The 144,179-nt window shown below is 38.5% G+C and overlaps 1 pseudogene across 1 annotated transcript; it reads right to left on the bottom strand.

Annotated features, from left to right (window-relative positions):
* Positions 1-25,279: 25,279 nt before the first annotated feature.
* Positions 25,280-134,043, bottom strand: LOC308414830 (heat shock protein HSP 90-beta-like; annotated as a pseudogene). Its single transcript has 5 exons — positions 133,740-134,043; positions 131,925-131,959; positions 129,584-129,614; positions 26,669-26,763; positions 25,280-26,635 (listed from the first exon to the last, which is right to left on the bottom strand). The product of its transcript is annotated as a heat shock protein HSP 90-beta-like (transcript).
* Between the last annotated feature and the right edge of the window lie 10,136 nt (positions 134,044-144,179).

Here is a 144,179-nt window from a genome sequence, read left to right as displayed (position 1 = left end):
CTATGCTCCCAAGCACAACAGAGAGCTATCTAACTGGTATTTTTTTCTAAGACTCGTGATTTTTGCCACCTGTTAAAACAGGCCCAGAGACCACCCCTGTGTACATCTTGCTGTCTTTCAAGCTTTTCTCAGACGGATAGTGCTGCCCGCTCTGAAATTTCGTGTGCTGTTAGCATTCTGTTTGAGGAACCTTATGCTCTCATTTTAAGAGATTGATTTGAGGCAAACAGGAAATTGAGCAATAGATGACAATTTCGAATCGTGTTCTAAAAATAACAGATTCTGGAGGCTGTACTTGAAGCCTGGCCTTTGAAATGTACACTCTGTCCCCAGCTGATGACTGTGGCGATGCAAGAGGACATACAGGGCAGAAAAGCTGCACAGGTGTCATTTGGAGCTGAAGTGAACTTCTAATTGCATCCTGCAGTGTGGTTCCAGGGACTTACTTTTGAGCCCATCTTACCATTTTGAACTGACCTCTCAAATTGCCTCCTTCCATCATTGTCCTTTGCCCAGGTTCAACTTGCCTCCTTTGTGGGCTGACAGCAGCTCTTTGGGAGTGGGTATGGATTGGAACAAGGAGCCAGCCCCCTTTCCCAAAGGCTTCTGTCTTCATGAGATTTTGAAAGCACAGAAACATGCCTTTCATTTCCCTTTTGTTTATTAAGTAAGGAGAGCAGACTTATAAGCAGTTAAGAAGGAATCCTTTATAAGTAAGAGCTCCTTGGGAGAACACATGGATGAATGACAAATTACTGGTCAGGAAGATGGTTTTCCACTCAGGGATTGATTTGCAAACACTGAACATAGAGGGGGTAATTAGATTCAAATGATGAAGTATTTGATTATTATGACAGATACAGTGAAACTCTCCTTTCCAAGAATGCTCAATTTTGATGTGAACTACAATGATTTGTGTGACTATTGACCATGTAAGTGTATGGAACAGTAAAGACCCTGACCCAGATAACCTGTGATCACAGGAGACAAGCTACTCCTGGCTCTTTGAACATCATTTCTGGCTGGGACCATAGTCTTGACTGGGAAGTAGGCAAATGATGTTACCAGCTCTGCTGGCACTTACTAGGTCATATATTTAAAGGTTTAGTTCCCAGTTAGTGGAACTGTTTGAGAAGGATTAGGCACTGTGGCACTTCAGGTGGGGCTTGAGATTTCAAAATCTCATGCCATTCCAGTTGATTTTCTCTTTCTGCCTTGTGCTTGTGGACCAACATGAGCTCCCAGCTACTGCTCCAGTGCCATGCCTGCTTGCCTGCAGCCATACTTCTTGCCATGATGGTCCTGAATTGTAACTGCCTGGAACTATGAGCTCTGAATAAATTCTTCTCTGTCTCTGTTTCTGACTCTGTCTCTGTTTGTCTGTCTGTCTCTGTCTCTCTTTCCCTCTGTCTCTCTCTCTCTGTCTCTGTCTCTCTGATTTTGTTTTGGTATTTTGTTATGGAGAAAGAAAAGTATCTAAGACATATAAGCCTTGTGTAGAGTCACTTCCTTGGGACCCAAGATGCTTCAAGAATGTTCAGGAAGATGTAAAATTTCCTGAAAAACATCTTCATACTGGTGCATACTTCACAAGATATGGGGAAGAAAGGATAAGAAAACCCTGTCTGCAGGCTGGAGGGATGGATAAAGTGCTTGCTGTCTACACTGGAGGACCTGAATTTGGATCACCAGCACCCACATACGCCAGGCATAGTGTTGCACAAATTTAATTCCAGCACTGGGGTAGAGGGTTGGCAGAGACAAGCAGGAGCCCTGAGGCTTGCTGGATATCCTGTCTACTGAATTTGTGAGCTCCAGGTTAATTCAGAGACTTTATGTAAACAAACAAGGTGGAGAGGGATTGAGAAAGACAGCAGGTATCGATTTCTGATCTCCACATACATATCTACACATATGTATAGGTACCACATATGCAAGATGAATCAATAACAAATAATTAATTCAATACCTGGTAATTTCTATGGTATTGTAATAAAGGTGCTAGTGGGACAAATGATCATTTCATTAAATTTTAGCATGCTATAAAATGAGAGTATCAGAATGAAGAGTTCACATAAATTGACACTTTTGGCACTGAAGTGAGGGCCCGAGTATAGCTCTCCTGCATACTTACTGACTGTGTGACACTACTGTTTCCACATATGTTCATTCAATGTTATTTTCTCCCGGGGTGGGTGTGGCTGTCAGGCAGAGAAATCCAGTGGGAACAAAACGAACTGCTTATTTACTGATTATCATGCTCCACTGAATACTCTATCTTCTAGAAAAAAAACCCACATTGATCAGCTTGGGAAGATCTGTTCTGTGCAGCAGAGCTCTGTTTCCTTTTGCATAGTCCAAACGTACATACTTTGTCCACTTGCTTCAATTTGTACAACACAGAAATATAAGCCTTTGGAGGCAAAAATATCATTTAGTTGGAAATACATAAAGCCAATGTTTAAACTGGAAAAAATTTTTTTTCTTTAAAATCTTTGTGAAACAGCATTAAATACTCCTAGATTCATCAATAACAATTAAACCTGACACTCATTTTTGTTTTATTTTACAGACAGCATTTATGTGGATAGGGCCAGCCTTGAACTTTTAATACTCCTACTTCCACCTTCAAAGAGTCCAGATTACCGATATACCCTGACATTCCTTAACAAAATCCAGTTATTCTGAAATGCTTAGCTGTCTGGGGTAGATTCATGACAGAGAAGTCAACCCCCACCTAGTTACAGGTGGCCAGAAAAATTGGCATGATAAACAGCCCCATATCGACAAGAAGAATTCATATAGCCCAATTATCAGTGATATTTTCTAGATAAATTAGTCTGCTGCTTGTTCTTGTCACTTGAAGGAAATAATTATCTGAGATCTTTTGAGCTGGAAGATGGCTCTGAGCAATTAAATTATCTTTGACAGAACTGCTTGTGGCAACTTTATGTGGTTGACAAGGAGCCCTCTGAATAATCGAATTGCTCATTTCCCCCATGTAAACTGGTTTGCCATGGGGATACTGTATAAATAATGGCTACTAAAAATGAAGCAGGAAAAAGAGACAGTTTCTCAGGAGGAATATTCCAGAGAGTGGATGCTGGAATTTGGGGTCTCTCCAAGTCAAGTGTCTCTGTGTTGTATGGCATACACAGAGGAGTTTGGTCAGGGCTATCATGGTCCCCACAAAACGGAGACAATGGCAAGAAGTGCAGAGATGGCTGACTGAAGAGGAGGCTGTCTATCATGCAGTGTGTCTGAACGGTCCACCAGCTTTGCTCACCTCACAGGAATAGAGCTGTATGGGGTCCCCCTTAGCCTGTGGGCTGGAAGTGTGTGTGTACGTGTGTGTGTGTGTGTGCGCATTTGTGAGGGTCTTTTTGGCTCTTGCCTGAGAGAATCCGCCCCGATTTCATCAGGAACATGGTGTTGTTTGTAGTTCCTGTGTTTGGAGGCAGCTTTCCTAACAAGGTGGGTCCTTCTCTGCCTGTGGAGAGGTGCTGTCAAGTTGACTCTCCATCACACTAACTAAGGCAGGCCTTACTTAGTACTCAAAAGCAGGTGGATGACTTTGATTTCCTCAGTTCTCTGGGTTGGTTCTACTTCAGAGAGTCCTCCCTTTCTCCAAGCCACCAACTATTTTGTATGAGTAGGTTTATCTCATTTCATGGAGTTTGTTTTCCTAACTGGTTGAGGTAGGGCAAAGCTTGGGCATTGGTACTGACATTTTATGCAGACTCATTCTTTGTTTTGAGAAACTTTATGTGCCCTGTGGGATGTTAAGTAGTTTCCCTGGCTTCAACTTACTAGATGCCAGTAACAGCTAATGTTCTTTAGTATATGTTATCTCACATTGTTTGGGACATAGATACACTAATATTTATTTGGCATTCATTTGAAATTCAAAGTAAACTGGGTATCTATATTTTATCTGGTAATACTTCTTTATGTCTGTGTGTTTATGTACAAATATAGGTATACACACGTGTGCCTCATGTACAGGTCTACAGGTGTGTGCATACATGTGGAAACCAAAGGTCAAACTCAGGTGTTTGTCCCTTAAGACCAAATCTGAACTGGCCAGGTGCCCGCTGAGCTCCAGAAATCTATTAGTCTGTCTCTATGCCACTAATTCTAGAATTATAAGCACATACTTCTAAAGATTATTTTTAAAAAATACACAGATTCTGGGAATTGAATTCAGGTCCTTGTGATTGTGATGCACACACCTTACTGACTGAGCCATCTCCCCATCATTGGCAGACCCTCTTAGGGCAAAAAAAAAAAATGTGTGGCTTGAGGATACTAGATTTATATCAGTCCACTTTGAGAAATCAAAGGAATCACTCTCTAATTTGTAAGCGGGCCACTTGAGCAAGATGGAAGGTCAATAGAGCTCAGGATCAATGGTTACCAGGGAAGTGTAAATTAAAAGACAGTGAGCGCCAGTCAGTTGCACCAGGGAGACACAGCTCAGCACAGCTGCCAGTAAGTTCACCAGTCTCCCCACACTTGCACCTTCTGCTCTCTATCCCGACAAGACCAGGATCTGTCTTGGTACAGCAGTACATCTCATGACTGGTCACAGTGAGGTAAGTTAGTGACTTTAGTAAGTATGTAGGGGGTGATACACAAAGAAAGAACAAAACGCATCTTCAAGCATAGATGCAGGTTTCTCAAGAGAGCAGTGGACTTGGGTGTATTTATGTGGCGAAATATATTACTTTTTACCCTTCCAAGTTACATTCCTCAAAGGGCATAATTTATAAAATGTTAAACGATTAAGCTAGAGGACCCTAGAAAAGCTACATGGGGATCTACTACTCTAGAAGCCACCTAGAATGTATAAAAGGAATTTAAGTGGAGTTACCACATAATTGGTGAGAGAATGCCTCAATTTAACATCATCTGTTACCAAGTAAAACCCCCAGTACCAGGAATGGGTTATATCTGGTTGAGTCATTAACCAAAAGGTCCCCATAGTCCCACCCCTCAAGTATAGGCCAGCTATGAACCCTGTACGCTACAGTGGTGTCCTACCTATAACCCAACCAAGAAGCTATTTGCAACTGATTCCTGCTGGGAGAGAGAAAAATCCGTTTTCTTCAATGGAGTGACATTGAGTATACCCACCACACTTCAGGGGTAGGCCTCATGCTCAGGAATATTTGGCTACGATTTTATGTGTGCTTCTTTTGGTTGTGGGTTGGTATCTTTTGTCTTTTGTTTTTTATTTTCGTTTTTTGTTTGTTTTTTATTTATTTCTTTTGAGAGAGATAAAGAAAATGAAGTTGGGTGGGTAGGATGATGGGAGGGGCCTGGTAGGATCTCGGGGAGGGGAAAGAATTTGGTCAAAATATACTGTATGGAAAAAAATTCAATAAAAAAGAAAAAAGGTTTAATTATTAAAATTTAATCAAAAATATCTATTTGACTTATTTCTCTTGATGAAATTCCTTTAGTAGATTAAATTTTAAGGTTGTTTATGAGGTACACACTCAAAGTGGTGCAAGCATGTGAACAATGGATTGAGAAACAGCAAGGAATGTCAAAATGTAGCAGGATGTCCATCCCTTTGTTTCCTGTCTGTCTGTGTTAGTTTTTTTTTTTTTTTTTTCAGTTGTATGTTGTCTGTCTGTGTTCGTTTTTATTTTTTCAGTTGTATATGGAGAAAGTTGCTTGAAATGGGGTGTGGCTATGCAGCATGGTCTGTCCTGGAACTTGAGTTCTGAGTTTACATAAAAGTCCTTCTACATAGCAAAGGAAACAATCAAGCGAAGGAGCCTACAGAACAAGGGGGAGCCTTTGGTAGCTGTACATCTTACCGAGAACGAATATCTAGAGCACACAAAGAAGTTAAAAACTACAACAAAACCCCCAAATAACCCAATCAAATAATAGGGTAATGAAATGCGCAGACAATCCTCAAAAGATGAAAAATGAATGGTCATTAAATCCATAGAAAAAGCTTTGTCCCAAAGAGCCACCAGAGAAATGCAAACTAAATCCCACAGATTCATCTCATCCCTGTCCGAATGGCAATCATTAATAAAAACAAAGAACAGTAGATGCTGGCTAGGCTGAAGATGAAAGGGAACCCATATGCACTGCTGGTTTGAATGTAAACTAGTCGTGAGTAATGGAATCAGTATGGAGGTTTCTCAGAAAACCTAAAGTAGATCTACCATTTAACCTACCCATACTACTGTGAATTTTCCAGAAAGACTTCACATTAATGTGTTACAGAGATACTTGCCCATAGGTGTTTATTGCAGCACTGTTCAAAGCTACTGAGTTAACGTCCTGTGTATCTGTCAATAGACAGATAGACTTTTAAATGTTATTTAAATACAAGGATGAAACAATATAAAGGTTTTGTACATTTAGAAATATCAGACCCATGTCAATTATCTTTTCCCTTTATTCATTTTTGAATCATAAATATGTGTTCTTTTAAAAATTATTTATTTTTATTATATGTACATTGGTGATGTGACTGCATGCATGTCTGTGTGAGGATGTCAGATCCCATGGGACAGTAGTTACAGACAGTTGTGAGCTGCCATGTGGGTGCTAAGGATTGAACCTGGGTCCTCAGGAAAAGCAGCCAGTGCCCTTGACCACTGAGCCATCTCTGCAACCCTGAATTTATGTTCTTAAAGTGTTTCCCATGTGTATTATCAGAACTATGGTAAACAGTTGCCATGTTAAGATCAATCATGTTGTCTTGAATGACATTAGCTGAAATAGGAATGCTAATTATCAATATTTTTACTTTATAACCAATGTATTAAAAGAAACTCACCTATAAGGTTAGAGTGAACTTAGGTCATTTAAGAAACTCCAATTTACTTTCCAATTGTAAAATAATATCAACAAGGATTACTAAAAGAAATAATAATAAACTTTAAAACATAGGACTCAAGATTTCTTCTTCAGTTGATGTGATGGCACAGAAATGTGTTCCCCAACATACTGAAGGCTGAGGCAGGATGAGCTGGAATTCAGTGCTAGCTTAGGAGAACTCAGTCTCAAAAAGGAAAGAGATTGTTTTTTTTTTTTATTTGCATTTCTAACACAATGCAATAAACAACCTGATATATTCTTACTAAACACTTTCTTTCTCTTTCTTGGATATTCTCTGTATTTACATTTCAAATGTTATCCTCTTTCATCGGACTTCCCTCCCCCTCCCTTTGCTTCCATGAAGGTGCTCCCTCTCCCAACTACCCTCTCTGACCTCAGCACCTTGGCATTCCCCTACACTGGGAAAATGAGCCTTCCCTGGACCAAAGGCCTCTCTTCCCACTGATGCCAGACAATTATCCTCTGCAACTGGAGCCATAGGACTCTCCATGCGAACTCATTGGTTGGTGTTTCAGTATCTGGGAGTTCTGGAGGGTTTCGTTGGTTGATAATGTAGTTCTTCCCATGGAGTTGCAAACACTTTCATGTCCTTCAGTTATTTCTCTAGCTCCTTCATTGGGGTCCCTGTTGACTGAACACTTTCATACCCATCTCAGTATAGACTATGGTGAGACCAAGGTCTAGAGACTCATTTCAAAGCACAAAGCTGTTCAAGTGATTCTGGCTTAAATGGTTTCTGCAGCCCTAGACAAGAGGAAACATAAAGGAGACAGGGGGAAGGTTTAGTAGTGACAAGCATGGACCCATGTGATTCTAAAATTACTTATTCATTCAGTATGAAATAATTACTTCGTTAAGGCAACCCTTCAAACACATGCTATTAAGTCACAATATTCAGGCTCTGGTTACTCTAGGCAAAGTAGAAGAAGCTTGGAGATTGAATTCATTTTTCTCCTAATTGGCTTGTATTGGCATCATATAGCTGGAGGAGAGAGAGAACAGAAGGTAAAGAGGGAGGCTGCTAAGCTTCCATCTTACATGAATTCTAATGACTTGCAAAACTAGCTCTTTACAAATTAATGTCACTAGGCTTATTCTGGCTCCCTTGGGCTCCCTGATTCTTCTGATCTCTGTCAAAAGAATTTCAGCTTGATACAGAGACTATGGCATAAAAGATAGGCAGAGTTCATTACAGAGGGAAGTAGGGCATTTTCAAGGGGGAAAGAGAAAAAGGCAGATCTCTCTCTCTCTCTCTCTCTCTCTCTCTCTCTCTCTCTCTCTCTCTCTCTCTCTCTCTCTCTCTCTCTCACACACACACACACACACACACACACACACACACACACACACACACAAACACACACACGAGGGGTGGGGAGAGAGAGAGAGAGAGAGAATGGAGTGATGATTGTTTTGATAATTTACATTTTAGACAGGCTTTGTACCAGTTTTAAAGGCTCCAGAAGAAACAGGTTTCTTACAGGGAGTGTTCCTGCCCAGTGGATTGGATTAAGTTTTACAGAGGCAGAGGGTTATGTGTCTTTGTTCTTTATCTAAAGCCTCCTACTGAAAGTCATCATGCATCATGTAAGGCTTAGGGCTCCTGAAAGCAGGTTCAGATAGCTATCTATTAATGACCTTCTTCTGGGCAGTTCACGGTATTGCATATCCTTTCCAGGAGCAGAGACAGGATTCAGCTTGTATTCCTCCTCTCAGTAATTATTGCCCGGAAATTTTTAGTTATTGGCTTTATGACTTGCTCATTATGAGGCAGGGGTCCAGCCCTAATGTATTTTAAGCTTGCTAATATCAACTAGCTTCCTAACATTAGGGCATGAAAGACTTTGTAAAAGACTGTACCTTTCCACTTGGGTATACTAGAGCTGGAAATGACACCAGCACATCAGTGTTTGCAGTGGTCTCTTTTCAGCCTTATTCAGGTAGTAACTGATTATGTATCCCAACACCAGATCATCTCCTGCCTTCAGGCAGGTGAAAATTGGAGTCATCTAGAACAGATGGCCTCTCTCTCCTGAAAGGTCTCAGGGGGTAAAAGGGGCCGCTTGAAAATAGACGAGAGAAAGCTTTCAAACAGAAATTGAGCTACACTTTGTCCTGTGCTTCACTTTCTGCTGACTCTCCAAATGGTCTTGATTTATCATTGTATCCACTAAACCAAGAAAGATGAAGCAGGATCATGGAGAATGATTAAGAATGAAATTATGTTATATTTATGACAGTTGTGCATCAGACCCTTCATTGCCAGTGCTGTAATTATGTGGCTTAGGTAATATCATAATGGCATTGATCTTGTGCAATAATGTCACATATATGGTGTATGACACTAAATACATTTCATCATATTTTGAATAGTAACAATTTTAAGTGCTTTCCCAAAATCAGAGAACTTTTCATATTTTATGCATTAAATGCCCTGCCAACCTCAGCAGCATAGGTAAAGAAAAATTCTCAGGAAAGTTAAATGACCTTACAAATATCACATAGCTAGAGAATATCAGTACCACAATCCAACTGCCTTTGGGCACAGCCCATTATTTCCTTAAGTATCTCCTTCAAGTGAAGGGTGATTTTAATATCATTAAGTGGTTTCAAACTTACTAAGGAATATTCTATCCGTGAAATTTACACAAAATTTAATTACAGCATCCTAAAATGTTTTACTGGGACCCACACACCCATTCACTTACATATTTTCCATATAAGTGCTTTACAGCCACAGTGTTCAGTATCTGTGACAGAGAACATATGTTCCTAAAACATTAGCTGCATGGGCTTTTGCAGAAAAAGTTTAATGACTCTGGCTACTGTCTAATTCCAGATTGTATCTTTGGATGTCTAAATAGGAATATAGAAAAAATGGTAAGAAAAATAGTTTATTGGGACTTGGCATTGAGTTGGTTATGGTGTCAAATAAGCTATCATATCCATGAGATGAGTTTTATCAGTTTGGTACTGATTATTTGTAAGAGAACATAAGTCAAATGACTGTTTCTGTGACCCTATGTTTCCAATTACTACAGACATGCTTTAATTATTTAGAATCTTTTTTGAGACATGACCTCACCATATAGTCCCAGCTGACTATGTAGAGCAGGTTAGCCTCAGAGTCATACATATAAACATATTTCTGTTTTTTGAATGCTTGAATTAAAGGTGTATACAACTGTATCTGGTATGTTTTAAATCTTAAAAACATGCAGATATATCAGTACAAATTATCAATATTTCTGGAAGCATTATAACATCTTGATGTTCAAATATCTGTTGCAACCATGCATCTTCTTTGAAATTTTTATCAGGAAAGTTAAATATTCATATTTTAGTAATTAAATGACCAAAAATTTCCCAACCTTTCTCTCCTGAAGCATTAAACTCTCTGCTGCTGAACTGCCCACAGGGCTTTCATTTAGCTCTTGGAAATACATTTACTATATGCCATAGGAACACATTTAGCATGTTCAGAAAATGTGATGTGAAAATAATTCTTTTAAGCTGGAAGCAAGGCTCAGAGAACATTGCTGAAGAGAGGGCAGAGAGAATGTAAGAACCAAAGTATAGGGAGAGGGTTGTGAAATGCTGTCTTCTGGACATGGCATGACTGTGACCCCAAGGAAGTCACACCAGCTATGCTAACCTGCATGAGACTTGCGCATGATTGAGACCATCAACATTCCATCGTGGATGGGCATGAGGCTTCAGAAGTCTCCATCCATATTTGAGGAGCTATAGGTTTTTTGTACTAGGCAAAAGGGGTCATTTCCTTCAGTGTTATAGCCAGGAATAAGCTGCTCATGTGCTAGTAGTAACCAACCCCACACCTATGCTCGTGCATGCAGCCCTAATTAAACTTAGTGGGTTACAAAAATATTTAAAAACAAGCATAGCAACATGAAAGACATGGAAATAGGTGGGGAACTTATTGGAAAGAAAAGATTCCACAGGAGTTAAGAATGGGATTTGAGAGCATAATGCAGGATGACAATGACCAGAGTACATTTTGTATAAATGACCAGAATACATATATGTATAAAAACTGTCAAGAAATAAAATAAATGAGTCTATTAAAAACTTAAAAAACTGGGAGTAATGTGTTATGTTCTGTTGTTGTGAAGAGATATCGTGACCATGGCAACTCTTGTGAAATAAAGGGTTTAATTGATCTTGCTTACATTTTCAGAGGTCAGTTCATTATGATCATGGCAGGGAACATGGTGGCAACCAGGCAGGCATGGTGCTAGCAAAGGAGCTGAGAATTCTACATCCAGATTGGCTGGCAAGATAAGAAGAAAGTGACACTGGGTCTAGCTTCAGCTTGTGAAGCCTCAAAGCCCACCACCAGTGTCATACTTCCAACAAGGTCACATCTACTTCAACAAGGTCATTCCTCCTAATCTTTCTCAAGTAGGACCACTCCACGATGATTAAGCATTCAGATATATGAGTCGGTGGGGGCAATTCTGATTCAAACTATCACATAGTGCTTAGTTCTCTCGGAACATGAGACAACCCCACTCTTCCATCTTCTATGCCCACTGCCCAGCTTAATAAATCCACTTTTCCATCAATAGCTCAAAAACAAAATTTCTAGGCCATCAGCACCAATCAGCATTGTCATATTCTTTTCTTTAGTGTATATAATTTGTGCATGCATATATGTACACGTAGGTGCACATATATGTAGAGACCAGAGGTTGATGGTAAGTGTCTTCGTCAATGTGCTGTACTCCTTATTTTGATACTGATTTGGCTACTCTGGCTTGCCACTGATATCCAGTATGTCTCTGCCTCCCAGAACGGGGATTACCAGTATGAATTTTTGCATTTTGCACTTGGCTTTTTACATTGGTACCGAGAAACTGAACTCTAACCCTGAGTTTTACCAAGTGAGATTAAACTGGAAACCTCAATAGGAGTGGGAATACATGGGTATAGGGAGGCAGTGAAAGATGAATCTTTGGAATTTGATTGTCAGAAAACCCAGCCCAACATTCTTATTTTTTAATGGAGGTATATCTTCTCTTGCCTGCTATATAGTATCTGAAATGTTGAAAGGTTCATTTTACTAAGCTGTAAATTCAAAGGGAAATATGAAGACTTTACTGTTTTAAAATATCAACAATAAATGTACATACTTATTGAAAGTACATTTTTATATAATATAGTCTGATCATAGTTCCCCTCCTCCAGCTCCTCCCAGATCCTTGCTACCTCTCCACCCTCTCAACTCCATATCCTTTTTCTCTCTCTCCTCTCTTTCTTTAAAAGTCCTTCTGATTTTAAGATTTACTTATTTATTTTATGTGTATAAGTACACTGTCGCTGTCTTCAGACACACCAGAAGAAGGCATCAGATCCCATTACAGGTGGTTGTGAGCCACCATGTGGGTGCTGGGATTTGAACTCAGGACCTCTGGAAGAGCAGTCAGTGCTCTTAACATCTTCAGTCTAGCCAGCCTGTTTTCTTTCTCTTTCTCTTTAGAAAATAAACAGGAAAACAAACAAAACTTCGAACAAAACAAAAGAAAAACAAAACAAAGAAAAACTTCAAGATATATAGATTTTTAATGTATTTTTTTAAAAAAATTCCTTCAGTGTTAGAGATTAAATCCAGAGCCTTGAGCATGCCAGGCCAGCACTCTTCTACTGACCCTCTAGCCAGTTTTCACTTGTTTCAAACTATTCACTAGAAATCCTTTGGCAAACTCTCCCACAGTGTTCCCACAGTGTTTGTTTGTTTGTTTGTTTGTTTGTTTTACACACTGTCTTGTTGGAAATGAGCAGTTTGTAGTTTTTAGTTATTATCAATAAAGCTGCTACAAGTAACCCGTCTACATTTGAAAAGGGACATGGTATGTTCTCTTCTTGGTAAGTGAAAAGGGACAATCATCACAGATGGCAAGAGTCATAAGAGAGAACAAGGAACAGCTGAGTCCTTTTGTTACTACCCAGTCTGATGCCCCTTGTGGTATAATCAATAAACACATTTGAGAGAGAGAGAGAGAGAGAGAGAGAGAGAGAGAGAGAGAGAGAGAGAGAGAGAGAGAGAGAGAGAGAGAGAGAGAAAGATTCATCATCTTCAGGAAGTGAGGAAAGCATATGACTTGCCTATAAGCAACTTTCTCCTTAAAGAATTGAAAACATGGAGATTTTATTTAGAAGGTATATGAGTATTGATCTATGAAAGTATTTTAAGGGCAGGCACAATTTTTCCACTTGCTCAGTGTAAGGTCATTGTTTCTTGGCAGTCTTAGTTCAAGATCATAGAGCACATGTTGAAAAGTTGAAGGTAGCACACAGAAAGTGTTTCTGAGAATGTTCATAAACAGTTGAGGATCATAAACTGACAAACACCAATGTTCTCAACATGTTTATTTCAATATTGTAATGAACCAAGTTTACTCTAAGTATACCTCATACTGGGTTTGTGATCCTTCGTTGGCTCTCTCTCTCTCTCTCTCTCTCTCTCTCTCTCTCTCTCTCTCTCTCTCTCTCTCTCTCTCTCTCTCTCTCTCTCTCTCTCTCTCTCTCTCTCTTTCTCTCTCTCTCTCTCTCTCTCTCTCAAAACCTTTAGCTGAAGCTAAAGGACAGGATATTTTGAAAATGAAATAATGTGTGAGTTTGTCTTACAAGTGCCTGTGTGGTTTAGCAGATGACTATCTTGCATACCTGTGGGTGGGATTACTAAGACATAGGTCAATGCGTGTTTAACCTTTAAAAAAAACAAAGACTCCTACTAAGTGCTTGTAGTGTTTCCAACTTCTAACCACATGCATGTTTCAATTGTTCAGCATTCTTGTATATACGTCCTGTTGTCTGACTCTTTCCTTCTTGCCTACTTAGTGGTATAGAGACTTATCCTCTCACTGTGCTAGCAACGTTCATTTTCTCTCATGACTGAGACAGCCCAGTACATTAAAATGTGCTTATGAGCTATGTTTTATTCTATGAATACGTATTCAGGTTCTCAAATGTATTTTATTAAGCTATTTAACTTCTTGCTATTGAATTATATGACTGTATTCTGCTTCCTGAATACAAGTCCTGCCTTGGTTTTGTGTGCTGTAGATATTTCAACCAGCATATGGCTTTTCTTTTTATTCTCTTAATAGTGTTCTTTGAATACCTGACATTTAAAATTTGAGGAAGTCCAATTTATTAATGTTTTCTGTTATGGTTAATGTTCTTCATGTCCTGTGAAAAATATCTTTACCCATCTTAAAATGGCAATGAGATTTTCCTGCATTTGATTTAGAGGTGCTGTAATTTGTAGCATTTACATTTGGGTTTGTGATTCCTCCAAAATTAAGTACTTGCATGTGCTATGAGGTAAGAGCCAAAGTTATCTTTTTTCAACACATGAACACGCACATGCACACGCATGCACACAGGTTTTATTTGTAGCTCAGTCGATGGAGTTCTTGCCTATCACACACAAAGTGCTGAGTTCAATTCCTAGCACCACATATGCTGTGCATGATGGCATCCCAGGAGACCGGAAGATCAGAAGTTCATCATCCTTGGCTATATTTCTAGTTTATGGCCAGCCTGGGCTAACATGAAACCCGGTTCTCCTTAGCATTTGTTGACAAAATGAAATGCTAATATTTTTCATTTCTCTTACTTACATAAAAAAAAACCCAGCCATTTATTTTTGGAGTAGTCACTTAGCTGCCCATGTGACTCCCAAACCCATACTCTTACTGTCATCCTAGCACTTTCCGGGCCAGTCATCAGCAGGACAGGGCAGCCCTTCATGTTGCCTCCTCTTCCAAAGCAAGGAGAACAGTGTGCTCCTCGACCATTCCGGACCTCGCTCACAAGTGGCATCCCAAGCTCACCCCATCAATTCTTTAGACTTGACCATGATGACTATTCCAAAGTCTTGGTGTACTGAGTAGAGTACACTGAAAGGAAACACAAAAGAAAGGACTTGCCACTCAAGAAAATGCATATTTTCAAGTGAGCACTGAGGTTGATATGCATTAATAAGACATTAAAAGTTTTCTATAGAAAATTTGTAGAGTCAAATAGCTACTTAGGATAAAACAGTCAAGGGCTGGGAGCATAAATGAGGGAGGGTGGAATTTTGAGAACCAGTACGTCGCTAGATTGTGCTTTTAGATTATTCAGCTAATCCTGTTTTTGGCAAACTCTGCATTAAAGCCAAACATCTCATAGGCAGAGCCTTCCACACCAATATAATCATAGGAGAAATTTTGAGGTGTACCCTGAGAATGTATAGCACTGGCTATATGATAACCCATAGGTGCTATGTGATTATATTTTGAAGATGAGCTTAGAAATAAACAAAATTTTATGATTACCTTGGAAAACTTTCAGACACCTTAGTGAATGAATTGGGACTTCATGTGAAATAGGTCAGCAGGAGGAAGAGAAGGAGGGGGAGGAGGAAGAGGAAAAGAAAACGAAGAAGTAGTGAAAAGTAGAGAAGGCTTAGGATAATCCACGTTCTGGTGGTTGGTTTATTTCTTTAAATTTATGGTGGCAGTGACGTGAGCAGTATGTCCTGTGGCTGTGTTATGGCAGTGACACTTAAGGGAACAAAGAACTTGAAGAAGGCAGAGGCCAGTTTCATCATCCATCTGCATGTGGCTATCCTGCAACATGGTCTTTCCTGCTTCAGAAAGCAGAAATTTACCCTTTGATTTCAAAATAGTTTCTTTTGTGTCTGGGAGAAACCTGAATGTATTAACCTCCCAGATCAGAGAGAATTCCTGTCCTGCACAGTACACTGGCTTCTTTATGACTCCCTTAAGTTTTTATTTGTGTGTATCTATGTATATGTATGCTTATGTATGTTCAAGTATATGTGTTTATATATGTATGTGGAGGCTTGAAATCAACTGTGGGTGCTTTTCTACAGACACCATCCACCCTGTGTGTTTCAGCCAGGATTTAGCACTGGCTAGGAGCTTGCCTAGTAGGCTAGGCTGGCTAGCCAGTGGGTCCCAGGAACCTTCCTCTCTCTACCTTCTTATAAGCATACTACCTTCTTCCAAGCAAACCACTGTGCCAAGTTTTAAAACTCATGTTTTTATCAATTATTTAAGGACTTCATATAATGAATCTTAATATTAATATTCACTTCTGCCCCTCCAACTCCTCCTACATCTTTCTCCACGTCCCTGTCCCTTCAACTTCATGTCCTCTTAAAACCTAATTGATTGACAAGATGCACAGTTGTCCAGTTGTCCAGCCCAATCCCAACAGATATAAGTTCAAAATGCTCCCACACCTAAGGCTCAGAAAACATTGTGGAAGGGCAGGTAGAAGGATCATAAGTTAGGGAGTATAAAGAAGTTTGCTGGAAGATTTTGTCTCCTTTTATCACCAGAAGCTATACTTATAAAATATCAGCAACATGAGTGCATAAAGGAGCATGGATGAAGCCAATGAACATGTCAAACTGGATGTGCAGTAGCTCAAGAGTCCTTAGTCCTACACAAAGAACTACAGGTTAACAAGTAAAGGTCGGTTGGGGAGGTAGTCCTCCCCACAGAGGATCACACCAATTGGTTGTCTAGTGCCAAAAGATCAGCTTCGAAAGCATACACCCGTACAAGTAGCATTATATAGACCCTGTAGTTATAATCAGGAGTATGTGTATATAAAAATACACATATGTATGTAATAATTAATGAAAAAGGAGATCATGAATTTGAAGAAGGAGAGTGGGGCAGGAACAAATGTGAGGGTCTGAAGGGAATGAAGGGAGAAATTGTGTAATTGAATTACAGTCTCAAAAACAAAACAAAACAGACACAAAACATCTACCCCCCCCCCCCCAAACCCTGCTTGAGTCCAATTCATAGTGTCCATAAATTCCTGGGTATGAGCTTCCCACCGGAGTGTTATTCACCTACCAAGGACCATACTCTTGAAGAAAACTGGTTCTCCATCCCCCAAAAGCCATCAACTCTCATTATCTCCTCAGTTAGGGATGGGCGCTCTTGAACTCCTACTCAATTCCTGAGCTCCATCTTATGCACACAAACACAGCTGCTGTGAGTGCAGTAGTTCTGTGGTGTCCAGAAAGCACTGTTTTGCTTTGGTCCTCCTCAATCCCTGAATCTTCCCATCTTTCCACCCTCTCTTCCGTGATGCTCTCTACACTGTTATGAATGCTTCATTTGTAACTGAGAGCTCCGCAGTCATGTATTCTCTTTACTTTGAGCCCTTATGAGTTTCTGTGCTAGACACCACCCACTACACAAAGAAACTGCTCTAATAATGCCCAGGAGTTGAACTAACCTATGGGTAGAAAGATACATATTTAAATGGCAGTTTGATACTATGTCCATTTAGCAGAAAACTAATAATAGTTTCAGCTCTGGGTCCTATGAGATCTCCAACAATAGGTTCTTGACCAGAATTACAGTACTAGGTAGTTGATTTCTCCTATGGAGAAGATCCTAAATTCAAGTAGAGAAGTGATAATTTACTCCCAAAACATTTGTGCCACTACTGTACCAATGGGCATCTTTTGCCATACCACTCATTATTTTAGCTCAAATAGTTCACCGCTGGGTAACACTATTGGTGACATTTTCCCTCAGCTACTTACATAGCACTTTTTAGTACTATGAAATCTAGTAAACAGGAAAAATGTTTCCTGGTCAGTACCAACTTGATTTTTCTATATCCTGTGACAAGTGTGCCTGGTGTTTCAGGAAAATGGTCTTACCGTCAAGTTCTGGGAGACAACCAGCAGCAAATATGCCTAGCTTTTCATTTGGGCTCTGGAATTCAAACTATGTCCTTTATATTTGCACTGCAAGTACATTACAAACAAGCTGTTTTTCCAGTCCATGGTTTTCATTTTAAGTATTTGTAGGACCTTCATCATTATCTCATTCTTATCCCTTAGAAACGTGGTCCACAAAATAAATGAAATGTTGGAAATTTTCTTTGGTTTACATAAAATATGTTCAAAGAAAAAGGTAAAATAAATTTCAATAGTACATCCAACATCTACCATTTCAACATGTGACAATAATCATGATTTTTCTTCTTACAGTCTTCTTATAGGAAGTGTTCAAAAAGTGTGAACGTTAATGGTACAACCGAATTTGCAGTGCCTTTACTTCAAATGATCACTAGCCATGTGGGACCAGTGCTATTATAGCTTGCCTCCTCATGTGAATGAGTGGCTGCATCATTCATCCTTTCTTATAATCTTTCCTCTCCAAGCTGAAAAAATAGAAGGCAAAAGTTCGGTTATAGTGGTCCAGGATCAGCAATCCAAGCACCTGGGAAGCATAGGTAGGAAGACCAGGAATTCAAAGTCAATCTTGCTTACTTACATAGTAAGTTTGAGGCTTATTTGGGGTACAGGAAACCCTGTCTCAAATAACAACAAAGGCAAAAAAGAACAAGAAGATAACCGATCGTTTCTAGGTATCAGCTGTTCCTTGTTAGGAAATTCATTAGAGATATTCTCAGGTGGTAATGTGGAAAACCTGATATCGTCCCATTTAGCACAGAAGGACAATAATCTTAGGTCCATATGTTTGATAATATAGTGGTAAATTTCAATAAACACTGTCTCCTACAGACTAATGTTTTTGGAGACCAAGGGTGGTAATGGTAAAGGGAGTGGTCTGCTAATATGTACATTAATGGTTTATAATATGTATATAAGATTGTAATGAAATACCCACTGCCAGTTCAATATAATTATTGTGACCAGGATTCCTTGGCCATGAATTGAAACCCACAGTGACTCTTGAATCCTTCCACATATCTGTTTATATATGATTAAAATGCAACAGACTGTCTTATGTACAATACTAATTCTATTTGGTGGTCATTGCTAAACTCTTAACTATAAAGAATAGTCATGATTATTGTGCTCAAGTGATTCATTTACCTTTGCATGGCAGTGTGTCTTCAACAGCCTTTCTCTGTAATTGTGTTCCATAACATACTTCTCATTTTTGACGTAGTGATAACCACCATAGTCAAGAATCCTAGCGCTCTGAAGAAAATGTTCTGGGGATGGAGACATAGAATGTTCTGGGGATGGAGACATAGAATGTTCTAGGGATGGAGACATAGTTATATTCAGGTCTCATCTCAGGAAAACAAAATCCATTTCATTGTTTAGAGCTTTCCATTTTCCCCCTGGTTTCCCTGGTTACAATGAATATTTTCGCTTAATGGATGCTTCTGCTAGTGTGCTGATCTTTTCAATCAATACATTTAGCTCCAGGCATTTGTGAAGCTTCTTCTCTATGCCTGCTCTTCTGATTCCTCTGTAGCTAAATTGTCTGGCTATTTTAGGCTAGGATCCTTTTCCCTCATCAGTACATCAGATTTAGATGCCAAGATATCACTATATGAAACAATCATTTTAACCCTGGCAGTTTGAAATTTTGTCTGCCATCCTGAAATATGAAATTTCAAGAATCATCCTATTCTTATAAAACTATCTTAGAAAAACATGGTCTGAGCTATATGCCTATTCTTAGTCAAGCAAAATTTTTCACTATATCATTGATTGACCTGGCTATATATCAAATAGACTAGTGGAGGATAAAGGCTTATTAAATAATGACAAGGATGTATTATTTCTCTTTATCACAATCATTTACTTTAGTGTTTAAAACCATAAGTGCTAATACAATAGTGTAATTTATCATGGTGGAAACATATTTTCAACTTCTAAATTTTAAACCTAGCATCTTCTCAATGAATCTTAACACATAGCAAATTAGTTCATATAGACTTGAATGGGAGGTAGGCATTTTTGTTTTGATGAAGAAATCATGGGCTTGGAAACAAGCAGCATATTAGATCTTAGCTTAAAACCGTGGTTCTCAGCCAGCGAGTTGCAACTCCTTCAGGGGTCAAATTACCCTTTCATAAGGGTCACCTAAGAACATTGGAAAACAGATATTAACAGTAGCAAAACTACAGGTATAAAGTAGCAATAAAAATAATTTTATGGTTGGGGGTCACCATAACATGAGGAACTGTATTAAAGGGTCACAGCAGTAAGAAGGTTGAGAAGCACTGCCTTAAAGCCTTGAAGAAGGTCTTAGATGAACAGAACTCACTTCACATGTTAAATTAAAATTTGCATCTATAAAATGTTATTTCATTCTATATATGATGTGCAATACCTGGAGAAAGAATCTTATAAAACACCCAAAGGACTAAAATGAGAAATGCCTCTTAGAATATGCAGATTGATATTTATTAGAACACTAGACAGAGTGAAGAGTAAAGAAAATACTCCAGTGTCATTGTTAGCATTCCTTCTAGGCTACGCCCCCACACTGTGCTGCTTAGATTCATATTTATGTTTCTCCCTGTCACACATCTGCCATTCTATTCTAAGATACTTAGCCATTTTTTGCCATTACATTCTAAGATATAACAAATGCATGATTTCCCTCCAGGCAGAGCTGCCGCTTCAGTGCCATCATAACTAGGGGCAGGCCTGTGAATGTCCGACATCTTTGTTGTGGGTAGATGAGTTTTTTTTTTTCCCCCATGCTATTGCTTCCGCACCATCTTAGCTAAGGGCAGTCACATGGATGGCTGTAGCTTTAGCACCCTCTTAACTAAGAGTAGCCCCAGGACCATCTGCCATCTTAGTTAAGAGCAGTGCCTACCTCACTGTCATCTCACCTCAAGGCAGCTTGACTTAAGGCTCCAAAGACACTTTCCAATTAGGAAAAGGTTTTGTTTTATTCTGCCTTGATGAATAATGTATTTTAACATTAATTTAAAAATGTATAACAGTAAAAAAGTTAAAGATCACTGCTTTAAAAATCTGTTTAGCCTTGTTTTTGCTACTGTCATTAAGTCACAGTGTCTTCTCTCTTTTTTTTTTTTTTTTTTTTTTTCGATAGATACATCCAGGACAAGTAATTAAACAAACACAGATTGTCTAACTCAGATATGTTTGATAGATACTGGCTCTCAATCTTGTCAGAAATCTTCTAAATGTAACATTAAGTGTTTAAGTTTATTATGATAGACAGAGACTCACAAATCCTCACAGTGTACCACACCAAGGTCTCCAAGAAGATATGGGCACAGTGACAAGATTCTGCCAGAATGATATGATAACCACTGAGAAAAACAGCTCCTTTGCCTTGCTCAATGCCAGGGCCTGGCCTGAACTGTGGACAAACAGAAGATACCCAGGGAGTTAAATGTCTCATGTTGCCTAAGACAAGGTGAGTCATTTTTTTCCCCATGTTCCTACTCCACAAGAAAAGGCTTCTTGTCTTCTGGGCCTGACAACCAGATTGACTGCTTAAGTTGCGAACAGAGACCACAGGACCTAGGAACTGTTTAGATAGTGGACTATTGATCATCCCCTTTCATTTTAATTTAGGTGATGACACCTAGATTATAATTTATTCTTCCCAGATTTATTCTTCCCAATTCCTACATTTACAGTTAGGCTAACTACAACTTAACAGATAGAAAATAGACATCTAGCTCCTTACCCCAAGGTAATCCTCTACCTTATTAATTCATTGGTCAATTTATTAACTAGTTAAGACTAACAGATTTCTTATCAGAGACAGACAGGTTTGCCTTGTGTAGTGGTTTTGAATATGTTTGACATAGGTAATGACACTAATTGGAGGTGTGGCCTTGGACTTTAAGACCTACTTTTTAGCTGCCAGGAAGCTAGTCTTTTCCTGTTTGCCTTTGGATGAAGATGTAGAGTTCTCAGCTCCTGTTGCCCCATGCCTGCCTGGACACTGTTATGCTCCTGCCTTCATGGTAGTGGACTGAACTTCTCAAAAAGTAAGCCAGTTCCAATTAAATGTTTTTATAACTGTTAAGATTCTATAAACCCCACCCCTTAGTTACCTGTTTCCAGGTATACCCCACCCCTCAGTTACCTGGCAGTAGCCAGGTATGCTCTGCCCCAGTGACCTGACACTATAAAGGGGGCTGCTTGCCCCTCCTCTCTCTCTCTCTCTCTCTCTCTCTCTCTCTCTCTCTCTCTCTCTCTCTCTCTCTCTCTCTCTCTTGCTTTCTCTTGCCCTCTTATACTCTTGCTCTTTTGCTCTCTCGCCATTGCCCCTCCTCATTCACTTCCCTTCCCCCCCTCTCTCTCCATTTGCTCATGTACTCATGGACTGCCTCTACTCCTCTACCTCTCTATTCCTTTCTTCTCTCTCTCTGCCTCCACTATCCCATGACCTGAATAAACTCTATTCTGTACTATATCACATTGTGTGACTGGTCCTTCATGGAGTAGGGATTCCCAACATGCACCCCCAAAGGCATCTTCCTTTCCCCCAGGCCTCACAGCACATCCATGGGCCACATCTCCCCCACTCTTTTCATCTTTTTTTCCCTAACATTGGTGCCAAAACCCGGGACATCATATTTTAACAACACTCGTGCCCCGTGTGAGATTAGATTTTCTCAAGACCAGATATCTTTTTTTTTTTTTCAATAAGAGTTGCCTTGGTCATGGTGTCTGTTCACAGCTGTAAAACCTAAACTAAGACAGAAGTTCGCACCAGCATTCAGGTATTATTGTAATAGGCCTGGCCATGCTTTTGTTTGGAAGAATGTGTATTTGGGGACTTTGGATTTGGAAAGCCATGAAATGTTCTAAGTGGTGCTTAATGAGCCATCCTATTAGGAGTATGGAAGCTTTTGTTTCTGTGAGTGATTTAAACTGTTCAGACTTGACCCAAGAAGTTTCAGTGGAGAAAAAACTTTAGTATGTGTCTTAGAGCCTATTGGTGGTATTTTCATGAAGAATGTGGCAGCCTTTTGACCTTGTTTGAAAAGTCTCTCTGAGACTAAGGTAAAGAGACTCAGATTAAATGCCTTGACAAAGGAAGTCTCAGAAACACAAATCATAGACTTTGTTCTCTGGTTAAATCTCATAAGGAGCGTTTTGAATAAGCATAGCAAGCTTAGAAAGGAAAAAATATAAAAATACATGGTTCAAGTATTAAAGGGAAAAAAGGAATAGAAATGGAGCTAAATCCTTTGTTCAAGGCTATGAATTAAGGGAATAGTGACCTTGGGGCAGGATCCCACTCACCTGAATTTAGGTCCAAGCATGCTAGTACAAGCCTTTAATCCCAGGAACCAAAGACAAGCAGATCTCTGAGGTCAAGGCCACCCTAGAACAGAGCAAATTCTAGGTGAAGAAAATCTTAAATTCAGGCTCGGTAGACCATATTTTTAATCTCAGTACTAAGGAGACAGGCATGCAGATCTATGAGTTCAAATTCAGTCTACCAAGTAAGTTCCAGGGCAGCCAGACTTAGACACTGAAGGAGTTGGAAAACATAAATCTGGTGATAATGTAATAGAACAAGGGGGTCATGTTCCAGCCTCAGCAAGCAGCAGAACTTGGCAGCTTTAGCTATGTGGCTCGGGCTTTAGAGTCCAGAACAGAAGGGACCACTGGGACAATTGATGGTGGTTAGCTGGAATTAAGAAATTAGTGATTATTAAGAAGAGACCAGCATCACTGAGGTAAAATCCTCTGGGAAGTGTTTTCTGAGCGCACAGAGAAGCTGTGTGCCAGAGAGAGCCAAGGTTATATCTGGTGCTGCAGCTGTACTTGGTAATGTGTAAGAGTCAGCCATATGATACTGGTTTGAAGGCATGAAGGGTTCGTGAAGAGCAGTTGAGGCTTGGCACTATGAGAGGCCATGGAAGGCCATTGGTGAAGGTGTAGCCTCTGTTGCAATTAATGTCCCAGGCCTGAAAGGATCATGCAAAGGAGTTGAGACTTGGCATCATGAAGAGGAGGAAACCAGATGAGCATAGCATTCCTACTTTCGGCTTCCTGCTTGCAGAAAGAATGTGATCAGCCTCCCTGGGTTTTATCTTGCCATGTCTTCCCTGCCATGATGGGTTATATGCCTTTACATTGTAAACCAGAATAAACCCTTTCTCTCTTAGGCTGCTTCTTCTCAGGTATTTGATCACAAAAATGCTAAAAGCAACTAATAAATGAGGTTATACTGAATGCACATTAGAACTCCCATCATTCTAAGAATAGGACCTGGGGACTACTGACAGCTAATCTGTATATAGAATTTTCCACTGCACTACCAATGTGAACTGGACACTGGCTACTCTTTCACAGACAGGTCTGTAACAGGTCCTCAGACCTTAATACAACTGGCAACGTGTTAGAGGTACCATTCTTACCTAAGAACTCAGTGCATAGACACTTACACCAGCCAAAATGAAACAGACTTAATTGATCACAGTCCACAGTTTTAGGAAAGTCCCTAAATGTACCAAACTTGCTTCTTGGCTTCTATACATCTGCATATTGCTAACTGTTCTTGATGATTAAAGTACATCAAACCAGGATGTGTTTTTTCATATATATGAAAAGCCAAGAATGGCAAGGCTTGGGGCTGAGTGATTTGGGAGAGTGATGGATGAGGAGGCAGCTGCAGGCCAGTGACAATAAGGACTTTATATTTGATTTTATGTACATCTATGTGTTTTCTAATGGAGTTACTTTACAACAGGTCCATGGGCTCAGACAAATGAATATCTTCAGGTGACACTGGTTGGGATTGCATAAGGCCAACTTGATATTCATTTTGTTTTTATTTTTAGTCAGTTATGAAAATTTTCAAGATGGCAACTCAACTAGAAAAATATATTTATTAGCTATAGGTGGGGATGTACCTGAATTCTGACTGATTAGTAAGCTGTTAGCTGGCACTTCCTACAGAGCTTGAAAAGAAACAGCATACTTATCTTTGCTTTTCTTCTTTTACAATATTGTACAATGGCAGAGGCATGTATAGATGTTACATTGAGGATGAAAGCGTCTATGTCTGAGAATTATGAAATAGAGAAAAGGAATCTGCTATTTGACTTTGTTGAACCATCAAGACAGCCTGTACTCAGTTCTTCTATTTCTTAAATACAGTGTCACAACCAACACAGTTACCTAGCTGGGACTTGCAAAGCCAGGACTTTTAGCTATTTAACATACTTGTCCTTCCCACTCTGGACAGGTAATCAGGCAGACTCCTTTTTAAAAACTGCATCTACTTTATTTTGCATACTTTTAATTTCAGAACAAAATAAACAGGAAAAAACCACAATAAACAACACCCAAGCCTGCTATTCTGTGGGAGGGGATCTCCCTGCCTTAAGGCACAAGGACAGGATAGAAGAGATTCTTATAAACGTGAGCAGACCAGGTGGGTCAGGGCCAGTCAAGGCTGTTGAAGGAGCCACAGGGATACTATACAGAGGACATGGGCTTCCCAGGAGCCTTTAATCCACTTCTTTCATGTGAGAAGCATGGAAGACTCCTCTAGTGGGGGGAATCTCATAAGGAACAGCAGCACAGTGACCTCATCTTCATCAATGTCCAGGCCTTGTTTAATCATGCAGTAGATGAAGTTGGAGTGAGTTTGGGGATTATCAAGTGAGAAACCAGAGGAGAGGAGAGCAGTTTCAAACAGCACCACCACCAAGTTCTTAAGAGCTTTGTTGCTTTTATTTGCCTCAGCTTTCTGCCACAGGGTCTCATGAACTTGCAGAGATTCTCAAACTTTGCCTTGCTTTCTTTCATTTTCTTCTCTTCCTCATTCTCTGGTAGCTCCAGGCCCTCCTTAGTCACTGAAAGCAGGCTCTTAACATCAAATTCCTTGAGCGGCTGCATGCAGTACTCATCAATAGGCTCAGTCATTTACACCAACTCAAAGCCTCATTTCCACACACGCTCCACAAAGGCAGAGTTGGCCACTTGCTCTTTGCTCTCACCAGTGATATAGTAGATGGACTTCTGGGCCTCCTTCATGTGAGATGCATACAGGGAAGTCATCTCATCTCCACACTGAGAGGTGTGATAGCGAAGGAGCTCAGAGAGGCGGCAGCGGTTAGTGGAATCCTTGTGGATTATTCCCAGCTGTAAATTCTTGGAGAATACCTCATAACATTTCCCGTAGTTCTCTCTGTCTTCAGCCAACTCAGAGAAGAGCTCAAGGCACTTCTTCACAATGTTTTTGCAGATGACTTTCAGGGTCTTGCTCTGTTGGAGCATCTCTCCAGAGATTTTCAGAGGCAGGTCCTCAGAATCAACCACACCATGGATAAAGTTGAGGTACTCAGGTATCAGCTCATCTTTGCTGTCCATGATGAACACACGACTGACATACAATTTGATGTTTTTGTTGTTCTCAAAAAGGTCAAAGGGAGCTCGCCAGGAAATGAAGAGTGATTCCCTGAATTCCAAATGACTTTCTACAGAGAAGTGCTTGACTGCTAAGTGGTTTTCCCAATCAACGGTGAGGCTCTTATGGAATTTACCATATTCCTCTTGAGTGACTTCATCTGGATTTCTGGTCCAGATAGGCTTCATGTTATCCAGCTCTTCCTGGTCAATGTACTTCTCCGTGATCTTCTTTGTTTTCTTATCTTTACCGCTGTCATCCTCCTCATCAGATCCCACATCCTCAATCTTAGGCTTCTCCATCATCTTCCTTATCTTCCTCCTCGTTCTCACCCTTCTCTTCCTCAGCCTCATCATCACTGATCTTCTTTTATTCCTTCTCCAAGTAGAGGGTGATGGGATAGCCTATGAACTGCAAGTGTTTCTTCACCACTTCCTTGACTCCTCTCTCCTCTAAGTACTCTGTCTGGTCTTCTTTCAGGTGAAGGATCACTTTGGTACCCTGGCCAATGGGCTCACCATGGTCTGCACAGACAGTGAAGAATCCAGCAGAAGACTCTGGGCACACTGCTCAGGATCTAGCAGAAGACTCTCATGCACACTGCTCATCATCGTTGTGCTCTGTGATCACAACCACTTTTTATACCACTAGATAGAGTAGAATCTGACACCAAACTGCCCAATCATGGAGATGTCTCAGGCAGACTCTTTAAAGAGAACAATTAAGGGTTAGGGGAAAGGATCAGATTTCAGAGCCTACATTAAAAAATGTTGGATATCCAACATCTACACCAAGCCAGGTCTTACACATCCTTTTCCAAGATCTAGTCTTGTAGGTCTGCCTGACCCTCCCTTCCAAATATCTTTCATTCTAACCTAGTCTGGTGACCCTTGTTTGTACCTCAAACAACATCTAGGCTTCTGCTGGGACCTGTGCTGTCTAAGTCTCAACCCACAGGCCACTCCCATATCACATCCAACATTTCCAATCCATCACACACCCCTTCACACTCTAAACATAGACAAGAACATAGATTCTGACACCAGTCCCGTTACATCAGTATGCCTAATTTATCCCACCCTAAGCAATTTCCAACCTGCAGGCTAAACTCACTCACACATCCTTTTCTCTGTTCCAACATGCTATTTGAATATCAGACACAGAACTAACAAAAGAAATCCATATTCCCAGATGTCATTTTAAGTATACAATTTGAATGATCAAGCCAATACCTTCTTACCGAAACAGAACAAAACAAAACAAAAAACCCACCTTTGCCATGAACAATGTTCCAGGTCTTTGATATATTAAGTCTATTTTTCTATTTTGGTAGGTGGGTATTGGGGCTGCATGATGATTTATAAGGTCAGAATGGTCCCTCCAATATGGGGTCACTTGTGTTAAGGTCTTAAGAACTGTTGCACTACAAGCATCATCATCCTAAATGGAGAAAACATGAACCATTCATACTTAATTCAGGAATGAGGCATGGAAGTCCACTATCCCAACCTCTATCATTGTGCTTAAAACACTAGCCAAAACAATAAGGCAAGAAAAGGAAATTAAAGGGATAAACAGGAAAAGAAGAAATCAAACTATATTTACAGATGACATGATACTACACTTTAGAGATTCTAAAAGTTCCATCAGAAAACTTCTAGAAATGATAAACAGATTTAGCAGTGTGTCAGGATACAGAATCAACACGCACAAATCAGTATTATACACACACACACACACACACACACACACACACACACACACACACACCAACAGCAACCATACAGAGAAGAAAATCATGGACATATACTGTAGTGGCTATTCCTGGTAGTCAACTTGGCTATATCTGGAATGAACTACAGTCCAGAAATGGAGGGCTCACCTGTGATCCAGATATTGAGGCTAGAAAACACAGCATCTTCCGACCTGGATCTTGGCAAGGAGGCCTTGAAGCATAGTGGCCATGAAAAGCTTAGACTCAGGTAAGGTAGGACACACCTTTAATTTTTGGAGACTGAGGCAAGGAGATCTCTGAGTTCAAGGTCAACCTGGGACAAAGCAACTCCTAGATCCAGGGGTGGAGGAACACATTTTTAATTTTGGCCACTCTTTCTGATGGAGAACTACAAAAGAACATTGGAAGAAGGAAGATACTCTTTTCTTCACCTGCTTGCATTTGCTTCCCAGTACATATGTTGGAACTTACTACTACAGAAGACAAGTTGAAACACCCAGCCTTGTGGGACTGAGCAACTATTAGATCCTTGGACTTCCCATCCATAGTTGCCCATTGTTGGGTTAGTTGGACCACAGACTGTAAGTCATCACAATAAATTCCCTTAATATATAGAGACATTTCATAAGTTCTGTGACTCTAGAGAAACATGACTAAAACACATACCCATTTGCAATAGGCTCAAATAAAATAAAACTTCTAGGAATAAACCTAAGCAAAACTGTGAGGGACCTTTAAAATAAAAATTTTAAACCTCTAAAGCGAAAGCTAGAGAAAGACAGTAGAAAATGAAAATGAAAGGACATTCTAAAAGCTGTTTGCAGATCCAATGAAATCTTAATCAAAATTCCCATCTCATTTTTCACAGAAATAAAAAAAAACACCAAAATTTATATGAAATGATCAAAGACTCCTAAAACAATTCTGAGCAAAAAGGACAGTGCTAGAGAGATCAGTATTAAAGATCTCAAGGTATATTACGGAGCCATAATAATAAACAGTATGTTTTAGGTACCAAAATAGGCATGTAGAGCAATCAAACAAAATTGTTGAAGACCCAAGCATGAGAACACATAATCTCAGCCACTTAATATTTGACAAAGATACCTAAAACATATGCTGTAGCAAAGAAAGCACCTTCAACAAATGATGCTGGAAAACCCAAATGCAGAAGAATAAGGTTAGAACTGTATCTATAACCTTGAGAAAAAACTGACTCCATAAGCATAAAAGACCTAACTATGACACCAGAAATAGGGAAACTGCTACAAAGAAATCCTAGTGGGAACCCTAAATGATAGAGGTGTAGGAGATGTCTTTCTGACTAGGACTTTATTTGCCTGAGACTTAAGGCCAACAATTAACAAGTGGGACTTCATAAAACAAAACAAAGAAAAGTTTTCATTGCAGCTAAATAAACAGGTGAAAAGAAAGACCACAGCATGGGAGTGAATATTTGCTGGCTGAATATCTGACAGAATTAATATTCAGGATTTATAAAGAACTCAAATAAATAATAAAGAACTAAGAAACAAAACCAAACAACCCATTCCAAAATGGGTCTGGGACTGGAACAGACACTTCTCAAACACAATTGCAAATATCTCAAAAACTGTTCACTGTTCATAGTACTTAGGAAAATAGAAGTTAAACTTTGGAGATTTCACCTTACCCCAGTCCAAATGGCAAATATCAATAAAATAACTTACAGCAAATGCAGGCGGAAATATAGGGAAAAGTGAATCCTCATTCACTGCTGGTGGGGTTGCAAATTGATTTAGCTACTCTGCCTTTAAGATATATCCACAGGTACAACCATGGCACTAATATTATGAAAGTAATCAAAATGGTACTAATATGAAAGTAATCAAAAACCTTTTGTTTAGATGCCATGTCTACTCCATGAGATGGAACCCATACATGATACTCTTCATGAGGCTAAGAACCTGAGAGTAGGTGGGTCATGGGTCCTAATACATTTTTTTTGCTAAATTAACATAACAATAAAAGGAAAGTTTGCCATACTTATAGATCAGTGCCTCAGCCAGACTTTTTCAGAGAACCTTCTTGTTGTAGTGGATAGGAATAAACAGAGACCCACTACTGCACAATGTGTAGACAGTGAGAGATTTTAGAGAACTCATTTCAAAATGGGAAACTAAATGCATTTCTTCCATCAAGGCTTATGAATCTATGAAGTAGAGAAGGCAGAAAGATTATAAGAACCAAAGGTAGCACAGGACTCCAAGAAAACTTTCCAGATGAAATACGGATAATACACATATGAACTCATAGAGCCTGCGATAGCATTAAAATTTTAGACATACTTTATGGGGTGCTTTAAAAGTGTTCTAATTTTATTCCTTAGTGCCTTGCTTAAAGGTTAATTACTTTTCTTCCTATCTGTTCATGGGTTTTGTTGGAATTTGGTTAGTTGCATGTACTTGGGGGAAACAACGTAATTACATTTGAATAATAATAGAAGAAATCCATAAAAGAGATAAAAATGCAGACCTGTGAGGTCTTCTTATCCAGTTGATACCCACATGACTCATAACGTTCCAGGGAAGGTGCAGCTCCATTGGCCACCAAACTTGACCTCTGAGTCACTTCCTGCAACTGGGACAGGTTGATGCATCTGCATATATTTGCTCAAGCATTTCTTAGGAGCCACACAGTAATTGTTTTTTGTTTCCTCCTAGACAGAAGTATGAAATCATCTGTGTCTGTAATAGTTGTGGTCTGTCAGCTCCTGTAGGTTGTGGAATCTCAGGGATCTAGGCTTGAGAACTGGGACACAGCATGCTTCCTCTTTCTAGGCTGATGAGAGGTTCTTGGGGGGCTAGCCTAAAGCAGAAGGGTCAAATCAATAGTCACTTCTTTGTTTCATTAAAACTTGCCTCGAACACTAACCTAGGAGGATAATAAAGACACTGCTCATCTCACAGAATGCCCTATCCACTCTTCTCTTTGTAGCCTGTAGCCTGTCTACTTCCTTTACTATGGTACAAAGCCATTGTTATCTTGGTGTCATTTGTTCTTCAACTGATTTTGACACATTTTCAGGAATAGTCAGTGGGTATCCCAATGCTGACTTTGTAGGGGGATCTTCCCCACATGTCCATAAGTGTAAGTCCCACTGCTTTCATGTCAGTTTGTGTCTAAGGATACTTTTGTAGCTCATGGGATCTAACTAATAAGGGTTATTCAAGTTTCTGCTCATTGGCTTCTTTTTAGGTCCCCAAGTCTAAATAAAAGGAAAAGCTTGTAGTGCTTGAGTTTTCCTTTACATTTTTAAATTTCCTTGTCTGGAACTTGTGTTTGATACCTGTGATGATCTTTGTTGTTCATAACAGCTATTACTACGTAGACTTCCAAAGTTCTTTAAAGACAAAAAAAAAAAAAAAAAAAAAAAAAAAAAAAAATATCAAGCTTCCTACAGGAAAATATGTTGAAGTTATACAAACATCTCCAGTCATTAAGATATTACTTGTTGCCTTGAAAATCTCAGTGACCTCTGAGTACATGTTTTGGAATTGCAGATCTCTAGATGTGTGGATACCAGCTTCCGTGGAAAGGAAGCATGGGGCTGATTGGATTCCTTCCAAAGGCTCTTGAAGTTGGGCATCTTCTCTCTCTAAGGAGGATTTAGTTTCATAAATAAATTTTTCTACTGTACTACTGTAATATACAACAAACTTCATTATTTTAATCAGCTGCTTAGTATAGTACTCTATTTTTAAGAAACTGAAGAATAGAGACCCATTAAAGCATATGACTTTTATCAATCAAAATCATTGGGTTAAAAATGGAATTTCTGAGCATATCAGTAAGAACAATTGTTCTGGGGTTTATGAGCAGGGAGTGGGTTGTTGGAAACGCCCCCTGTGCTTGACGGACGGCACACTGTGCTATCTGTTCCTCCAGGCTGCTTCTCTGAAAGCAAATCTGTTTCTGAAAGAAGTGCATGGAACGGGGAACAAATTGTGCATTAGAAGGCAGTAGGATTGTGAAAGTCGGTTTGGAATGGAAACTGGTACTTGGCAATTGGCTTATGGGGATGAAACAAAGCATGAAGTCACAGGAAGGAAGGCTAGAGATAGGAGTGGCTCATTCAGCAAAACACTTCTGAATGAAATGCTGAGGGACATTGAATCTCTTCTAGCAATTCTTATATTGTATTGGCCTTCCAATAGGAGGGAAGGAAGACTTGGGGGGCAGTTTTAGAAAATGGAAAATAATAGCTTTATGGTAGAGCACTTGTCATGTAATGTGAGGACTTCAGTTCATAGCCTCCGCCCACTTATAATAAGCCAAGTAAGTGTGGTGGACACCAGTAATGCCAAGACTCAGGAGGCACAGACACGGGGTCCTCCTGAAGAAGCTGGCTAGTTAGACTAGCTGCAATGGATATGCTCTGATTTCAGATAGACTCTGCATACACACACACACACACACACACACACACACACACACACCCTCATGCCTGTTGAATACTTGTGCCTGCTGTCTGGACACCTACTGACCCTTCTGTAAATTATGATTTACAGAGCACATTTGTGCTTGGTTTTATTCTCACCCCAGAACATTTCATCAGCACGTGTATATGTTAGCATAGGACACATACTCATAGATGCACTAGTTGGGGAACCGTTATCTAATATTCACCTTCCTAATTTCCTTTCGATAATCTTCCTCCAGTCTTGGTTCTTGGTGACTTGAAGCACTTAACCTTTATTGCGGCCTTGCATCTCTGTGTGTTGTTTGCCTTCTGCCTTAGAGCCCACATTTGCCTTTTCACCATTTTCTCCTGAGTATCCATTACCATGGTTGGCACACTGAATGGGCTCCAAAAATACTGATTGAATGAATGCACTGTTTATATTGTGACACATGATGCTAACAATACACTGAAGTCTCAGTACCAACTGGAAAGAAAGCTTGTCTTGAGTTCTAGAAACAAATAACATTTTAAAATTTAATGATAAGTTACCTACTCAAACAACTCAAGTTCTTTCAATGGGTGACAGGCAAAACCCAGAGGAAAACAGGGAACAGCCGCTACCCTCCTTTAATTGTTGTCTTTGCACTTTCTCAGCTCCTTAATGACTTGAGGTCTCATCATTTTTATAGACTATCAAGACCTACAGAATGTGACACAAGTGGTTGAAACTTGAGGGTTCCCTTCACTTGGTGGCTTCCATTTTGTTTTTTGCTTTCTTTCTCTGTAACTGAACACAAAGGGTTTACATAAAAAAATACATAACCAGGAAATGAAAGAGTAGGGAAATATTATTGTCTTTGGCAGATAAGAACATTTTTTTTGAACAAAGAGGATTTATTCATGGACTATAAACCATATGCATTATAAGAAAGCACTGTTGGGGCATGCTTATTATAAGGGTCTGGTTCAAGAGGGAGACATGCTGGACGTGTTTTGGGGCATGCTTATGTCAAGGACATGGAACACATGTTCAAAATGGTAAAATAGAGGAACGAATGCTCAGTTTGTGTCTTAAAGATGGCAGACAGAAACACCTCTGGGCATTATCAATTTGCTTCAAAAAGTAGCTGAAACAAAAGGAAGGGATACTCTGCATGTGCACTAACATAGGAGTTTGTCCCTAAAGGTGCCTGCCTTGCTTAGGGTTAACATTTCTTGTTCAAAACTGGGAGACGTTTTTGTCTGTTTTAAGGTCACCAAAGATAAAATGTAAAACTTCATATAGAATACAGAAGCACTCCACCATGGAGTGACCCAAATCATAGAAATGGAAGACTTTTAAGGCCCTTGGGAAAGTTCATCTGGAAAAGACTTGAGATGTCAGGAAACCAGCCACACAAATGAGTCACCTTGGAAGACCAAACAATATTTCGGGTGTGCATATATACCAGGTGTTTCAGTTTCTTGAGATCTTAGTACTTCGGTGGCCTTGGGAGACAAAGCACTTTCCAGGACTAGACAATCCCTACCACTACTGACTGGATAGGTCTGGTCTGCAAATCTATTTTTCATATACAAAGTTGTTAATCTAAAGCTCAAATCTTATCTCTCTCCTGCACTGACCATTTCCTCTCTGTGCAGCTTTGTGAGGGATCTTATATTCATTTCTCTCCAGAAGTGTGCTCAGAATGATCAGGGAAGCTATGCTTCTGATCTATTGGCTTCCCTATATCTAAATAATAGTAGCACAATCTGCATTTTGAAACAGCAAGCCCGGTAAAAGCATGATCTGGTTGGAGATGAACTACTCAAGTTCCTGGGGAACTTTGTTAGAGAAAGAATAATGAAGGAAAGGTATTTGGCAAGGGGAGTTTCTTTTTGTAAAAAGGGGTGCACCAGAGCCCAGACAAGGCTAGTAAACACACCAGCCAAAATGGCCACCTATCCTTTATCAGTGGTGTAAGTGGTGATTGTATCTCATTCCAGTGGTAAAAGCTCAATTTTACAGAATTCTCAGTCTGATGAGACTGGCTAATTGGCTCAAGGGAAGCAGGAGTTCAAGAAATATGGACCCTTGTCTGACTACCTTTGAAAGTAAAAGAAACCCTATATTTCTTGCAATATAAAGAGCCATACTCACTTTTGAGTTGTAGAGACTTATTTTAAAAGGTTACAGTACAAGACTGTAGAGAACACTCTCATTTTCTTCCCATTTATTGTTATGTTTTCTATCATGAGGACAAGTATTGGTTTTCCCCCTCTTTCTTTCCTTCACCTACTAATTTAATAATAGCAATGTTGAGGTAGTTTCCATTTTTAAATTTTATTTTATATGTATGTGTGCCTTGCCTGCATGTATGTCTGTGTACCACTTGCATTCCTGGTGTTCCAAGAGTTCATAAGAGGGCATCGGACCTCTTGAAAAATAAAGGAAGAGATTGTTTTGAGCCGTCATGTGGGTGCTGGGAATCAATCCTGGGTCTTCTGGAAGAGCAGCCAGTGATCTTAACTGCTGAGCCATCTCTCCAGCCCTTGTAGTATCTTTCTTATTTTCAGGGAGTTGTGAACGTTGTCTCCATTATTGTTATAGGACATTGTTAAAACATTGAATTGGACAGAGTATAGTAGAGAGTCCACTCTGCCACATGTTCATCTGTGTGATGGTTCCTATTTCATGCAGCCAGGGTACAGAGGGTCCTTGTTGGGTTGTTTACAAATCCAGAAGACAAAACAGTCTTTTATCTCTAAAGTAGGCTTAAAATGGATGGGCTGGACATTCCACCACCCATAAATCCCAGGTAAATAACAAAGGGGGTAAATCCTGCAGCAGATGGCCAACTGGCTGTCCTTAAAGAGCTGCTGCTGCCTCTGCTTGGTCTCTTTGCTCAGCTTCACCATGGCAATGGCTGGGCATAGAACTTCTTACTCTTTTCTGATGTTCGTTAACTCCCCTCCCTTCTGTTAGCACATATTAAGCTTAAATGTATTTTCAAGCTGGCTTCTGTGTCCCTTTGATGGGGTAATTTAGTTATTGCTCATTCTTTGAGGTATGAAGCAGGTATTAGGTTATAGTAGAGAATTTCTTGTTTGGGGAAGCTATATTCAGGACTGAAGTGTCATGGTGTTTTCAACTTACTTTCAAATGGGTGAACAACAAGAAGAATAACAAAACAGTGCTTTGTATGAAGACATGCCAACCCCCGTGTGTATGTGTGTATGTGTGTATGTGAGAGAGAGAGAGAGAGAGAGAGAGAGAGAGAGAGAGACAGACAGACAGACAGACACACACACACACACACACAGAGAGAGAGAAAGAGAGAGAGAGACAGACAGACAGACAGACAGAGACAGAGACAGAGACAGAGAGACACACAGAGAGAGAAATGAGCGAACATGCTAAAAAATTCAATCTGGGGATATACCAGTATTTACTGCATAAATCTTTCAATTTCGTGAAGGCATAAAACTTTTCATAGTATCATTTTTAACAAAAGTAGCACAAACAAAGGAAAAAAAAAGCACTATAAAGCAGATGATCTATTCATCTTAAAATATGATTCAGTATATAACATAGTATTTAACCTCCATGTTTTTCCCTTCAGATCCAGGGTAGAGGAAAATTAATTTTTTTAATGAACATTTTTTGAGTGTCAGCTTACATCTGTCCTCTACAATTCAATTAGACTTGACGCTTGTTCTTAAAGTGCCCCGAGGCAGTGACCTCATTAACTATGTTCACGTTGCTCCTCAGATCTTAGTTCCACTATTTTTATTTTATTTTATTTTTTTTGGTTGTTCCCACAAGCAAAGCTGTTTTATAATCCAATCCCTGTGTAAATGACTCTAAGCTTCAGATTACTGATGGCTCATAAAGGCAGTTGAATATGTAGAATTTATGGAATCCCCATTCAACTGAAAGCATGTTAAAAGGAAACCAAGAAGCAGGCTGGATTTCTATTTTCCAATTCTTCAGAGCTTTTTGGTTGTGGCTATACTTACGTGTTCATGATCACTGGGGTTTGGCTGTTTCAGAGCTGATGTGGAATAGCATAAGAAAACTGACTAGTAGACCACTTAGATAGGTATATAAGGCTTAAAACAAGCCCATATATTATTGAGAACTCCCCATTTCTAAAGGATAGAGTCCCATTCTCCTTTTGAGTTTGGGGGAAAACAGTGGCTCACTTTTATCTTACAGAATATGGTGTCAGTGATCACTATTTTTCTCAGAACATACAAGCAGAATTATGGAGAGGCCGGCTTGGTGAGAAACTGAGGTCTCCTGTCAACCATTGTGAGGGTCCCATCTTGGAAAGAAATCTTCATGAACTCAAGTTAAGTTTCCAGATGAATAAAGATTCAGTTAACATCTTGACTGCAATCTCATGAAAATCCTAGAGCTCAGAGTCACCCAGTGACCGTGCTCCTGAATCCCAATCCCCTGGACAGCAAGGTACTGATGCTTTATGATCATAAGTGATATGGTTTTGGACTGTTTGGGGGGTAATTGGTTTCAAGACCACAAGTACTCCTACTGCCATGATTTGAGCTCAGGCCTCATACTCTGAAGAGTTCCCTGCTCTTATCCACAAGAAAAGAAAAAAGGTAGTAAAATAGACTGATTCCCTAGATTCTCTTATTGATAATAGACATACCTTTGCCTCTTTAGTTCTTTCCTGCCAAGTCTAAAAGACTTTTGCTTGAAGTAAATTGCATGTTGGTAGTGGGGATCATTTAGTACATGTTTTCTGGGGCAGAAAGTCCCTAAGGAACTGAGTAAACCCAGAATCTCCAATTCACTTAATAAAGGATTACATTTAATCCCATAACTATACTGGGATATAGAAACTAATTGCATGATTTTAAAGCCAAAGAAAAAGAAATAACATGCCTTAGCAGGGCACACAAATGTGGGGATGTTAAAGCCCTTGAAGAATATCTTCAAAAATACGCAGAGACTTACAAAGCACAGATGACAGGAAGAGAGCAAGGTATCAAGAAAGGACTAGACATGATGTACTGAGTGTGGGGAGAGGTTCTGTCCTTACTCCTGAATGAGAAAATTTCTTCATGACAGAGCAGTTGAAAATCTAATCAAGTGGACATGGTCCTCAACCCCCAGTTCCCTTGAGGCCTTGGGAATGCAGCCAGCCCACGCCTGAACAATGGGCCTCCACATGGCCTTTTCCCTTTGAATTCTACCTCCTTTGAAGTAAGCAGAAGAGAGCCTTGCAGGGCAAAAGTAGCTGACCTCTATTTTCAAAGTCCTTTGGAGACAGTGAATAGAAAGGAAAGGGGTGTTTGTGGTTTTATGTTGTCTCATAGATTTGATAAACACCATCTGGGGACATTAACTGAACAGACGCTCCAGGCATGTTGATCTTCTCTTCGTACAGTTGTCAAAGGCAGTCAGTGCTCTGCCCAAGAAAAGGTGCTACAACGAAGAACAAGTAGTATAAGCCAAATACACACCTGACGCTCCTGGTCTTTGACTTTCTGAATGCTCCCTTCATTCAAAAATCTCAGGCTCCTCATTGATAAATGTAGGTATAGTTTTTTTTTTCTTTTCTTTATTTTCCTTTTTTGCTTATTTTCTGTTTGCCTCACCAGCCAGTACATAGTTCCTCTAGTAAGCCCCAATATACTCCAAAGTCCACCTTTTTTTTTTATTGGGGAACCTCCTTGGTAGATGGCTATAGTCATTCTTGGTCAGTATTGGGTTTGATAACTCTATGAAAAATCTAGTATGCCTTGATTTCCTTTGTTCTTTCTTGAGATAACCAGTGGAAAATGATGTATAGCTACTTATGAATCATCTCTTCTCTATTATTGTGATAGAGCTTCCCTAGCTATTTAGAAACATGGATGTGCCCATAAGTGAGAGAATGCAGTAATTTGGAGTAGCATGTTTTCCAAATAATTTGTCTTGAAAAACTGGTCAGATTAAGCATTAAAAAAGTGTTGCAAAATGAAATATCATTTTTGTGGTTATTAGTATAAAGATGAATCAATATCTATAAGGAATAATTTGATTCCTAATTTCCTTTCTTGTGTGTGTCTATAAAATCACTCTTGTGCACATACACAAGTGAAGATGAACAAATTTTGATGATTATCCCTCCCTAAGAATCCTTAATGTACATTTTCATCTTTTTAAAAAATTGAACAACTTTATATTAAAAAACAAAGATAAGTGTACAGATTTTAAGCATTTTTACATAAAAGTATATAAATACATTATTGTCAGTACTTGATATTTTTAAAGGTTTGATACTGTGCATTAAGATCTTACTAGTTACAATGAGCATAAAGTACATGTAAAACAAGATGTAATCTGGAAATAGTCAAAGTTTTCTTGGTGTATAAAGATTAAGTATAATGGATTTTCATTTTTTTTCTTTTTTTCTTTTTGGCCTTTGTTTTTCTTGAACTTCATATAGTCTGTGAGTTGTTTCTGGGGTGTTGAGAGCTTTCTGGGGTTAGTATCCCATTATCTGCATATTATGTCTGTTCTTTTGTGACTGGGTTACCTCACTCATGATGATATTCTCTAGATGCAACCATTTTCTTAAGAATTTCATAAAGTCATTGTTTCTGATAGCTGAGTAGTACCCCATTGTGTAAAAATATACCACAATTTTTGTATCCATTCATCTACTGAAGAACATCTGGGTTCTTTCCAGCTTCGGGCTATTATAAATAGAGCTGCAACGAAAATTGTGGTGCATGTATCTTTGTTGTATGTTGGATAATCTCTGGGGTAAATGCCCAGGAGTGGAAAAACTGGATCTTCAGGTAGTACTATGTCCATTTTTCTGAGGAACCGCCAGACTGATTTCCAGAGTGGTTGTATCAGTTTACAACTCCACCAGCAGTGGAGAAGTGTTCCTCCTTCTCCACATCCTCATTAGCATCTATTGTCATCTGAGTTTTGGATCTTGGCCAATCTGACTGGTGTGAGGTGGAATCTCAGAGTTGTTTTGATTTGCATTTCCCTGATGGCTAAGTATGTTGAGCACTTCCTTAGATGTTTCTCAGACATTCGATATTCCTCAATTGAGAAATTTTTGTTTAAGTCTGTACCCCATTTTTAATAGGGTTGTTTGATTCTCTGGTATCTCGCTTTTTGAGTTCTTTGTATACCTTGGATATTAGGCCTCTATCTGATGTGGGGTTGGTAAATATCTTTTCTCACTCCGATGGCTGCTGTTTTGTTTTTATCATAGTGACTTTAGCCTAACAGAAAATTTGCAATCTCATTAAGTCCCATTTGTCAATCTTTGACCTTAGAGCTCAAGCTATTGGTGTTCTGTTTAGGAAATTTTCTCCTGTGCCTATGAGTTCTAAGGTTTTCCCTACTTTCTCATCTAATAGTTTCAGTATACCTGGTTTAATGTGGAGATCTTCGATCCACTTGCACTTGAGCTTTGTACAAGGAGATAAGAAAGGGTCTATTTTCATTCTTCTGCATGCTGAGTGCCAGTTGGACCAACACCATTTGTTGAATAGGCTGTCCTTTTTCCATTAAATGTTTACAGCGGCTTTGTCAAAAATCAGGTGACTATATATTTGAGGGCTCATTTCTGGATCTTCTATTCTATTCCATTGATCCATGTGCCTATCTCTGTATCAGTACCATGAAGTTTTGAGCACAATTGTATTGAAATATAGCTTGAGGTGAAGGATAGTGATTCCTGCAGATGTTTTCTTGTTGTTGAGGATTGATTTTGCTATTCTAGGTTTTTTGTTATTCCAGATGAAATTGCTCTTTCCAACTCTATGAAGAACTGGGTTGGTATTTTGATGGGGATTGCATTGAATCTGTAGATTGCTTTTGGTAGGATGGCCATTTTTACAATGTTGATCCTTCCAATCCATGAGCATGGGAGAGCTTTCCATTTTTTGAGATCTTCCTCAGTTTCCTTCTTTAGAGGTTTGAAGTTCTTGTCATACAGGTCTTTCACTTGCTTAGTTAGAGTCACATCAAAGTATTTCATATTTTTTGTGAGTATTGTGGAGGGTATCTTTTCCCTAATTTCATTCTCTGCATGTTTGTCCTTTGAGTAGAGGAAGGATACTGATTTGTTTGAGTTAATTTTATGTCCAGCCACTTTGCTGAACTTGTTCATCAGCTGTAGGAGTTCTCTGGTGGAATTTTTGGGGTTACTTTAAGTATACTATCATGTCATCTGCAAATAGTGATGTTTTTACTTCTTCCTTTTCAAATTGTATCCATTTGATTTCCTTTTGTTGTCTAATTGCTATGGCCAGGACTTCCAGTACTGTGTTGAATAGGTAGGGGGAGAGTGGGCAGCCTTGTCTAGTCCCTGATTTTAGTGGGATTGCTTCAAGTTTCTCACAGTTAAGCTTGATGTTGGCTGTTGGTTTGCTGTATATTGCTTTTATTATGTTTAGGTATGGGCCTTGGATTCCTGTACTTTCCAAGACTTTTAACATGAATGGGTGTTGAATTGTGTCAAATGCTTTCTCAACATCTAGTTAGATGATCATTACATTGACAGATTTCTGTATATTAAACCATCCCTGCATCCCAGGGATGAAGCCTAATTGGTCATAGTCAATGATCGTTTTGATGTGTTCTTAGATTCGGTTTGCAAGGATTTTGTTGAGTATTTTTGCATCAATGTTCATAATTGAGATTGTTCTGAAGTTCTCTTTCCTTGTAGGGTCTTTGTGTGGTTTAGGAACGAGGGTTATTGTAGCCTCAAAAAAATGAGTTAGGTAGTGTCTGATAAAATTCTGCACTGAACCCATCTGGACCTGAGCTTTTTTTGGTTGGAAGGCTTTTGGTGACTGCTTCTATTTCTTTAAGTGTTATGGGATTATTTAGATGGTTTACCTGGTCCTGGTTTAACTTTAGTATCTGGTATCTGTCTAGGAGTTCATCTATTTCCTCCAGGTTTTCTCTTTGTTGAGTATAGGCTTTTGTAGTAGGATCTGATGATTTCTTGTATTTCTACAGTTTCAGTTGTTATGTCTCCACTTTCATTTCTGATTTTGTTAATTTGAATACTCTCTCTTTGCACTCTACTTAGTCTGGCTAAGGGTTTATCAATCTTGTTAATTTTCTCATAGAAACAGCTCTTGATTTTGTGGATTCTTTGAATGGTTCTTTTTGCTTCTGTTTGGTCAATTTCTGCTCTGAGTTTGATTATTTCTTGCTGTCTACTCCTCTTGGGTGTATCTGCTTCCTTTTGTTCTAGAGCTTTCAACTGTGCTGTCAAGTTGCTAGTGTATGCTCTCTCCAGTTTCTTTTTGGAAGCACTCAGAGCTATGAGTTTTCCTCTCAGTACTGCTTTCATTGCATCCCATAGGTTTGGGCGTGTTGTGTTTTCGTTTTCATTAAATTCTAGAAAATCCTTAATTTCTTTCTTTATTTTTTTTCTTTGACCATGCTATCTTTTAATAGAGCATTGTTTAGTTTCCATGTGTATATGGGCTTTTGTTGTCATTTTTGTTATTAAAGACCAACCTTAGACCATGTTGACCTGATAGGATGCATGGGAGTATTTCAATCTTCTTATATCTATAGAGGCTTGTTTTGTGACTGATTATATGGTCAATATTGGAGAAGGTGCCAGGCGGTGCTGAGAACAAAGTGTATTCTTTTGTTTTAGGATGATGTGTTCTGTAGATATCTATTAATTCCAGTTGGTTCATAACCTCTGCTAGTTTCACTGTGTCCTTGTTCAGTTTCTGTTTCCATGATTTGTTCATTGATGAGAGTAGGGTGCTGAGGTCTCCCACTATTATTGTGTGGGGTGCAATGCATTTTTGAGCTTTAGTAGGGTTTATTTTATGAATATGGGTGCTCTTGTATTTGGAGCATATATGTTAAGGATTGAGAGTTCCTCCTGACAAATTTTTCCTATAATGTGTAAAAAGTGTCCTTCCTTATCTTTTTTGCTAACTTTTGGTTGAAAATATACTTTATTCAATATTAGAATGGCCATTGTAGCTTGCTTCTTGGGGCCATTTGCTTGGAAGTATTTTTCCCATCCTTTTACTCTGAGTTAGTGTCTGTCTTTGTCTCTGTGATGGGTTTCCTGTATGCATCAAAATGCTGGATTCTGTTTCTGTATCCAGTGTGATAGCCTATATCTTTTTATTGGGAAATTGACTCCATTTATGTTAACAGATATTAAGGAATAGTGGTTGTTGTTTCCTGCTATTTTTGCTTTTGGAGGTAGAATTGTGCCTGTGTGCCTTTCTTCTTTTGGTTTTCTTGCTTAGAAGTTTTCTTATTTTTACTAGGATGTAGTTTCCTTCCTTGTATTGGGATTTCCATCTATAATTTGTTGTAGTTCTTGGTCTGTGGTCAGATATTGTGTAAATTTTGTTTTGTCTTGGAATATCTTTTTCTCTCCATCTATGGTGATTGATAGTTTGCCTGGGTATAGCAGCTTGGGCTGACATTTGTGTTCTCTCGGGGTCTGCATGATGTCTGGCTAGGATCTTCTAGCTTTCATAGTCTCTGTTGAGAAGTCAGGTGTGATTCTGATTGGTCTGCCTTTATATGTTACCTGACCTTTTTCCCTTACTGCTTTTAGTATTCTTTCTTTGCTTTGGGCACTTGGCGTTTTGACTATTATGTGTCGGGAGGAATTTTTTTTCTGGTCCACTCTCTTTGGAGTTCTGTAGGCTTCTTTTATGCTTGTGGTCATCTCATTCTTAAGGGTAGGGAAGTTTTCTTCTATAATTTTGTTGAAGATATTTACTGTGCCTCTTAGTTGATATTCTTTGCCCTCTTCTATTCCCATTGTCTTTAGGTTTGGTCTTCTCATTGTGTCCTGGATCTCCTGGACATTTTGGCTTAGGAACTTTTGGAGTTTGCATCTTCTCTGACTGTTTTGTCTATGTTTTCCATGTTGTCTTCGGCCACTGAGATTCTCTCTTCCATCTCTTGTAGTCTGTTGGAAATGCTTGCATCTGTGACTCCTGATTTCTTTTTTAGGTTTTCTACCACCAGGGTTGTCTTTTTTAGTGTTTTCTTTATTGTGTTCATTTACGTTTTAAATTTCTTCTTCAATTCCTTCATCTCTTGGATTCTGCTTTCCTCAAGTTCTTTGAGTTCTTTGAGTGTTTTTCTTGTTTCCTCTTTAAAAGCTTCTATTCCTTTTGCTTTTCCTCCCGTTCTTGTTTAAGGATCTCTATCATCATCTTGAGGTAGGATTTTGTGTCTGATTCTTCTTTTTCTGGAGTGTTTGGTATTCCGCTGTTTGTTGTGATGGGAGAGCTGGGTTCTGCTGTTGCCCAGTTGTCTTGGTTTCCCTGGAGTAAGTTCTTTTGGTTTCCTCTTGCCATGTTGTTGACTGTGATCATAAGTGGTCTTGTTGTCAGTGATTGGTTTCCGTGTTTCCCGTTACCTGGTCTGTGTCTCTGGATCTCTGCTGTTCCTGTTGGCAGATGGCCTGAGTGTTTGTTCTGCATACACGGGCCCTCCGGGTGGAAATCGAATTCCTACAGCAGAGTTCCTGCTCCCTTGAACTACTGGGGAGACGTGCATTCTGGGCACTATGCCCAGACCTCTCTGGGTCCCGGCTACTTGTAGTGCAGTCTCACCAGGCCTGTGTCCCTGGATCTCTGCTGTTCCTTGTGGCAGATGGTTTGAGTGCCTATTCTGCATACACGGGCCCTGTGGGTGGAAACCGAGTCCCTATGGCAGAGTTCCTGCTCCCCTGAACAAATGAGGGGCCCATGCTTTTTGCGCGCTCAGCCCAGACCTCTCTGCGCCCTGCTACCTGCAGCACAGTCTCCCCAGGCCTCCGTCCCTGGATCTCTGCTGTTTCTGGTGGTAGATGGCCTGAGCCCCTGTTCTGCATGCATGGGGCCTCCTGTATGTTTTCATTTTATTTTTACATTCTTGGTAGGAGAACAGAAATACTGAAATGGATCACTATAGCTTTAAAAAAATCTATAATGATACTAACTTTCTGGGTTGATAAATACATTCTGTCTAATATACTATGCAATATACATTCACATACACATACATATACCATCTCTAATAGAGTAGTCCATAGCCATGTGTAGCTGTGTATTTGAACTATAGCTAGTGAGGCTGAAGATTGATATTTTTATAATATTTCACATTTGAGTTAAGTATTAAAGTTGTCTAGTGGCTACTATCACAGACAGTGATGGCCTAGAATCCTGATGTGTCATCCCTATTGTAGCATATCTCCATTGGTGTAGGCATGTACTTTGATTACACTGGGTCCAAATACTTGCTAGCTGAGTGAGTGACACTGACCAAGTGACTTAACCTCTGTAGATCTGATAGCTGTAATTAGTGAACATGGAGACAAATGGAAAGAAGTGGATGTTAACTGAAGATGTTTTACATAACTGGGCCTGTGGATGCTAAAGTCATTAACCCCAAATGTCTGTGATTCATTATCTATATCTTTCTTCAAGCTCCATCCCCTCTCCTCTCTCTTCCTCCTCTTTCCTCTTTCCAGCTCATTCTCTCCCTCTTCTCTCCCCTTCTCTCTGTGGTACTAGGACTTTGATGGAGAGCTTTGTATAAAAGCTAACATTGTTCACCACTGATCTACATCCATCTCCATTTATTTCTTCTCAATCCCTGATCTCTGGCGATACAGTGATCCCTTGAAAGGGAGGAGGCAACAGGAAAGAAGGAGTCTGGATTCCCATGTCCAGTGGACTGAAGTCACAGTTAAGCCCATGATAAGGATGGCAGCTGGACTGAGTTGTAGGCCATCCATAGGAATAGTTCAACGTATTTGCCACTTAAAAGCAAGGAATGGCTCCTCAGTTCTCACATTCTGTATGCACCCAGCTAGGATTAGGATAAGAAGGCACTACAAAGATAAGTAAAACTTATGCCTCTGTGAGCTCCCTGCACACAGGATCATAATCCATCTTCATGAGATCCCTGAGTGGGGTGTGATTCTCATGTTGATGATGATCTGAAGGTCAGTGAGATTAAATTGCCAGACAGACCATCACTCATGGGCTGAGTTTGGAACTGTGCATTTGCCCATAACTTGATTTGTCCACATTCTCCTTTGTATTTCCTGCTGGTAATTTGTCTTTGATGTACAAGTTGTAGTTTGAGAAATAGGACTAGAACTTCAACTCTGAAATGAATGCCAGAGCAAAGTGGCTTTAAATATGAAAGTCTCAACCAGGGGGCTATTTTACTCCACCAGGGGACACATGGAGATTCTTCAGCTGTCTCAAAGCTGTGAGTGCTGTTGCTGCTGGCATTAGTAGATCAGAAGCAGGTCATATTGCTGAACTTCCCACAGTTCACTCCTTCCTCCAAAACAACTTACTTGGTTCAAAAAAAAAAAAAAATCCTGAGGTTGAGAAGCTGTGTCTTAAGTTGAGCAGAGCCAGACCCTTCAGTGACCTTGAAAAAGGAGACCATAGCCAGAATGGAAGGTGAGAAAAAAAAAAGAGTCTCATTTTCAACTTTCTTCCAAGAAACTTGGGTCCTAGTACTTTTGGTGATGCTTGCATTTGTAGATTCTGTTGGTGTACCTAGATTTCCCATTTCCGGAGTCCCCTCAGCCTGTGTGTTCTTCATTGCTTCTAGTCCTGCTTTCAGTTTCTGTAACCTATTTTTGGTTTGTTATTTCTTGGCTTTCTTGGCATTATGTAAGGGATTTATTGATTTCCTTTAATTTTTGTTTGCCCCCCTCCTCAACTTCTTTAGGGATTTATTCATTTACTCTTTAAGGACCTGTATCATCTTCATGATGTTGGTTTTAAGATAATTTCCTTTTGTTTCAGCTCTGCAGGAATATTTAGGGCCTGTAGTCAGATAGCTGGGTCTGGTGGTGGCATAGTGCCCTGGTTGTTGTGCTCTTACACTGGCATTTCAGCATCTGGGTTTGGAACAACCACTAGTCTAGGTGCTGATTTATAAATTCATCTCTGCTGAATGTGTGCTTTGTTCCTTGGATTCTGTATCCTGCTTAATTTTCCAGTCTTTGTGGCCTGGATTTCTGGCAGCTGTCATGACTTTTGATTCAGTAGGGACACTATCCCTGTTGTAGGGGGATGGACTTCTGGTGGATAGCTTGGCCTTTTGGTGCATCATGGGTTCTCTGCCCAAGTTGGGGGAGGGATATGTGGATCAGGAGGGGAGTCGGGGTTGGGGGCCACTGACTGATTAGAAGAGGTCTGCTGGTGGGCCACCTGTCTGTGGTTCTGGCAGCTGGTAGTCCAGCCAGGAGTCTCTTGCTTGGCCTGTACCTGTTCTTCAAACACACACACAAACACACACACACACACACACACACACACACACACACACACCTACATATCATTTAACATAAATATTAAAAACCTATTTATACAATCTTTTAAATATGAGATAATATTATTCTTATATTATGAAAAAGAGAAATAAAAAGTTAATTTACAGCTAGAATGGATTTTGGCTTTGTGCAAAGATGTACCAGAAGATAAAGTTATTAACTGCTAGTGCCTATTTGCAGTGTTCCTAAGAATGTCATAGCTCGCAATATCTCTTGGAATACTTGTGATATATTGAAAACTAGTGGCATCCTGACTTCTTAGAACAGTGATCAACTCATGCTAATGTTCATCCAAGGCAAAAAATCACAATCATGGTTCATATACTAGTTCACTAGAGTGTGGGTCTCAAAGAAATGATCAAACTGTAGCCTCAATGTTGCTTGTCTCTACTATGAAAGGCTCAGAGGAATAGTACAAATAGAAAGTATACTTCCACTTGGCTTCTCTTAACATCTTCTATGAGCATGGAATCCTTATCAAAACTAAAACATTTATGTTGATAACAACACATATGAGAGAGAGGTGATGTGTTACATTTGGAAGAAAAAAAGCAACTGTGCATACTGCTTTACTTCTGTAACCTGTACCATATCTTGAAATGAAGCACCATGATTCACTGTGCTAATGTGATTTTCCTGAAAAAAAAGGAGGTTTTTGTTGAAATCTGGCTATGTATATAAGAGTGTGTTGCACTGATAACTTTTATTTGTTCTCTCTCAGGTCAATCAAAACAAAACAAAGAAAGACTTCCTGAAAACCCAAACAACAACAACAACAAAAACAAAACCCATCCAACCAAGCAAACAAACAAATAAATAACCAAACAAAAAACCCAAACACGTGTGCGTGTGTGTGTGTGTGTGTGTGTGTGTGTGTGTGTGTGTGTGTTGAAAAAGTTTGAAAGTGGTTAGTCATGCACTACTTGTAGACAGAAAAAGACTATGAATAGATTTGTTTTGTTTTCAGATAGGTTATCATGTAGCACAGGCTGGCCTTAAACTCCTTCTCCTGCAGGGATCAATAGTGTATCTCACTATCCCCAGTTTATGCAGTGCTGGGAATTGAAGCAAGGGTAAAGTGGGTGCTAGGCAAGCACTCCTACCAGTGAGTTGCACTCCCACTTCTTATATGTACATAAAGAAATGAGAACTTTTGACTCTTTTCTCATATCACATGCAAGTCATTAATTTAAGATGAACAATAGACACACATATAAATGTGTGAATTATGGAGGCTCTATACTACATACAGGGAAGTATCTTCATGATTTCAGATTGGTTAGGTTTTCTTAGCGATGCCACAGAGACTTTAGCCATAAGAGACTTGAATTCATAAGGGCTTTGTTCACGTTACTCATGTGCCCTATCAACTGAGCTGTGTAACCGGGCCCAAATTCTGTTTTGAAAAGGAAGCTATGAATAGAATTCATTGAATAATAAAAGAAATAAAATAAAACCAAAAGAAATCTAGATGATACTGTTGTAATGGACCAGGAAGGCATTGAAAAACCACAAGAATGAAGAGAATGTGATGGGAAAAAGGAAGCCTAGGTGGCTTAAATAGATGTTGAAAGATGCAATCTATGACTCCATTAAGTTTACAAAAATTCATGGATTAATTGAAGTAGCCACTAGGGTTTCCACATCTTTGACTAGGACATCATTTTTGTTGGATTTATACATGAAAATTCTGAATTATTTCTTTCATCGAGCAATTTAGAGAGCAAACAGAATAAAGACATAAGCCAATAAACTTAAAGCTCAATTTCTTTCTCTCTATATTCTGGTTTCACCTGGAAAGGGAGTTAAGGGATTGAGTGGGTCTATCCTTCCTCCTGTTCTTTCTTCAGAGGACAGGGAGGCATGGTTAGGCTGTATTTCTGCCCCTGTGGAATTCTATGACGTGCCTCCAACTTGGCCTGGACTTCCTTGGAGCTTTCAGCCATTCACTTGGGTATAATTTGACATATGATGTCACAGTCATCCATCTGGATGAATCTCACCCAGCTGTTGTACCCTCTGCTCTGGGTGGGGGTTCAAGCCACCCCATCTGTTCCCGAGGCCTCTCCACTTATCTATTCTCTGCTTGAGCCTCCAGCCATGACAGATGGTTCTTTCTCAGGATTACAGATCATTTTTTTTTTCTGATCAGTGTCTCAGTGTCAATTTGTAGTTAACGCTTAAAACTACCCCATCCCTGCCATCACTTTAGGTACTTACAGAGATTAATTGATACTCCATATGCATATGAGTGCGTATGCATGCACATAATAACCATTTTACATGCACACACACAACATCATTACCTCCAGTATTCACAGAACAGTGCAGGCTCATAACTGCATTTCTATAGCATTCTTAAATTCAGTTAGGCTTCTTTACAAACTCCAGAAGTTAAAAGACAAACAAAGAAACAGACAAAAAAAATCCACCACTACTAAAACTATGGTGGGGCCTCTGGTGAGTGGAGAATCATCTAAAAACCTCTTTTTTCCCCCTATATTTTTGAGTATTTGAAACCACAGGTCGTTCTCTCATTCTTTCTCTCTGTCTCTGTCTGTCTCTGTCTCTGACTCTGTCTCTGTCTCTCTGTCTCTGTCTCTGTCTCTCTCTCTCTCTCTCTCTCTGTCACACACACACACACACACACACACACAAAACCAAAACCACACATGGTATGCACTCTCTGATAAATGGATATTAACCCAAAAGCTCAGACTACCCAAGATACAATTCACAGAGCACATGACGCTCATGAAGAAGGAACACCAAAGTGCAGTCTTTGTCCTTTTCAGTCCTTCTCAGATGGGGGAACAAAAATATCCACATGAAGAAATACAGAGACAAAATTTGAAGCAGAGACTGAAGCAAAGGCCATCCAGAGACTGCCCCACTTGGGGATCCAGCCCATATTCAGCTACCAAACCCAGACAATATTGCTGATGCCAAGAAGTGCATGCTGACAGGAGCCTGATATAGCTGTCTCCTGAGAGGCTCTGCTAGATAATAACAGATACACAGGCGGATGCTCACAGCCAACTATTGAGCTGAGAATGGGGTCCCTAATGGAGGCGTTAGAGAAAGGATTGAAGGAGATAAAGGGGTTTACAACCCCATAGGAACAACAATACCAACCAACCAGCGCTCCCAGGGACTAAACCTCTATCAAAAGAGTATACATGGATGGACCTATGGCTCCAGCTGCATATGTAGCAGAGGATGGCCTTGCTGGGCATCAGTGGGAAGAGAAGCCCTTGGTCCTTCCAAGGCTTGATACCCTAGTGTAGGGGAATGTCAGGGTGGGAAGGTGGGAGAGCGGACGCACCCTCATAGAAGCAGGGAGAGGGGTATGGGATAGGGGGCTTATGGAGGGAAAACTGGGAAAGGGGATAACATCTTAAATGTAAATAAAATATATTCAAAAAAAGGAAGAGAAAAAATTGTTTTTGAAAAGAACAAAAAAGAGAAACCACAGCTGTTCAAAGAGACTGATCTACATCCTATCCCTCTGGTCAGACTGCCTTAATTTTGCTCTGAGAATCACCTTCCTATAGTACAAACTCAAGTAGAGACAATGTGAGGATTTGGGGGAGTAGGGGCCAAAGATTGTCAGCTGGGATCTGGAGCATGGCAAATGTAGCCTCTAGCTAGAGAAGCTTCTCATCAGTCTCTCTCTCTGTCTCTCTGTCTCTCTGTCTCACTGTCTCTCTCTCTCTCTCTCTCTCTCTCTCTCTCTCTCTCTCTCTCATTTTCTCTCTTTCTCTCTCTCTCTGTATTGGGCATACTCATTGATGAAAAGACAAAATTGACACACCAATGTTTCAATTCCTCAGGGTTGATTTAAAAAATAGATTTCATTTATTATTTAATGTAGAGTTATCATTTCTCTTGTCTGAAAAGAATTCTAGTAATAATGGCACAATGGCAGTGCTGGTTCCCTTGAAGACCGGATACTCGGATTACTTTATATCTATTTGCCTTTGTACAGTTCACACAGCTAAGAACATTGCATTTTATCCATGATTAGCTACGATGCAACCCTTGTCATGTCCCCACACTAGAGGGAGAACATCTGATGATGTCTAGAAATCTGTTCATTTTCTTAATGATTTGTGGAGAGAGACTCTTGCTGCCATCTGATGGATAGAGGCCAGGGACAGTGAATACTTCACACAGGGCTTAGGATAGGTATAGTAAGGTACTACTGCATGGCTCCGAACGTTAATGATGCCATGGTTGAAGAGTCTAACTGTATTTGGTGTCGGATTTGCTTATGTTGATGTTATGCTCAGTGTACAATCTGTGGTGGTCCTGTCCTCTGTAAAGAAAAGCACAAAAGCTTTAGATGTTCAAGTTGCATTTATTTTATTTTATTTCATTTTATGTGTTTGGGTGTTTTGGCTGAAAGTATGCATGTGCAACACGCACTGCCTGGTACCTGAGGAGGCTGGAAGAGCCTGAAGTTAAAGATGGTTGTGACTGCCATGTGTGTGCTTGGGATCAAACCCAGGTCCTCTGGAAGAACAAGCAGTGCTCAGAACTCTTGACACATCTCTCCAGCCCCAGGTTGCCCTTCTTTCAGAAGAGTTGATATGGTAAAAGGTCATTGCAGAAATCAAAACAACTTCTTTTTACTTTGGCTAAATTCTAGGGCCAGTTGGATGGTGTGGGCTGGCACAAGGCTACAGGATTTCTTATTGTACAAGAGAATCCAGTTTGGATCTAAGTTTGGTGAGTGTCTTAGAACTTGAGGTCTTCCCTTCCGTCTTCAGTGTTCTTTATCATCATCATCACCATCACCATCCCCATCACCATCATCATAATCACCATCATCACCATCCCCATCACCATCATCATAATCACCATCATCACCATCACCATCACCATCATTTTTAATCTTTTTTACAGCCCAGTTGTTATCTCCCTGTCCACACCCTCGGACAGTTCCTCATCCCATCTAAGAGGATGCCCCCCACCCTGCCAGGCCTCTGCATTCCCTGGGGTTTCCAGTCTCTTGAGGGTTAGGTGGATCATCTCTCACTGAGTTCAGATTCGACAGTCCTCTGCTATGTCTGTGTTGGGGGTCCTCATATCAGCTGGTGTATGCTACCTGGTTGGTGGCTCAGTGTCTGAGAGATCTAAGGCCTGAACCTGTATCTTGGTGCAGTTTTTCAAGTTCTCTAAAAAAAAAAAAAAAAAAAAAAAAAAAAAAAAAAAAAAAAAAAAAAAAAATCAGTGCACATAAAAAAAAAAAAAAAAAAAAAAAGAGAGTGCAGAGTGCAAGGGCCTTAAAGACTTTTATTTTTTACTTAAGTTCCAGATGTGTTCAGTCATTGGATACTTGTATACAACAGTTGTCATCTAAATAAAGAGTTCATTCTTCAAGATGGTGCAACTGAGTTACAGAAATAAACGTTTAAGAACCATGCCGTTTTAAATATGTTGACATTCCCATGTGGGGCTTCTTTCATAGAGACACTGGTCAGCATGTGGCCTGTTGGACAGTGGTTAGACACTGGGCTAGGGAGGTGTGCACACTTCCGGGATCTTTTTCCGGAGATGGTCTGCTTTCTTTTTCTATGAAACTAAGGCATTTCTGAAAAGCCAGTCTCATCTCCAATACTCCTTGTCCTGGGAGCTGTAGAATCAGTGTTGAAGGAATGACTTCATGTTTTAAGCCTCCATAACAGATGAAATCAGTGTATCTTTTCTTCCAAACCAAATACGCAACCCCCACCCCTACCTGTCAGTCCTGCTTCTGGGTTCAGTAGATCCAGCACAGCATGGAAGGATGATTTCTGCCTATTCTTCCATGTCCAGGCAGCACACTATACCTCCCGAGAGCAGAGGGATGGCCAAACCTTCTGGATGTGGGCATGTGATGTACAGCAAACAAATGGACAAAGAAAAGGACCGAGCCATCCTTTCATCTTGGAATCTGGTTAGTTTACATTATATCTTCTAGTGAGAAATACAGAATTAGTAAGAAGTAGACTTTTTGATAAAAATGGCAATATTTTAGTTGTGATAAATATACTATGGTTTTCTGTATGTATATATAAAATATCCACAAATTTATATGTTTATACACATATCTGGTAACAGGGAGAAAACACACGTGAGGGAAAGACGTTACCAACCAACCATGTTCCCAGTATAGTTGTATTTTTTGAATGGCTATTGTTTTCAGACATGGAGAATTAACCATGGATGAAACAACAAAACTGTTTGGGGGAAGGGGGTAGACGAAGTAAAGTTAAGCTGGTGCTGACTATGTGAGGCTTTATCTATGGAAGGGAAAGGACCAGTATCATTAGCGCAACTGATGAACAAGAAGACAGATAAAATAGTCTTAGGAGCAGCATCTAAGGATGTTGTAGGAAATCAGGTAGATTTCCCAAACTGGGCACTCCCTTCCATTTTTTTTTCTTTGAGACCAAGGCTTCTCAAGTAATCATTACAATCATGACTACCAGCTCAGTTCACAGAGCATATTGAAAGCATTTACCCTCCACCCTTGCCATTTTGCTAGGTGTCAAAAGAGTCAGAAAATGAGAAAAGATGTCCCTAAGCCATGCTAATTTGTATGCTGGCTAGTATTAGCTCTTGATGCATATCTTAACATACCAGACCACACTGGACGGGTATGATATTTAGAAATACGAAGGATCGATTCAAATGCTGAGCCAATTTTTTTCTCCTGTAATCTTGACTTTATGAGACTGATATCTGGGCCAATATGATCAAAGATTTTGTAATAATATTTGGTTGATGTCACTTTCTTACACCCCCTCAGCATAATGAATAACATAGAGTTGGAATGTTTCTTCCTGCATTAGCTAAGGGGTGGGGGAGGCCTTGAAGCTGCTCTCACTTTTTCCAAAGAGCTTCGCTCATTCTTTCTCCTAATTAATCTAGGCTATTATGTAGCAACCAAATAAATAGTCTCCCAAAGGCAACATACTCTCTTTGGTTGTTCCAGAAAACTCTGCTGATTCATTGGCAGCTGGGCTTGAAGAATTTTGTAGGCATGAAATACCAAAGAAGCCACACTTGCTCTGAGCAACACCTGTGGATCCTCAATCTTTCCCAAACACGAGTCACTTATCAAGTGTTGCTTTGGGATGAGGAGGCTTAACATGGCTTTGGGAGCCACCTCTACACTGTCTACATCCTTACACACTCGGTTGATGTTTCCTTTTGTTCTTCCTTCCTCCTTGAAATTTGGGTAAATCATAGTAAGTAGTCTTTTTGTGTACCAGGGGCCTTGGTTCACTACAACTGGATTTCAGCCATGCTGGTAGACCCTTTCTCATAGGGAGTTTCCTTTGAATCTAACTCACCAGACTTATTTAGCCAGTTGAAAGCCTGGTTGGAGGATAAAAGTCTCACTATCCAATAGTGATAGAAACAGCAGTGACAGCAATAATACTGAAATGCTCCAAAGTACACTTGGATAGCAAAAAACCAAGATGGAACTGAATTTGTGGGAGAAACCTTCTGATGACATGTTATTAAAGAGATATATGTTGCCAAATGCAGTCAAAGGAATGTAAATGTTTCTTGTTACCCTTTACTGTCCTCCCTTCCTTCCTTCCTTCCTTCCTTCCTTCCTTCCTTCCTTCCTTCCTTCCTTCCCCCTTTCTCTCTCTCTCTCTCTCTCTCTCTCTCTCTCTCTCTCTCTCTCTCTCTCTTTCAGACAGGGTTTCTCTGTGTAGACTTGCCTGACCTAGAGCTTACTCTATAGACCAGGCTGGCCTCAAACTCACAGAGACCCGCCTGCCTGTGCCTCCCAAGTGTTAGGACTAAAGGCAGGCACCACCACTGTCAGCTATTGTTAATTTTAATTTGTGAACTCTGTGACTGCTGGGATGAGGCCACATATTTGGACCGGCAATGCCTTGTGCCAAAATGTACTCAATCAACTAATTTATTCAAATACTATGAGTCTCCCCAGGGTCAGTGCACCCCAGTCTGCATCAGTGTTTAGTCACTAAAATCATGCCCAACATAGTAAAGCACAGTTAATCTCCAGCTTGCTGAGGGCACCGCTCCCTTCTTTTGTCTGGTTGGGATATTCCAGCCTTCCCAAAACATGACTTCCAAGATTTCAGTGGTGGTATGGGTCTTTTGCTTTGCGTTGCTGGCCATCCACCCACCTTGGTGGAATCTGGGACCTGTGCTAGTTCATAACTTTACTTATTTTTCCTATTTTTCTTTGTGTGGATCACTCTAATGCCCTGGCCCTCAATTTCCTTATCTGTAAGTCAGTTAATTAGTTAGCTGGAGTTCTTAATCACACTTGTGTTTTGCATTTTGAAGGTGTATTCATCAAAGGCTGTTGACAACACCCCTAAGGGAAATATCAAGGCATATATTTAAGGCATAACCTTCAGACTTTTCCAGATGTCATTCAAGAAAATATTTTTTTCAATAAAAAGTACCTAACATATAATAAATTTATGGTAGAGGCAGGCAGGTTCCAAGTGTCCATGATACTGAAGGGACCTCCGCTGTAGCTATTGTTTAGTGGAAATGAGCATTGAGGAATATATAGTGAGCACTTGTTTCAAATGTTAAGTCTAACTGAAATTGATTTGGTTCCAGTAATATGAGAGAAGAAGGACTCCACAACACACAAGCTTAGAGGAACCGAGCAAAGCAATTTAAACGTGTGAGCCATAAGATCTTCTGGTGGAGTTGCATTGGTCTAAAAAGGCCTCCCAATGGAATAAAAGTTGAGAAGAGACTGGAATTTTGGAAGGCATCCATTCAGATGAAAAAAATCAATGTTATTATTATTATTTTTTTGTAGTATGATCATTCTCTGTCCTGATAGCTTCTCTAACCTAGGAAAGTTAATATCTGAGAGAGACCTATTGTGGCTGGTTGATTGCAGTCACAGACCTCAGAAGGAACTAGGCCAGAGCTGTTCCAGTGAGTTCCTGTTACATAACAAGACCAGAAAATCTAAGAAAATGTAATATTTATTACATGGCTGTGTTGGATTTTGTAATCCACAGTTTAAAAAATACGATTCTGATGTTCAGCCAGATTCAAGAGCCAATGTCTTATTAGATATTAGTCATATCTCCATGGGAGCACTGTATTCAAACTTGGAACTTCAGTTCAAGGGAGAGATGTCAAACTTGGAGTGAGTCCAGAGAAGAGTAATCAAAGCCATTAAAAGTTAGGATAGAGGCATTCCAGAAAAATAAAACAAGAAGTGCAAATGAAGTGAACAAAATGCAGAGGAAGGAATCAGACTTCTGACATGGAACTGGTTATTAGTGGTAGGTAATAACCATGCTCTGGGTGTGCCAGTGAGAACAGCTGGATGGAGTAAAATATGAGTAGCTACGATTTAAAGCAGACAGGCTAAGTTCAGATAAGACCCCAGAGATGTGTGAGTAGTGGTGAAGATGTTTTAGAAGCTTACTTTTCATTGGCTTGAAAAGATAGGAATCAGGGCAAAATATTGTTGCTTCATATTCACAGGCCAATTTACATTTAATCTCTTCATTTACATTTCAAATGTTATCCTTTTCCCACAATCCCATGCGCTCACTGATACTAGACCCCAATACCTAAGAAACCATCCATAGAACTTATGAAGCTCAAAGAGAAGGACAGAGAGAAAGCAGATGCCTCAGTTCTTCTAAGAAGGAAGAACAAAACACTCATGGGAGGAAATAAAGGGACAAATAGAGGATCAGGGATTGGAGAAAAGATATCCAGAGACTGCCTCACCTGGGATCCACCCCATATGCAGCCACTAAACCCAAGCACTATTGCTGATGCCAAGTAGGGCTTACTGGCAACAACCTGATATGGATGCCTTCTCAGAGGCTCTGCCAGAACCATAATGATACAGAGGAGGATGCTTGCAGCTAACCATCAGACTGAGCACAAGGACCCCAATGAAGGAGCTAGAGAAAGAACTGAAGGAGCTGAAAGGGTCTGCAACCCTATGGGAAGAACAAAATTATCAACTAACCTATCCCACCACAGCTCCCAGGGACTAAAACACTAACCAAAGAGTTCACATAAAAAGAACCATGGCTCCAGGTGCATATGCAGCAGAGGATAGCATTTTCTGACATCAATGGGAGGAGAAGCCTTTGGTCCAGTGAAGGTGAGTTTTCCCAGTTTAGCGGGATGCCAAGGTGCTGAGGTGGGATAGGTTGGTTGGGGGAGGGAGCACCTTTATGGAGGCAATGGGAGGGGAGATGGGATTGTGGGAAAAGGATAACATTTGAAATGTAAATGAAGAGAATCTCCAATAAAAAATACTATCCTAGTCTAGCATGGCTGTCCTCTGAGAAGCTCCACCCAGCAGCTCATTCAGACAGATACAGACACCCACAGCTGAACAGTGGATAGGGCTTGGGAACTCTTATGAAAAAAATTGGAGTAAGGATTGTGTGGTGGTACAAGCCTGTAATCACAGCTCCTTGGAAACAATGAAGCAGGATGGTAAGAATTTCAAGGTTGTCTATGACTACATAGAAGATTTGAGGCCAGCCTGAAATACATGTGACCCATGTTTCAACAAACAAACAAAAATAAAAATGGCATCCTAGATGGGTCCAGTTGCATAGGTCTCTAATCTCAACTACTAAGGAAGAAGCAGAAAGATCACAAGACTCAATCTTTACCACTGACAACAGTTCTTGATAAGTAAAAAAATTAAAAAGCATCTTGGGCTTGGGGAGATTGCTCAGTGGTCAAGACACTTGTTGCTCTTCCAGAGGATTAGGTTCAATTTCCAACACCAACAGGGCTACTCACTAGTTCCAGGGGATATGGCACTGTGTTCTGGCCTCCATAAGCACAAAACACACACATGGCACACAGACATATATGCAGGCAAGCCACAAATACACATAAAATTAAAAATAAAATCTAAGAAAAAAAAGACATCCTGAGATTTAATAAGGTCAACAGAGTTACATGTTGTCACCCATGGGCTTAACAACAGGTTATGGCATGAAAGAAAAGGGTCCTTGAGTTTTAACAGGTTACAAGCATTAAAAAAAAGGGTCCTCAAGTTTTAAAAGCATCTTTTCATGTTGTCACTCTAGTTACTGGGAGTCAAGGGAACTGCCTCCAACCTCCAATTAACTTGTTTCTCTTAAAGTGGTTCTTTATTGCTTTAACTTTATGAAGCAAAACAAAAACAGAACTCTTTAACATTGTCTTCCAAGGAATAGAAAGTATCAATCTATGCATCTTGAATAGCAGCCATGGGATCATTATTTAAGCCCAAACTGCCTATGGTAATGTGCATTTTGGCCAGTTTGTACACAACAGAATTAATTTAATTTTGGATAAAGATACAGAGTAGTCAAAGGAACTGGAACTAAATAATTGCTGTTTTTCAAAAATTATGTAAGTTTTTTTTTTTGAGCCTTTGTTTTGCAGTTCCTCAAAGCCAGTTATATTTGGGGCTGCTGGAAGAAGCTGACTCCTGCTGTCTGCAACCCTGGCTGCAGAGGCAAGCATATTCTGCTAGAGTATTTTAGCTGTTTTTATGCTGAGATGAATAGGCTATTTGAAGTGAAAGGCAGCGGACTGGTAGTTCCTATTGGAATGAAAAGATCATAAATCCCTTCATGCCAAACTGTGAACACAGACAATGCACTGAAGGCAATTTTTATTTGGTAATTACTGTCTTTTTTCTGAAGCTCTGCCAATGCTAAGTGATTGAAAAGTTCCCAGAACAAACAGTGAAGGGATATTGCTCCTTCATTAGCCTGAACTGCAATTGAGTTGATCTCAGTTATTGTGACATTTTGCTTTTTGTTGTTTTTCAAGCAGAGTAAATGGCTTTTTACATTTGTGCGTTCAAATTCTAGGGGACCGAGGAAGGTCCACTATCTTGCATCTTCCTAAACTTTTATAGAGAGAGGGGGCTTTCTAATGAGACCACAGTCTTCCAGGGCTCTGCATTGAAGGTTGCCTTTGGAAGAGGCAAGTGTCAGAACACAAGCCAAAAGGCTAGATAATCCCCAGAAAGGAAAAGAGACAGGGAGGGAGACAAGTAGAGACTGAGAGAGGAAGAGAGAGAGGAAGGAGGGAAGGAGAGAGGGAGAGATGGAGAGACAGAGAGAGGGAGAGAGGGAGAGAGAGAGAGAAACAGGAAGAGGGAGAAACAGAGAGAAGGAGAAACAGAGAGGGAGAGATAGTTATTGAAAATGTACATGTAAAGGTTATAAATATATTCTGTTTTACTTGAATATCAATTCCTTAGCCCAAATAACACAAAACATTCTACAAGTGCCCAAAGTTGCATTTATATGTCTTTTTTCTGATCTTGCCAGTGATCTAATTATGGTGTCACTTATGATGTGGATTCTAGCAATATTGAAGATGAAGATCTTAAATGGAAGAACATTCAATTCTACCGATACTAATTGCTACCTACCTTATGGCAGTCACTGGAGGAAGAAGATGAATAACTCATAGATCCCCCAGTAACGATGTTAGTAATTAGCATTAGTGAGTCTTTGCAGTTTAATTATTTATCATACCAATACTCATACATTGGATATGGAAGCAAAAGTCAGCAGAGCTTTTTGAAAGTATAATAAAAATATTATTACCTAATAAGGTCTGTCCTCCATCAAACATCACGCTAGGCTCTTTGTTCAAATGCTTTTGAAGATGAAGATCTTAAATAAAAATGCATCGATCATATTCAGCTAATGCTAATTGGTACCAATGTTATGGCAGTCATTGATGGTAAAATGTAAGTTAGCTAAATATTCTCCGTTAAAAACTTCATAGTCTAGGACAGGAACTTGGTAAGTGACTGTGTTATTCAAAGTGTATGTTGTAAAATGTAGTGTTGTGATGTAAATAGTTTTTAGCCTAAAACTGTCAACCTTGCTAATATGAAGGGACATTTATTTATAAAAGTGGGTGATGATGCTGGTGAATGGCTAAAGCTACCGGCACAGCTGAAATAAGAATCTAGTAGAGTTATTTGTGGTTGGGATTAAAGTCACCTATGGCCAAAGAGCCACACATCATTTTCTGGTGCTGGGAATTGAACCTGGGACAGTACAAATATGCCAGACAGGCACTTTACCATCAAACTACATCCTTGGTATGTTTGAATTTATAGTTTTCATTTCATGTTGAAACAAGGTCTTGCTGTGTAGCCCTGGTTGGCTTTGAACTTTGGCTCCTCTAGCCTCCACTTAAGTATCCATGAGTACAGATGTGTATATCTAGGTATCACAGTTTTACCAAGACAGTGTGTCAAAAGCAAACTCAACAAGTGTCACTGTTGCTTAATACATGGTAGTTTTATTATCCCAAATCTAACATGCAATAAATATGGTAGGGACTGGAGAGCAGTGAATGAATTCACCCATGTCAGATCAGAGTACTAAAGGCAAATTTATTTAGCACACTGCAAGGGAGGAGCAAGCAAGGAAAATAACAAAATGGATGCTTTTATTTGGAGCTATACCTCCTGTTTGGATAGGCTGACACACTATGAAATTCCTGTCATGTAAATGAAGGCAGTCCAGATTGGCCGATGTTAAATCATGGGCAGAGCTTGACCTTAGAGGTTGATAGCTCTGTGGTTGTGATTCATTTTGATTGGCCTCCTTCAGATATATTGTTCTGTTGCTGAGGGTTTCACAAGAAAGGGACCACTGTTTTCTTTATGGAAAGCATTCTGGACCAGGCTTGCATTGTGGAAATTCCCTAACAAGGACTGTTCCCATTTTTGTTCTCTCAATGATGGCCTTCTTTCTAAAAGAAAATATAAACTTATTTTACTACTTTAAAGAAATGACTTCATTTTTTTTCAGAAAATCCTACTGTTTTTAGCACTTACTATGACATTTCTATATTAGACAGATTAATTTAGTTGTTTTTTTTTTCTTTTTTTTGCAGTGCTAGGGATAGAATATGGGTTTGTACTTGCTAGAAGAAAGAACCTTAGCACTGAACCATAACCCCAGTTCTAGACAGATTTTTTTCTTTTATTACATTTTTATTTAAAATATTTTATTAATTCTTTATGAATATTTTGCAATATATTTTGATCATATTTACCCTTCTCCTTCTCCCTTCTCCTCCAAGAACCACCTCTACCTCCCTACCCTCTCGAATACTTTTTTCTTATTAAAAAAAGATTCCTTGTCTCATTTATGCTGTCTATATATTCCTGGGTGGATTCAGTGGAACTACCAGGAACCACACCCTTAAAGGAGAGACTTTCTGTTATCCAGAAGCTGTCATCTGGCTCTAGCTCCTTGGTTTAGGGTAGGAGCTCGTGAATTCCTTCTTTCTCTGTGGTAGAACATTGACTGACTTGGTATTGAGCAGATTTTGTACAGGAACAGTATCTGCCATGAATTAGTGAGTACAGTGGTTCTGTCACATCCAGAAGACATTGTTTTGCTCTGTTCCTCACTGGCCTCTGACTTTTACAGTCTTTCAGGTTCACTCTTCCACAATGGCTACTGAGCCTTGGACTAATGTTGCTGAGAAGGGACACCATGATCATGGCAACTCTTATAAAGGGCAACATTTTACTGAGGGCTGGCTTACAGTTTTAGAGGTTCAGTCCATTCATTATCATCATGCTGAGAAGCATGGCTGCATGCAGGCAGATATGGTGCTGGAGGAGCTGAGAGTCTTGATCCAAAGGCAGCAGAAGGGGACTGTCTTCTGTAGGCAGCCAGGAGGAGTCTCTGATTCCACAGTGGGCAGAACTTGAGCAAAGGAGACCTTAAAGCCCTCCACAGTGAAACACTTCCTCCAAAAAGGTCACACCTACTTTAATAAGGCCACTCACTATGCTATTCCCTATGGGCAAGCATTCAAGCACATGAGTCTATGGGAACAAAACCTATTCAAACTACCACAGTGGGTTTGGGTTTCCATAGATACCACATTTTATGGCTAAGTACTACACTGATACTCTGCACTTCCACCGGGTGTGGATTTCTGCACTAACCACAGTCCACTACACAAAGAAACTCCTCCTATGATCTTTGAGAGCTACATTAAACTATGGGTGGAGATATATTAACTTTAAGGTCAATTTGATATTATTTCTATTATTAAGTTCATCTCTTGGTCCTGCATTCCCCCAACTAAAAGTTATTGTCCAGATTTACAGTACCAGGAATTGAAGTAGGCCATAAATTCAACCAGTAAATGATAGGTTAACCTCATAACACTCCTGCTGCTATTGTGCCCAATGCTTGTATCTTGTCATACTGGCCATTATAATAATCTAGGTTCACAGCTGGATAAGACTATTGATGACAATCCCTCACCCCAGCACCATTTGGTGCTGAGAGCTACCCAGCAGAGAGAAGGAAGATTCATGGTCATTTCCAACTTGATTTCTGTACGTCCTTTTACTGAAGTGTGGGGTGTCTTCAGCAATAGGGTCTTACCATCAAGTTCCTCTGGGAACCAAGAGCACTGGTAATAACTTAGATTATTTAGGGGGTCTCAGACACAGCTTGTGGAGTGGTAGCCAATATGTGGCACTGACAATATATAGCTGCTGAGAGGAGTAAACATCCTGTGTGAAATATATATATATATATATATATATATATATATATATATATATATATATATATATATATATATATATATATATATATGAAAGAATAGGTTTCCATTTGGCTTTCCTAACATTTTCAGTGTTCAGTGTTATTCCTCCACAACCCTCTTCTCTTCTTTACTCTTCCAACTCTCTCGTCTCACTTAAAACTCCCTCTCCATTTTTCCTTCATAATACCTGTGCTCTACTATACCCCACCTTGATATCTTCTCCCCTCTCTACACCAACAGTTCCTTTCTAGTTTCCTGGTCCTACAGACACTTCAAATTAAACACAGACATCTAAAAAAAAATGATGCTAAGCGACACATATGAGTGAAAACATGCTACCTTTGTCTTTCTAGGTCTGAGTTACCTTACTCAGTTTAATGTCCTCCAGCCCTATCTATTTAGTATAAATTTATTTTTTCTTTACAGCTGGGTAAAATACCACTGTATATCTGTGCCATATTTTCATTATGTATTCATTGATTCTAGACTTTTCGATGTGAAGGTAAATTAATTATAAATGTACTTTTTCTGATGCAAATTATGTTTCGGTTATCAAAGTGCTGTTATTTAAACTTGTCCCTCAAAGTTTATATGCTGGAATCTAATCTATAATTCAGCTGTATTGAGAGGTAGGACCTTTAAAAGATGATTAGATAAATAAGGGTATGGATTAATATCATTATTGCAAGAGTAGGTTAGCAATTATGCAATACATTCCTGATAATAGGCAGAAATTTTCTCCTTCCTTCTCCCTTCCCTCTTCTCCTTCCCTCCCTTTCTCATTTTTCATCTCTCCATTCTTCTCTTCCTTCCTTCACTTGCCCTTTTATCTACCATGTGATTCTGCTTCCAGGAACTAGTACCATGCTTTTAGATTTCCATGCCTTTAGAACCCCGGTGGGGTTTTTTTTCTGTCAGTTAAAAATCGTCTAGCCTGTAGTATTCTATTGCTGCAGTAAAAATGGACTAAAGCAGAATTTATGAGATAATATAGTAAGCATGCATAGAAAGATAAAGCATCACAAACCCAAATGGGAGAATAGGTAAAAATGAAAGCTTAGGTCTTTGAAATGTACTCCGTGATTGTACATGCATCCCATGATGTCTTATTCCAATACTCCTTAAGTTAGATGCTCTCAGGGTCTAGCTTATGGGCAGATAATGAATACATGACAATGATAACTGTTTTCTGAATTGGAGATAAACACTAGTTCATGTTGGTCCATAATGATGGAACACTATGTAACAGCTCAGATCCCCTTTTTGCCTCTCATCCCAGGTTTGGTCCTTTTTTTGAAGGCAGCATAGCCCTATGTTTTACCTTGACCTATGTTGCTTTCATGGATCACCTTGTTATGAAAGCTCTTAATGGATGTAAGCTCCTAAACCATTCTTCTCTCACTGATATGACCAACAAGCCACAGAATAATTGGGATGTTTGCTGATTCTTCTGGAAAAACTTCTACAGAAAGATGCAGTTATATTCATTCTAGTTTTTCCCTTGTATTTTTCTTAAACGCCCAGATTCTTGGTGATGGCAATCTAGATCTGCAAAGGGATTATGCGCTGTGTTCACTTCATGAACATTGGTGGGACCTGAGTATCAGTATTTTGGCTATTCCTCTAAGCGAGGTAGGAGTGCACATTGTGGACTCCAGAGACCGGGAGGACTGCAGATACTAATTTATACAGGTCTCATCAGAACCATTTAGAGCTGGGAAAACTAACCCAGAAACACCACATTGCTCTTCTGTAAGCTTTTAGATTCTTCACTTCTTAGTTTTCTGCTGCTAACTTTCTCGATGTTCCATGCCCACTACCCCAATGCTTTCAAAGATGGCTAGCTTTTAGGTGTATTCATCCTGTGGCTTAAACCCACCTTCTACTGTGCTCACTGGAGCACATTGTAAGGAGACATAACACAATGTCCTAAAAAAAGTATGAGAAATGTATGCAACTTTACAGAAGCTTTTCAGACTAAGGGGAATATGATTCATAGCAGACAGCCACATTTTTAAAAATCACCAGATTCATCCACCTCTGCAGTGCCACACATTCCAGAGTGACAGCTCCCAAGCCCCCATCTTCCAAAAGCTTCTAGAAACTCTTCCCTGAAGCTTATTCCTTCCCACCTCTTTTTTTTGGGGGGGGGGATATGTCTTCCAAAGCAGAGCCTCCTTGCTCTTGCTAACACAAACTAGCCTGGCCTTTTCTTCTTTGGGTGCCCCATAGTGACTTGAGAACACCATGTATTTTTTTAAGGCAGCAGGAAAACAAGAGCGACTCTGAAGCCTCATTACCTTAATATTTACATTCTGTGGAGACTTCTTCCATAATTATAAAAATCTTTCTGAAGCTTCTCTTGTAAACAGGCTCATTGAACATTTTTTTGTAGCTTTTCCCATCTCTCTTGAAACTTTTGTTTTCTGCCACTGACATACTCAAGGCAACATGGACAATATGTGAACAAATGGCTCTTTGGTTCCAAGAAGATTTTATTGTAAAAATGAACCATTGGGTTCTTCTTTAAAACAATGCTTCTCAATCATGGCTGTCGATCAGTATTATCTGATAGGCTTTCAAAATCTTCTTGTCTAGGCCAGATCCATACCCATGACATTAGAGGTTTTAGGACGGGACTCTGTCATCAGTATTTGAAACTTTCTTGAGTGAGTCCAAACCCACTTAGGAGCAAGCCAGCTGGAAACTGCTCTTGTGTCTTAGCCTGGAGCACCAGGAGCCATCTGGTCCTAAGTGAGCCACAGATCGGCAGTTACTCAAATGGCCAGATGGGGCCTGTGGTGAGCAGCCTCATCTCTTTACTCCAGTGTGCCCTGTAACTGTGACCTTTTCCTAAGTGTTGGTTGACTTCTTAGTTCCAAACACAAAAGCTGCATTTGGGAAATTGAAATGTTTGGGGTTGGGGATAAGTGACACTCACTTTGGATAAACTATCGTTATTTTAACCCACTACTCTCCTCCAAACTGAGAAATATGAATGTAGTCGACACTGCTTTGGTTTTAGGGGTTTCATTTAAAACGATGATTGCTAGCAGAATTGTCTTTCTCTGTGAGATGAAACATGATCACCGCTGTTATGAATCCAGAGGACTCCACCACAGTGCCAAGGGTGGTGGTAGTAGAGACACTGATAAAGAGTAGACTTTATTCTCCCAATCTCTTCTCAGTATCCTTTCAGCATCTCCGCCATTATCTTCCCACTGTGGTGGAGTCCTCTGGATTCCTAACAGGAGTGATCTTGTGGAGTTTTGCACTTTTCATCTTGTAGAAGAAGACAATCTTGCTGCAAAAAAATAAACCACAATTTAAAATAGAGCTCCTAAGACTGCAACAGTGTTGAGTTCATCTTCTGCAAGCAAATCACAAATCTGTTGCTTAGTTCATGACTTCGCTTTTCAAATCTTCTCAAACATCTCTTTGTCAGTGGAGGACTACTTTAGAGTAATCATTCTCTATTCAACTAGAGTCAAAGTTGAAACAGATGAAAATGCTGTTCAGTCATTTGGAGCCCACATTGTCTAGTGAACATTTAGCTTGATGAGCAACACTATGCTGAGACAACCTGCCCATGGACAGGATGCCACTGTATTTGATATACTGCTTCCCGAATGTCATCAAAGAAACCTAGCAGGCCATGAGCCAGAAGTGAGTGGGCTGCTTTTCCTTTCTTTGGCAAGCTTTGAACTGCCAGGAACTTTCAATTGTCTTCAAAACATGGACCTAACAAGATACCTAGAGTTTGATGCCAGCAAAGGCATAATGTTTGGTATTAAGCTAGGATTATGGGTATCAAGGGGCTAAGAAGCCCCAGTGCATGTCCTTCAGTCCATATAACCTAGACTCAGGCTCAGGACTTGGACTCAGTCTGTGACAAACTAGCTCACACATGCTTTGGCAGCAGCAAACACTACACACCCTTCTTAGTCCCCACTTGGATAATTCCAGAAAGGTTCTATGAGTTTATTGCAGAAGACTCATGGCTATTAGGGATCCCTGTATTTAGAATAAAGAAAAGAAAGCCAGTAGAAAGCCGTGAGTCTTTTGTTGTTGTTGACAAAAGAATATATCTTTTTTAATGGTCATAGGTGACCCCCACCTCAAAGGGGTCATGACCCACATTTAAGAACCACTGCTCTAATGTCTGTCTTCACCATAAAGTATTTCCTTACTGCCTCAGGCCTCACTATTTCAGACTTTCAAATGTGCTCCTTACATGAAAGCATCTGCTCAATTTTGAGGCAAAATGCAGCTCTGGCCAAATTTATCTTGATTCCCTTCTGGGCCAACCTGAAGCATCTTCATGAAACATCCAGGGGTACAAAAATCCGATTTGAAAGTCACTAGTCTCTCCCATTTTCCTACATGTAGCACAAGATACTTTATGTCTTATCAATTTATTTTCTACTTTACAGAAGTAATAATTATCAAAATTGGAAAATAAAGGGAGGAAAAAAATAAAGAAAACAAAACAGAAAGAAAACCAAATCATCATAACCCTCAAATTCTTAAGGTAAACACTAGCAAAATTTTGGACCTTTTCATTTTGATCATTAATCTGAATTTGTAAATATCCATCCTTACATATTCGCTTTGACTTATAGTCAGTTTTTTTGTTTCAACTATCAATTTAAAGTGAATAATTTTTATTAAAGGCCATTTTTTTCATTTCTCAAAAAATGACTTACAGGAAAGCACACACTGATGGATGTCAGCATTTGTGAACACTCATGGAGTGAACATTGCAACCAGGATACCGGATGTGTCCATTGCCTCAAAAAGTTTGTTTGCTTTTGTAATTCTGCATTTCTCCCCTTTCCTCCTCATTGACCCTTCTCTCATCCTAGGAAACAAAGGATCTGCTCTTGCAGTATATGTATATACACATATACACATATATACACACATACATATATAACATATATAAGTACACACATATATATACACATACATATATATACACACATATATACATATATATACACATATATATATGTGTATGTGTATATATATGTTGTCATGAAACGCACTATATAGATGATGCTAGCCTCAAACTCAAGAGATCCTTCTGCTTCTGCCTCCCAAAGGCCAAAATTAAAGGTATGAGTCACTAAGCCCAATGTATACTGAAGTTTTACATAAGTGAAATCATATATTATGTCTGCTCTACATATTTTTCATCACTTATATTCATTTTTAGGTTCATTTTGCCTGTATCAACAGTATTCCATCTCTTTTATTTCTAAGCAGTATTCTACACTATGGTTATACCACATTTTTTAATCCAGTTACATGCTAATTAATATTTGCATTTTATAATTTAGGGCTAGTATGAATAAATCTGCTGTGAGCTTTCATATACAAATCTGTATATGATCACACACTTTTCTTCTAGAGTTCAAGGTAATATTAATGACATTACAATATTTTATTGTATAATATATGCCAACATTTATACCCTGTTTATTTTTATTTTCCACACATATTTTTGATAATAGATTAACTGTTGCTTTGGTTCCCCAAGTGATAGCATCTGAGGCAAGGATCTGAGCAGAAGTAATTTATTTGAGAGGTGATCTCAGAAGTCAGAAAGAGATGAGGATGAGTTGGAGGATGGGACAGAACTGCTGGTTGCTGTTGGCAAATGGAGCTTAATCCCATACTCTCTCTCTCTCCCTCTCCCTCTCTCCTTCCCTCCCTTTCTCAGGAATTCTATACATTGTCTCAAGATAATAGGGAGGTTGGGACATTCATCTTTAATCTCTTTCTCCCATTGGTAGAGTGTGGTCCCCATAGTTAACTACTACGCAATTCTTTGCTTTGCCTGTCACAGTTGACTGGCCTTTGTGTGGCCTGAGAAAGACCTGTGGCAGAAGTTTTAAGCCACTAAGGTGGGTCCATAGTACAGGTTAGGCTAGGACCTTGCATGAACCTTCCTATATTACAGGTATGCCGAGAACAAGAGGGCAGGTGACTGGTATGGCGTAAGTATGTCCATGCTGTTGATTGCTGTCATGCTGTTGTACACAGTGTAACATAAAATACCTGTGTGCTTGACCTATGTAAATGTTGTGCTCATAAAGTGGAGACAGTAGACTGAATTATAGGAGTGTTTTAGTTCTAATGCTGCTCATGAAGTTACGTCCCTGGAAAGGTCTCAATTTACTTCTCACTGGTTGGCTATAAGGGCCCATCTTTCTCCTCTTTTGCTAATACTGAACATTTTTATTAAATAGGCTGGTAGAAGCAGCTAATGGCCAAAGCAATTTACCATTTCAACAATGCATATTCAACTCCATTAAAAGCACAATAAGCCAAGAGAGCATTCATTGTCTATCAGACACAGACTCATAAATAAGCAGAATTAAAGGAACCATGATGGTTTGCCCTTGGTGATAGAATTTGAGGCTTTTGAAATGTGCCAGGAATACACTGTGCAATAGTAGTCCCTCTCACTGTGATTCCTACACTTGCCAAGTAGATTCTGCATTGGTGCTGACCAGTTACTAGGCCATGCCTAGCAACTTTTTCAGCCTTTGTCACATCTGCCCTGTGTGGGCTCATGTTTGACCCTGTAGCTGGCCTTTCTATTCTGTGCATTTAGTCTTTCTTGACCATTGGGCTTCTTGGTCACAAAGCTGAATGAGCGCATTACAATCTGCATACAACTGCTAGGGAAGCCCATCTTTCTGTCAACAGGGAGGAGGCTTTTTGTCCTTTTGTGATTCCAGAACTCAGGCTAGTCACCTTGGCTATGACTTGATTATATCTTGTGTGGCCTAAGAGCCTGCCCTAAGAACCTGAATATTTAAGACTGAGGAGGGGCTGTGAATGTATGCCAGTTGGTGCTACAGTTTCATGCTACTTGATTAGTACTCACAAAGCTCTGGGTTCAATATCCAGTAATGCATGAATGATGTTGTGCACAACTGTTTTAACATTATTATTATTATTAACTTATTCACTTTACATTCTTCTTACTGTCCCTTTCCCAGCCATGCCTTCTATAATCCTTCCCCCATCCACCTCCCCTCCTTCTCTGAGTGGGTGGGAGCCCCTGAGTATCCCTCTACCCCAGTACATCAAGTCTCTATGAGGCTACGCACATTTTCTCCAACTGAGGCCGGACACAGCAGCCCAGATAAACATGTCCCACATACCAACAACAGCTTTTAGGACAGCTCCTGCTCCAGTTCGACATCCACATGAAGATCAAGCTGCACATTTGCTACATATGAGCAGGGAGGCCTAAGTCCAGCCCGTGTACACTCTTTGGTTGGTGGTTCAGTCTCTGAAAGCCCCAAGGCCCCAAGTTAGTTGACTCTGTTGATCTTCCTGTGAAATTTTTATTCCCTCTGGGGCCTGTTCTTCCATCAGAGTCCCCAAACTCCATAAACTGTTTGTCTGTGGGTGTCTGTATCTGTCTGAGTCAGCTGCTGGGTAGAGCCTCTTAGTGGACAGCCATGCTAGACTCCTGTTTGCAAGCATAACAAAGTATCATTAATAGTGTCTGAGATTGGTGCTTGCCCAGGAATGGGTCTCAAGTTGGCCTGGTTACTGGCTGACTGTTCCCTCAGTCTCCTCTCCATACCCAGTCCATGAATTTTCTGTAGACAGAATACATTTTGGGTTGAACATTTTGTGGGTGGGTTGGTGTCCCTATTGTTCCTTTATGGTTCACGTCTGGCTACAGGAGGTGGCCTCTTCATGTTCCATATCCCCAATGCTTTGAGTCACAAAGAAAAATACGCCCATTGATTGAATAGGTGCCTCCCCTTATCCCAGGTCTCTCTCCTTTTGCCTTGAGATGTTGCCTACCTCTCCATCCTCATAAGTTGCAGATTTCCATTCATTCTCATCACTATCTGGCATCCCTCCTGTCCCTTCCCTACATCTGATCCTGGACCCCCAGATGTGCAACTGAAAAATGAACAGAGAAAATGTTACTCATCTATACAATGGAATACTGTCCAGCTATTAAAAACAAAGACATCATGAATTTTGTAGGCAAATGGATTTTGATAATATCATCCTGAGTGAGGTGACCTAGTCCTAATAGGACATGCATGATATGTACTCAATTATATGTTGATATTAGCCATAAAATACAGGTACCATGCTACACTCCACAGACCTAAAGAAGCTAAACAAGAAGGAAGGCACAAGTAAGGATGCTTGAATCTCATTTAGAAGGGGGAATAAAATAGTCATAAGAGGTGGTGCACAATTGTAACCTGTATCAGAAGTTTTAGGTTTTTCTTAGCTATATAGTGAGTTCAAGGCCAGCCTACATGAGACCCTGTCTTGAAGAAGAAAAAAAGAACAATGAAGAAGGAGGAGGAAAAAGAGGAAGAGGAGGAAGAGGAAGAGGAACAGAGAGAGGAGGAGTTTTTTGAGATTGGACAGGGAAACAGCTGACATTTCACTTGAGGCATGAGGCATAATATCCTGGGCCACAAGCCAACTGTCTTACTGTCTGACCCAGAGATTCTGGCTCTTTTCAATCCCCAGCCTTCACCTGTTGGGCTGGCACTGACTTGTGTCAGGGCCCTGAACTTGGCTGTTCCCCTCTGACAGCTGCTCTCCAGCAGGTGGTGGCGGCTAACCCCAGTCCCAGCTGTCTGCAGGATACTTGATCACTTGAAGCTCTTTGTGTTCTTCAGTGTGCACATGTCACCTTCTGCCAGCTCACCCCCTCCCCCACCCCCTCTCACGCCTCACAGTTGTTTGCCAATCTGTGGTCTACACTGGCAGCTTCCAGGGCTGACCACAATCACCCTGTTTCAACGCTCACAGATGGCTACACTTCAAGGTTTCTTTTGACTGGCTATTTGGCTTGTGCGACAGCGTGTGGAAATGATTTGTTGGACAGAAAGGACAGAAAGGAATCAAATCCGGGGGCCTCTGAAAGACTGGCAGCATTATTCTAGGAATTAAGAGTCCTAATCAGAGAGAGAGACTTCATGGGAACACCAGGCATCTTTTTCTAAATAAGCTCTATTTAAATAACAGCTCCCCAATTTCAGACTCTTAGTTTCTGTTTGTTTTTAGACAGTTATCACCCTGTAAAATAGAATTCATGGTGTATAACAGGCTGGTCTTGAACTCATAGGCCTCTCTGCTTCCTAAATGCTAGGATTCAAGAGGTGGACCACCATTCCTGGCCAACACTGCTTGTTTTGTTTTGTCTTTACCTTGGAACCAGGCTGCTAGAAAGTGTGTAGGTGTGTTCAGAAAATGTGACACTATTGTGAGGGAAGAACAGAAAGAAGAAAGGCATATAAAAGGGAACATTTTCTCAGAAAACCTATTGGCAACAGAGCTTTAAAATGCAATTATAAAAAAATCTACATAAAATTAAACCTGAAATGTACAAAACTAAAATATAACAGTGCTTTCAGGGGAGACCAACTCCTACCTTGCTACATGCATAGGACTGTGATAAGGTATAAGGTAAAAATGGTTCTTAAATAATAGAAAAATTCAAAACTAGGAATGTCGAATCCATGAATCCAAGAACAATCTTTAAGCCAATTAAAAATGGCACAAAGAACATAAACAGTAACCCAAGTAACCAATGAAGACATGATCTCAGTGGGAGCAGTTCACACCAAGTGATCCATGGCCACTTTTAAGGGACTAGTGCTAATAATTCAGAAAATGGAATGGAAGGCTCACTGACTGCTCTGGGAGTAGTGTCACAGAGCAGTTCAAAGTTCATTCATTGTTCTGCATCAGGTTCTTTGATTCTTTCTTCTGTGAATAATTCATTACGTCATTAGTCATGCCCCATTTCCTCTTCCAAACACAGCATGGATTTTTCCCAGTAAAACATGGTATAAGTTTTAATGATTTATTTTTACACTTATCCTCAGATGCTCCCTAAGAATGTACTTCTAAACCAGATTCATTTTTTCTTGATGGAAAAAATGTATACCACTTAAGCCATATTGCCCAAATGGATTATTTTATAATCTTTGTTCTGGCATTGATATTACTGTTATTCCTTTAAAGTAATCACTTTTTTGTTTTTTTTTAATTTGGTATTTTATATGTTTACATGTCAAATGTTATCCCATTTCTTCCCTTTCCAATTCTCCATCCCCCTGGGGAAACGAGCCTTCACTGGACCAAGGGCTTCTCCTCCTCAGTCCTTAGAAGCAGGAACAAAACACTCATGGGAAAAAATAGAGGGACAAAGAGTGGATCAGAGACTGGAAGTTTCTTTAAAATATAAAAATCATCTTTACATATCACAGATATGTGAAATTGTGATGAATACTTTTAAATACTCTCGAGATTACTTAATCATAAACTAATAAGCAATGATTCATAAGCCAGACTCTAATGTAATGGCAACTTAATAACATTAGCTAAAGTACCTCTGAAAATTAAGCTAAGTAAGCAAATATGCTTGCCTTATATCTCAGCAACTGTCCTAGATAAATGCTGGTTCCAGATACAAGGAAACAAGGCAGAACAAAAATGGAAACAGGAAAAATGAGGGCAATATATACCTATTAAAGAGGATACATATTTTAATATATTAAGTTACAAAGACGGTGAAAAACGTGTTTCTATCATACAGCTGTATAATACATATGTTTGAAAGGCACAGAGGACATATTAAGGAATGCACCTATTTATAACAGGTCTGGGGCATATAACACAAGTCCCCACTTGTTAGTGGTTTTTGCCTCTGGTGGAAAGACTAAGAAATGAGAGGCATGCATAACTTTCTAAGTATATCTGTTCTGAATCTTGTCCAGACTGTCATCTGGAACCAAGTTGACACAATTGTTACAATTCCCACGTGTTTCTAAGTATGTGGTCAATGACAGACAGAAGCATATGAGGGAAACCCAGGTGTCTCCCAGGACTTGTGGGAGTGTAGATGTTTCCAGAAAGAGACAGTCCTGAATTGTTAGGGCCTTCCCAGAATCTAACATAACACATATTCTTTGTGGCCTTGATTCAGTTTCCAGCTGCTGGGAGCCCGCAGACAGCAGACACAGAGGACCAGACAGCTCCACACAGGATAGGCTGTCTTTACAGAGTGCTCAGCAGCTGTCTGGGGAATCCAGACAGACACGAGTGAATTCCTTTCATCAGCAGCACACCCTACGGGAGGAGGAGCCAAAATGAGAGAGTAGATTCCACTACAAGGAACAAAGATCGACACTGCTAGTCTGTTGGTACATTTTCAAGGCATTGTCACTGATATTGCCAGTAGTATTAGAAGCGTGACATGACAAATTATTTGGGCATAATACAATTACTTATTGAGAAACTTGAAGATAATTAAAAACTGGGAGGTTTATCTTTATGGGCGGTAAGTAAAATGGTTAAAGAGAAATGTCCAAAAGCAAGCAGCGTTTTGGCTCCTCTTAGTAATGATTGCACCGTTGTATGCAAATAAGGAGAACATTTCTTTTTAAGAATATTTGCATGTAACCTTAGTTTCAAAATGAATCTGTGCAAGGAAAATGACAAAGTATTGGAGAGGAGAGACTTAGAGGAAAATATGAATAAATGAATATATCACCAATTCATGAAAGACTGAGTACTAGAGATTTTTTTTTCCAAATTAGCATACTGCTTTAATACAAACGCAAGAACAACCGAGCTGCTCTTAAAGCATAATAGAGAACCAGGGGGCAACCTGGATGACTATTTCCTTTGACAAAACACACACACCATTTCGTTGAATATTTTTGTGGGTATTTATACACAAACACATTTACAAAGACATATTCCAAATGGACAAATGAGGACACCATGATACTCACATGAAAATGAATACATTCATCAATGGCAACTGAGTGGTGGTAGGAAAGTCACCCTGGCATGTATGAAGAGAGAGCGATGCATAACAAACGAGGTAAACCCGTGGTCAGGAGATTACTCATGAGAACTGAAAATAATCGACTCTCTGTGGCAAAGTGCTAAATTTATATTTCATGTCATGCAAGAATAAAATGCAAATACTTTCTAAAATTTTTAATAAAAGCCAAAACCAGTGGGGCAAATAAATGTTAAACAGAGAAAATATCTTAGAATAGAGTTCTCAAGTGTCAGAGCAACAAACATATAAATTAGCTTAGTAAGTTTACACTAAGTATACAAAAATAGAACAAAGGGTAGAGCAGATGTCTGGAATACATGCAGGTCTAAGAAGATCAAGGGGGAAAGACATGATTGGGAAGATGACACTTCTCAAATTGACCAATCAATGCCTGGGATTTAAACCAGAATCCCAACCAGAGTTTCCAAAGAACCTGACACAATTCTGATCAGAAAGCCAGAGACACTGACTTCAGAAATTGCTCTGTGAAATAATGAAAAACTTGTTTTTTTTTAAAGGTATAGTGTGCAGAGTTGGTCAGTTTCCTGAAATGACAGCAGGGCAGGCTTCTCCAAAAGAAAGGTACTTACCATCATGCACACCATCAAGATAAATGGAACAGTCTAGAGAGCTGGACAAAAAGGCATCATGAACACCCCTGAAAAAAGAGATACAGGATAGAATATTTAGAATTCAATGCCTTCCCGGACATGCATGTAAGTCTCAAGGATGAGAGAAGCAAATACAAAGAGCAGAAATATAAATACAACAGAAAGCAACGTGCTTTCAACTTTAAGAAGAGACGCCATAGAAACGTTAAGGGGGAAAAAAAAAAGAAATGTTAAGGGAAATACGCTGGCATCCTAAAATCTGCAGAGAAATTTGTAATTCTGTAAGACAAAGACACATGTTGCAGGCATGCTATATGTGAAAATAAACTTACTGACTAGGAGAAATTAATGCCAAAGAGATGCAGATTTAACTTCTCTGATTATTAGGAAAGCAAACTAAACAAAGCTATGCTATTTCATAGGGAATAGACTAAAGTCAGTCTGGGCTACATGAGACCCAGTCTCCAAGTTGGGGAACGGTAGTGTGTGTGTGTGTGTGTGTGTGTGCGCGCGCGCTCTGTTATTGGGATAGGTGACTTGACAAGTCATTCTGGAATGATTTTTTCCCCTTAAATATATAAATCTGTAAGCTGATCTGTTCTCTAACATGTGTGCAAAAAATAATATGGCAGACATTCTATGCAGTTTTGTAATGGTTAGTACATCATATGGTATTAAGCAATGGAGTATCATAGAACAGTTCAAAAGAGATGTAGTGCAAAGTGGGTATATAACTCAGCAAAACAGCCAACAGAAAATCAATGTGATGAATAAAACCTCATATACTGCCATTTTTACTTTTATAATTATAAAAGGAGATTTATTCAGTTGGCTTACACAATGACAGGGTGGGTAATATAACTCTGGCTGTCTGCACTCTGAAGAGCCACAAAACCCAGTTCAACCCAAGAAGCTAGGAGCCTCCGAATGGGAGGGATCCTTGAGATGACAGATGGTCAGAGGCTGGAGTTGGAAAGCCCCCTGAAATGCTGCTAGTATGAGTATATGTTGAAAGGTGGAATAAGCTAGGGTCTGACATTCACAGACAATAGCATCAGCAGATAACACACTCAAGAAAAGTACAGGTTTCATATGCCGGCCGCCTTCTTCCCACATCTTTTCATTGGGCCCAGCCTATTGGATAGCACAGCTCATAATCAGAATGTCTTTCTATATGAGTTGCGGTTCCATGTGTGTGTGTGTCTATTCCTTTAGACAGGCTCTTGCAATATGATCTTTTGGCCTGTACTATTATGTAGCCGAGGGTAGTTTTAAACCCACATCAATCCTCCTGCTTTAGCCTCCTAAATGCTGAAATTGCAGGTATAAGTCATCCTGCCTAGTTCATGATGCCACTAAGGAAAACTATTATTATGGTGGGTAAGAAGAAATGCAGAAAATTGGGGCCAGTTACAGATACTATGGAGAAAGGAAGGATACAAAACAGAAATAGTACAAAGGGCATACCAGAGTATTTATATCCAGTGGATGAAAGTGCTGGGTATGTAGGCCTTTGTAATATTACTCTTGATATTAATATATGTTGAAGTATGCTAAAGGCAGGGAAGCTGGTTCTTTAGGTTTCTAAATCTTTCAGCTAAGTAAAGCTTATTATGATAGGAATATTTTTCCTCTCAGAACACCTATTACCTTTTCTTTGTTCCATAGCAGTAACTATTTCTTGACTTCTGAGTCTATTACATGGACATTTGATACAATCTCAATTTTATGTATAGCAAAAGATTTCTTTAAAAGCTTTGTTATTTACAATTTAAATTCTTTTTTTTTATATTACCACTCCTGGGCATATACCCAAAGGACACTCCAACATATAACAAGGACACATGTTCCACTATGTTCACAGAAGCCTTATTTATAATAGCCAGAAGCTAGAAAGAATGCAAGATGTCCTTCAACAGAGGAACGGATACAGAAAGTGCAGTTCATTTACATAATGGAGTACTACTCAGCTATTAAAAACAATGACTTCATGAAATTCCTAGGCAAATGAATAAAACTTGAAGTCATCATCCTGAGTGAGGTAACCCAGTCACAAAAGAATACTCATGGTATATACTCACTGATAAGTATATTTTTCTTGGGAATATCCAAGAAACAACTCACAGAACTTATGAACCTCAAAGAGAAGGAAGGCCAGAAGGTGGATGCCTCAGTGTTTCTTAGAAGTGAGAACAAAACACTCATGGGAGGAAATAAAGGGACAAAAAGAGGAGCAGGGATTGGAGAAAAGATCATCCAGAGACTGCCTTGCCTGGGGATCCATCCCATATGCAGCCACCAAACCCAAGCACTATTGCTGATGCCAAGAAGTGCTTACTGGCAGGGGCCAGATATGGATACCTCCTCAGAGGCTCTGTCAGAGTCATATAGATAAAATGAAGGAGCTAGAGAAAAGGCTGAAGGAGCTGAAAGTATTTGCAACCCCATAGGAAGAACTACATTATCAACCAACCAAACTCTCCAGAACTCCCAGGGACTAAAACACCAATCAATGAGCACACATGGAGAGACCCATGACTCCAGTTGCATATGTAGCATTCTCTGGCAACAATGGGAGAAGAGTCCTTTGGTCCAGTGAAGGCTTATTTTCCCAGTATAGGGGGATGCCAAGGCACTGAGGTGAAGAGGGTTGTTGGGAGAGGGAGCACCTTCATCAAAGCAAGGGGAGAGAGGATAGGAGTAGAGGGAAAGGGAATAACATTTGAAATGTAGATACAGAGAATATTCAATAAAAATACAATTTAAATTCTAAACTACAAAGTAGAACTTGCCATTTAGACATCATTTCAAATATGTTTTCCTTCCCTCTTTCTCCCCTTGGCTTAAAATAAATTGAAGCCTCTGTCACGGGGAGAAGTTCTGGGCTTAGTGACATTCCAGACACCAAGAGGTCGGTATGATTTGGATGCTCCAGAGAACTATAAACTCAGTAAGTGCATGGGATTCCTTATATGTTGTGACCGTGAAACATCATGGCCATGGCTAATGTGAAGGCTCCATCTGGCATTTCTGATGTTATGTAAAATGTTATGTCAGCAACAGATGGTGGAGCTTAAGTGTTAGGAGATCTGACTTCTGCCCAATTATCAGGTTTGAAAAGCTGAACATTAAACAGTTCCACAGATCCCTGAAAATACGAGGTGCTAAATTTTCTCCTGCTGAGCTGTTTTGCAAAGTCATACATTCCAGTCTGCTTTTGCTCCCTTTTATCCAACAAACCTACTTTTCTCTTCGGATACTCATCTGAGCACCCAAACTGACTGATTCTCCTACTATGGCCCCAGAAAATTCTTAGTGTACGTTTTCAGGAATGGAGAACAGGTTGATGCCTCTGTGAGTAAAATTGTTCTTTCTCCTCTCACTTTGTCTGACATGCCCCCCAAAAGTGTTCAGACCTGATTTCTCCTGGCAGCTGTGGTGGAATTTGCAGCTGATATTCTTGCCCTCAACAAACTTAATCTAGTCTGTTTCCCTTCTCTATAGGAGGATAGCAAGAAGTAAGTTATTTCGGAGTAATTTCTTCCCTTATTTTTTAAACATTTTTATTTATGTGTACACCATACATGTGTGGGTGCTTACTGGAGCCAGAAGTTATCTAATAGCCTTGAGTTATAATTATAGACCATGTGAGTCACTTAACATGGGTGCTGGGAAACACACTTGAGTCTTCTGTGCTGGGAACCAATTTCTGGTCCACTTACAGAGCAGAGAGCACTGTTAACTGTTGACCCATCTCTCCAACCCCATGATTGATCTCTTTTAATATACTTGTACTGGGTCAAGAATTTTCCAGAAGAGATGATCTCATTACTAAAACAAAAACAAAGAGAAAAAGAATAACAATCTCCCCAAGTCTGCTTTTGGAGTCTTTCAAACCACATTTGTGTGTGTACAGCTATGTAACTCTGGTACAGAATGGTTTCAAAGTTTGAAGACAAGGGCCACAAAGCCAGGCTAGAACTATTCGTGTGGGTTGTTCTTTTGGTTTGCTTACTCTTGCTTCTGATGGAACCCACAGCCTTGAATGCTCAGCACTGAGCTATGCCCTCTCGAACCTGGCTCTATCTCTTTAGAGCTCTATGCTTTAGGCAATGCTTTGTTTCTTCTTATATTAGCTGGGCAATGAAATGCCTGGAGGAAGAGCCCTTGCTCTGAATGGAGTATTCTATGGATGGCCCCAGAATTTTAGAGAATTTGCTATATAGGAACTAGTGTCCCATTACTAGCTACTGGCCTTGCTGCTAGTCTACTAGGTTGGGTTGCCACAAAGCCATAGTTCCCCTGGGTGGTCACCAACTAAGAATGGAGCTCAATTAAGAAATGAAACCTGTGGTTGGGGGCTGGAGGGCCCTTACAGAGTTAAGTAATGAGTCCCTGGTTCACTTAGCCAAGACTGTTTCAGACCAGATTGTGTTACCTGTTTCCAGTTCTCCTCCTCTCCTTATTCCCATTGTCCCAAGTATCAGATTGGTGTGCAGTCTGACCTCTGGCTGCCCACTGCTTTTCCTCTACTTTGCCTTGTTCCCTCTAATAGTGTTTTGCTATAGGTCAGGGTCAGTTGGGCTGCTCTTGTTCTGGGTGTCTGAAGTTCTCTGGCTAGGGTCTTCTGAGAGGTTGCTAAGGGACACATGCCATTTCCTTACTTAAGACCAAATTTTGTTTGGGCATCTACTTCTTGAAGGATTTGGACTGAGACACCAAACCTCTACTGGATTTCCTAGGAAAAAGATAAACTTAAGATTGTGTTAATAGTTCTTCTGCCTCTTTTTGGCTTTTTCTGGTCTGCAAGGAAAGACTGCTGTTGTGCCTATGTGCTGGGCTGCTTTTGAAGTACAGTGGTATCAGGAAAGCATCAAGAGATGTCTTGAAGAACAGAGATACAGACCTCCACATGATGTCATTTCCATACAAAAGGCTTTGGATAGAGTTGTGCCTGAGTCCGGCTCTGTACCATCCAGTCTGACTCTGCCATATGAGGTCCTGGTGATCTCAAACCAGAAACTTTTTCTTTGTGAGCTTCACTTGGCTCAGTTTCTTGTTGCAAAAGGCATCAGTGGGAATAACGTTTATAAACTGTGAAAAGAAATGAACATAGAATGAGGGCTTAATAAATAGAAGCATGTAAATAAAACTTAGTTGTTTTTACAACTTACATCTATAGATTTTTGACATACTTCACAGATAATTAGTAGGCTTTAACTTTTCCTTCATGTAGTAAACTCCATGTGGGCTGGTTAGTTTCTGTCAACTTGACACATGCTAGAGTCATCTGGGAAGAGGAAACCTCAATTAGAGAATTGGATCTAACACATTGGCCTGGGAATATGTCAGTGGGGCATTTTTTTTTAAATGAGCGATATGAGAGGACCTGACCTCGCTGTGTGTGGTGCCATCTTTGAATAGGTGGCCCTGGGTTGAACATGAAAGGTAGCTGAGCCAGGGGAAAGCAAGTCAATAAGCAGCATGGTCTGTACTTCATTTCTCATTTTGGGTTGCTCTTGTCAATTCCTACCCCTAACTTCCCTCAGGGATGGAGTGGGACCTAGAAGTTATAAGATGAAATAACCTTTTCCTCCCCAACTTGGTTTTGGTCACTTTTATTATAGCAATAATAACCAAACTAGGATGATATGTAACACAAAAATCTTTGATTTCAACCATTTTAAGTTTTCAATTCGGAGTCATCCATTATGTTCACAAAGTTACACAATTAACCCCTTATGTTTCTGTACTTTTTTTTCATCGCCCCAAATATTCCATTATCAATATCACACTTTCCTCTCTGATAACTATGTTTTCTATTTTCAAATATCTGTTTTATTACTAGTTTTCCCCACTTATCTGAACTTAAGAGGCATATATTTTGTCTTTGAATTTTAGATGGTGTGCTAAATCATACTATGGTGGTAGGGTTGGGAGAACTGGGCATCAAACTACTTTAGCACACTAGACAAGCTCTCTGTCACTGACCAGCATCTCTAGCTCCAGGTACTAAATAAGTTAATATCACCTCTTCCTCTCTGTCTCTCTGTCTCTCTGTATCTCTCTGTCTCTGTCTGTCTCTGTCTCTGTCTCTCTGTCTCTCTGTCTCTCTGTCTCTCTGTGTCTCTGTCTCTCTCTCTCTCTCTCTCTCTCTCTCTCTCTCTCTGTGTGTGTGTGTGTGTGTGTGTAGATAGGGTTTCACTGTATAGTTCATGCTGGAACTCAGATCTGCCTGTTGCTGCTTCTAGATTCAAGGCATACACAGCTATGCCTGATACTTCAAATGGTAAATATTAATGGAAATTTAACAAAAAATAATCATAGACAATAATTTCCAGGTTAAAAAATACTTGTTAAACTGCTATGCTGAACTTACACATTTGCTTACACACATACAATATAGGCTAGGATCAATGTATAAGGAAGAACATGATATTTTTTTATTTCTAAGATTGTGCATCCTTGCTTTAATATTATCCATTCCAATTCCTTCCACTTTTCTACAAATTTTATAATTTCACTTTTTAAGTGGTAAATACTATTCCATTTTATATGTGTATGGAATTTTCATTATCTATTCTTTTGTGATAGAAAGATACATTGGTTCCATCTCCTTGCTATAGTGTATAAAGCAGCAATACAGTGAAACATGTAGAAATCACAAGAAAGGGCGAATGTGTAATGAGGAAGGAATGAATGAAGGTAAAGGACTTGAGTCATCAATGAAGATATATGAATGAGGATATAAAGCAAGTTGTTCCTCTAGTTTAAACTCTGTTGTAAATTATTTTCTCCTTTGGTGGTGGACAAGGGCATAAAATATATTTGATAGTGAAAGTGTAAAGTTTAATGTGTAGCTCCACAGCTTCAGAATTTTAATTGTATAGAAATGTATTGAGATGTCTAGAATTTCATTGAGATGTCTAGATATTCATTGAGATTAATTTTGGTGTGTAAATTTTCTTTTCTGAAAGTTCTTTTAGTGAAGTTTTATTAATAAAAACTCGAATATAATTTTGTTTGCTGTTACGATCTCCCCTTCCACACCCCACTATGTTTTTGCTCTGTAGTTCAACTTGAAAATGCAAAAAGCAGCAATCATTCAATTTAAGTTAGAAGAGAACACTTTGCTCATTTCTTCTTTGCAACCTGTCCCTACTCTACTGCAGTTTCTAAAGACCACAGCATGTGATTGTTGAAGAAAATAAAATGCCAGATGTAGGTCAACAGAGGACCTATTGACAAGGGAGCACATAAAGACACCTTTTCATACCGGACTTAGTTTTGTTACAGAGGTCTTTCCTAGATCTGCTATTTGACTTTGTTCTTACTAAAGTGAACTGGCCAATAACCTTTGAGGAGAAATATGTGTCTGCCTTTCTAAATTAAAGGAGGCCAGACATGGCATTTTCATGTTATTTTCCTTTGCTGTACAGGAGCCTTCTATTTGGTATAGTTTGGTATGGTTTTACTTTTGTTTCTTGTGCTTTTGGTGCTATAACCAAAATTATTATTGCCAGGACCAAAGGTACGTAGTTTTTTCCTCCCGTATTTTCTTCTAGAAAATCAGTGATATCCAATTTTACATTTAAGTCTTTAATTCGTTTAAAGTTACATTTTGTTTATGATATGAGTTCAAAAAGTAACTCTTTTGCTTGTAGATTACCTAGTTCCAAACAGCATTTATTGAAGACTGTTCTTTATTCAATGTGTATTCTTGGCATCCCTATCAAAGTCTAGCTGACTATAAATAGGTTCATTTCTGGGTTCTCTTTTCCATTCCAGTGATCTAAGCTTGTTTCTGGAATGGCAAAAGTATCTTACCAATGTCTGTATCCCCATTTCCACTGAGGCATTTTCATAATAAATATAAATCTTCACTAATATATTAATGTATGGAGAAAATGTAACATATATACATTATACAAAGATATTAATCACAAAGATGATGAAATACTTTCATGCATGAGAACATGGATGAATTTGAAGAACATTATTATAAATTAAATAATCTTGATAAACATTCTACATGATCACATGTACATCTGGAATCTAAACAGATGGTTCAATTCAAAATAGACGGTAGCAATGGTTGTCAGAGGCTAGGAAGTAGAACATGTGGGAAATGGTCAAAGGGTACACATTTTTAACTATAATATGAAGGGCATGGTGACTACAGTTATAATACAGTCTTGTTGACTTTTAATTTGCAGAGATTAAATATTAAGTGCCCTCACCACACATAAATGCCTCTGTTTCACACCGTATACGTATATCTAGTAAATCATCAATGTATACCTGTGAATGTATATAATTTGCCACTTAGGCTAGCTTCAGTAAAGCTAGAAAAAAATTCTTCTGAATCACTTCAAAAAAGGAAGTAGAGAAGTGCCCACCTGGGAAAAATCAGCAGTATTTTTCTACTAGGGAGAAATGCTAGAGGCTAGATGCATCAGGTTGGATTCCAAACTGATGAAGGCATCCTAGAGTCAGCAGTAAGGAAAGACGAAATGCTAAGTCTACTGGAAGTTCAGTGAATTGCAATTAGATGTATCAGTGGCACATCACAAACTGTAACTCGATTTTGAAATATCTCCAACAAGGTAATGTTTAGAGCAGGCTTACTGGACAATGGCACTCTTGGCCTTTGAAGTCAATGGAAACCAGCCATCCTGAGTACTGAGGGAAGTCAGGTAGCCACCAGATGCTGGTGTCTGCCCTACCTCCAGTGACTACCCAAGATCTTTGAAGAAATTGTGAAATATCCTCTAGAGAGGGGGAGGTGGTATTACTTTTCAAAGTGGAGATACTGTTTTTTCAGGTGTTTCTCCTGAAGCTTTTTTGTTTGGATTTCTGCACCAGGATAAGGAAATGAGAAGAATGTCATTCATGCTCTCTCATTCTCTCACATCCTTCCGTCTTTTCAGTCACACCTGCTATGTGGCCTTTAAACAATGTTTTCCACTTCCGTTTCAGAAATAAGTAATGGCTCATTGCATTGAATTAGGCTTATAGTTTATTCTCCTATGGCACCACCAATTTAACATCTATGTGTCTTCATAACTCTCAACAAAAATGTTCTGTGACAAGTGGATTATCCTAGCTAGACTTGATTTAAAAAAAGGTTTCACTTTAAGAAGCATCACATAGGACTTTGTGAATATCATAAAAGTTGTGAAAATACATTCAAGACCTTTTCATGAAAATGGCTATCGAGCTAAAGTCTCAGACTTTGTGTTTCTTTGGGGAATCTCTATGTCTTGGGGGCAGGGGGAGCAGTCTTTCTGAGGTAAACATTCTCTATGACTCAGCCCATCAGAGAACTATAAACTTAACGTTTTAAAACCATTTCTGAGATGAGAAACAAAATTAGCTCAAATCATTGCCCTGAAGTGATTTCAAAACATTACCCACAATATTAGCATCTGTCTTAACTTGGTTTGAGGAAAAATGAGTAAAAGTATCAAATGGTGACAGGGTATGATTGAGGTCTTTCGGAGGCTGCGAGTGCCCTGCAAGGGCAGCACTTGAAGGCTTTTGTCATATGCGTGCTGTACACAATCTTGCTTTCCAGAGCATCCACCAGATAATTCTTTGAGTAGACGCTGATAAAATGTTCCTGTTCATTATGCCCCATGTGTTGCTGAAACAAGAAATCAATACCAGCTCATATCTGGGATGAGAACCAGGAGGCTGTCAGCCAGTGAAGGAACATCTGCTAAGAAGTTGGCAACTATGAGAAGGAGACTTGTTAAGAGGTTAATGATCTTCCTCACAGCCATAGAAAGGAAGGCAAGGACAGGGCACTTACTTTAGGGACATGGATTATGGAATATTGTTCATATTTTTGCCATATATGTTAAATTAAGTAATTATATGTCATCCAAACTGAGACGTTCAGAAGGAAAGCTATATTTTTGGTTGTGAACCTAGCCTTTAACAGCTAAGCCATAGCCTTGTGGCAATTTTTGGTAGTTAAAAATCATTATATTTAATCTTTACACACCAAGAAAACTTTGACTATTTCCATGTTATATTTTGTTTTACATATAATTTATGATCATTGTAAATAGTAAGATTTCAATGCATACTATCAAACCAATAAAAAAATCAAGTACTTACAAAATATATTCATATAGTTTTATGCCAAAATGCTTTTAATAATTTATACATGTATGTGTTTTTTTAAATAAAGTTGCAAGGAAAAAAATTTTAAAAAAGAAGGGAAGCTATTAATTATACTGGGATGATAAGGTGAGTGTATTCCAGCAACATCATGATATAGACCACTGAAGTTGCAGACCCTAGAATATATACTCTAATTCAGGGCAAGAAATTGGTTTTGCTTTTTCATTGTTAATCTCTAGAGTGCAAAAATGTACCTGCCATTTATGAGCTCCATTGTTAAGTGAACAAATGATCTATACATGTATAGTATTTATTTACATGTTGAATTTTTCATTGTCATATTTACATTTCCCCCATCTAATAATATATATTTGAACTCACCCTGTTATAGCACTTACTGGTATTTACCCTAAAGACTCCATGTCAACACAAAGAGATAGACATCAATATTTATTGTAGCACTATTCTCAAGAGCTTATGGTGTCACTCTAGGTGTATAACAAAGAAATGCAGACAAATATTGTTTACATACAATGGAATTTTTTCAGCCACAAAAAATAATAAAGCCACACTGTTAGCAGGAAAATAGATATATCAGAGATAATTATGTTAAGCAAATACATTTTAGAAAACAAGTATGCTTTCTCTAATTTGAGGTTTCTAGATTTATAGATACTTTAAAAGTATATGCATGTATATATGTGTGTGTGTGTGTGTGTGTGTGTGTGTGTGTGTGCACATATGTGTATGTACTATTGGTATTGGCATGAAAACAGAAGAAAATTGAGGAAAAGAGAATTAGTGGTTGACAGAAGGGTAAGATAGTGTGGTATGAGGGTATCATATTCAAAGAAATTATCCGTATGTAATTATGTATAATAATAATAATAATAATAATAGAACATATGTATAGCTATGTTTATAGCACAAATTTAAGGAAAAGAAAGCAGAACATTATTCAACTATAAGTTCTCTCTATAATATGAACTAATACAGATAATGGCTAATATAAAGTACAGACAGAATGAAAAAAAGTTTCAATTGTGGCATAATGGTTGATATTTTATTTGTTTTCAATTTATTTTTTATCTTTCTGACCATATTCTTGTAAAATATTTCTAAAGGGAAAAAGTGGAAAGGGTAGGCAAAGAGAATGCTTTCTTAGCAGCATCTTTAATTGTAGTATGCCTGTGTTTTAATATTTTATTTTATTTAAAAATTTATATGTATGAGTGTGTCTTGCCTACATGGCAGTACACAGTATGCATGTCTGTTGCTGACAGAGGTCAGAGGGAGCATGGGATCACATGGAACTGTGTTACAAACTCCCATGTGGGTGCTGGGAACCCAGCCCAGAGCAGATACAAGAGCAGCAAAGGCTTTTGTCTGTGGCACCATCTCTCCAGTGCCTGGTTTGTCTGTTTTATGAATTCCAAGTGCCTTAAAAGTATCTGTCCAAAGCTGTGGTGCCCCATCACTAACCCAGGCCCATAAATCGATGTATCCTCCTGCTTTTCTGCTCAACAACTTTTCCTAATAGAAGGTATACACAAATACTTGATAATGGAACCCCGATCACATATCAGTGCTGTCAAAAGTCTGGGGAATGGGCAATTTTAGCTTTTTTGCTATCACACACCAGAGAAGCTCCATTAATGAGTCAATCTGTGATGATCTAAGCAGTCATAATTACTCATTTATCTGACCAAATATTTACTGAGTGCCTTCTGAAGTCATTTAGTAGGTCAGAGTATTTGTCATTTTGTTTTTTTATTTTTTGTTTCTGTTTTTGAAGACAGGGTCTGTGCAACACAAGGTAACCCCGTGTAACAGATATTTTTATTACTTTTATTTTTTTTACAGTCCAGTCGTTAACATCCTCCCAGTCTTCCCTCCCACAGTTTCTCATTCCTCCTCCCTGTTTTGTCTCCAAAGGGATGTCCCCTACCTTATCCCTAGGCCTCCCTGTGCCCTGGGGCCTCATCTGTCAAAGGTTAGACACACCATTTTTTCTCACTGAGGTCAGATATTTTAAGTCCTGGAACTTTCCTTATAGACTAGACTAGCCTCAAACTCAGATACCACCTGCATCTGTCTCCCCAAGTGCTAGGATCAAAGGCATGTACCCTACAGCCTGGTTGTCAAGAGCTTTGTAATATTTATTTCATTAATTGCTTTCTCTGTCTTTCTCCTTATCTACTTTGAATGTTGCCCCCTTTACTTCTATTTTCCAATAGAAGTTCACTTTATGCATCTAAATTTGACAGATTTTTTATGACTTAAAAATGTCATATTGAAACTCATTTTAATATATAATTAATACATACCAATAAAGGTATGTTTTCATTTTTTAAAATTTCATAGTTACATATACTTAGTTTTGATCAAATATGTTTCATTTCTTCCTTTCCGATTTCCACCCTGCACCACACTACTTTCCCCTCCCAACATCATGTACTATTTCCTTTAAAAAAATCCACTTGTTCCTTCGGATCAGCAACTCCTAAAGCTTTAAAGACTGGTGAGTAGGAGATCTGGGCAGCTAGGGAGCAGAGAGATCTCTGCGGAGTGCGCACAGTAAGCACACCCCCAGCCCTGCTTGATCCAGGGACCAGGAACACAACTTTGGAACTTCTGTTTCCACCCTGCGGCGACCTCAGGGCGCAGAACAAGGCTCGGCCAATCTGACACCTAGACCAGTGGAGATCCAGGGACACAGACCAGATACAAGGGAAAGGCAAGAACATATCACTGACAACAAGATGGCGAGAGGAAAGCGAAAGAGTATGTCCCAAGGAAACCAAGACAACCTGGCAATACCAGAACCCAGCTCTCCCATAACAGCAAACATTGGAACGCCAAACACTCCAGAAAAAGAAGACCCATACCAAAACATAATAAAAGCAATATACAGCAAACCAACAGCGAATATCAAACTAAATGGTGGGAAACTTGAAGCAATCCCACAGAGGAGTATGCTTGCAGCTTACCTTCAGAATGAACATGGGGAATCAATGAAGGAGCTAGAGAAAGGACTGAAGGAACTGAAAGGGTCTGCAATCCCATGGGAAGAACAAAATTATCAACTAACCAAACCCACCACTGCTCCCAGGGACTAAAACACCAACCAATAAGTTATTATGGAGGGGCCCATGGCTCCAGGTGCATATGCAGCCGAGGGTATCATCTTCTGGCATCAATGAGAGGAGAGGACTTTGGTCCAGCAAAGGGTTATTTTCCCAGTATAGGGGAATGCCAAGGTGCTGAGGTAGGAGAGGGTGGTTGGGAGAGGAAGCACCTTCATGGAGGCAATGGGTGGGAGAAGCAGATGGGATTGGTGGAGAGGCGATAACACCTGAATTGTAAATACAGAGAATATCCAATAAAATAATTTTTATATCCTAAATTCATAGGAAACTTCTTGATATATCTTATGAGAATTTCAAGGACCCCATATCATACTTCTACCTTGTGAATATTCAACACACACCATAAGCCAGTGAGAATAAATTAATAATTGAAAATTGAGTGCCAGAAAAATGACTCAGTTATTAGGAATACTGGCTGCTCTTGCAGATGACATGGGCTTGATTCTAAAGAGATGCATGGTGGCTCATAACTACCTGAAACTCTACTTCCAAGAGATCTTCCTTGAGTATTGCATACACATGTAATGTAAATTTATACATTTAGGCAAAATTTTCATACATAAATAAAATAAAAAAATCTTAATGTCTCAAAAAATCAAATGTTATTTGTTGTATTAGATAGACACTATTTCAATTTGCATACAAATAGATAATGATGGGGATATATGAAGTCATAAAGCATCTAATAATATACTTCTAAAACTACAGAAATAATTGTTAACTGAGTGTAGCATCATCTCACACCCAAGTACCAGCCAAGAGTTTACCATGCTGTTATGAAGGAACATGGCAACCTGAGGAGAGGTACCAGGGCTTGATCACCCCACACATAACAACTTATTGGCAAGGCTCTCTAAATAATATTCAAAGAACTATCTTTTTTTTATAGAGTGTCTTTAAGGGGAAAAAACAAATGTGTTGGAGGGCACACACACACACACACATACACACACACACACACACACACACACACACACACACACACACACAGCTTGTTCTAGCAGGACAACCTGCTCATTATGATGGCTAACATCCTCATTAGGGGACAATTTATAGTGGATACTTACATTAATTTGAGGTTAACAGCACTCATTATCCGAAGTGCCCATCTTTTCCTGAATGGACACCTGCAACTCATACAAGCTACCAACTATCCTGAACTTCTACAAAAATGCTTTCCAGTCAAGATACGACCAAGTCCTCATCGCACATTGAGTTCAACATATTTTTTCTCTATTACATAAAGTATATGCTCATGATCAACAGAATTGCTAAAGAATCTATCTTTTTTTTTTTACCTCAGCTCTTACAACCAATGATTGGTGGCAATAAGGATGAGAGACACCATTATTCCTTATCAATACCTACAAAGATTGGGGGCTCTAAGCTCTGAGACCTACAACATCAGTAGCCTATATAGCAGCCATGTTCCATTGATAGAAAAATCTGTCTTATTTATGTTGACCTTAACTCATGTCAGAAAGATATCCTGGGCAGAGCGGAGCCTGGCCCAACTGCCAGCCGGAAAGGCGGCTTGTACAGGCTGAGAAACTGCGACCTGGAACAGATCTTAGGAACTTCTGTTCCCACCCGGAGACGACTTCAGGACGCAGAGCGGAGCCTGGCACCCCCTGCCCTGACCTGCCCTGTCCTCCCCGATCCAGTGACTGGGAACAGATCTTAGGAACTTCTGTTCCCACCCTGAGACGACTTCAGGACACAGAGCAGAGCCTGGCCCAACAGCCAGCCGGAAAGGCAGCTCGAACAGGCTGAGCAACTGGTGAGTGGGAGACCTAGGCTGCGGGGGAGCAGAGGGATCTCTGCGGAGTGCACACGGAAAGGGCACCCCCTGCCCTGACCTGCCCTGTCCTCCTCGACCCAGTGACCGGGAACAGATCTTAGGAACTTCTGTTCCCACCCTGAGACGACTTCAGGACACAGAGCAGAGCCTGGCCCACCTGCCAGCCGGAAAGGTGGCTCAGAGAGGCTGAGCATCTGTGACCAGGAACAGATCTTAGGAACGTCTGTTCCCACCCGGACGCAACTTCAGTACGCAGAGCGAAGCCTGGCCCAGCTGCCACCCGGAACCTGGGCTGCCAGGGAGTAGAGAGATCTCTGCGGAGTGCACACGGAAAGTATACCAAGGACACAGACCAGATACAAGGGAAAGGCAAGAACATATCACTGACAACAAAATGGCAAGAGGAAAGAAAAAGAGTATATCCCAAGGAAACCAAGACAATCTAGCAACACCAGAACCCAGCTCTCCGATAGTAGCAAACATCGGAATTCCAAACACTCCAGAGAAAGAAGACACAGACCTGAAATCATGCCTCAAGACGCTGATAGAGTTACTTAAATAAGAAAGGGAGGAAAAGCAAAAAGATTCAGAAGCTTTTAAAGAAGAAACAAGAAAAACACTCAAAGAACTCAAAGAACGAGATGAAAACAGAACCAAAGAAATAAAGGAATGGAAGAGGGAAATTAAAACAGAAATTGACACAATAAAGAAAGCGCTAAAAGAGATAACCCTAGAGTCAGAACACCAAAAAAAGAAATCAGGAGTCACAGAAGCAAGCATTTCCAACAGATTACAAGAGATCGAGGAGAGAATCTCGGGGGCAGAAGACAACATTGCAAACATAGACAAAACAGTCAGAGAAGATGCAAAAAACAAAGAGCTCCTAACCCAAAATGTCCAGGAAATACAAGACACAATGAGAAGACCGAACCTAAGGATAATAGGAATAGAAGAGGGAGAAGAGTATCAACTAAGAAGCACAGTAAATATCTTCAACAAAATCATAGAAGAAAACTTCCCTACCCTCAAGAATGAGATGACCACGAGCATAAAAGAAGCCTTTAGAACTCCAAATAGGTTGGACCAGAAAAGAAATACCTCCCGACACATAATAGTAAAAACATCAAGTGCCCAAAATAAAGAAAGAATACTAAAAGCAGTAAGGGAAAAAGGTCAGGTAACATATAAAGGCAGACCAATCAGACTCACACCCGATTTCTCAACAGAGACTAAGAAAGCTAGAAGAGCCTGGACAGACATCATGCACTCCTTAAGAGAGCACAAGTGCCAGCCCAAGCTGCTATACCCAGCAAAACTATCAATCACCATTGATGGAGAGACAAAGATATTTCAAGACAAATCAAAATTCACACAATATCTGACCACAAACCCATTTATTAACATAAATGGTCTCAACTCCCCAATAAAGAGACATAGACTATCAGACTGGATACATAAACAAAATCCAGCCTTTTGCTACATACAGGAAACTCATCTCAGAGACAGAGACAGACACTATCTCAGAGTAAAAGGGTGGGAAAAAAACTTCCAAGCAAAGAGCTCCAAGAAGCAAGCTGGAGTGGCTATTCTAATATCGAATAAAGTAAACTTTCAACCAAAAGTTATCAAAAAAGATAAAGAAGGACACTTTTTACTCATTACCGGGGAAATCTGTCAGGAGGAACTCTCAATCCTTAACATATATGCTCCAAATAAAAAATCACCCACATTCATAAAAGAAACTCTACTAGAGCTCAAAAAATACATTTCACCCCACACAATAATAGTGGGAGACTTTAACACCCCACTCTCACCAATGGACAGATCAGGGAAACAGAAACTGAACAAGGACACTGCAAAACTAGCAGAGACTTTGAACCAACTAGAATTAATAGATATATAAAGAACATACTATCCTAAAGTAAAAGAATACACCTTCTTCTCACCACCCCATGGCACCTTCTCGAAAATTGACCACATAATTGGACACAGAACGAGCCTTCATCGATATAAGAAGATTGAAATACTCCCATGCATCCTCTCATATCACCATGGTCTACGGCTGGTCTTTAACAACAACAAAGACAACAAAATGCCCACATACACATGGAAACTAAACAACGCTCTGTTAAAGGATAGCAGGGTCAAAGAAGAAATAAAGAAAGAAATTAAGGACTTTCTAGAATTCAACGAAAATGATAACACAACATACCCAAACCTATGGGATGCAACGAAAGCAGTATTGAGAGGAAAACTCATTGCCCTAAGTGCTTCCAAGAAGAAACTGGAGAGAGCTCACATCAGCAACCTGACAGCACAGCTAAAAGCATTAGAACAAAAAGAAGCAGATATACCCAAAAAGAGTAGACGGCAAGAAATAATCAAAATTAGGGCAGAAATAGACCAAATAGAAACAAAAAAAAACCATTGAAAAAATCAACAAAACAAAGAGTTGGTTCTTTGAGAAAATCAACAAGATTGATAAACCCCTAGCCAGACTAACTAACGGGCAAAGAGAGAGTATCCAAATTAACAAAATCAGAAAGGAAAGTGGTGACATAACAACTGAAACTAAGGAAATTCAAGAAATCATCAGATCCTACTACAAAAACTTATACTCCACAAAATTGGAAAATCTGGAGGAAATGGACGAATTCCTAGACAGATACAAGGTCCCAAAGTTTAACCAGGACCAAGTAAACCATCTAAATAACCCTATAACACCTAAAGAAATAGAAGAAGTCATCAATAGCCTCCCAACCAAAAAAAGCCCAGGTCCAGACGGGTTCAGTGCAGAATTTTATCAAACATTTATTGGGGATATAACACCAATATTCGTCAAACTATTCCAAAAGATAGAATCAGATGGAATATTACCCAACTCATTTTTGAGGCTACAATAACCCTCGTACCTAAGTCACACAAAGACCCTAAAAGGAAAGAGAACTTCAGACCAATCTCACTTATGAACATTGATGCAAAAATACTCAACAAAATCCTTGCAAACCGAATCCAAGAACACATCAAAACCATCATTCATCATGACCACGTAGGCTTCATCCCTGGGATGCAGGGATGGTTTAACATAAGGAAATCCATCAATGTAATCCACCATATAAACAAACTTAAAGACCAAAATCACATGGTCATCTCACTAGACGCTGAGAAAGCATTCGACAAAATCCAACACCCCTTCATGTTAAAAGTCCTGGAAAGAACAGGAATCCAAGGCCCATATTTAAACATAATAAGAGCAATATACACCAAACCAACAGCCAACATCAAACTTAATGGCGAGAAACTTGAAGCAATCCCACTAAAATCAGGGACTCGACAAGGCTGCCCACTCTCTCCCTACCTATTCAACATAGTACTGGAAGTCTTGGCTGGAGCAATTAGACAGCAAAAGGAGATCAAGGGGATACAAATCGGAAAGGAAGAGATAAAAACATCACTCTTTGCCAATGACATGATAGTGTACTTGAGTGACCCGAAAAATTCCACCAGAGAACTCCTACAGCTGATAAACAAGTTCAGCAAAGTGGCCGGATACAAAATTAACTCAAACAAATCAGTAGCCTTCCTATACTCAAAGGACAAACATGTGGAGAAAGAAATTAGGGAAAAGGTACCCTTCACAATAGTTACAAAAACTATGAAATACCTTGGTGTGACTCTAACTAAGGAAGTGAAGGATTTGTATGACAAGAACTTCAAACCTCTAAAGAAAGAAATTGAGGAGGATCTCAGAAAATGGAAAGATCTCCCATGCTCATGGATTGGAAAGATCAACATCTTAAAAATGGCCATCCTACCAAAAGCAATCTACAGATTCAATGCAATTCCCATCAAAATTTCAACCCAGTTCTTCATGGAATTGGAAAGATCAATGTGCAATTTCATATGGAATAACAAAAGACCTAGAATAGCAAAATCCATCCTCAACAACAAAAAAACATCTGCGGGAATCACTATCCCTGACCTCAAGCTATATTACAAGGCAATTGTGCTGAAAACTGCATGGTACTGGTACAGAAATAGGCAAGTGGATCAATGGAATAGAATAGAAGATCCAGAAATGAGCCCTCATGTATATGGTCACCTGATTTTTGACAAAGGAGCAGTAAACATTCAATGGAAAAAGGACAGCCTATTCAACAAATGGTGCTGGTCCAACTGGCACTCAACATGCAAAAGAATGAAAATAGACCCGTTCTTATCTCCTTGTACAAAGCTCAAGTGTAAGTGGATTAAAGATCTCCACATTAAACCAGATACACTAGAACTATTAGATGATAAAGTAGGGAAAACCTTAGAACACATAGGCACAGGAGAAAATTTCCTGAACAAAACACCAATGGCTCAAGCTCTAAGGTCAAAGATTAACAAATGGGACTTAATGAGATTGCAAAGTTTCTGTAAGGCTAAGGACATCGTCAAGAAAACAAAACGGCAACCAACAGAATGGGAAAAGATCTTTACCAACACCACATCAGATAGAGGCCTAATATCCAAGGTGTACAAGGAACTCAAAAAGCTAGACACCAGAGAATCAAATAACCCTATTAAAAAATGGGGTACAGAGCTAAACAAATCATTTTCAGTTGAGGAACACCGAATGGCCGAAAAACATCTGAGGAAGTGCTCGACATCCTTAGCCATCAGGGAAATGCAAATCAAAACAACCCTAAGATTCCACCTCACACCAGTCAGATTGGCCAAGATCCAAAACTCAGATGACAGCAGATGCTGGCGAGGCTGTGGAGAAATAGGAACACTTCTCCACTGTTGGTGGGGTTGCAAGCTAATACAACCACTCTGGAAATCTGTCTGGTGATACCTCAGAAAATTGAATATAGTACTACCTGAAGACCCAGCTATTCTACTTCTGGGCATATACCCCAGAGACACTTTAATACACAACAAAGATATATGCACCACAATGTTCATAGCGGCTCTATTTATAATAGCCAGAAGCTGGAAGGAACCCAGATGTCCTTCAGAAGACAAATGGATACAAAAATTGTGGTACATATACACAATGGAATACTACTCAGCCACCAGAAACAATGACTTAACCAAATTCTTAAGAAAATGGCTGCATCTAGAGAAGATCATCCTGAGTGAGATAACCCAGTCACAAAAGAACAGACATAATATGCAGTCACTGATAGTGGGATGCTAACTCCAGAGGCTTGCACTCCCCCAGAAACAACTCACAGACTGTATGAAGTCCAAGAAATAAAGAAAACAAAAAATATACATATATTCACAAAACAAGAAGACTTTGACTATTCCCATGTTGCGTTTTGTTTTGCATGTTCTTTACGCTTATTGCAACTAGTACGTTTTCAATGCATACTGTTAAGCCCTTGAAAAAAATGAAGTACTGACTAAAAAACATATTCACATGGTTTTATGTAAAATTTTTTTTAATGTCTGAAAAAACAGTACTGACAAAAATGTATAATTTTAAGGAAAAAATGTTTAAAATCTTTACATTTATCTTTGTTTTGCAAAATAAAGTCGTTTAAAAAAAAAAGAAAGATATCCCTGAAGTTCTATCTGGTACATGCTAATTCCAAGGTTATTATATCATTTCATGATACTTACAGACTTCTTGTGGAATTTCTGGGACAAGAACTCTCCTAAGAACAGATCTATGATACTCTTGAAATTATACCTATAAAAATAACATGGTAGACATAACAGAGATGAACACTGAAAATTACCTAGATCTCTATATGTAATTTTGCCATCATATGAGTGAAATATGTGTTAATGGCTAGCAAAGATTCAAGAATATGAGGTTTAATAGAATATATTAGTAATTATACTATACACATGTAAAAATTGGACTTGAAGTATTCCTAATCTGTACATCAAAAACTCTTCTATTATGAATGAGTATGATCTACTATCAAGCTGATCAATATGATGAGTGAATTTTTACTAGAAACACCCAAAAGTGATAATACCATATTAGACTACCCCTCATCTTTACTGATCTTGATATCTTCACATTGGTATATCTTTTTAATTATTGACCTATTAATTAACATGGCTCTGTCCATACTATGGTCACTGTTCAGGGTCACTACAGTCTATTAAAGAAGCACATGTCTTTTTCATATTTTTCCCATTTGTATCAAATGTATACATTTCATTGGTTGTATCCTGATTGGAAAGCATTTTCTATGAAAGTTTAGGATGGTTGGTGGCTTACATCAGTTGCAGGTGTCCATTCAGAAAAGGATGGGCACTTTCAATAATTGAGTGCTGTCCACCGCAAGTGCATTCAAGTATCCGGTCTGAACTGTCCCGTAATAAGAATGTTAGATATCATAATGAGATAGGTCAAGCTGTGTCTTGCAAAAAATTTTGGGTGGTTATTTTCTCTCTCAAAAACTCCCTATTTAAAAAAAAACATAGTTACCTTAAAATATTCTTCACAGACTAATAAGGTGGTATGAAAACATAGTATGTGAAAGAGAAATGTGGAAAACCATGAAAAAGAGTTAGGATACAGCTTGTTCCAATCCAGCTTCAGTCTATTCCGTCGCTCTGACTACTATCAAGGGCAACTTCAGTTCTACTGGGATATTTGGATGGCCTTTTTAATGTTATTTTGCTTTTCAATAATTTTTATTCACTTTACACTCCAATTGCAGCCATACTCTCCTTCTAGTCCTACCTTTAACAAACCTTTCCCCTCATGATCTCCCCACCTTGGGTTCCACTTCACCCTGGGACATTTAGTTCCAGCAGGACTAAACACACTGAGGCTCAGTCAGGCAGTCTGGGGAACGGAAAGGCATCTTAATGGCAAGCAATAGAGTCAAAGACAGCCCTCGCTCCAACTGTTAGGGTACTCACATGAAGACTAAGCTGTATATCTGCTACAAATATAGAGAGAGCCTAGGTTCAGCCACTGCATGCTCTTTGGTTGGTGGTTCAGTTTCTGTGAGTTCCCATGGGCCCAGGTTATTGACTCTAGGTTTTCTTCTAATGAAATCCAAACAAGCTCCCTTAGGCCCTCTCCTTATTACCCAGTTTCTTTGGGTCTGTGGATTAAAGCATAGCTATCCTGCATTTTATGGCTAATGTCCACTTATAAGTGAGTACTTTCTAGGTCTGGGTTACTTCACTCAGGATTATATTCTCAAGTTCTATCCATTTGTCTGCAACCTGCTTTATCCATTCTTCACTTAAGGAATATCTAGGTTATTTCCAGTGTCTAGATATTTCAAATAAAGCTGCTATAAATACAGTTGAGCAACTGTCCTTGTGGTATAGTGGGGCATCTTTTGTTTATATGCCCAGGAATGGTATAACTGGTGTATAACAATTCCCAATTTTCTGAGAAATCACCAAATTGATTTCCAAAATGCTTGTACAATTTGCACTCCCATCAGCAATGTAGGGGTGTTTCCTTGCTCCACATTCTTGTCAGCATGTGTTGACACCTGAATTTTTGATCTTAGCCATTCTGAAGGGTGTAATATGGAATCTCAGAATTGTTTTATTTGCATTTCCCTGACAGCTAAGGATGCTATGCATTTTAAAGTGCCTCTTGGCCATTCAACATTACTCTTTTGAGAAATTCTCTGTTTAGAGCTCAACTGGATGGCCTTTGATTTATCTGCACTTCTGAATCATTCATCCTCTCTTGACTTATAATCTCAAAATAAATCACATCTATTGCTAGGCTGACCTGTAAACAACAATGCCAATAAACTTGGATACCAGAATTCCTTGGCATTCACAGGTTCACCATAAATATTCTAGCAATATAAATAGTATCAACTATTTTTAAATGATTCCCTGAATTTATTGCATTTTAATAATGCATGATGAGAAGAAGAGTTGGAGGTACAAACATCATTTAACTACGAGACTACAGATCAGATATTCTATGAACAGACTCAGAGCAGCACTTACCCAGATATGAACAATGATAATCTTAAATGTCTCCTTTAAGCTCCTAGGAGGATTTATTTCTGAGAGTCACATCTTGAAAAACTGAGTTGAGTCTCATTCTACCTTGTCCATTTTAGGACCCCCAAGATTATGACATCATTTCAAAATTCATTTAAATATCGTTGATGCAGGTGGCTGTCATCAGAGCTTTACAAGGGAGTCATGTTGTTTTGAGGATACCTGTGAAATATCAACTGTCAGTACAAACTGATGGATACTATGACAATTTCATGAAACCCAGGTTTTCTTTATCATGTTGAGCAATAAATTTACAGTCTGAGAGAAAGCATAGTATAAAAAGTATTGACATATTCACATATTAAGGAGATATGAGTGTAAAGTTCATGACAACATGTTGTAAAATCATTGGATTAGTCTAGAATTTCTGAAAATATCTAGCTCTTTAATGATTGATCATGTTCAAACGTTATACCTGTACACAATGTTTACCATATGTATACTGAGGGACTGCATTTAATTTTAAGCAGAGTAACATAGGAGGGTTGTATACATTCCTAACACATAACTTTGGGTGGATTTCCTTTTCATAATCTTTTGAGATATCACCATGAACATATTGTTTCTGGATTCTGCTAATTGCTAGACACATGATATAATGGAGAAATCACACTGTGGACCATCTGATCATAGATACTATGAGTTTAGTGGGGTCAGTAATATCTTATCATGTATTTTCAATGTTTCGATTAAAATTTCTGATAGGGAAAGATTGAAGCAAAGACAGACACTCCCTGAGATTGAGACCTGATTTTTGCCTGGGTATCTGAAAGCAACTCTCCTGCTCTCCTATTCCCACACCTCTTATTTTATGCATATACTGTTAAAATGAGCATGTCCCTAACAACTTCAAAACCAGATGCCAACATCATTTATATGTTTGTATGTGTATTAATATCTAATGTCCTGGGACGTAAGGCCAACTGGGACAGTGACCTAGATATAAACAATGTTCAACTTGATGGCATAATGTATCTCACTCATTATGATATATTATTATATTGGCCTGCATCAGAAACACAACCTGATGCCTGTCAATCCCAACATAACTAGCATTTCAGGTTCAACCTTTTTTGAGGACAATTGTCATTTTTTTAAACTAACTGGAGGGGCAGTCTTAAAAACATATCAGGGAAAAGCTTGCTCTATCTGAGGGGACAAACCCATGTATCTGCCCATCATCTATACTGAGGCATACTTCCAACTCTACCTGAATATAGAGATGTCTTCCAGTATGACAATTTGGCAACATTCATCCTTCCTTAGCCTGAAATGTACAGAGAAACTACGAATACTATTGGGCTTAGTGATAGGAACAATAAAAATGAACTCTAACATAATCAACTTCTCAGCATTCACAGGTTCAACTTATACTAGACATGTAAATCCTGTTCACCAAATTTGCTAAAGAACTCCATGATTCTAGACCTAAGCTTTTGTTATAAATATATGAAACAGATGCCCTTATCTGTACAGGTGAAGATCAGGTATCTCATGAAGGAATTCATGTTCATAATGGCACGCATGCAGATATGGACAATTGTACTATTGAGGACAACTATCAGGTACCATGAGGTCTTGTCTCTGAGAAATATCACTAAGAAAACCTACTACTCAATATGGGCTTTACTCCAGATGTCCATATTTAATGTTTCTAGACTGTAACATTATTTCTGGACATAGCTATCTTACTGATTAGTGTGGGCAGGAGCATGTTATATTTTTCTTCCACAGTAACTTCCCTGTAACTATTCTATCACCCATATAAAAATTATGCTCATATTAAAAATTGTACTCTGCTGTTGCCTCTATTGTGGCCCTTATATCTATCTAGTCTATCAGCCAAGCATAACATAAAATCTGATGTATGTACTAACAGAAAGATAGGGTATATACAAAATCATGAATGACAAAATATGGCAGAAACTTGACTCTCCAAGAATTGGTGAAACATAACTGTGAATGTTAATGTCTCCAAGGAATGAGTATGACTTGACCTCATCCCTGTTGCTAGACAAGGAAGTAACAGGATACATATAATAAAAATGTCAAGAATATGTAGGAACACCCTTTGCATTTACCTTGTTATTGATGATCTGGAAGTCTGCACTATGATATAACTGCTTTTTAACTCACCTGGATCATGGTAACCATTTATCTTTGATGAATATCTATGCTTTCCTTCCAAGAACTTTCGAGAAGAGACTAGCAGTGGAATGGCTCTGTAATCTTAGTGATTAGAGAAGTTGAGGCCTGATGATAAGTTCGAGGCCAGCCTGGATTACAGAGAGAGCTCAAGGCTAGTACAGCAACAAAGGAAGTTCTTAAAATATAAAAGTCAAATGACGTCTCAGACTACAGCTCATATATGATTAGGACCCCAGGCTCATTTCCCAACTCTTCCTTTCCTGCAAAAATGAAAGGAAAAATTAAACACGCTCAGATCTGTTTTAGGACACATTTTGCCAGTGCACCTGTCCATAAAATTGTTCACCATAATTATTAGGATACTATCTATCTAGATACTTGAATAAACTTGAGAGATATATCAGCAGAATTGGGAACCAGCAAAGTGTGTAAGGCTTGCAACTATGTTCTGGGTGAAGAATGATAAACAGAAAATAATCATTAAACTTTGGCAGATTCAACATAAATTGTCCCAATCCCATAGTATAATTATTTTTACCAGGATCTTTATAGACAATATCAGTTAATGCATGAACATGTACACAAACATATAGATTAAAAATATTAGAGGTATTATTAATAGCTACCTACGCATAGGAAAATCAAATGTTCTATCCTATGAATAGGCCAACATCAGAATTTATCTCAATACCAGAGATGTTCCATAGATGGCCTTTTTTGGATCACTGAGTTTTTTTATGCTTTACATTTAATTTTGATTTTTTTTAAATTAAAATTTGCATTTTATTCACACTACATTCCATTCACTGCCCTCTTCCCTGGTCAGCTCCTCCCACAATCCTTCCACCATCCACCCTCCCCTTCTCCTCTAAGTAGATAGGGGCCCCACTAGATATCCCCCTGCCCTGGTACTTCAAGTCTCTGACAGGCTAGGTGTTTCATAGCCCACTGAGGCCAGACAAAGCATCCCAGCTAGTAGAATACATCCCATGTAGACAACAGCTTTTGGAATAGCCCCTGCTCCAGTTGTTCAGGACCCACATGAAGATCACGCTGCACATCTGCTACAGCAGGGAGGCTTAGGTATACCCATTGATGTTTTTTGGTTGGTAGTTCAAACTCTGAGAACCACAAGGGCCCAGATGAGTTGACTCTGTTGTTCTTCCCATGGAGTTACTCTCCCATTCAGGGGCCAAAATCCTTCCTCCTATTCTTCCATAAGAGTCCCCAAGCTCCATCCACTGTTTGGTCATGGGTGTTTGTATTTGTCTGAGTCAGTTGCTGGATGGAGTCTTTCAGAGGACAACATGCTCCTATCTGCAAGCATGACAGAGTATTATTAATAGTGTCAGGAATGGGTGCTTGCCCATAGGATGAGTCTCAATTTGAGTCGGTTATTGGTTGGCCATTCTCTGTCTCCGTCTGGGCCTGTATTTCTTTAGACAGGATAAATTTTGAGTTGAACATTTTGTGGGTAGGTTAGTATCACTATTGCTCCACTGGGGTTCCTGTCTGGCTACAGGAGGTGGCCTCTTCAGAAACTATATCCCCAGTGCAGTGAGTCCCAGCTAAGGTCACCCCCATTGATTCTTGGGCACCTTTTTTTTTATTTTAAATCTGTCTTCTCCTGGAGATGTCCCCCACCTCCTTACCCCCAATCAACTGGAGATTTACATTCATTTTTAGGGTCATCTGACCATCTCTCCTGTCCTTACCCACATCTCATCCCAAATCCTACATTACCCTCCCTATCCACCATCCCTCCCAGTTTCCTCTCTCCATCTGCCTCTTAGGGCTATTTTATTTTTTCTTCTAAGAGAGATTCAAACATCCTCACTTGGGCCTTCCCTTCTTGCTTAGCTTCTTTGGGTCTGTGGAACGTAACATGACATGTATATTAGGGCTAATATCCACTTATAAGTGAGTACATAACATGTGTGTCCTTTTGGAATTGGGCTACCTTACTCAGGATGATATTCCCAAGTTACATCCATTTACCTGCAAAATTCATGATGTCTTTGTTTTTAATAGCGGAATAGTATTCAATAGTGTAGCTGTATCACTGTGATACCTTGATCTAACTATAAAAATCAGAGCCTGGCAAAAACTATTTGGGACATTTCTTATTATACTGTGACATTGGAAAACAACCAAGCAGTTTTTAGCACATCTGCTATGTATACTACTATATATCTGTGTATATTTCTAGGAGAGACTATTCTAATGCAATAGAGTACCTCAAGAATTTAAGAATTCCATTGTAAATGACTTGGTGGCACATTCCATGAAAGTTAACAGGATCCTAGTGTGTGTCTCTATTTTAGTGGTTCTCAACCTATGTGTTGTGATGCCAGTGGGAGTTTAAAGACCCTTAAACAGGCCAAAGACTACAAGAAAACACAGATAGTTGCATTATAATTCATAAAAATAACAAAATTGCAGTTATGAAGTTAACAACAAAAACAATTTTATGGTGGAGGGCTCATGACAATGTGATTCTGTATTAAAGGGTAACATTAGGAAGGGTGAGAACCTCTTATCTCCTACAAACAACACACACATACTTCACTTGTCAAGATATAACAAAAATGAATGATTACCAGTAATAATGAGGGAGATGGTTCATACTATCTCTGTAGCTGCCAATAATGACAGAGACGTATGTGAGTCTCCAAATAAATTGATAAAAATAAAACCATGAAGTTCCTGAAAAGTGAATGGAGCAGCACCCTACACCTACCTGTACATTAGGCACGATTTTGTGGGGAGGCTGCAAGGAAACAGCAAAATAGGTTTCCGCAGAACCTCCTTAATAACCTGGATTGGGAGAGGAGATCATTTGTACTGTGCCCTTTAAGCATTTCCATTCACTTTCTTGTTATAATGGTGATGTCAAGAAAACACTGAAGACCACCTATGTTCTTATATGGGAAACCTGTAAAAAGAACAAAAAAAAATCATGCAAAATGTGTTTGTGGATACTACTTGCTCTACTGGTACACTTGCCAATTACATTTCTACTTTCACACTTGTGGGACAATTAACTTTATCTTGATACTTACATTTAATTGAAGTCAACAATATGGATTAGTGGAAGCATCCTTCTTTTCTTGACTAGAGAATTGTAATACGGCTGCTACTTACTACCAGAGTGGTGCTTTCACAGTAAGGCTAGCTAATTAGCACATGATGAACACTTCAACACCAACACCTATAAGTAATACTAAATGGATTCTGAAGGTTCCCTGTTTGTATGCGTATATATATATATATATATATATATATACCATAAATTTGAGAAGAAGCAAAAGGAGGGTGTCATAGAAGAGTTGGATGGAGGAGACAGAGAGGAACATGACATGAACTTATTTTAATTTTAAAAATTGCAAAAAAGTGTTGTTTAATCATGTAATCATTAGAGTTTCTGATAATTCTATTATTTCTTTCCTGAGCAGAAGTAATAAAAGGTGACAAGAAGGATGAGGGACACCATTATCACTTTACTTGTGTCTAAAAGAAGATAAAATATCTGTGCTATGATTGAAGCTCACAGCAGGAATGACCTGGAAATAAATATTGCACATGACAACCTTGTCTCTGTGATACTTTGACCTGTCCCAGAAACACATATGAAAATGCTCTGTGGCTCATTTTGTTACTTCATGAACTGTGGAGATTGAGGTATTCTGAGGTTAAAGGGTAATCTTGTATGAGAAGATGTTGTAATACAAGAGGAAGATTGGGGAACACATATGGCATGAAGGAATGAGGCAGCAGAAGATGCTGGAAGCTAAATATTTAATAGGTGACAGAGTTAAGGGTTGGGAAAAAGAAGGGGTGGGGGGGCTGACCAAAACTAAAAAAATAGGACCATTTTAGGAAATATTACTTGGTAAGCTAATTAAAATATATCTTTCAAAAAAGAAGTTGGAACACAGGTACCCTACATGGGTGGATAATGCTGCTCCCAGAAGACATGGGGTATAAAATTAAAATCTCAGTGGCAGGCATGGGTTATTTCCCCATCAGTTATTAATAAGGGAGGGTCAGATTTGCACTCAAGCTTGATCAAAGGGGATTATTAGTGCAGTGAGTGAGTTGTAGTTAATATAGAGATTCCTAACTGTTCAAAAGTCATAGAATAAGTACTTGTGAGTATTCAGAAACTGGACACTCATACCAGCCCTCCCTTGCAAGGTTGAGGGCCATATTGTAAAAGAATGACCAAAAGCCTTACGAATGAATGGAAGAGTGCTATTAAGTGCTATCCTCTGGACATGGCTTGCACCAGAATCAAGCCAGTTAAAATCTCTAGCATAAAAATAGAATCAAATAATGCCTTTAAAATTATATCCTCTATCTTGAATTATAGGTGCCAGACAGTCCAGTATCCTGTATCCTCCTTCTGAGGATGTACATCTCATACTTTCTTTGGGATACATAGTAGTGACCATGCTTTATAAAAGCTATTATTTTAAATACTTTATTGTATTATGAATATGGTATTTTGCCTTCATATATATATATATATATATATATATATATGTCGCTGTATTATGTGCATGTCTGGCACCTGTGGAGGCCAGAAGAAGACATTGATAAATTCTCCGGAACTAGAATCACAAACTGCTGGGAGCCCCTATGTGGGCCTTCTAGGAGAACAACTAAATGCTCTCATGGCTGAGCCATCTGCTCAGTAGCCAGAGTTGTTTTAATGATGCTACTTTTTTTTTCTTTTTAGGTGATTGTTGTGGGAGGACTACTGATCCATGCCTAAGTAGATGACTCTCCACCCACTTACATAGGAGCACTGATAATTAGGCTTGGTAGGTTATCCAGAATATAGACATCAAGCTGGGAGAGATATATATTGGAGGAGATCCCAGGAGTTGGGGTGCAAATTTTCAAAGGATAAGTAAATTTGTTTTTTTTTAAATATGGCAACAATTCTATTTTTCATATCACTATGGATGGTGTTAATTACAAAATTCTCTTCACTTCTACCATTACATAGAAGTATTACCCGTTATCAGGGACAAAACATGCAGCTCTAATTGTTAAATACACAATAATATTTTAGCCATGTATATGTCTCAAAGTATAAGTACCCTACAACCATGTATAACAAAAATATCAGGTCTTAGTGGATGACTTTAGCTTCTTCTCAAAGCTACATATTATATGATATCTTGTTAGAAATGTATAAAAAACACAGAACACCACATAAGGTACATCTCCTCTATGAAATGGATATTTGAGACCTTATGGTATATAAAATGTGATGTGCTTCACCACTTTATTAGGAATTAGCAAAGCTCCCTCAATACCATGTTCAAGGTTACAAGGATTTCTTGAAGGCATTGTGAAAACAAAAGTCATTCTAGAAATATGTGCCAAGATACAGATACCCCTGCCACAACTCCACTTTATTCCCTTGCCCAGGGAACATTTTTAAGGACTTCTGTTTCACTAGACACTTGTAAGATTTTAGATTGAGTTGCCATTCAAGAACCTACATTGTTCTTGAACTGATTTCTCAACAATAGCAATGGATCCAGAAGCAATCAACCCCACCATAATCTCAGTCTATGTTCTCTAGCCATATGAATATGATCTCATGTTTCCTACATTTGCTAAAAACACCAATTTTTTTTAAAAACCGAGCACCTATTATAAAAGCAAGTATATTTAAAAGAACATCTTGAGTCTCATGATCACACACATTTCTAGATGAAGATCAGGTGTCTGGGCCATCATGCCAACATTTCCCTTGTTGCCTCTACCATGATGAACTACAAATTTACAGTCTGTCAGCAAATGTAGAGTAAAATTTTGTGCTTACAGAAAATATTAGGGAGGCAGGACTATGTGAAAAATGAAATGTGGGAACACAGATTACCCCAAGAGTTTATGAAATGAACTTAAGAATACTAAGGACTTTGAGGCCTACATAAATCTCTCCATTAGCTGAGGTGGTAACAGGATTGTTACAGACAAAACACGCTAACACCAGTTATGAACATTCTCCTCAGCCACCTGGATATTGATGATCAGATAGATGATGTACCCTGTGAAACAAAAACTTCATGGCAAATCTCACTAAGACAATATTCATTCAACCATCTTTCAGTGGTCACTATCTTCTCTTTATGAGACTCTCGAAGTTAATTTTAAATAGCCTGATGGTAAAGACATGTGATATGTCTTATATGTAATATGTAGACTGAGGTAGACAGTTAACTTCAAGGTCTACATGTACTACAGAGGAAGATTGGGCACAGTATGTAGCACAGTGAGATGCTCTCTCAAAATTAAATGCACTAGTGAGATCCTGTCTCAGAAGAAAATGCATTAGTGAGATCCTGTCTCAGAATAAAAGGAATGACAGAGCACTTATCCAGAATACCCAGATTTTCTCACTTCCCCAACCCCCAGCCACAAAAGAGGAAAAATAAAACATGCATAAATGGGCTTCATGATATAATTTGTTTGCCCATGAATTCTGTTCATTACCTTGGTGGCTACTGCTAATAAGGAATACTTAGTTGGCTCCACTTGGATACTAGAATGAATCTGAAGTACACATATTTGAGGGAAAGTTCATATACTTTCTTGATTGAGTGCCTGCAAAATATGTAAGGCTTACATTAAGACCAAAACAATGACAGAAGACAAACTCTCACCATTTACCCAAGTTCAACATGAATTTTCTCTATACAATAAGTACATTTGTTCTATGATTCTTAAGAACAGTCTTCTTTTGTGCCTAATTACCTACCTATTGGGTGGCACAGTTTTTCTGGAAGCTGTGATAGATTAAAATAATGACCACATCAATTTTAAAGGGTGGGTCAATGCTTTTCTATTGGGTCATTAACAGGTCTATGAGTTATTGCAGAAAGCAGGACACAAAACCAGCTATATCATAGAAAAATCCATCTCAACACAGGTGAGTATGAATGCTGCAATACTGGAGCTCTTTCTGCATGCCTTACAGCTTGACAGGTCCAGAGAACTCTATAGCTAGGGTGTTAGGAATCTCATTTGTGAGAGTTCTTTACTGCTTCTAGAAAGCCGGACAGAAGGGTTCAAGAATCTTGCAAGTTGTAGTTTTCTCAGCCATGTAATATTTATTAACCTCTGGAGTCTCATGAGCCTCCACCTCCCTTCTTCCTGTAGGGAAGGTTTCAATTTGGAGGAAAATATTACACAACATTTCCACAGATGCATGATTCAGGAAAGGGTCAAGGAAATCAGTAATACTTCACCCAAGCACAAGATACTTATACACTCCACCCCCACAACCAACCAGATTATGTTACTAGCAATGTTCTACTTGATGTTTTCTAAATCACAGTGATATCTTTACTCAGCTCTCAAAACATACCTTTGCAAAGCTATTTGGAACATTTTCTATCCTACTTGGATATTTTCAAATTACAAACTTACTGCATTAATTCTGCATTCATCTCCAGCTCACTTAGACTTACATGGATAAAACATTCTAAAAGAATTCATAGTACCTTAAGAGAAAATACAGTAAAATTCCAATAAATGCCTTGGTTGCCTATACTGTGAATATTATCAGCATCCCTGCTTTCCCTCAAAACCTATAGATATTAACCACAAGTTTCTAGTCAACAAGAATACAGTAAAAGAAGTTCCTTTGTATTTAAGAGATGTACTATCTGTATAGGTGCCATTTTCATAGCATACAGGACAGTCTAAAAATCATTTGTTAAATATACATTTTAAAAATGAAGGTTTCTGATGAGTGAATTGAGCATTAATCATTTCACATCTATAGCCAATAAACCATGAGGAGGCTGTAAAGAAGTACAGGAAAACTGTTATTCATGGCCTCTTTTGTGACCCACATGTAGAGCATGAGATAGTCTATGTTGTGTGCTGACCATATTATCGTTTATCTGCTTATTAGCAAGGGTTTCTCATGAGTATTTTTAGGGTAACTAACTGCTTTCTTGCAGGGAGTCTGTGAAAAAAATAGAACAAAATATTCAAAATGTGTTTGAGGATGCAACTTGCTCCTTAGATTATTGTCCACCATCATTGTTAGGAGAGAATTCTATCTGGATAGTTGTGTTTCTTTAAGGTTATATGATCAGAAGAGTCTGTTCATTCTTGAGTGTGTACCTGCAATGTTTATTCATGTGCTGGCACTTCTGCAACAATGACAATAACCCAGAGCAAAACAAACCCCTCAGTATACAAAAACTATTAACCTGGATTTTCTGTCATGTAAAAAGTATACATTCTTATTAGTCATGAGAGTTGCTAAGGATTCTATCATTTATTACTTCATTAATATTAATAAAAGCACAGTGACGAGAAGCATGGAGGACACTGTCATTACTCACTGGTGTCATTGAAGACCAGAGGTCCTGTGCTATGACAGATCTTGCACATTAGTAATCTGGATACCAACAGTGCTCTTTGGTCTTGCTGTCAATACTGTCTTGTCACATTGTGATGTTTTCATGTATCCCAGAAAGATGTATATTGAAATCTTATGTCTATATGTCAATCTCACGGTAACCCTGGCATTTCTTCATCCTTAGAGTATTACAGAGTTCAGTGATAAAAATCACACTTTTAAAAAAGATCTGGTAATACAGGATACATTCCAAACTATACAGTCTATGTTAACATGGTGAATATGACAAAGATAACCTTGATAATGTTTGACACTCCTGCCATTATGTATGTTTGTATGTGTGTATGTATGTATGTATGTATGTATGTATGTGAAGTTAATAATAGTTATAATAACAAGAATACAGAATATAAGGCTAACTTGGGTCATCAGGGACATATTTATGTTTTAACCCTATATATGTGAACAAGCAGAAGAAACGGAGAAAAGGATACAAGCTATACGTATGCAGATGAAAATGAAGTTTTAATAAATGAGGTTTACCCTCAAAACTCTACAAAACTTTGAGACATTACTAAAAACATTCAAAGAGTATATTGACAAAATGGAAGTCATCTTCTCCTCACTAGATGAATGTCCAAGATCATATGATTTGTAGTCTGTTGGGTCCAGTTCATTACTTACACAGTTAGTCAGCAAGCCTGTATCAACAATGTATTCAGAGTATCTCTGCTCTCTTGAAAAGGCTGAAATCAAAATTCTAGTTAATAGGTATGCTAAGATATACCTTTTCCTATAAGAAATTCTTTCCATTCCTTTGTCCACAGTATACTTCAACTTTAATAATTGAATTTCCCTGTAGTGTGGGACTGTCCATCTTTTCTTGGCCTGCAGTCCCAAAAGAAATATTATACTTAGTACTGAGCTGACATATCAAAAGTAATGGCAGTGAACTCTTGCAAATCAGTCCTTCATTCTTTATAGGTCCTAGATTAATTTCCAGGCCTTATTATTTGTATTATACAAACCCATCTTTAATAGATTTACTAATGATACTATGATTTCTTATTCCCTGAGCACCTATAAGAAACAGCTGTGGGTATGAAAATCAGAGTAGCATTATCATCATCACCTATGGGACAAAAGATCAGAAGTCCTGCATCCTGAGTCAGAATCACTTTGGAACTTAGCCAGATATGAACAGTTTTGTTCTTAAAGATCTCTTTGACACACCTTGAGATCTTGACCTGTTTCTGAAAATACATTAAGAAATACCCATTACATGTAAATTTCACACTACCAGTCTTTATTACAACTCCAGAGATTATGGGGCACTATTGATATATCTTCCATGGTAAACATCAAATTCACAATCTCTATACAGCACAATTTTGTGCTTGTATATAATGTTACTCATATTGGAGTATAAAAAGTAAGTCATGACAAAAATATTCAGGAATACTCAGATCTTCCTATGAATTAGTTATAGACATACATACATGACAAAGGTCTAAAGTGACTTATATTACTTTATATCTGTGCATTAGTTAAGATAGTAATAATACCTGTGGAAAAACATGAGCTGGTCTAGGCACACATCTGAATATTAGAGACCAAGTGGTCTGCCTGAATATTGAAGATCATTAAGTGCTCATTACCTGTGAAAAACCACAAGCAGCACCTTGTAAGACAACTTTATTGATTCAGCTATTTATAAGGCTCATGTTCACACACTTTATTTCAAAGCCTGCTTGGGCTACAGGACCAGTCCAACAGCATAACTGCATAAGACACTCGCTGAAAAAGAAATGATAATAAGGAAAAGTGTGGGCATAGAGTTTAGAACTCGAGCATCTTCAGTACTTGTGCCAGGTTCGTGTTCACTCCCTGCCACTCCCACACGCCGAAGAAAACACGAACAAATGTATTTCTGGATATAATTTCCTTGCCAGGATGCTTGATATTACCTTGTCCACCTCCATTGTTTGACTCTGACTGGATGTGAAGCAATTCAACAGTGATGAATTTTTAGATGACATGCTTTTTGGACAAGGCACTTATAAAATATGCTAGGATCAGTTCTATGTTCAAGATTGATAAGGATAGGAAAAAATTCACAGATTCAGCATAAAATGTCTGTACCCGAGAAAGCATGTACATTTGTTTTCTGTCAGACTGCAAAGAACAAAAAAAAATCATTTCAAACATGACAATCAGCCAGAAATGAATACTCCAAAAAGCAGATGGCTTTCTCTGTGATTCCATTAACATCAGCATTTCCCTCAACACCAGCAACATTCATTGCTCTTGATGACCCTTTTTGATCATTGTAGTCCTGACTTTCTCTGAAACATATATCCCAGCACAAATATTTAGTCAATTTCTTACCTTACATGTAGAGTTATAACTGCTCAAATCATTGTATCATTTCTGAACTTATCGATAACACACACACATACACACACACACACAAACACACACACACACACACACACACACACACACACACACACATGTGCGCGCGCACACAACAGTAAGGCATGTGTTCTAGTTTGCTTTCCATTGCTCTGATAAACATCATGATGCAAAACTTGGGGAAGTCAGGGATGAAGTTCCTGGTGAGTTAGTTGAGCATCATGTCATTTCCAGACCTTATTTCATGGACTTTTAAAAAAGACTGTTTAAAAGAAATATTGCAGCACAGAATTCGGTAGTTTTCTCAGTGGAGTTAGAAGGTGAGATTGTTTGTACTGTGGTTTGACTACCTCAACATGCAACTATCTCAATCAACATGCAACTGATTATTGGTAAGATTTTTGTCAAGAAACTTTCTGGTTCTATTTTCATTTATAGAGACTCTTTAACCAAAGACCAACAATTTATCTTAGCTTACTTTATTAGGACAGCTTTTCCATCATTGCTACAGGACACTTAACTCCATACTTTTGTGTGTTAATTGCATCCTTTTCTGGGTGAAAACCTGCAGCTTTTGTTGTTTAATAACATACTGGCAATTCTACAACAGTGCTAAACAGCCAAGATTCATCCAGTTCCTTAACACGACTAACATGTGCATCACCATCACTTGTGTACAGGAAGATCAGACACCATGAAATGAGGTCCTCTTCAGCACTCACCTGATAGCTATCACTGCTCTCTACCATAGCTATTTGAATATTTGTAACCCTCTGTCCAGTCTTAAAAAGATATATCATGGAATGGCCGATGGCACCTATCATTCCCCAATTATTCTTGAAGATTTTCAGAATTGAAAGGTCAAGTCAATACCCTAAGATTACTCTTTAGCATGGAAACAAGCAGAGTTAGTTGCATCATTGTCATGTATCTATGAAAGTGAATATCAGATTCCTGTGCAATGATTCAGGATCATATTGAAACTTACCCAAATATCAACAGTGGTACACTTGAAGGTCTCTTTGAGGTGCTGTGATTCTTCAGATGTATCTCAGAAATACATGGAAGAAAATTAATTGGTAACATGTTTCATTCTTTTTCTGCATATAAAAATTCAAAGTACATGTCATCACTTTGTGATCTATATAGCTTATATAAATTCTTGTAGATGGACCTAGTCCATTATTTCATAAGTATGCATCTGTAACATATTCAATACTTGTTCCAATACTGGTGCTTTTACAATGACAGTTAGTCATGACACAGAAAACCCTTCAACAGGTTTAATTACAAACCAGCTTTCTCATTTCATACCTGGACAGCAACAATACAGCGCAGAAAAATAAAGAATAAGGGATAACATCACCACTTTATTCTAACTAGGATAACTAGCAAGGCTCTACAGAATAACATTGTCTTTATGGTTATTATCCCTTGACCTCTCTTTAAAACACACATTCTGAATACTCTATGTAGTATATGTCAATCTAATTGTCACCACATCCATTCTTGACTCCTGGGGACTTGCAGAATTTCAAGGATAAGAGTTCTCTTTCATAAGAGATCTTTGGAACTCTTAGAAGGATACCTGCTAAAATACAATGGTATATATCATCATGATACATGATGTGATCATTACTTGAGTTCCTGTATGCACTTCTGCCCTTATGTGGGTAAAACTATATATTATCTTCTGGAAAGATATAAGAACATGAAGCTCTGTTAGGGTCATGTTCATGTTTTAACCACATATATGTAAAAAGGAGAAGGAAATGTAAGAGTGATTGGGAAAAGCCTCATGTACATTGGAAAATTAAGCCTGAGTGATTTTTCAAGCACTGCTGTATGCTACCCAAAATCTTATTTGAGCTATCCCCACCAAATGTAATGATACTAAATCACACATAACTTTTGACTGACCTAGATAGAGATGAGTGGATGATCTACAGTGTGGTATGTCTACTTCATTCTTTCCCAAATGATTAATAAGGAAGGATATGTCAACAATATAGTATGATCTTTATGCTCTCCTAAAGAATATATGAATACCCAAGTCATAAAAATGTTTTCAGGAAACAGTTTGCTGTACCAAATTTCTGCCCATTTCTTTCCCTATCACTATTTTCAAACAAACTCTTCTGGATACTTGGATGACATCTAATTTGACCACAATTCAACAGCATCAATTCTTTCTTGACCTAAAGTCTAAAAGTAAGTCATAATTAGTAGTGGATGTTTAACAGCAATGTCAACAAACCATGATACAATCAATCCTTCAACATTTAGTTTTATATAAATCATACAATCTATTTTCTCAAGATTAAGTATTCAACAATGCAACAATGTGCACTGAAAAGCTGTGTTTGCTGAGAGTAATGCTATATACCCGTAGCTCTAGTAGTTGGAGAAAAAGAAGGAAGGACAAAAATTATCCTGAATTACATAGTTCAACACCAGCCTGGGTTGAATGAGGACCCTACCTCAAACAAACAGAACAACAAAAATCAAATAAAAACAACAAATAAAGAGTTGGCTTATTGCTATCAGCATCTACTATGTAGATGAACATTAGGTTTCTAAATTCAGGATTCAGGATAATACAGGCATTTACCAGAGAAGAAAAATTGTAATTGTGATAATTCCTTTGATGCACTGTGAGGTCTTGTTTCAGAGGAAAGCACAGGACAACCAGTTTATAACTCACGTCAGCCTGCCTGTGCATGTTAAATGTCTCCAAGTTGCGACATGAACTCAAGATCCATCTACTCCACCTGGATATTTGAAAACAGCCATAGACAAATTTGTAGAACTTGTACTGCATTCAGAAGATATCTACAACAATTCCACCCTTGATGTCACACAATAAAAATTTCATGGAACCTTGCTAATGTCTCTTTCATAGTGAATATTGGGTTCACATTATCTGTCAGCCAGCATACACCAGTGTATGAAAGTATACATGCAAAAACTGAGGCAGTGTGATCAGATTTCTTATGACTATATTAAACACACCTGTATACTGTTTAAGAGGGTAAAACACTACCTGAAGACAATGTATAACAAACTCACCTTAGGCACATAGTCTTCACCACCTCTCCTGGATAATAGCGCTCAGGTGACCTGCACTGACTGCATAATGCCTCTTAATAACTTACCTCTTCTGAGTGGTATTTTCTTTGTCAAGATAAATGGATTTGAAATCACTTAGACCTATCTATGGCTTTTGGGGAGTTTCTAGACATATAATCTAGAAGGTAATGTGGCTGGCATTATCTCAAAGGCTGGGGACCAAGGAAGCAAGGGAGGTAAGTAACACACTTGTAGAACCTATAAGGACATCTGAGCTGCTTCTGGTCATGCAGGATGCTAATCCATGCTACTTTGGAAGCTCAGGCAGGGCTATTACAGATTAGAGACCCACTACACTTGATTTCTTCAAACAAAGGTGAAGACAGAGAAACTTGCACAAATATATTGCAGTAATGCCTTGGTTATGACCACTGGTAACAAACACGATGAATCTACCTGGCTTTTTTAATGAATTCAAAGTGAATGTGTTGTCAATATGGTCCCCACTTTACTCAGTGACAACACCCCAATATCCCAGACCTACAATGAGGCTCAAAGACCTGCAGCAATAACAAAGAAGCAGGACACAATGCCTCAACATTCAGTTTCAGCATAAAAATTTCCAATCACATACAATGTAAACTTTATGAACACCATTACTATGGGCAACATTGTTCTTACCTGCATATTTATCAGAGATACACCACTACAAAAAGCCTTACAAAAATCATCATTTAACTGAAAGGTATCTGAAAATTACTCACCTATACTATGGATACATTAAACTTGATTTACTATCATGAATGCTTTCCTTGATGAATTATTTTGTGGCTATCTGAGATTGTGAAAAGTTGTTAGTGTTGCTTCATTCTATTTGTACTTTTAATGTCCTGTGTATCAGGACAGTATCTATGTATATCACCACTTCCTGCCATTCGTGTACAGAATCTTTTATAGAACCTTTATGTTTTTGGCTGACAATGTATTATAAATGAACAGTCACCATCACAAGCATTCATATATGAAAATTATCTCAAATGTTCTTATGCCTCTAATATATTGACTTAATTATGAACTATTAATACTGAGGATTATAGTAAAAATCTTATGTCAATAATGAGTATTAGAAATTACATCAAATGTTTATCTTTAGATAGAAAAGACCTAATGAATGTTTTATCATCTTATTGTGTATATAGCAGTCAAGATATCAATAGCGTATCTGTAAAAATACAAAATCATGCTAAAATAGGATAGATGCATCCTCATTTATCTGGAGACTGAGGATCAGACCACATGCATTGAAATATGAAGACTATTTATCTTGTTATTCCCAATATCTATTCATAATTTTTCTGGACCACTTTTTCTCTTGAAGCAAATCTGAATTTATAAGCAAAAGTATGTTTAAGGATACAGCTTGTACTAATGGAACTCCCCTCCCCATTTATACCCCTTTAATTATTGCTAAGAGATATTTCCCCCTGCTGCAATCCTAGGATTAATTAGAGCTTAACAATAATACCAGGAACATCCGTCCTTTCTTAATTGAATACCAGTGATACATGATTTTTATTACTCATTTGGAAATTCTACAATTCCAGAAAAAGAGGATACAAGCAAGCCCTCAATATTCAAGCTCAACATATATTTTCTTTTCCATCTTAAAAAATTAAACAGTTTGCTAGTAAAATTGTTAAAGACCTCCCCATTTTTCCTACCTGAGCAAGGTTCCAGAAGGGTTAAGAATATATTTAATGCACGTTTAAAGATCTATAAAGTTCATGTGTCCCATGCCATGCTCTTGGTATAAATTTTCTTTTACTTGAATACCATTAATATCCAGCTTGATGTTTTTTCCTGTTTCATTGTGATGCAGGAATAAATAACATTATGGCAAACCTGTTTTATTTTAGATGATTCTGGCTTCATTCTAGATGAACACTTACATGTCCCAGTAGTTAGTGTAGCACTTAAGGATTCAATGGCAACATTTCACTACTAGTAGACCTACGCAGGTAGCATTCTAAGATCATTCAAAATTCTTACTGTCTTGAATGAATATTTATAAAATTCAATATCAATATATTGCCAAAAATTCAAATAGTCGATATTTCAGTGATACTATAAAAGTTATTCAAACTCTTCTTTATGTATCTATCATCACAAGTATTAAATGTATTTTACTGTCAGAAATGATACTATAAAAACTAATGCTTACCTGTAATATGATTTTTATTATCATAAAAGCCAGAAAGAGGAAGATATGAGTGCTCCAATATTCATGAATTGGTAATTTGTGAAAATTATCTAATATATCAATATAATAATCTCATATATCTATAATAGCTAATACCTTAACAGGATGCCTGCAAAAATATGTTTATACAGAGATAGATCCAGTCTCATCCACGTGGAAAGGGAAGATCATTTCCTGCACTGTGCTATGATCACTTTAGCACTGACATTATCTGGGCTATTATCATGGTTTTCTCAATATTCTTCTATAGAGTGGAGATTTGAAAAACAGGGGAAAGTATGTTTCAACAGAAGACATATTCTACCTTGACACCTGCCCATTCTGTCTACAAGTATTATTATAGATACGTCTACATTATTTGGAGACTTTAAATGGTTAGACATTAACAGTATCATTGGTCAATTCCACTCATTCTTTCTCATCTAGGTGCCTCCAAAAAATCTCATGCTTGCTGCTGGTCTAGGGATAATATAACAATTACAATTAACGTGGACAAAATAATTCCCTGGAGCCTCGTAGGTAAACCATAAGTTTTCTGCACACCAAGGCAGCCTTTTGGTTTCTAGAACTGGTAAGGCCAAAATCATTTTCTCCCTGAACTCTAGCAACAAACCTCTGTTGATTTCAGGGTCATCCAAATTATTTTCCTTTACAAAATGATCAGATACCTTCAGTGGTGATTTAAGCCCATATCAGCATTTTCTTCAATACTTGCTTTGTAACTTAATAGCTACCCTGGGATGATATACTATGTCTTGACAGGAACCTGTAAAACATATTATTATGTATGTGTAGAAGGACACAGTTTTGCTCCACTGGGACACCTGCAAATAACTTTGGAACCATCCATCTTTGTGGAGCTCATCAATCTACTTAGATCCTTGGAGGACTTCAAGGTCAAGGCCACTGGCAAAGAACATATTTCTGTATGGAATACCTGAAATATTTCTGTGTGTGGCTGGAAACATCTGATCATTATTACTTTGGTATGTACAGTCAAAACTGTACATGCTTATGGGCCAAACTATTTCATTCCCTACCTAAATACCTGTAAAAATATCATGGCAATGAATGTGAGGGGCACCTATGTCACTTTATATCTGGATATCAAATGGTTTATGTTTTATTTCATACACATTACGATTTACCTGACAAGTGCCCATATCAGGTACTTACTAGCAATTTGTCATTCATTCTGAACTTATCACAAGATTCTGAAGATATTATGAAATATATATTAGTGATAATTTACTTTATACCAGATCATTTCTACTACAGGATATGTCCATTCTACCTGGATATTTGAAATTATCCAAGTTCAACATCCATGTAAGAAAGCCATGTTCTTTTGACTACACACTTGTAAACAGTTGACAGGATGGGTTGTCATGGGGTAAAATCATAAATGCTTGAATATCTTCATGGTCTCAAAACCTGTAGGATTCCACATAAATATTTCCATATATCTCAATCCCATGGATGGTACAAGTACCAGAAATTTACTGTTTCACACTCCCTGAAATAAAGAAAAGTGGCAGACACTCTTATCAGTAACCAGACGCCTAGATGTAACATGCTATAGCTCTGGCCTGTAACAGTCCTTACTTTATATCAGGTTCATTAACTAGATGCTTGTGATAAACTAACAAGTCTCTAGAACAATACCCCCAGCAGCAGCAACAGCAACAACAACAACAAATCAGCATGCTATACAACTCTATACACATCTCTTTCAACCATTTTGTCTTCAAAGTTCCTTGGTCAAATGGATCATTGAAGGACTTGTCAGTACTCCTCAAATACTTGCTGAACTCCCAGCAAAACAGGGTCATATAATAGGATCTCTCACCTTCATAAAATGAGACCTACAAAGATGATGGGATTAATATTATATTAAGCGATTAAGGGATATTGTGCCTGCTACTCTTGTGTCAACTTGACACTCTAGAGATATCTGAAAGGAAGGAATATTAATTGAGAAAAATGCCTTCATAAGATTTGGCTGTAAGGCATTTTCTCAATAAGTGATTGACTGGGGAGGCTGGTCTGGCACAATGTGGGTGGTTGCATCTTAGTGCTGATGGTGCTGTGTACTATAAGAAAACAGGCTAAGAAAGCCAGTAAGCAGAACCCCTTCACGGTCTCTGCATTAGCTCCTATCATCCCAGTGCTAGTTGTCCTGGGTTTTATAAGTAAACAGGCTGAGAAAAGAATGGGAAGGCAATCCAGTAAGCAGAACTCCTCCGTGGGCTTTGCATTAGCTCCTACCTTCAGGTTTCAGCCCTGCTTGAATTATTGTCCTGACTTTCTTTGGTGATAGACTATGATCTGGAAGTATAAGCCAAATGTCCTAGTTAAGAGTTTTATTGCTGTTAACAGACACCATGCCCACAAAACTCTTAGGAAGCACAGCACTTAATTAGGGTTGGCTTATAGTTTCAGAGGTTTGGGTCCATTATCAACATGGTAAGAAGCATGGTGGCATGCAGGTAGATATGGTGTTGGAAGACCTTCTACATCTTGATCATCAGACAACAGAAGAAGACCATGTAGCATACCGGGTTGGCTCGAGCATAGGAGACCTCAAAGCCCACCCCCACAGTGACAGACTTTGTCCAACAAGGCTACACCTATTTCAAAAAGATCACATACCCTAATAGTGCCACTCCATATGGAACAAGCATTCAAACAGATAGTCAAGGGGGCCCATACCTATTAAAATCACCACACCAAATAAATAAACCCTTTTCCCCAACTTGCTTTTTGGACATGGTGTTTTGTTGTATCAATGGAAACCCTAAGTAAGACATATTCCGTTACAAATTCTTTGAAAACATACTTTATAAACATGAATTATAAAATACCATTTCAACATGGCAAAGGTTACAGATAAACTACCTATGAGAAAGAATATAGTGAGATCAGAGGCTTACTATTAACGCTATGGAGAAATGAGTTTTATAAAAACAATAAATGTCATATGTGTCCCCAAATACATATGAGAATTTAAAAACATCAGTAACTACATATAAGCAAAAGTAAAATTGTTTCATACCTGAGTAAGCATGTGCATTTTGAAAAGTGACAAGAAAACACAACTTATTCCCCTGGGAATAAAAGATTGGATATTCATCATTGCAGAAACATTCTCTGTCATAGACATGGTAGCTAACAATTTTTTTTACAACTTTATTTTAAAAAAACAGAGATACATGTACAGATTTTCAAAAGCACTTTGATATAAAACTATATGAATAAACTTTTGTCAGTACTTGATTTTTTTAAGGTTTAATAGAATGCATTGAAATCTTACTAGTTACAATAAGCATAAAGTACACGCAAAACAAAACATAACATGAAAATAGTCACAGTTTTCTTGGTGTGTATAGATTAAACATAATGATTTTTAAATACCAAAAATACTCATTACCACTGTTGACTGTTTCTTCTGACAGGATTCTGAAAATGAGAAAGAAATGCACTTGAAAAAAAAATGTGCTTTAAATACCTGACTTCCTGTAACAGAATTTATGCCATTAAGGTTCTACATCTAATTTTGTAAAATAACAATCAGGTTTATGTAGGTTATTGCTAGAATTCAAGATCAAAACTGTTATCAGAATATCTCTGGATCTAGAAAAGTTTGCATTGAGCAATGTAACACAGATCCAGAAAGACTCATATCAATATCTGCACTCATGCTGTTCTGTTCAGAAATTCTTCTCCTGCCCCAAAGCATTGAAGGTTATTCCTCAATTTCTCTTGCAGGTTCAGTGTACCTGGTTTTATATTTAGGTCTTTGGCCCATTTGGAGTTAAGTTTTATGCAAGGTGATGAGTATGCATCTATTTGCATTCTTCTACATGCAGCCATCCAGTTAGACCAGTACCATTTGTGAAAGATACTGTCCTTTTTTTTTTCAGTGTATATTTCTGGCTTCTTTATAAAAAGTCAGGTGTCCATGGGTGTGTGGGTTTGTATCTAGATCTTCAATTTGATTCTATTGGTCAATGTGTCTGTTTTTATGCTAATACCATGCTGGTTTTCTTACTGTAGCTTTGAAATACAATTTGAAATCAGGATTGGCGAGACCTCCAGCTGTCCTTTTCTTGTTCAGGATTAAAGTGCACATGCTCAGGGATGAATATATCCCTTCTTGGCTGTCCTGGAACTTGCTTTGTGGACCAGGCTGGCTCGAACTCTCAGAGATCTGCCTGCCTCTGCCTCCTGAGTGCTAGGATCAAAGGCACGTGCTACTTCTCACACCTGGCAACAATCAATTCTAAAATTCTGCCAGTTGAACATAAAATTTCCCTGCCTCATAAGACATAACGACCCACTAATCTTACTGAGAAAAATTATTCATGTTGTATATGCATACCTGCAACAAATGCACAGCAATGGAAAACAAAGAGACTTAAACCTTATCTATTCACAGAGGAATGACATGGACTGTCCTGCAAGGGGCCAACATCAATACCAACCCTAGAAACATATTGGGTTTGGAGATTCAACCTGGAAATTGCAGCTACTCTGGAGGCTGAGGCAGGAAGGTTGGCAAATTCAAGACTGATAGGGCTTGGATAGCTTAGTGGGACCATGTTTAAAAAAGAAAACAAAAGGTTCTAGACTATAACATAATAATACAGTGTCCCTGTATTAAATCCCTGTTAACAAGCATGTGAGTACATGTGTGTGCGCGCGCGCACACACACACACACACACACACACACACATACACACACACATTTTAATGAATGACTGTTTTACCCTTTGCACGTTAGTACTTACCACAAAGTCATTGATATGAAAAACATTAAGATCATCAACAACATCCAGCCATAGGAAGGTTAGCTGTCCTGACTTATGAGTGAGCCAAAAACTACTAGCTGTTTAGTTGTTAACTTGACACAAACTAGAGACGCCCAGGAAAGAGGAAGCCTTTTGAGGAATTGTCTTCATCATATGAGCCTGTGAGACACTGTCAAACCCTATATGTACAGGGGCATTATAAGTTGTCTCTACCACATAAGGAATACTTGCTCATGGCCACCACAATTGCTAAGGACTGAACCATCTCTTACACCAGCAGAGGTAACAAAAGCATGGTGTCAAGATGTACAAGAGACACCAATGCTGCTTACTTGTATCTTTGAATATCAAATGTCCTATGCTGTGATTGAGGCTCACAGGAGGACTAACCTGGAATATTCTACATGTCCACATTGTCAATGATGTAAATCGTGATGCTTTCACCTGCTATAGAACTACACTAAAGGAAATTCTCTGTGGCATATGTCACTATTATGTGCTAAGGTCATTATTATTTCATGATCATTGGGCATTTGCAGAACTCTAAGAGTAAAGAGTTGTCATAATAAGGAGAGATTTTCAAAAAGAAGTTACCAGAAAACATTCCATGGGCCATATCAATATGCGGGAATGATGATAATTACCTGGTAAGTTGTTTATATTTCCACCATTTAAGGAGCAAACGTCTTAACCTGGGTACAGAAACACAAAGATTAGCAGTTATTTGCTACATAGTCACGTTTTAACCATGCATATGAGCAAAAGAGAAATATAATCAGATTGGAAATAGTTCTTACTTCCAGCATCAGAGAATAAGACCCTAATTATATCTATGCCTCTGTCAAAGATACAAACTACCAGAAATCTTACTAGAAATAGCCCAAAGACAGAAACAGCACATTAGGCACCCTTCTCACTGATATAAATATCTAATAGCAGATGGTCTGCCATGTGGTAAATGCACTTGATCACTAATATAGGAATTAGCCAGGCTCCATCAACAATATGTTCACAGGCACTAAGTGCTCTCCTGAAAGAACATGAAAAGAAGTCATGCAGAAACATATCATGATAATGATAAACTCCTACCCATACTCTTGCTAATGACTAACATCAAGGGATACTTCAATTCTACCTTGGATACCTAGATTACTTCTAATTGAATAGCGATTAAAAACTGCTCATAATTTTACACTGTACTTACTATTAGGCTGGCAGGTCAACAGTGCCTAGGAACTCTGATATAATCAACTCTTCAAAATCCACAGGTTCAACCTAAGTTTCCTGGCCATGAAAATCTTATGAAGTCACATTCAATAGGTTTGCAATTGCACAAATGAGGGTTGAAAAGAGGGTTTAGGATCACTACAATTGCTTACCTATGTTCGCAAGCATCACTAGCATCCTTTAAAGCTGCAGTGATGACCCCCTTAGGGGTGGACCAACCCTTTCACTGGGAACACATATCAGATATCCTGCATTGTCAGATATTTACAATATGATTCATAACAGTGGCTAATTATAATTATGAAATAGCAACAAAAATTTATGGTTGGGCGAACAGTATCAAGGGGTTGCAGAATTAGGGAGGTTGAGAACCACTGCTTTATAGTAATTCAAGATTATAGCAACATTCAACTCAATACAAACATTTGTACTCTTGCTGGACTTTTTGAGGCCCTGTGAAGTATTAATCTATAAGAAACACAGTGAGGAAAAGCTCATTCAACACCATTATCATTTGACTTGTGCATATTAAAATCCCAAGTCACGGTATCATTTCTAGATTCATCCCCTCTTATCAGGTATTTGCAGATGCCCATAGGCTGAGCTTAGCAAGGGAACTCTTACTTTTTGACAGGATACCTGTAAAAACTTAATAATCAATATAAAAATAACAGTAAATTACATAATGATAAAAATTAAATTCACAAAGTCTGTCATAATGCATACAATAAAATTAGATAATTTAGTGGGATATTATGAAGGCAAGAGTCTATGAAAAGTATACATGATGAACTCTGGCCCTATTTTACATACAAACAACAGGTGAGATATTCTGACCTGTGTTACAAATAAGCATCTTGAAAATACCATGGTACATATGTCATTCCAAAGGTTTCTGCATCATTGACTGACCTGTGAAAACTTGCAGAATTCAGAGCATGAGAAATCTCCTTATAAGAGATCGCTTACTTCCTGGAAAGATTATCTGCAAAAAAGAACACACTGCATCTCTTGGTGATAAAGCCTGTGAACATAATCTGAACCTGTGAGTATGTTTCTGCCATTATATGTGTAGAAGACATTTCTGGATGGCAAACATAAAAGAATATGTTAACAGGGTTGTTAAGGATACATGTGTGGTTTAATAATAAATGTATAAAAAACAGGGAATGTAAGCCTGTCAGAAACCCTTCTTACATACAAATCTAAGTCAGGTCTTAACATCTCCTCAACTATGAACTATCTAAAATCATCCCAGAAATATGCAGAAATCAATGTGACAGCTCCACTCTTGGCACTAGTCCTCATATACCTAGGGACTGCAACACTTACCTTAGATACCTAAGATCACATGGCTTGTGTGGTGGTGTGATGTCACTACAGCACAAGATAAGCAATACGTTTATACTGTTGGTCAGCAAGAAGTCAATGAAATCTGGAAGTTTTTACTGATAGTAGCAAAGTTTCATTTTTCATTCAACCAAAACCAAAAACAAAACTACAACACTTCATGCTTACATTCAGGGTAATGAGTCCAGAATAACGAAGAAGGGCATACACATTCTTTCAGCTCTTATGAGTTCTACAAAACTAACTGTTTCGGAGCAAAGGACACTAGTTGGGCACTCCCTTCATATCCACGGGAGTATTGAAGATCAGACAATCTTTGTTATGCTATCATTATTTTCTCTTTTACCTCCTTTCTAGCAAGATTTTATCACCCATTCTCTGTATTTTCCCTTAAAAGAGACCAGAGGGGGGGAAATTCTTCAGGATAGAAGTTATTTTACCTGGATCCCTGTTTACCTTTGTCAATGACCACTGAAAAGAGTCACTCACACTCCATCTGAATACTTGTCATGATCAAACATTAAAACAGTGTCAGAGACCCCACTCTTCCTTGACTAATACTCAGAATATTCTATATCATTTTTAAAAAGATGGTTGGAGTACCATTTTTAACTAATCACTAGAAAAATCAAAACATGGTAAAAAGTTAGGGCCATAATAATTACCTACATATATTAACAATGATGTGTTTTATGCTATAGCTTAGCCCATCTAGATGACACTGTCTCAGGATGATGCTTTATGCTAGCTCTGAAAAAAGAAAACACAGTTAAATACCTATTTTGTAGCTGTCTCATTCTATGTGTACACATAGAAATTCAGTAGGCTACTATGTGATTTTAGGATCCATCTATTGTATCTGGAGACTTGACAATCTCACAGAACAGTGACTTTGTATGGTGCATTTAGTCCCTTAAAAGGATACCTACAAGTATCCCATGATCAACATTGCAGTGATGAATTATGTACAGTGGTACCTACCTATAGTCCTGGCACTCAGGAAGGAAATCATGAAGATCAGAAGTTCACGGTAATTTTCATCTACATAGTGAGTTTGAAGACAGCATGGGCTGCACAAGACATTTTCTCAAATTAGAATTTGAAATACTGTAATGATAAGACACAGGAAAACACTGGACCAATGTTTATGTTTCTACCACTATGAGTGTGAAACAAACTTTTATTTGTAAGGTTAAAGTAAACTTTGATGCCTGGCAGTAATACTAGGGATATATTCCTGTTTTAATGACATGTATGCTTAAAAGAGGGAGACATATAAAAACCTAAAACAATGAAATGTAAATCTAAAAATTCTAATGAGTAAATTTGGTGTCATCTAATACCTATGTACTACTCACAAACACAGAGAATTCCTGTGAAAACACTCATGGAATCCAGACTAGAGTATTCTCCTCATTTATTGATACTAAAGACCAATATTCAATGTGCTATCACAACTTTACAACTGTGTCACGTACCTAGTTCTTAGCAAAGTTCGCCCAATAGTGTTCTCTGAAATGCTGTATTCTCTTCAATGGAACCTAAAAAGATGTGCAAAATATATATTTTAAGATATAGTGTGCTAAGACACCCACTGCCCCCATTCCCCATAGCCACTTCAACATTGCTTACATGTTTGTATTGCTTTGAGGGTGACAGCAGTATCAGATGACTCCATTCTTTTTTTTTATTGGGTATCAAAAACATATCCTAAGTGTACTTCCGGGCTGGGTGATATGCAACATTGACAATGAGACATGTTACAATCCATCCTTTAAAATTCACAGGTTGACATTAGTCATCCACCATTTTAAAAAAGTACAGTCTAGGCAGGAACATTGCTCACACCTGTATCTCTGCATTTAGAACAAATGAGTAAAAGAGTCATGGCAAGTTCAATGCAAGTGTGGTCTAGAGAGCAAGCTCCAGCCTACCCAGAGCAGTGCTCCCCAACCTTTGCATTGGGACTTTTTGGGTTGGATGACTTCTACAGTTGTCACCTAAGACCTAAGAAAACACAAATATTTCTCAATTTTTACAGCATCTGTACCAAAATGGGAAAAGTATAAGATTAGCTAATAGGACTCATAAGATGTACATTTGAAAGGAAGATCTCTAATGAGCAAAGGTAGCAATTTCTACTTGTGATCTAATCAAGGTGTTCACTGACTTACCACAAAAAGAACAGATAAGCAGGAAGAGATAAAAACATCACTCTTTGCCGATGACATGATAGTGTACTTGAGTGACCCCAAAAATTCCACCAGAGAACTCCTACAGCTGATGAACAAGTTCAGCAAAGTGGCTGGATACAAAATTAACTCAAACAAATCAGTAGCCTTCCTATAATCAAAGGACAAACATGTGGAGAAAGAAATTAGGGAAAAGGTACCCTTCACAATTGTCACAAAAACTATGAAATACCTTAGTGTGACTCTAACTAAGCAAGTGAAGGACCTGTATGACAAGAACTTCAAACCTCTAAAGAAGGAAATTGAGGAGGATCTCAGAAAATGGAAAGATCTCCCATGCTCATGGATTGGAAAAATCAACATCTTAAAAATGGCCATCTTACCAAAAGCAATCTACAGATTCAATGCAATCCCCATCAAAATTCCAACCCAGTTCTTCATGGAATTGGAAAGATCAATGTGCAATTTCATATGGAATAACAAAAGACCTAGAATAGCGAAATCCATCCTCAACAACAAAAAAAACATCTGCGGGAATCACTATCCCTGACCTCAAGCTCCATTACAAGGCAATTGTGCTGAAAACTGCATGGTACTGGTACAGAAATAGGCATGTGGATCAATGGAATAGAATAGAAGATCCAGAAATGAGCCCTCATGTATATGGTCACCTGATTTTGACAAAGGAGCAGTAAACATTCAATAGAAAAAGGATAGCCTATTCAAAAAATTGTGCTGGTCCAACTGGCACTCAGCATGCAAAAGAATGAAAATAGATCCTATCTTATCTCCTTGTACAAAGCTCAAGTGTAAGTGGATCAAAGATCTCCACATTAAACCAGATACACTGAAACTATTAGATGAGAAAGTAGGGAAAACCTTAGAACACTTAGGAACAGGAGAAAATTTCCTGAACAAAACACCAATGGCTCAAGCTCTAAGGTCAAAGATTAACAAATGGGACTTAATGAGATTGCAAAGTTTCTGTAAGGCTAAGGACATCGTCAAGAAAACAAAACGGCAACCAACAGAATGGGAAAAGATCTTTACCAACACCACATCAGATAGAGGCCTAATATCCAAGGTGTACAAGGAAGTCAAAAAGCTAGATACCAGAGAATCAAATAACCCTATTAAAAAATGGGGTACAGAGCTAAACAAAACATTTTCAGTTGAGGAACACCGAATGGCCGAGAAACATCTGAGGAAGTGCTCCACATCCTTAGCCATCAGGGAAATGCAAATCAAAACAACCCTGAGATTCCACCTCACACCAGTCAGATTGGCCAAGATCCAAAACTCAGATGACAGCAGATGCTGGCGAGGCTGCGGAGAAAGAGCAACACTTCTCTACTGTTGGTGGGGTTGCAAGCTAATGCAACCACTCTGGAAATCAGTCTGGTGATACCTCAGAAAATTGGATATAGTACTACCTGAAGACCCAGCTATTCCACTTCTGGGCATATACCCCAGAGACACTTCAATACACAACAAAGATATATGCACCACAATGTTCATAGCGTCTCTATTTATAATAGCCAGAAGCTGGAAGGAACCCAGATGTCCTTCAGAAGATGAATGGATACAAAAATTGTGGTACATATACACAATGGAATACTACTCAGCCACCAGAAACAATGACTTAACCAAATTCTTAAGTAAATGGCTGCATCTAGAGAATATCATCCTGAGTGAGATAACCCAGTCACAAAAGAACAGACATAATATGCAATCACTGATAGTGGGATGCTAACCCCAGAGGCTTGCACTCCCCCAGAAACAACTCACAGACTGTATGAAGCCAAGAAATAAAGAAAACAAAACAAAACAAAAAAATATTTACAAAACAAGAAAACTTTAACTATTTCCATGTTACATTTTGTTTTACATGTACTTTATGCTCATTGTAACTATTAAGTTTTCAAGGCATACTATCAAACCTTGAAAAAAATCAAGTACTGACTAAAAAATATATTCATATAGTTTTATGTAAAAATTATGTTAAAATCTGAAAAAAGTACTGACAAAAATGTATAATTTTAAGCAAAAAATGTTTAAAATCTGTACATTTATCTTTGTTTTGTAAAATAAAGTTGTTTTTTTTTTTTTAAAAAAATAAGTAGACAAAACTCATTAACTGGCAGGCCTGACACAAGGAAACAAAGACAGATGAAACATAAAGACAGATAAAAACTGCAAAAAAAAAAAAAAAAAAAAAAAAAAAAAAAAAAAAAACAGATAAGCAACAGCTTAGATATATTTTGTATGCATATTGAAGATCAGATATTCTGCAGTATGTTATATCTGCAGTTCAACTCACCAGTAAAGACATAATGGTAAATTTTTTAAATAGTGATGTTTTCTTAAAAGGAATCTGAAAAAAATATAAATTAGGATTGAGAACATAGCTTACTCTTCCAGGGCACCTATTCATTCCCTTGTCCTACTGTCATGACTGATAAGTATTCCAAATTTATTGGAAGAGCTAGATTAACTTCAGGAGAGTCTATTCTTTTTTGTTAGAGGTTCTGTTAATTATACTATGTTTATTGATGGCTTGGTGGTTCATAAAAATGACAATGAACCAGTATGCAACCAATGCCTCAAAAATTCATGGATTCAACATGAATCTTCATGCAATATAAAAACATAATATTATCAACAAGATTGACATTGACAACTCTACCTTCTTTCCTTCTAAAAAATATTTGAAGTAAATTCACATCTATTTACATTTATTATTGAAATAGATTTACACCACTTTTGAAATAGACATCACCTTTGAAAATATTATTTGAAACAGATTTATGTCACCTTTCCCACCTTTTTCTCCCAGCCCCTTCCCAGCTACCTTCTGTCTATTCCCTCTCACGCCCCCATCCTACTCTTGAGTTGATATTCTTATTACTACTACATATATATGTATGTATTTTACTCACAAATGCCTATATATCTACATATGCAGAGTCTGCTTTTGTGGTTCATGTGTAAAATGTTTCAAGGCTAACCACTCTACAATGGACAACAATTAAGGCGTGAATCCCTGGGAGACACTAATTCTTCTCAGCTTGCAGACCTTTGTCTAGGGGTACTAGTCCATAAAAATTTCTTCCTTACACATTATTGTGTTCAGTGATATTGCCATTGTTATGGTTTTGTTTATGCAGCCATTACTAGGAAGCACTGTTTTACAGAAGATTACAGAAGATTTCCTGGTATTCTGACTCAAATCTTTCTGCATGCCTCTTCCATGATGTCCTTTGAGCCGCAGATGCAGGATCTGTGATGTAGATGTATCTATTGGGGTTGAACTCTACAATTTCTTGATCTCTATGTTGTTTCCGGTTGGGGTTCTCTATAATGATCTCCATTTGCTATAAAGAGAGGCTTGATTAAGAAGGTGTAGTAGCTACATTTGTCTGTGCATATAACAATAAGATTTAAAGTATAGTAAGGTCATAATCACTCTCAGATCTCTTCCACCCACTTCTTCCAACACCTGATCCCCATTCCTGTTCCCTTCCTCACCCCCTTTTCCCACAAGGTTCAGTCCCTCCATTCATCTCTGATGTCTTATTTTATTTACCCTTCTGAGTGACAGTCACACATCCTCCCTTGGGCCCTCCTTATTACTTAGTTTCTTTGGGTCTATAGATTGTAGCATGGTTATGCTATACTTTACGGCTAATATCTCCACTTATGAGTACATATCATGTGTGTCTTTCTGGGTCTGAGTTACCTCACTCAGGATAATATTCTGTAGTTCCATCCATTTGCCTGCAACTTCATGTCTTTGTTTTAATAGCTGAATATTATTCCATTGCACAGATGTACATTTTCTTTTTCAATTCTTAGTTCAGGAACATCTAGGTTGTTTCCAGTTTTGATTTTCACTGAACCACAACATCTATATATTCATATTTTATTTTTTGCTGAAAACACTCATTGAAGATATAGCTGAAAATAAATATGGTTCTAACAAATGAATGTGGTATCATTACATACCTGTATAATAGTCAAAACTCTCACAGGACACCTACCAAAACAAGACAATATGGGATTATACACAAGTGTCATCTGCCTGGATACTGAGGAGCCTTAGGTCCACTCTGTGTTATGATACCTGGATTACTTACCTGGCTATCAGTAATATCTGCTAATGAGATTTTCAGTTACCTTTGAATGCATTTAAAGAGTATGAAAAACAAAAAACCATGAAAATGTGTTTCAGTGTTTCAGATTATAGCCCTACAAGACACATACCCACTTCTTTGCCCATAAACATTAAGAGACACTCTAACTACATATAAAGTGGATAAACCCAAGGTTTACAATATTCTTGGGAGAGCTACTAGGCTTGGAGTTCCATAACAGTAAACCAGTATATCACCAATCCCCTAACAATAAAGTTCAGTATGGATTGTTTTCTACTATATGAAAAAGTATGCTTCCCCAGCCATCGTAACTGCTGAGGGCTTCATCATTTCTTACCTGAGCAGAAGCAAGAAAAGCATGGTGCTGAGAAAAGAACTCAGAGTACTTACCTGGATTTTAGATACGCTCTACCTGGCATTCGGTGTCTTGCTCTATCTCTGTAAAACCTATTTTGGAGAACTATGTTGTGTAAGCTTCATTCTATCTACATACTTGAAAATTCATAAGGAAACTGCATCATTTCAAGATCCATTTATACTATCTGGAATCTGACCCCCTATAACAAAACCTTGAGATATAATTTTTAATATCCGGAAAGAGTTCTGCCCAAAATTCTACTGTAAAAAGTATAGTAACTGGCACTAGAAAATTATTTGTGCACCGGCTGAAGCTAGTACCATTACACGCATTAAATATACACAATTAGTTCTTTTTTAAATTAAAAAAATTTTTTTTACAATTAGTTCTTAATATTATAAAACTAATACTCAGTTAAAAAGATTAATGAAGATACTATTTAAATCACATACAAGAGGGTGGAATAAAAAGGTTTCCAAAATATTATACCATGGCACATTTTAAAATAAAGAGTGTTAATGAATGAATACAATACCATTTTGTACCTGTTCGCTAGTAAAGGCCAGATAGAATACCTATAAAAATATGGCAACATCAGATTAGTGACACACTACCTGATCTTGCAGGATGCTAACAGAGTGCTGATGGACAATGTGCCATAGCCCTTCCATCACTTACCTGATAACAGCTGTTTATTATCAGGATTCAATCAACAATCCTTTATCAGGATTCAATCAACAATTCTTTCTGGATTATTCTGCTATTTTGAACAGAAATAATAACATGGAAAACTATGTTTCAGAATATAACTGAGACACCAGGCTATAATGGTCTACAAACATTGTTGAGGAATAATTAAAGCATACCTTAATTCTTGGATTAATTCTAGGCCAAGAGCATCATCCAGAGTGAGCACTTGTTGCAACTGGACACCAATAGAACATCCACTGACTAACGCTGGGCTAGCAGTGACAAGGGATTAGTATCAAATCAAATTCATTATTCTCGGTTCAATATAAATGTATCACTAAAATTAAAAAACTCATGGCTATTAAGACTGTCAATAGTTTTAAAAGAAAACTATAATAAGAAGAAATTTTAGGGACACCATTATCACTCATTTATGTGTATGGAGATTAGCTTTCCACATGAGTACTTACCTACATATAAGCAATGTTCCACTTGAATGCCTTTAGTAGCTTACTGAGATGGATCGGCCTGCCACTGAAAGACATACTAAGGAACACTTACTAAATGTATGAGTGCCATTTCTACAAATACTGCACTTGAAATAGTCTATACTGGGTTGGGCTGACTTTCTTACTTACCTGACTTATAGCATTTTCATTGTATCACTGTATTCTCTTGAATAGAAACAGATATTAAAATTTTGTTTCAGGTTAAGCCTGTTCTAACATACCTGTATATTCTCTTGACCATGATGTATGGCTATCAGACACTTCACTTATATTTGAATGTTTGTTTGAATTAATTCAAAGTTAACAATATTCATTTTTTCTGGATTAGACAACTGTAAAATAAAGCTCAATTTCACTGCTAGCTCGGAGTTCCAAAAAATAATTTATCCACAATAAAATTACTCAGTCTTCCTAAGTGAAACAAGTTTTTTTTTTTTTTTTTTTTTTTTTTTGATATATCATGAAAGCGTAAATCCATAGTTTCTTGAATTTTTATGGATGTGAATGGTTCTTCCCTGAACTGTAGGAGCAAAGGCTTGTTAATTGTATGATCATTTTCCTTATAAAGGACAATCAGATGGCTTTTGTCATGATTCAGGCTCACATCAGCACTTAGCTCAATACCTGCTACATACCTTAGGTATGGTAGCCATCATATCTTGACAGGTACCTGAGAAACAAATTGTGGAAAATTCATTTAATATACTTTTGGCTTAACTAGGACACTGACAGAGTTTCTTGGTCTTTTGAGTCATTTCATGAGATGTAAAAATGAGTTCTGAATCCTGATGTGAAGGCCTTAGAAAGAGATCTTTTTCTCTAGAAATTTGCTAAAGTTCTATGGTCAATTTTTTTGTGATATACAGTAAATCCATTACTTAAACTAAGTATAAAGAAATTATCATAACCTAAGAATATATAAATTGCATAGTCTCGTGATTACCAATGTTGTTAACAACAAGCTATTTTATTAATTGAATGTTATAATATTGAACATAAATTTGACCTAATGGTCTTGCAAACATCTTTCCATCAATATTTTTAACATAGAGCCTCTAGTGAGTTAATGTCATGAGATCACAACAGGTTAGGAAAGAATTTAATGGGGTAGCTGCTGAAAACAAAGAGGTAGGATTGTTTTGGGGATCCCACCCAAGTCTTACCTAGAAATGTGAAGATTCATCAGTCTGTATTGAAGTGCCTTTCTTAAAATTCCTCAGTAGCAAGAGTCTGTTCATGACTACTATTACGTTTATTGTGACCTTGTAACTGTAAGAACCTTAGTAAATCCATGTGAGATGTGCATGCAGGACACATCTTTTTAAATACATACATACATACATACATACATATATATATATATATATATATATATATATATATATATATATATATAATATTTATTTATCCTGTGTATGGAAATGTCAGATGATAAATTGGGGAAGTCAGTTCTCACTTTCTGCTCTGTGGGTCCCAGGAGAAATCTTAAATTTTAGCTGTGGTAGCAACTGAAACTGAGGTCTTTTACTGTCTCAATGGCATTCTATATAAATGAAATGTGCAGAGCACATAAATCTAGAAAGATCAGTAGTTCTCAGAGGCTAAGAACAAGGGATGACTTTTGAGGTTTCTTCTGGGATGGTGAGAATAGTTTGCAATTAAGTAAGATTGTTTTTTATGTATTAGTTTCTTCCAACAACCTGTTTTACATGCTATAACACATATGATCCTCTCAGAAAAATGCTCTGGTGCACATATTCAATTCCAGGGCAGAAAAATTCCCTTAAAGTCAAGGTCAACCTGGGTTACAGTGTAGGACTGTCTCAAAACAGACAAACAGAGTCACAAAGAAGACATGTCTATGTGCATGCAGCCAGTCACAAAATAATAACCGCTATCTATACATGGTTATTATTCCATGGCTTACAACAATCTGCAGGCCCCTCAACAATTCAATCATTTAATAGTATAAATGAGTGTTTGGTCTGCATATGTCTATGCACCACTTGCATGATTGTGGAGGCAAGAAGCAGATGCTGGATCCTTTAGAAGTAGTTGTGAACATTCCTTGCAAGAGCATCTCCCCAGCACCTAAATACACACACACACACACACACACACACACACACACACACACACACACACACACACACACACACACACACACACACAGTATTCAAGCACACAAAGCCATTCAGCTAAGCATGGCAGCTCATGCCTGCAATCCTAACATTCTGAAGGTTGAGGCAGGGGGATGAATGTAAGGCCAGGCTTAGCTACAATGTTAAGTTTCAGGAAAGGCTTAGCTATCTAAGACCTTATCTCAAAGTCATGAGAGAATAAAAATATCTTAGTGAGTGATAGTTTATGACAGATACCCTATCATTATTCTAGTACTTTCTGTTCTACCCACAAAAGGGCTTTCCTGAACCTCTCAGGACAAATTTTACCTTTTGTTTCTCTCTCCTGGATTTCCCGCTTCCTCTTAGCTTGCACACTAAGCAGCCTTCTGCTCTTGACGGCACGAATCATGTCATCTGCTTCCACTTCCCCTGGTTCAATCCTGGCAATTTCCTTTTTCCTATCCGCTTTGCCTAGCACGTTCTCCTCTTTGCCATTCTCTTTATCTCTGGCTTCCATCTCCTTCCACTTTTGCTTCTCTGCTCTCTTCTTATCATTCTCCTCCTTCAGCACAGTCACTCCTTCCACAAATTTGCAGACGTCTGCTGTCCTGTCTCCATGAGGACACATCATCTTTATGAAAAGTGAAATAAGTTCCTTCCATCATCACAGTACCTTTAAAACTACCCGTAAATTTCTAAAACTTCAAAGATATCACAACTGCTATTGACCCCATGATCGCTTGATTAGAAAACATGTGTCAGCTTGGTAAAAGTTCATTATTTCATTTTTTGTTGCCTGCCACAGCCCCTTTTCACTGCTCAGGTACATTACACAATTATGTCCAAAGTAAAATATATGAAAACAATGTAATGGCAATCATAATTGGGGACACATCTTTCATAGGACTCTGGAAAATCTCATGGACATTAACGTTTAAGTTAGTACTTAGAGAGGATCTTCAAAGTTCCACATAAATTTCAGACTTTTAGGTCTTCCTTAGAAACATACAAAATAGCTTGGTCAATACAGTGTCTTGTCACAGACAAGTCTTCTCTGATCACATGACCTAGAGATATGCATATCTAACAATTTTAGGTAACATCTTACATGAAGACCTACAAATATCCTGAAAAATATTGTTTGGGACTCATTGTTTTTTACCTGGGTAATTAAAAATATGTTATTACTAAAATCACTATATACCAATAATTTCTTATTAGGATAGCTGCCATCTTCATCATGGTCATCCACTTTTAGAAACAGTGTCATAACTCTGCTATTTAACTGGAAAATCAGTTATGTCTAGGAGTTAAGTAAACAATAATCTTTTTGCCAGATCACTGAAAATCCCATAGTCATTTGTGTGGTTAGGGTTACTATGACCCCTGAAAAAAATTAAAATAACATGTTCACAAACAGAATAAGGTATATCATCAACCGTCAACTCCAATTGGTCTGAGAATTTTCAATCTTAATATTCTAGGTTGGACTACCATCTTCACTTACCTAGATACCCACAAAATAACATAGTTACTTGTATGCTTAGGGAAGTTGTTTTTTTCTTAGTTTTAAATTTCAGTACACATTTAATACCTATGTAGCAGCATTTTTACTTTCTCATCTAGTTATTTACATTATTATTTACAGTGTTCAGCCAATGTTACCATGGTTAAGGACTCTCTCCTCTATTGCCTGGATTGTTTCATAATGTCTCCATCACTACAATAATAAAGACGCAATTCTATTTTAATCAAATACCTACCAAATCCTCTGGCCTCTATATTTCTAGAGTCATTTAAAGTTCTTTATGCTCTGACTTTGGGGGCCCTCACCAGATTCGATCATCCCTTTCCTTTCCCTTTTGTCTTTGAAATGGTGAACATTCTAAGCAGTTACATTCCCTTACATTCTTGTTCGGTTTCCTGGTTCTAGGAATTAAAGTGATAAAACAAGACTTCATTATCTAATGAGGGTTGAATATTGATATATCTCTGAAAAAACTCAGGATTCAATGACCTTGAAATGGGCTATGATTGGAATAGGTACGCTATGGCAGTTGATGAATGCCACAAGGAGGACATTCATTTTAGGAGAGCTAAGCACTACAGATTTATCAGAATATAGCAAGTAATATGTGAGGGGACAGAAGTATTACTAAATAAGGACAACTGAATTTTTAGTTTTTATGAGAAAATGATAGGACTATGTGGGTGAAAATGTATTGATTTACTTTGTACATGCCTAAAAATATATTATTTTTCAAAATTGTTGTACTCACTAACAATTCTGAGGTTGCAGAAGATGCTTCAGTGGTTAAGAGCTCTTGCTGTCCTTGTAGAGGACCAGAGTTTGGTTCCCAGCACCCATACCAGGTGACTCACAGCCACTGGTATTATCTTCAGCTCCAGGTCCTACGACAGTATTTTATGGCCTCCATAGGCTCTGGCACTCACGTATACATTTTCTCCCCTGTGCAAAATTGATAACAAGTTATAATAAACATTCAGTTTATTAGAAGTGCTAGCAGAATTTATTAGGTTGTAAGTACAGAACTCCCGAGATTGATAATTACTATTTTGTTGCATATAAAAATTGAGATCTCCTGAAACAATAACAAAATTCCAAGACTCACTCATTTATCCCATCAACAGATACAAACAGCTACTTCACTATTTATTTTTAAAATGATATTCTACTATATTAGTCACTGAAAAGACACAATGGCTATCTTAGCTACGTTATTATTGATGTAAGACATTATAACCAGAAAAATTTTTATGAAGGGAACATTTAATTGGGACTGGCTTACAGTTCAGAGGTTTAGTCCATTATCATTATGGTGGTGAACATGGTGGTTATATAAACAGACATGGTGCTGGAGAGGTAGCTGAGAAGTCTATATCTACATCATCAGGCAGAAGGAAGAAAGTGGTAAACTGAGCCTGGCTTGAGCATCAGAGACCTCAAAGCCCACCCCAAGTGACTTGCACCCTCCCAACAAATCCACACCTACTCCAACAAGGTCACACCTCCTAATAGTGTTATTCCCTGGTGACCAAACGCATTAGTCTATGGGGGGGGGGCATTCCTACTCAAACTACCACAATGACCATGACAACTCTTATAAAAGAAAGCAGTTAATTGAAGTTGACTTACAGTTTGGAGGTTTGATCCATTATCATCTTGGCAGGAAGCATGGTAGCCTACAGATAGACTTGGTGCTGGAGAAATAGCTGAGGTGATATCTTCAAATAGCAGAAAGTGAGAGAGTTACTGGGACTGCTTTGAGCTTCTGATACTGTGAAACGCCACCTCCCAGTGACACACTTCTTTCAACAAGGGCACACCCACTCCCAAGAGGGCCACACCTCATAATATCTCTCAACTACTGCCACTCTCTAATGCCCAAGCACACAAATGTATGAATTTATGGGGACCATTCCCATCAAACCACCACAGTTATCACAAATACTACTTCCCTAGTTTATAGAAATACTGATAATATGATAATGAAGATTTGTCTCATGTGACCTATGTTTTTATCTCATACTCTGAACCTATAAAATGTACTTCAGAAACTGCTCTATAAACTCATTTTTTTAAAAGAAAAGAAGGGGACATGCCAGCAATATTACCAAGTGTAACGGCATGCTGCTGATAGTCTCCTCTCTGAAGAAATGGAAGAAAGAAGTTTTAGCGTTCAAGTCAATATATATAAGTTTGAGATCAGATTGAGCTACATGAGACGCTGACCTGCTTGGTATTTGTCAGCTTGACAGAAGTCTAGCATATGAGAGGACGGCACAATTGAGAAAATTCCTTCATAAGACAGGCTTATAGGCAAGTTGGTAGGCCATTTATTTTTAAATTCGTGGTTGATGTGGAGCCTCCATCTCACTGTGGGTGATACCATCAAAAGGCAGGTGGTCTTAGGTTCTATAAGAAAGCATACTGAGGTAGCCATAAGGAACAAGACAGAATGCAACAGTCATCCATAACTCCTGCTTCAGTTCCTCCATCCAGGTTATTCCTAACTTCTTTTAATGCTGGACTTTGTTTTGGAAATACAATCTGAAATAAACCTTTCTCTGAAATAGGAAAAAATATATCAGATTTTTCAAAGAAAATGAAAAAAAATGGTATCTCTATGCACATATTTTTTATTTAGCAGATTTTTTTAAAGTCCAAGAATTGTTGTTTATTTTTCATGATGGTAGACTATTTGTTGTTTTCTTGCATTTTGATATCTAAATAAAGTTATGTAAATATCGTATCAATTACATTTACTGCTTCTGTGACAAGATATCTAACAAGAAAGAAGAGATGAGGAATGTCCACTAGAGTTTAAGAGAATAAACTACAGAAACTTTTTCTATAGGTTATACAACATCTATAGGAAAGGTAAAGAAAAACTTAAATCAATTTCTCTTCTAGTTCTGACTCATATTGTTCTTTTTTCCTTTTATCAATCTCAATGCCAGATTTTCTTCTAGGATGTGATAACAAACTTGGGAGACCAACTTCTTTAGGTTTCATTTGGTCTGGTAACAGTGTTGTCTGCTTACTAGGGGCAATAGGTACCAAGTTCCAAGGGTTAACAAAAGATCACCCTTCCAAAATTATAGTCTTCCTAGTGTGCATTTTGCATAAGAGAAAATAATAATTATACAACATGACTCCAATTAAGTGCAAAGGCAAAAATTTTAGAAATGGCCTTGGCAGAAGGAAGAAAGAATCTTGGGAGCTGCTGCCCTGCAGATGGGGTTTACAGAGGTTTTCCCACTTGCTGCTGATAGCAGTCTCACCAGACAACTTCATTCCTGTCCAATAAAGCAGTCAAAATACAATAGGATGTTACTTTGAAGATTATTCTTCCCCTTTCCATTAAGAACTGAAATATATATCATATCCAAATTATAACCTATAAAATAATCTACAGAGGAACATTATAAAACATTCTTAACTGCCAGAAATAACTGTAGTGATGAAAAGACAAAGAATGCAGGGACAAGTTAGCAATCAGATGTTAACTGCTACCTGCTTAGAGCCTGAGCCAGTGACTTGGGATGCTCTGTGAAGCACTGCTAGTTGTCAGGCTAGATGTGGCTCAATGAATAAGCACCCACTACTTTTCCAGAGAACCTGACTTTGATTCTTAACTCTCATATAGGGCAACTCATACTTGTCTGATAGTCCAGCTCCAGGGGATACAATGTTCTCCTATATATTACCCAAAGTACACACCTACACACACACACACACACACACACACACACACACACACACACATGAATATAAATGAAATCTTAAATCTATTATCTACTAGTTCCAATAGATTTCTATTCATAGGGAGCAAAAGTGCTTCAGAGTCAACCGTTCTCTTTATAGAACACCTTATTCCCTGATTTGGGCTCCCTGGTCTCTACTGTCTGATAATGTCTTGGCTTTTGCTTCTAACATCACTTAAGGAGGAAATATTGCTCTCAAAATTAGGTATTAACTCCATGCAACCTGTCATATCCAATCTTTGGGGAAGGTGAAAAGGTGAAGTTTCTCCAAACTCATCTAGAGAATTAACAGTCTTGTACTTTGGGATCTTGTATCATCCCCAAGTCTGAAAATTACCTCAGCTCTTTTGAGGTCCTATATTGACATGCTCTTCCTCCAAACAGGTCTCTTACTATGTCCAGCGACTCATTATCTACTCCAGCATAAAACAAGGAGCTAAGAAATTATGTCTATTTTTAAAATTCTGCCAACAGGATAAAAGGCCACTTTAAGGTGTCTAGATCATATAGGAGTCACCTTTGATTCATATGCCCAGAATTAAGACTATTTTGCCCCCAAAGCACAAAAGACTTCATCTGTGAACCTCTTGGAGATTTATCTCTTCTGTGACATCAGGTGAAATCCATCCACAGACACCTTCAAATCAATGAGTACCCAAGGTTCTTTCACTTGAATTTTTGCATTTTATGACTTAATTTTAGGATCTGTTTCTTCATCTTCCACCCCTGCCCCCTCAATGTCCTACAACACCAAACTTTGCTTGGATAATTTGTCTTAAATATGTTTCTCCATGGTCATCTAAAACGATTCTTGGACCAAGGTCATCACTTACCTGGAGTTAGGATCTTCTTTATTCCTCTAGAAAAAAAAAATTAAAGGTAGTCATGAGTTCCAGCTGCAGTGAGACTAACTCAAAGATCAAGGCAGTGAGATTAAGGAAGATACTGGTATCAACCTCTCTCTACCTGTCACAACATGTATCTAAGCATATATACATGACAAATAACCACAGAATACTATTAGTTTATTTCCTATCTGTAACATACAACTCCCTCTTTACTATTAATTCATGGATATTTCAGCAGTCAGTTTATACTCTGTAGAGCATAAGTTTTCATATGTCTTTATCACAGAACTACATATTTAAACATTTTTATTGTGTGTCAGCATTCTCTATATAGGAAAACATGAAAGAGAAGAAAAAGTACCAGTTGAAGTGGACATTTCTGGTTTCTTTGGAGAGTCAGTTGTGCCATGTGATGTTTTTCTGGAAACTGTCTTATGAAACGATGTGTTGTCTGAGAACAGATACTGGATTTTTCTGGAAGCAGTCTGGAAAACGGGCATGTGATGTTTTTTTACAAGAGGGGATGCTTGAGAGAACACGAGGCATTTGAAAGGGTTACAAATACAACCCAACAGACAGTGGATAATGCTGTGTGTGGTATTGGTACACCTTGCCACTCATTGCTAGTCATTGTTTGTCATGACTTTAAAGAGAGAAACCCAAAGAACTTCTGACGGTGTTCTAGAGGCTTCTTGCTGCTCCCACTGACTGGCCAAGTGACAGTTTCAAGGTTTCTTCTGGATTGAATTGCTGATGCAGTTTTATGAATGGTGTTTGCAAATAGAATGAGTTACCATAGCTGATTTGTGTGAACTGAACTGCTGCTATCCTGACAATGCAGATTGCATTTGCTCCAAAGAACCATTTCGAAACAGGTTCACATCCTCCTTTGCATTATTAACCATTCCTATCCACTACCTCTGGAGAGTGGTGAGCAACAAGGGAGATAAAAGCATTTAAGTACACTTATTTTAAGTAGGTTTTAAAAATATGAGCTTACAAGCTGTAGTGGTTAATATTGACTATTAGCCTGACAGAATATGGAATCATTATTGAGAAAAGCCTCTGAACATGTCTGTGAGGGTTTTGCTTAATTAGGTTAATTGAGGTAGGAAGACTTACTCTAACTGGTGGTGGCACCATGGCATGAAATTTGTGTTCTTGTGTGTGTGTGTGTGTGTGTGTGTGTGTTGGGGGTGTGTGTGTCAGACACTATAAAAAGGCAAAAGTTGAGTATGAACATTGATTCCTCACTGCTTCCTAACTATTAACATTGACCAACTGACCCCGCCCAATTCCTACAGTACACTAGTGAGCTGGGAAGGCAGACACTCAAATGTCTCATGAGCTCTCATTCTTTAAATGTCATTACATACATCCTGCCCTGTCCTGGAGCTCCCTCTGTCTTTTCTCACACTTGCACTGCTCTGTCACAAACAATTCATGGTGAGAGGTGTTTTCAATGTTCCTGCCAACTGTCTTCTTTGAAATATTAGGGTTGATGTCACTTTTTCCACACCTCTACTCTCCTGCCACAAGTCAGCTAATGGGGGTTTAGGGACAGGTCTTAACAAAACACTTACAGGCTGCTTTTACTAAAAAGCATTGACTCAATTGACCAACCACATGACAACTAGAAGCAATATTAAAAAAGACTGGCATTTTTGTCTTCATTTTGTGTCTGTCTCTTTGGCTTTATCAAAAAGCAGAAGTCATTGCCTTAAATTTGGTGCCAACTTGGGTTCCAGAAGTAAAGAAACTCAAGAAGGCAGACTCCCGTAGGTAAGCACAGTTACTTTGATAATGAGGCTCCACTTGGAGCACCAACAATTATATTTTAGAAATAAAATTGATCTTATAATTAGAGTTACAAGGTCTTTCAGATCATCTTCAAAACCAGGACAGAGACAGTGGTCCGCTAAGCCACACCTTCACCAGCATGACTCAGACTCACAATCTTGCCGTTTGTTTACGCCAAACTATCTGTCAGTGGTCCAAAGGTCAATGTGTGGACCTCTCTATTTGTCCATCTTCCAAATAGAGCATCATTGAACAAATCCCCTCTGCCTGCTTTCACCATTGCCCAACTCTTCAGTTATCATTCTGGGATGAGTAGCTGGGCCTAGTCTGTTCCTGCTGCTGACTATAGGCTTTTATCTTAAAATCTGATAATATAGCTGGCTTAAAATAGAAAGATGTCGTTTTGTAATTATCTATTTAAATAAAAAGTTGTGATTTTTGACTATATTCTACTTCTTAGTCCTCTTAGGAGAAGAGTCTCAGTAAATGGTTGGTCTTGGGTCAGACTATGTTTCTGATCAAAATGTAAGGAGAGCTAGAAACTCATAAGGTGGGAGTCTAGGTTTACTCATAAGCCTGAAGATGCATATTCATAACAGTTTTAGTTAAGAACTGAAAACTGAAGTGCACAGAGTTAGCAAGAACCATATTTGGTCACTGAAAAGAACACTGGAATTTGACAGAATAGAAACCAAGTCTGGTTCCAATCATAAAGTCAAATCTCACTGAAAGATCCATTCTCTTATAGTATATTTAATTTGACCAATGGCTAAGTGACATGCTGGATTTATAGAAAGCTGTTTTGGATGAAAAGTTGGTTTTATGAATAGTCAGTGCTGGCAGTAGGCAACAGGCATGCTCTGTATGGGCCACAGGCTAATTACACTTGGCTTTCAGCACCTGTCTCTACTTGTATCCTGGCCATGCCTGCTGATTAGCTCTGATGTGGAGAAATTCCTCTTCCCATTCATGCAAGAAGAAAAGGAGTTGCACAAACTAAAACTTAACTTTTCTCTGGGTCAGAGTATAAAATGAGATCCTGACAACTGGAGAGAAATAATCATGTTTAGAAGGAGTGCTGTCTGGAGAGAAATAATCATGTTTAGAAGGAGTGCTGTGTGGGTAATAGCTGATGGTACTGTTTATGTAGCCACTAAGGTGCAGAGCCATCTTTCACCCTTAAAATGGAGTCAAATGGTGTTTGTAAAATGGAGTTTAAGACAGCAGACAATTTGAAAAACTTGTTTTGTACAACATGGAATAACTTAGGGAGGGGACAGCCTAATCTCCATACATCTGGTGGAAGTTCTGGAAACCTCAAAATAAAAGAGACACACAGCAGCACATCATCATGTCCTGTTTCCAACATGAAGGTACATGTGCGGACATATGTAGCCTCAAAAGCACTGAGAATGATTCCCTGGAATATATTTTGTTTGTGACGAATTATTTTCATAATAATTCCCTTCAATTATGAGGAAAATAAATTTTCTAAATCTTGGCACACTAAAACTTGTACAAATGTACCTTTATATTTAAATGAGATTTTAATGGGCCTAAAGAATCTAAGTTCAAAATCACATACATTTAAATTTAATCACTTTACTAATTTCCAATTATATCATTCCATTGTACAGTTGTCATTAGAAAGGCAACTTCGCACTGGAGAGTTTTCCTTTGTCAATTGCTGCATTTTAGTCACTGAAGAAAAAAATTGTATTCCTTTAAACTTTTGATTAATGAAAAGTTTGTTATTAGAATGTAAACACGTATTTGGGGAAATGATATGTATCAACTTTAAGATAAGCATTAACTTAGGAGAATATAGGAACTAGATGGAAGAAGAACTCAGTGTGTATGGCATTTTACTTCTTAAAAACAAAACAAAACAAAACAAAAAAAAACAAAGGGACCTATGATTAAAATAGAAAATATTATAGAAATCCTTGGGTTTTCCTTTTTAGCTTTAGCCTGTTCTTTTTTCCTCAAAGTCAGACTTATTAAATTGTTATACATTTATTCACAATTCTTGTGGCTTTTACATTATTATTTCATATGACATGTGTATTATGGAATTTAAAGATGCTGTCTGCGCTTTTAAGATTTACAGAGCCATCTACACAAAGCATCCTGTAACTTGATATGGCCACTCAATATTATAGCTGAGGTCCCCATGTACTGCTATGTTCTCAGTTTGTACACTCACTTGTTTTAGGGGAGATCCTCTCTTTACAAGGTGCTATCTGGGGGAGCCTTTAATAAAATAGATCAGTAATTTTAACTGTTAGTGAAATTTACTCCTAGTGACAACTGGCAATATTTGGAGCCATTTGGAGTTATTACTTGTAGAATCCAGAGAGTAGAAGCCAGAGATACTGCTAAATATCCTACAGGGCACAGAACCATGCAAGAGCAAACTATCATCTGGTCCAAAACTTTATAGCACTAATGCTGAGAAATCATGTCCTACCTGAAAGCAACATACTGTACATTCTTACAGAAATCCTGGGTATAGAAGTGACCCAAACACCGACCCTTCAGAATAAAAGCAGGGTGTCTGCTACTACACTATAACTGTGCTTTTATTGGATTAGAGACTATCCTCTTGCATGTGAATGGAGTTTAGACCGTTTCATGGCAATCAGTATGTCCTACTTTATTAGAGTTGTGTACATATAATTGTTTTATGGTGTGAATTTATGTTGGAATATTATAGTAGATGATGGGCCTAGATGCTTATTATCTCTGTTCCCCATGCTAACAAAAAGAAAGAAAGAAGGAAGGAAAGAAAGAGAAAGAAAGAAGAAAAGGAAGGAAGGAAGGAAGGAAG

This window comes from Micromys minutus, assembly GCF_963924665.1.
Source record: "Micromys minutus genome assembly, chromosome: X".
Classification (NCBI taxonomy): Eukaryota; Metazoa; Chordata; class Mammalia; order Rodentia; family Muridae; genus Micromys; species Micromys minutus.
Note: the sequence above shows the minus strand (reverse complement) of the source record. Positions and strands in the feature narration are given on the sequence as shown.